The 134,271-nt window shown below is 44.1% G+C and overlaps 1 pseudogene; it reads right to left on the bottom strand.

The window, feature by feature from the left end:
• Positions 1–13,250: 13,250 nt before the first annotated feature.
• On the bottom strand, positions 13,251–97,227 carry LOC121284668 (annotated as a pseudogene).
• Positions 97,228–134,271: the final 37,044 nt, after the last annotated feature.

Below are 134,271 nucleotides of genomic sequence, written 5' to 3'. Positions count from 1 at the left end.
AACTGGACTTGTATACCTGAAAATGGGACTCCAGTATTGCTGATTTTTAATGGGATTTGAAAATTTTGAACTGATTTGTTCTTCTCATTTGCCTTAATGGAGCATTGCAGCCAAGCACGATCCGTGGTGCTGGCTGACTGCACGCTTATGGGTGGGACTAACCGTCTGTGAGGTTAGCATGTGTTCCTGCTAGCCTTCAGCTCTAAGAAGGGTGTTGCACTGACAGACTGCAAGTGGCTACCATTAAAAACAAAGAAAATGGAGCACCAGGACAGATAAAGGGGTGCCCAGGTCACGGACATGGTGCTGGAGCCTCATTGAGGCTGACATGAGGGAAATGGTTCTGTTTCTGTAGAAACATAGAAAAAATAATGCTACAGGAGGGGGCCTTTCAATTCATTGTGTCTGTGCCAGCTGAAAAAGAGCTGTCCAGCCTAACACCACTTTCCAGAACTTGATCCATAGCTTTGTAGGTTACAGCACTTCAAGTATATACCCAAGTATCGCAGTAAAATAGACATATATATTTAAGATTTTTGTCTTGCACTCATCAGGACATTTGCAAGAATGCTAAATGTAAAGGGAATAACATTTGTATTTCATGAGAGGAGAGTGTTGATTGATTGGTAATTGGACTCTTGATTGGTAGAGGCGCTGCCATGGAGAATGCACCCATTAACTGATGATTGGCAGTTAACTGCCAACCTCTGTTTAAATTCTAACCAGGCAGGCCTACCCTGATTGGTTAAGGCATTGCGCTGTGGAACAAACCAGATAATGGCCGCTGCTTATTTTGTTCAGTTGAAACAAGATTGCTTTGCCCTGTACCAGATAACAGGAGACCTTTGGGTTGCCTGTTAGCAAAAAGATAATGTTTGGAAATTTACTCACCCGAATGTGGAACCTCGAGCATTGGGGCAGAGGGCAGTGAGGAGGGAACGGTTCCATTTTCTGTTTCACCTCATATTTCCCAACGGTATCAATATTTAGACATTTTTTTTCTCCCATGTCATGCAAAGAATTACCAACATATGATAAAAGCACAACATCATCAGGCATTCAGCTAAATTATATTTCATGGCCATTTAAACATTTAGTGCTATTAAACATGTGAAGCAAGAATAAAAGAAGAGGAAATTAATATAAGTTTTGAAGCAACTGCATTTCATTTCTTTCTTTTCATTTAATGAATACATTTGCACATGCAGACTGCAGCAAATTATCACTATTTTAGTTGCTTGAACAGAAATCACCAAAACCTTTCCACTAAATAACCCTTTTTCCTATTTGTTATATAAAGGTTGGCAGAAACTCATTGCAATAAATTACTTCTATTTTTAATTAATGAATCAATTTGTAGTGCATATCTTATTACTTCCAAAATCTCAGTAGCAGCAATGTGGATGCCAGTGACATCAACCCCAGACCTCTCTGCGTATCTTGTGTCAAGTGCAGGTTACCATATTTCCATAGCTGTTGCAGCTCCAAGAATACCAAAGGAGTCAAGAGGGGAAAAATGCCACCGGAAAGTCATTCACTGACCTGCACAATCAGCCAGGGAGATTTTTTTCAGTGAAGCCCAATCAGCTTTGTAAGGCAAGCAATTTTACAGAACATTGAGCAGTTTGATTGGAGGTTCAAGTGAGCTCTGCAGTCAAACAAAACTGTACGGCCTGGATTTTCACTCCTGGGTCAGGGAGCGCAGAGCCAGGACATTTCCCAGTTCTGCAAACATGACCTGGGAAAAAATGGCCCAGAGGTTGGAATGTTCATTCTGAAATGGGAGTCAGGCCCACTGCCCCAGAACGAGTGTAGAGGCTGCCAGGTTCAGGAGGTGGGCTGGCAAGAAGGCCTGCTGCTGTGCAACAACACTGTGAAAGTTTGAAAAAAAACCAACAAAACATAAAAACATCCCTCCAGTCCTCACCCTTCACCCTCTCACACATTCCACACACTCCATCCATACTAACCCATGCCATTGCATGCCCCCCATCCGCCCCACATAACACTCATAGCCTCCATGCCGACCTATTCCCCTGTACTCACCCCATGGCCACCCCCATACCCTCCATGTCACCTCATGTCCTTAAACAATCCCATAAAGCATCCCCCCCATATACTTCATGGTACCTCAAGCCCTCCACTCATCCCCAACATTTTAAGGGTTCAGTAGGTTTCACGAAGAGGATCAGGGGCTTGTAGAGTTGAACAGTAACAGTTTATTGGTAACACATTATGATATATGTACTTAAATTATGTGTATCACATTATGATATACATACTTTCTAAAAGTAAAGCCCAGACTGAGCTCCCCTCATGCTGACTTCTGCTCAAATCTCTTGATCATGTCTGTCCCATATCCAAACATCCCTGTTCCAGATCAATTGTCATGTGACTCTTTACAGTGCACTATGGGTGTTACTGTTCTCCAACCCCATATTAACCCTTGCTATGCTGAAAACTCTTATGCTACACCTTCCCCCAAGTCCCCCTCCCACCTCCCCCCAAATATATTTACAATACAGCCTTTCCATGCTCTTTCCATTCTTCTCCCCATCTCAGCCCCCCATCCCCACCGCCACTCCTGCGCACGCCCCTCCCCCGCCCCCCCCCGCCCCCCACCCCACCCCCCCCACCACCCCCCCCCCCCCAGCCCAAGCTCCTAACTTTAGAAATTTAGACAGTCTGGAGGCTTGATGATTCTTCCAGATCTTTTTGTTTTCCTATTCAGCGGAGTGGTAGTCTCAGGTGCTTTGGGCTGACTCTGTTGTTTCGTAGGTGAAGCTGTAGTATTCTGTATTACTGGCACTTGGTTGTCTCTAACTAATTCACTTTTGTCGCTCCTTAGAGTTGAATTTCTCATTAACGACAACTCATCTGCTTTGTTTGGACACCATGGGCTTGTCCCGTATCTGGTCATTCATGGAGTGGACTGGGATTTTCATTATTCATGGGGGTCTGCCATCATCTTCTCGGAAGTTGAGGTTTCAGAAATGGAATCTTAATTTCTACTTATTTCACGCTTGCACCCACATATTTGTTGAGTCTCTTTCTTTCCAATTCTTTTTTCAAGCTCATGAACTGTTTCTTTCAGCTCAGTATTGTTTGCAGAATTCTCATACACGGTTAACAACTTCACATGGACATTCAGTTCCTTTCGGAATCTTTCTTCCATGATCCCTGAGTGGTCTCATTAAACACATTCATTAGATATTCAATTTGTTTCTTATGTCATGAAAGTATAATAATTTTATGGTTTATTGTGAAGTAGGTTTACGGGGGTAAGTATAGTTGGGTCTGTCTGCATGTGATTTAATTACGTTTGGAGTCAAGTAGACTGCAAGTTTAAATCATCAAAAGAAGCTAGGTGCTCGACATTCTAATGAGTAAACCTGCATGCTGGCTCAGCATGGAAGGTGTGAAGGGAATTTGCAATTTTAAATAAATAAAGGGATATTTGGATTTCAAAGGGATCCCAGAATGTTTGCAGCTAGCCAGATAACCAAGACTAAGGAATGTGTTTATTTTTCCCAAAGGTTTCTGGCAATATTGGTGCCATGAAAGTTTTTATATTGTGAGGAAGATGCAGTTTCAAAGACAGGTGAAACAATAGAATTTACATATTTAAAAAAGAGAGAAACATACATGAAGGAGAGTGAGAGACCAAGGGCAGAATTTTGCCCTTGATGGGCGGGCGGGCAGCCGATTGCTGCCGCTGAAACGGGCTAGGCCGCCATTTTGTGTGGGCGGGCCAATTAAGGCCCACCCAGTGGGTTAGCGGCTTCCGTGTAGAACGGGAAAATCGTTGCAGAGGCGGGCGTGCTCAGATCGTCAGTTCCAATGGGGAACCAGCAGTCTGTATAAAGAGCGGCCAGGCAGCCTCATTGAGGCAGTTCACCATAGCCACTTGAAGAGAGAGACAGGCTGCTCTCAGAGGACAAGAGCAGGAGCAGCAGGAGGGGGGCAGGCTGCAGGAGAAGCCAGCAGGGGGGCCAGTGTGCCCCTTGCTTCTCTGATGCATGCCGTGCTGTCCTCCTCCAAGAGGTGTCCAGCCATTGGGATATATTGTATCCGGATGATGGGAGGAGGAGGGCCTCCCATGTCACCAAGCAGGCTTGGGAGGAGGTTGGTGACGCTGTAAGCACCCATGATAATGTGCGGTGCACAAGCACGCAGTGCCGCAAGAGATTCAATGATTTGCTGCACTCTGGAAGGGTGAATACCATGTTGGCCATTTGACACAGAAGGTAGCCTTAGCCTTTGAGCCCCCACCACCCACCACCCACCCCCCCACCTCCCCAATGTCTTGCTGTTGTTACTGCATTGGGCATTTGGTGCACGCTGGGTAGGCAAATGGGTACTGACCATGCTTACATCAGCCTTAGTGGTTGAGGAGAAGATGGGTTCTCCCTGCAGCATATGTTGGTGTTTGTCGCATTTGAGTAGTCTGGGGGCAACCTGCAGGGGAGGCCGCTAGATACATACTCAGAACTCCAACACATGTCACATTGATGGTGATAAGATGGTGGAAGGGGAGCCTCAAGGTGTCGTGGCCAAGTACCATCCGCTGGCCTTGGTGCCGCACCTAGTTGCGCTTCCTTGCCATGGGCGCTAAGACCCGTGTGTTATTCAAAGTGATAGACGCTGAATGTATCCAAGGTGGCCATTGGGGGGGGGCGGTGTTAGGAGCAGCTGTACTATCTTCTGGCAACTGATCACCAGTAGTGTGGACAGGAGCCGCTGGAGGCCTCAGATGGGCCGCTGTGGTTGGGGTGCGGAGTACATGAGCGATCAGCTTCAATAATTCCTCTTCTGTGTTCTGCAGGCAAAAACTAGCACAATCTAAGGGAGTGGCAGAGGACTGGAGGTGGGCACGCCCTGCCCCAGCGCCTCACCACCTTCAAGGAGCAAGCCATGGAGCCGGGGAGGAGGCAGGCGGCCAGGGCAGCCGGGGGCGGTGAGGCTGGGGTGCAGCACGCAGGTATTTGAGGTCCACAGTCCCATCCACTCTGTCTCCCCACCATCCAAACCACTGATGGCTGCTGCAATCGTTAATGCTGCAACACTGCTCATTCACAGACTGAGACACTCTGCCGTGTGGGTCATACACAAAGGTCCCTTGTACCCTTGAGAATGCACGTCTCCAGCACCTTCCAAAGTCACCTTAACCCATTTGTGACCACTATCACCATGGCCTAACATGCCATGGCATCGCCGCTGCACAGCCAAAGACGTTTTGCATCTTAGGAAGGTTTGTACCTCCACCACGCTTTAGGCAGTGCGCCCCACATTACTCTGTCCAAAAGGTCCTCAGCACCTCATCTGTGAACCTCATTGCATTCAACTTAAATAAATATCACCACGTTACTCATCCCTGCGCCAAGGGGAAATGTTGCCTTCTGCCCACCCATTCTGTGCCCCTCACAATGATATGAAGGTCAATAATGTGACCTGTCAATCTCCTGTGCTCCACGGCAAATGTCGCAAGTGTTTGCGATGTTTCCTCAGCCCCGCAACTACCCAGGCCAGCATGCATCCAGGTCAGGTACCTCTGCACCCTGCCCACTCCAATGGCACATAACATGCCGTGTGGCATTCCTTAGGCCATCTGACCAGCCTGTTTGTATGCGTGTCTAATGTTTGGGCCTCCTTTTGACTCTTTTCCACCCCACCAATGTTGGTCTCCTTAGGGTCTAGAAGGATGAGTGACTTGTGAGGTTGGGGGTGGAAAGGGATGAAAGGTTTAACTGACTGTACGCTAACTGATGCACTGCCCTTGTTGTTAATTTCAGCATCACCACCGCATGGCTGCGCCCAACAACACAGGAACCCCCCCTCTCCACACCTGAGGGCCAAGATGTACAACTTGTGGCACATCATTTCAGCCAGCCAGGTACCAACGCAGCCGCAAACACTTTGGTCTGGAATTTAACAGTGGAGAGGGCACTTCACAATCGCTGGAGGAGATGGCACAGACAGAGAGTGCTGATGGTGCCAGCAGCTGGAGGGCTCCAGGGGACCAGGCACATACTGAGTCCAGTACTGATGATGTGCCTCTGGAGTTGTCACCAAAGCAGCAGCTGCAGGACAATGGCAGGATGCGCAGGAGTATCTGGCAGGGTTGCATGAGGGTGTGCTTCAGATGGTCTTTGTGATGGAGGAGTACAGGCAGAGGGTAAGTGAAGGCATGAACCTCAGGACAGAGCTTCATGCTTCCTCCACTGAGAGATTGGCGACACTCATGGAGAGGGGTTTCGATCGGATGGAGACTCTTCTGTTTGGGTTATGCTCTGATCTGCAAGCCCTCACAGCGGTACTGGCCACTGGTGGTCATTCCCAATGTGGGAGATGTTCTGGGCACCAGGTGTCAGCGCTCAGTGCCCATGCATCTGCTCCTCCACCCCTCTGCCAGTCAACATTGCATCCATTGAGGCTGCGACAACTGGGGAGGTGCCAGTTCTGGAACTGGCCACTCCCTCCCAGGTGGGGCCATCACAGACTCCACAGACCAGAGGACACCCGACAAGGTAATCAATGCCAACAGGACAGCAGAGTCAGCAGGCTGTCTTACAAGCCACTCCAAGTGATGGGTCAGCACCCAGATGTAGCACCCACAAACTAAAGCATAAGGCACGTTTGGCACTCCACGGGTATGTCACTGGTGATTTTGTGTTGGCTGCATTTATAGGTTTTACAGACATCTTGTGAGTGTTTGAGTGGACATTAATGTTTCTGTACTAAGCCCTTAGTTGCAGCTGATGAGGTGGAAGATGTAGCACCTAAGTGCCACGTGTGGAAGCGCCAGGCAATGCTGGTCCTGCTGATCCATGTGTGTGGAGCTAGCTGAAGGTTCATTGGATTAAATTGTCCCGGGTGTCCCTGCTTCCTTGGTGTAGTAGCGGGTCAGCGTGCTGCCCCTTATCATTGTCCTGTGCTTCCTCATCAACTGAGCCACTGCTGGATTCATCATGTGCAGACTCATCCACTGCATCAAGGTCTTCATCGTCAACTGCATCCCCCCTTTCCAGCGCAAGATTGTGCAGAGCGCAGCATGCTACCACTATCAGAGAGACACGATCTGGGGGGTACTGGAGTGCGCCCCCTGAGCGGTCCAGGCAACGGAAGCGAATCTTGAAAAGACCAATGGCTGTCTCCACCACAGCCTTTATGGTGCCGTGGCTATTGTGGCACTCCTCAGCTTCTGTTCTTGGATGGCGGAGAGGTGTCATAAGTCACCTTCGGAGGGGAGAGCCATTGTCACCCAGCAGCCATCCATCCAGTCGAGCTGGAACACTGAAGAGCCCTGGCACCTGGGAGTGTCTGAGGATGTAAGCATCATGAGAGCTGCCTGGTTACCTCGCACAGACTTGTAGAATCTGCATCCTGTGATCACACACTATCTGCACGTTCATGGAGTGGAAGCCCTTCTTGTTGATGAAGGCACCGGGCTCACCTGCTGGCGCCTTGATGGCCACATGTGTACAGTCTATTGCACCCTGGACACGAGGGAATCCAGCAATGGCTGCGAAGCCTCTGGCTCGTGTGCCTGACTTGCCTGATTACAGCGGAAGTGGATGAAGGTCAATGCAGGGCGTCTGTAACCTGCTAGACACAAGTGTGGACAGCTGTTTGGGAGACATTGCAAAGATCACCGACCGAACCCTGGAAAGAGCCAGAGGCATAGAAGTGGAGGGCAGCTGTGGCCTTTAGAGCCCCTGGCATGGGGTGTCCACCCACACTGTAAGGGGAGATTTCAAGTCCAAGCATCTGACAGATATAGTTGACTGTCTCCCTTGAGTGTCAGAGCCTCCTTTGGCACTGCACCTCAGTCATATTGAGGTAGCTGCTTCACTGCCTTTATACCCTGGCAGCAGGATGGTGCCGTCTTCTGCGGCCCCTTCCACCTTGGACAACCTCGGCCCTGCGCCTCTTCCAAAGGTGGCTCCCCTGGAGGATGATTGTTCAGTCCTGGCCTCCTCCTTATTCTATCCCTCCCTTCCTCCTCAGAGGAGCTGCCTCCAGTGGAGATGTCAGAACCTATACCCACAGGCTAAATGGAGACCTCCGGAAAAATGCAGGCCCAATAAAGATCATTGTCTGCAGACTGGTTTCAAAGTACACAAAAAGCTCTTGGAAATCGATGTGAACTGCTGACAATCACACAGGCAACTTTAAAACACTTCCTGCATTAAATACTTTATGAAAAACATGAGCAACCCCTCTGAGTCCACGTATCCCGCCAGTGCATAAGCTTTAATAAAAAATCTCTGACCCGCCTGCCCATTGGGCCCGTGTGCCAAGCCAAAGTTCGCACAGGCCTCTCAAAAGTGTCGACGATTGGCAAGTTCAGGGCCTTAAGGAGGCCTTCAATTAATGGTGGGCGCGCGTCCTGTTGCATAGCTTGCCCGCCGACCGAAATATTGTGATGCCGCACTCGCACGATGTCAGTGTGCAACATTTTAAGCACTGACACGGGGGGTCCGTCACCCGCACGTCAACCAGAAAATTCTGCCCTATGTGTCAGGAGAAGGCCATGTAAGATTTAACAGGAGTGTGTGAAAAGCCTTAATGAAGCCTCCAGCATTTGTGCATGAGTCTGCTATCTGACAAAACTGAAGGTGGAGACCAGCCATTTGGAATTCCACTGTCCAGGGTATTGGGTTAACTTGTTAGATCTGTTTAAAACCTAAAATCTATTTTTGGACCATTGCCTTAAAGGAAGAGCAGGTTAAATTAGAAATTTTAGGGGTTACTATAGTAGTAATTGTAATCTTAAGTGGGTTCTTGACATCTTTTATTTTGTTAAGAAATGTTTTAATTTTTGAAAATCTCTAAAGGTCTTGGTGGACTTATTACTTCTGAATTCAGTGCACGCATCTCATAATAAATACAAATTTCAAAACTGTTGTGATAACGCAATCAAGTTTCCCTTATGGATTTGGTTTTCTTGGCACATATCATCTGTCCCGTCATAATACTTAGAATTTTCCTTATGTGCTTTTAAAATCTAGATTTGCTCTTCCACACTGTACAACTCATCTTTCATGTTCTTCTAAGTTGGTTGAATCTAAGTTCAAGAATTCAATCAGTTTTGGGTGCATTCAACCAACTGTTCTAATTCATCAGAATTTCCTTTTCCTTTTCCAGACATTTTTCATGATAGTTAACCAATACTTGAAGTTCTTCAACTTTCAGTTGAATAACTTGAATGCATCGATGGTGGAGGGAGTGAATGTTTGTGGATGGGTGTACCTAGACCACATGGACTGCAGGGGTTCATCATGGTAGTTCACCACCACCTTTTCAAGGACAGTTACGGATGGGCAATAATGCTGCCCTAGCCAACAACACCCACATCCCATGATAGAACCAAAAAAAAAATCAAGTGAGCTGTTTTGTCCTGGATGGTGTCAAGCTTCTTGAGTGTTGTCAGAGTTGCACTCACCCTGGCAAGTGGAGAATATTCCATCACACTCCTGACTTGTGCATTGTAGACGGTGGACAGGCTTTGGGGAGTTAGGAGGTGAGTGACTTACTGTAGGATTCCGGTATATAGTTTTGCATAAAGATTTATTAAGAACTATTTACAAAGACCTCTTGGTAAATACATGGTTTCCTGGACACAGACTGCTCTTTATCTTACTCCCTTGGAACCTCTTGGTCATTTGACTCTTGATGTCATGCTCACATCACCATTGATGGGTGGGCACCTAGCTGGGATGCTGGGTGCCTCATCCATTATTGTTTCATTAACATAACCATTAACCCTTATTCGACAGGTGAAAACCAAACTGAACATTAGTAAGTAGGTTATTGCTGAGTAGTGCTGCTTGATAGCACCGTCGACAACACCTTCAATTACTTTGCTGATGCTCAAGAGTAGACTGATGAGGCGGTAATTGGCTGGGTTGGATTTGTCCTGCTTTTTGTGAAAATACATGGGCAATTTTCCACATTGCCAGGCAGATGCCAGTGTTGTAGCTATACTGCAGAAGCTTTGCTATGGGTGCGCCTGGTTCTGGAGCACAAGTCTACAATACAACTGACAGAATGTTGTTAGGGCCCACATTGTTTGCAGAATCCAATTCCTTCAGCCATTTCTTGATATCACATGGAGTGAATCGAATTGGCTGAAGACTGGCATCTGTGATGCTGGGCACCTCTGGAGGAGGCTGAGATGGATCATTCAATTGGCCCTTTTTCCTGAAGATGGTTGCAAATGCTTCAGCTTTGTCTTTTCCATTGATGTGCTGAGCTCCCTCATCATTGAGGTTGGGGATATTTGTGGAGCCTCCTCTTCCGGTTAGTTGTTTATTTGTCCACCACCATGCATGATCGGATGTGGCAGGAGTGCAAAGCTTAGATCTGACCCATTGGTTGTAGAATTGCTTATCTCTGTCTATTATATGCTGCTTCCACTGTTTGGAATGCAAGTTGTCCTGTGCTGTAGCTTCACCAGGTTCTCACCTCATTTTTAGGTATACCTGGTGCTGCTCCTGACATGCTCTCCTATACTCTTCATTGAACTAGTGTTGATCCTGAGGCTTGGTGGTAGTGGTAGGGCGGGGGATATGCCAGGTCATGAGGTTACAGGTTATAGTTAAACACAATTCTGCTGCTGCTAATTTTTGAGCTGTTCGAAGTTTATCCCATTTGATAATGCCACACAACATGATGGAGGGTATTCGCAATGTGAAGACAGAACTTTGTCTCCACAAGGACTGTGCGCTGGTCACTCCCACCAATACTGTCATGGACAGGTGCATCTGAAACCGGTAGATTGGTGAATTCGAGGTCAAGTAGATTTTCCCCTCATGTTGGTTCTCTCACCACCTGTCGCAGACCCAGTCTAGCAGCTATGTACTTTAGGACTCGGCCAGCTTGGTCAGTAGCGATGCTACCGAGCCGCTCTTGGTGATGGACATTGAAGTCTCCCACCCAGAGAACATTCTGTGCCCTTGCCCTCAGTGCTTCTTTCAACTGGTGTGTGCTACAAGAAGCTCTAACCAATTAGCTGAGAGGAGGGGGAGAGCGGTAGGTGGTAATCTGTAAGAGGTTTCCTTGCACATGGTTGGCCTGATGCCATGAGACTTCATGGGGTCTGGGGTCAATGTTGAGGACTCGCAGGGCAACTCCCTCCAGACTGTATACCACTGTGCCATCACCTCTGGTGAATCTGCCCTGCTAGTGAGACAGGACATACCCAGGGATGGTGATGGTGGTGTCTGGGGCATTGTCTGTAAAGTATGATTCCATGAGTATGACTATGTCAGGCCATTACTTGACCAGTCTGTGAGACACCTCTCCCAATTTTGGCACAAGACCCCAGATGTTAGGAAGGAGTACTTTGCAGGCCTACTTTTATGTTATAATTTTTTTTAATGTTTCTCTGGAAACATACCCATTTCTCTGATGTTGATCTGAATGACCAAGGCCTCTATCCCCTGCCTTTGAACCTGTTCACCCTCTCTCTGCTCTGGAACTCAATTTTCTCTGTTATCAATGGCAATCAATTGCAGCACTGGCAGTGAACAGCAACATCTTTTCGATCCCTCTCCTTTAAGAGGGACAGATTGCCTTTAACAGCTGGAAGCTAGTTGGAATACACACTAACCTTGCACACTGTTAGGCCCCCTGCTGAGTGGCAGTCGGCAAGAAGCTCAGGTTGCACTCAGCTGCAAGCCACTATAAGGTAAATGAGGAGGCAGCACAAAGTTAGCATTTGGCCTGCCTCAATGGGAGCATGAACCCCAGATGAATTTTTACATGTTAATATTTAAGAATGAAGAAACAAGAAATTTTGCATTCATATAGCATTTCATTATGTTCCATTTTGATATTGTTTTAAAAGAGCACAATAATTGACAATCTCCAGTGAATATTCATATTGCTATATTATTGTCCCATGCTATCATGATCAAGGCTGGAGCTTCAGTCTTAATGTTGAAGATCACACACAGATGTGACTGAAATGTGAGTGCAATCCTGCTGAATCTAATTATGATATACAGGGCCTGCGGGACATGCAGCAAAATATTTTGCACACAATCAATGTGCTTAAATGAAGTATTTGGGGATGTTTTATTGTACTGGTTGTAGGTGTAAACTTTGCAAAAGTTGTGATAGTCATGATATCTTACAAAGAAAATTGTTTTAATTCAATTCCGGTCAAAAAATCAGTTGCCAACAACTAAAATCACAAAACACAGTAAACTATTGGATGTTTGTGCACATAAAAACATAGTCTGGCAAGGAGGAGCATCCTTTTACTGTTATTGTTAAAAATGTTTCAAAACTATTGTAGGTATGGTGTCCTCTGCTTACTTTACATAGGTATGCTGGGACAACAAAACCAAACATAGTTATACATTTCCATGACTCTTCTGAAATGTTTATCATGTGGTCATTGCACAGCAATATATGTATAAAGACTTTTAGGGTTAAATAATAGACAATTGCAGCAAAAATATTCCCTATCTGGCTACTGAACCTAAAACAGATGCACAAAGATGGTCCGGAGTAATGTATGTTATGGCTCAAACTGATTGCTGAAAGTCTTTCAAAAGCTATCTAAAACTCGGTGAGTATCACACATTTCATTGCAACATTTAAAGCAGATGGATTTTGATACTTTACATGGACATGTTCAGACAATAAAACCAATATTTATCAAGTAAGATTAAATGATACAAAATAATTCTGCTAGTCAGCAAAAATATTCCCTACCTACAAACAGAAGCTTATGTAAAGTGCACGAAACAATCCAAAGTAATGTATATTTCAGTTATTGCTACTTGCATCAGAAATATCAGTGAATAAATGAGCCTATACCTTAAAATGCAACTGATAATAAGAACAAAGATATCAGAAGTAAAAGGAAAGCAAATAAATTGATTCTGCCATGACAAAAAACCCAGCTACTATTTCTTAGATGATTCAAATTAAGCTTTCAGCAAGGACACTGGCATAGTTGAGGGGAAAATGAATGATCATGTATAAGAATCATTAAACAGATTCACTTACAAGAAGATGTTTTAAAAACTCCAGCACTTTACCCATGAATTTTAACTTTTGATCCTATGAAGAATTATTTTATTAAGTTCAGAACCATCAATATATCAATATTGATTCAACCGGAACCTTAAAATGACTTGATCTTTAACACAAATGAAACTGGAGCAAGAATATATGATTATTAAGAAAATTCAACATGAAGTTAGTTGGATAATGACTGACTGATAGGGATCAAATTAATTGTCAATCACTATTGCATGCAAATCACTCTTGAAAATAATTTTCCCATTCTCCTCTCTTGAGCACTGAGGCTGGCGTAAATATTGAAGAACCTCAGCCTTCAGATCCACAGGGCAGCCTTCATGAAATGTGCCATTTCTATGAGGAAATCCAAAAGAAGCTCTCTGTTTTCATTTCCTTCAATGAAACACTCTGTGATGTCGAAGTCCAAGGCAAACTGATAAATCCAATACTTCATTCTCATTTCAACAAGCATTTTGTGGAAATCAGGAAAAAGGCTACTGCTAGGAAACCGGGATCCAAATCTTTTCCGAATTGAATGCCACCCATTGATTCCTGTTAATAGTAATATATAAAACATATATTTTGATTGAAATGCTGATAATGCCAAAATTGGTAGAATTCTTACGTAAATTATTTATTTAGTCAAGTGTATTTATAAATTTATTTATGCTTTCTTGGAAAGAAAATATCTTCTTGAAGCATACATATGCCATGTGACCCAAAGAGACTTAGTGCATATATACCTTTAATGGTTAACTTAGATTAGGAAGTGGTTAACAAATTGTGGTAAAGTGAGATACCCTGTACCTTTAAGAGAATGCAAGTGTATTGATCATGTGACAGCACTGACAAATCACTATAGAGTGTGGGCAACTGGGAATTGTAAGTCTAGTTCTGGAGGTTTCTGAGTGAGCACGTATGATCTGGTGCTCTGCCCTATGTCTCAACAAACCATCACTGTTCATTCTTACATCAGTCTCTCCCCATTATTGATTATAAATAGCAATTAATGACTACATAGGAAGGTGTGCACTTACAGTTCGATTGGCCAATGAACTCATTTACCCAAGACATAAAAGTGACGACGAGGATAAAAACATTGCAAGACACCTGAATGTAAGTCCACAAGATGGGTGAGCAAAGCACTGGAAAAAGCATCTGTGCTTGACTTGTAAAATAGGCAACAGCTGGCAATTGGAGCAGGAAACAGTGCTGCAGTTTAAAACTTAAAAAGAACCCTGTGGAATCGTGATCACGGAGATCCCGCCAAAACTCGAAAAGAGCGCGGAACCCAGCAAAAAAAAGCCGACAACTACAGAGACAGTTTTTTTAAAAGTGACTGCTCTTAAAGCGGCAATACATTTAAAAGGGTAAATTCATGAAAATGGCTACGAACACAAAATTATAAAAGACCCCAGAGAGAGCACGACTCTGTGGTAAGCCAAACATCTAAATTCATCATTAACTGGAAAGCCTATCGGAAGTGCAGTCCCTTTGCAGTCGTTCACGATGCCGCAGTTCAGGCATGTCGATCCATTCAATCCCTTTTCAGATGACTTATCTCAGTAAGTTGAACGCCTAGCGTTCTGTCTTACCGCTAATGACATCATAGGGGAGGAGAAGAAGAGGGCGATTGGTTTGTCCTTATGTGGGAGCAAAATGTACAGGCTGATCCACAGCCTTACATCACCCAGTGCCCCAGACTCGAAAACTTTCAATGAGTTAATAACTATTGTACAGAGCCACCTGAGTCCAAAGCCCTCAGTTACCATACAGCGCTTCTAGTTCAATTCAAGGAACAGGTTTCCAGAGGAGACTATAGCTGACTATGTGGCCATTTTAAAGGCATTAACTGCGCATTGTGAATTCGGAACGTCCATTAGTGATATGTCGAGAGACCAGGTGATATGCGGGATTGGAGATGATATTATCCAAAGGCATATGCTAGCCAAACCTAGTCTAATTTTAATAAGGCATTAGAATTAGCTACCATGATAGAGAGTGCTGTTAGAAATTCTGAAGTTATAAAAGAGACACAAAATGGCGCCATCCATCTGGTCAAGTGGGACAATCTGGCAAAAGGCGCAAAAACTTCAGACTCCACAGAAAGGCGGGAAATGGTCTCTAGCTCCAGGCCTTTTAAAAACAACAGTACAGCAGTGAAAGCTCACTAAATGAATGAGAGAAATAAATCCAGATCTCCAGTGAGCGAATGACAACTCAAACAAATCGAGTGCTTTTTCTGCCATTGCTATGGCCACATAATGCAGCACAGCAGAGAAAGGCTAAAACAACACTATAAAGGCAGAAGGAAAAATTGTGAAACATGCCTCATGGAAGAGCCAAATGAAATAGATTCAGACGTCCATTCATTATATAAGCTCAAGGTCGGTAGAACTGAGCCAATCCAAGTAGCCATAATGATCAATAGACAATCCATTAAGATGGAAGTTGATACGGGAGCATCAATGTCCATCATCGGAGAACACACATTTAGATATCTGAGTAAAGGAACCCACCCTTTGAAGTTCAAAGTTTCAAACACTAAGCTGAGGACATACAGGGGTGAAGAAATAAGACTGAAAGGGTTATGGCAGGTCTCGGTGAAGAATGGAGACCAATCTGAAATGTTACCCACACTAGTGGTAGCTGGAGAGGGACCCAGCTGAATAGGCTTCAACTGGCCCGAACAGATTAAATTGAAATGGGCCGAAACTTTTCAAATTGCTACAACAGGCTGACAAGACTTATTGCAAAGATAATCTTCCAATTTTAAAGATGAATTAGGAAGAATTCAAGGGCTACAGGCCTGAATCCTTGTAGACCCAAACGCAACCCCCATGTTTATAAGAGCCAGACCAATCCCTTACGGGACAAGGTAGAAGCCGAATTGAAGAGACGGGAGAAATTGGGCAACCTGTAGCCAGTGCAGTTTGCTAAGTAGGCAGCAGCCATTGTATCTGTGCTAAAGTCAGACCAAAGTGTACATTTGTGCAGTGACTACAAACTAACTGTAAATTAAGTGGCCAAAATGGACAGACACCCAACACCCAAGATTGAGGAGTTATATTCAAAGTTGGCAGGGGGCACCACATACTCAAAATTACATATGAGCCATGCCTACCAGCAGGTAGAATTGGAAAAGGACTGTAGATAACTTGTCACCATTAACACTCATCATGGATTTTATCAATATACAAGACTGCCTTCTGAGGTCTTGCGTGCATGTGCTATTTTTTAGAGGGCTATGGAAAACTTGCTTCAAGGTTTACCCAATGTTGTTCTTTACTTGGACAATGTTTTAGTCATTGGACTAACCGAAGAGGAGCACTTAGCAAATCTGGAGGAGGTGCTCAAACGACTCGCCCAAGTGGGGGTACGCTTAAAGCAGGAAAAAAGCTTGTTTCAAGCCAGAGAGGCGATTTACTTAGGCCACAAGGTTGATGCGCAGGGCCTGCACCCTATGGAAGAGAAAGTCCAAGTCATTCATGAGGCGCCGGCCCGGAGAAATACCACTGAGCTTAAGGGCTTCTTAGGCATGTGAAACTTTTATGGCCAATTCCTCCCGAATCTTTCGACTGTCCTGGCTCCATTGTTCGGCCTACTTAAGAAGAACCAAAAATGGAGTTGGCAAGCCCCGCATCAGGATGCCTTCCTGAAAGCAAAGCGACTGTTGAGATTGTCGACCCTGTTGGTCCACTTTGACCTCAAAAAGGAATTCATTTTAACATGTGACATGTCCCTTATGGCATAGGGGCTGTTCTTTCACATAGGATGGCGGATGCATCAGAGAGGCCCACCTCGCACATTCAGTGTTGCAGAGTAGCAGTATTCCCAAATCGAAAAAGAGGGGTCATCTATGTGTGCAGCCTCTGTAAATTTCACCAATATCCCCATGGTTGCCATTTCCATATCATCTCTGATCGTAAGTTCCTACTGGGATTATTTGGGGAAGAGAAGTTGATACCGCTCATTGCATTAGTTTGCATACAGTGATGGGCGCTCATATTAGCTGCTTATGAATACACTTTTGTTCATTGATCAGGTACTCAAATTGGAAATACCAATGCATTAAGCCACCTTCCCCCGCTAGCCAACAAAGGGGAACCCCAATTCCCCAGGAATTCATCTTAGCGCTAAATTTTCTGAACTCCTCCCCTGTTCAAACCATACAGAATTGGGAATGGACAAGCCGGGACCCGCTACTGTCAAATGTCCATGAGAAGTTCTTGTACGGTTGGTCTAGTGGATCTGACTCCAAGGAGATGAAGCCCTATTATGATCACAAGTATGAATTATCATGTCAGGACGGCATATTGCTATGGGGAGCAAGGGCTGTTGTGGTACTGAGGGGGTGAAGGCCGTTATTAGCCGAGCTACTTGGTGCCCACCTGGGCATTAGCAGAATGAAGATGATCGCTCGCAACTATGCGTGGTGGCCTGGCATGGACACAGACATTGAAACTCTGGTCGAGAGCTGTCCTCAATACCAGCAAGTGCAAAAGCTCCCCCTCTCAGCTCCATTGCATTAGTGGGAATGGCTAGTTCGGCCATGGGTGTGCCTCCACATTGATTATGCGGGACCCTTCTTGGGTACGATGTTCCTTTTGCTGATTGACTCCCACTCTAAGTGGATGGACATTTATGAAGTCCAGTCGCCCATGTCAGCTGCGACTTTAGATTGGCTGTGGCAGAGCTTTGCCATACAAGGGTTGCTGGAAGTCCTTGTTTCTGACAACAGGACTGCATTTACCAGTGCGGAGTTCAAAAAGTTCATAACCCTGAATGGCGTTACCCATATCAGAACCTCCCCCTACCACCCAGTGTCCAATGACATGACTTAGCAGGCTGTCCAAACATTTTAAGCCAGGATGAAAAAGGTGGAAGGGTATTCCATCAGTACGAGCTTGGCCCGGTTCTTATTCGCATATCGGGCCATGCCACACACAACGACTGGCATTGCCCTGGCAGAACTCATGAGAATTTCTGGCACCCGCCTGACTCTGATCTGGCCAAATTTAGAGGGGAGGGTGAAGAAAAACCAGGAGGCACAGTAGACCAGGCATAATGGACATGGGCACGAAAGAACTTTCTCATTAGGAGATACGGACCTCGCAAAGAACTTTGAGATGGGCCAAATTGATTGTTAGGCAAGGTCAGCGCTATAACTGGACCCCTCTCCTATAGTATGTTGGTAAGCGGCCAAGTAATTCAATGACACCTGGATCATCCCTGCCAAAGAACGCCAATCCTACAAGGTGAAATGCAGCCGTCAACTATCTGTGAGTCAGCTCCACAGGTAGAGGGAAGGTCACACGACTCAGAAGTATTGGTGGGGCCTGTGGGGCTGAGGGAGTTGGAGAGTCCAACCTGCCAGTGCCCACTGAGGGACCTAGCGGGCAGTTGGCTCCTGAAAAGGAGGTCTTGGAGACACCAGCCGAGGTTGTTGGACTACGACGCTCAGCCTGTCAAAGAAGGCCTCCTGAGAGACTTGACCTGTAAATAGTTATTGTGTAAATAGTTAATGTGATTTAAGCTTGTTAGCTGTACTTTTAAGTAAGGTTGGGGGCGGGGGAAGGCATATATAAAGTGAGGTACCCTGTAGCTTTAAGAGAATGCAAGTGTACTGATCATGTGACAGCACTGACAAATCACTATACAGCGTGGGCAACTGGGAACTGTAGGTCTAGTGCTGTAGGTTTCTGAGTAAGCACGTATGATCTGGTGCTCTGCCCTGTGTTTCAATAAAGCCCCACTGTTTATTCTTACATCAGTCTCTCTCCATTATTGATTGCAAGAAGCAATTGATGAGTACATAGGAATGCATGCAGTTAAAGTTCAATTGGCCAATGAACATATTTACCTAAGACATAAAACAAATGGTTCATTATTTGAAATTCATTCATTTTGATTTGCTGAGTTAAAATGGAATGCACTGTTGTCATAGTTTCTCCAGTCTCAAGTATTGGAGAATCATGGAACTTTGCACACGCAGAAAACAAGGCATTGTTCTTATTCATTCTTGCAAAATGAACATTTGTGGCCCATCCCTAAACACCCTTGAAAAGGTGGTGGTTTACTGCCTTCTCGAATTGCTGCTGTCCATGTCGTGTATGTACACTCACAATGCTGTTGCTTGGGAGTTCCACGATTTTGAATCAGCAATAGCAAAGGAAAGTTAATATGGCTCCAAATCAGGATGGTGTGTGAACTGGAGAGGGACTTTCAGTCGGTGATGTTCATGTCCAGTTTCTTTTGCCCTTCGAGGTGTTAGAATTGGAAGCTTGAAAGGTGCTGTTGAAAGAGCCTTGACTAGTTGCTGCGGTGCATCTCATATATGATACACACTGCAGCCACTGTGTACCGGTGATTGAGAGAGTGACTGTTTAAGGTGGTGATGGAGTGCCAGTCAAGCAGACGACTTGTTTTGGATGGTGAAAAGTTTGTTGAGTGCTGGAACTGCACTTATCCAGGCAAGTGGAGATTATTTCATCACACTCCTGAATTGTGCTTGTAGATGCTGGGCAGGTTTTGGGGAATCAGGAGGTGAGTTACTCACTGCCGAATTCCCAACTTTCCTGCTCTTGTAGCCACAGTATTTATATGACTGGCCCAGTTAAGTCTTTCGTTGATATTAACTCCCAGGATGTTGATATTGAGGTACTCAGCAATGGTAATGCTGTTGAATATCAAGGGCAGATGGTTAGATTTTTTCTTTTTGGAGATGGTCATGGTCTAGCACTTGCCTGGTGCTAAAGTTACTTGCCACATATCATCCCAAGCCTGAATGTTCTCCAGGTCTTGCCAGCCACCAAGTGTTTCTCTCCACATTTAAATTTATTCCTTCTCATTCATCATTATCTTTAGCAATTTCTTCTTTTCAAGCATTTAATTCCCTTGGTTTGTAAAGAGAATTCCAGATTCTACATAAAGCAATTTTTTCTAACCTTTAATTTTTTGTGATTTAATGTGTGGCATCTTGTAATCATCTCATGGATGGACACATCTTATCACTATTTATTCTATCAGAGCATTTCAGATTTCCATCAAATCATTGCTTCTCAGCTCTAATGAAAAAAGCACAAACTTCTGAAGTCTTTCTTCCGAATTGTAGCCCCTCATTACTATCACATCTGAGCAAGTCTATGCTGTACTTTTCTTCATTGTTATTATATCTTCCATATCACAGCTTGCTCCCAAATTGCACACGATATCTAAATGGCGATCTAATTGTGATTTTTGTTTAAGCTTTGCAATGCCTCTGTGAACTGATTTTAGTATGGCAACATTAGTGGAGTGGGTAGAGGGCTGGGCAATATTTGGTGCAGGAAATCATGAGCTGCTGAAGGCATAAGATTTTCTGACTCTGGCGTTGGAGATCCGATGGATAGGAAGGACACCTTCTTCCACTCACTAGTCAGAAGCTGATGTAGCAAACTGGGGTATGCGTATGGCAAAATCAGGTAAAAACAACTTTCGCATCACATTTGATGCTACTTCATATTCAATTACTCAAGTAACATTATGTTTTCATCACCATCTATAATTGGAGTATCTGTAGGTTCTTGAAGGCCACTTAGTGTTTTTAATATATAATGAATATATCAATGATTAGAGATTTCAGGATCAATCGTGAGGAGTCTTTAGAGACTAAAAGCTCTTCATTTACAATGTTCAGCATTGACAGCAATTCTTTCCTCTGTCATCTAGTCAATTCTTTATGTACAATGCAATGTTTTACTTTGTTCTAGGAGTTGCTCCTATGGTATAACCTTTTTTGCACATATACCAGATTGTATGGAACTAAACATCAGGAGGACGATGAAGAGCGATAAATAAACAAAATATGATTAGTATGTTCCTAGTAAAATTTCAGTTGTCCTTAATGTCAGCATATCAGAATCACTCTCACCTACCTGAAACATATATTATTAGGAGTTTGCCATTAGTTTCCAGAAGGCTGTGGAAGTACTTGATGGATTCCTGCACACTTTCTACATAATACTACATCTGGACAAGGAAAAAAAGCACTGTGACAAATACAAATATGTTCCCATATAATCTATATCCTTATTTCAAAAGTAATTGTGAGACATGTCATCAATGTCTGAAGACAATGGCATTGAAATTCTAGTTGTGACCAAGGTGGAATTCTGAAGGTTTCTGATTGGAGGGCAACTTGTGCCAGAATTGGATCTGTTTTTGCTGGTTTGCCACTTTCCATGGGGAGTGTGGGCAAATTTCCTGTTGCTTCAAACAACTAATTTTGGATTAATTTTTGTATATTGTAAGAATTACATGCAAAAATCCCTTGAGAGGTATCAGCAGGGAGCCACTGAGCTCTGTTGTAGTCTTTGGAATGCTCCAGGTCTCAAGCACAAAGTAGTGAATCCCAGGAGGAATTAACTACCCATGCACCAAAAGCTCCTGAAAGAGATGAAGATTTTGTAGCTTTCTTCTCCAGTGGTTCCTTTGAGGCCTTCTGTTTGTAACTGGAGCAGCTGCATTACTCTAATATTTCAGTCTTCTATCAGGGTGGATATTACTGGCACAATGAGCTGCTTTAGGGATTTATTATGTGAAATCGCACTTCATGCTACTACTTAATGCTTCGGCCCTAAATTTCCTAGAAGAGTAATAGATTAGATGCTAGCCACACCTGAGCACAAAAGCCTGGTCTGCATTCCCAACTCTACATCCAGGACTGTTTTAAAAACAGAGGGTGAAGTTAGGAAACTTCATCCTGTAATTAAGAAATTAGATTGCAAGAGAACCATTTCAAAGAAACAGTACCTATTGCTGGAAAGAGAGAAATGCTGTCTTTTCATCTTGCACTCTTTGGGACAACTGCAAGAAAGCCAAATTTCAAGCAATTGCAACAATTTATACGATCGTAGAAAAGGGTGCTGATTGGTTGGCAAGTTCACTCTGGTTGGCCGAGGCTTTGCAATGGAGAAAGAAATGTTGCATCTTCCACAAACAGGCAATTCCAGCAGGAATCATTGGATTGTTACCAGGAACAGAAATCCTGCCTGATTTCTTCCTTCATTCCATAACCCAAGGTTGTCAATTGTAATGACACTAGTCTTATCCTAGCTGATATCAGCTAACTCAGTACGCACAAAGGACTATGTTAGCTCCCTGTATTTTATGCTACAAAATATATCCAGTCTCAGAAACGACTCCCCAAATTTATTTCACAAACAGCATGAAACATAGGAGAGTTTCATCCCATTATCCTTGATCCAAGCCCCAGAGCTGTATCTAACAGATCAATTAATCATTCCAAAAAACAGAAGTAGCAAATTGTGAAGTAATTTTATTTCTTTTTTCTTATTCCCCATCTTTAAGCTGCCTTCCATTGATACCTAGAATCATAAGGCTGAACATATAAGGGTGCTGTAGTCCTCATCTACCCCGGCTAAAAATTCAGAGGGAGGTGGTGGGGGGGGGAGGGGGATAGTCTGCCATGATCCTATCAGCTGTCCAACAGCTATTTAATGCTGGGATCAGCATTAAGTGGTTGGTGGTGGGACTTCTTTGATCCTGTTTTACCCTCATCACCAGTTTGCTGTAGAGTGGCTGAGTTGTGCTATTAATGATAGAGTTGACCAGCAGACAATTCCTGGGTGGAAACCTTAAGATTGTTTACTATATACTCAGCAGCAACTACACATGTGCTTTCAACTCCAACTCTATCTCTACACTAACTCTGAGGTAGTCTGCACTACTCTCCCATTGGTTACTACAGATCATGTGATCTTGCCTAACAAGTAATATTATTAAAGGTACATTACATACTAAATAAACCCATAATTATTACAGGAATGTTGCCTCTAATGGGCCAGGGGCCCTGCACAGGAGGCCCCCCCACCCTCTTGACCAACACCAGTCCTCACAGTTAAAGTTGCCAAGCTTCCTGGTTGGTGTGGGCCTCCACCCATCCTGGGTATAGTGACCATGGGGGTGGGATAAGGCCACTAAGTGGCCACTTCAAACCTCAAAAGGCCCAAGGACAGGCAGGCTACTGGACAGCTTGCCTTTCCCCATTTAATTACAGTGGGGGTAGGGGGCAGGGGGCAGGCAGGTTTATGGCAGGTACTGCTCCACCACCACACCCCCTTCAAGCCTGCCAGAGGGAGAGCATATAATCCTGCCCATAGAATCATACACCACAGGAGGAGACTATTCAGGCCATCGTACATACAGCAGCTCTTTGAAAGAGCAAACAACTCCACACTCTTATTGATTTCAAATTTGTTTTTCCCTGAAACCCTGGTAGAGCTGAGTGAGATAGGATATTGTCAAATATTTTAGATTCAAGAGTCAAACTGATTGGCAAGTAAATTTTTAAAAGCTATCACTATTATCAGAGAGCACTGTATTAGGCAAACTTTAATTTGGGAAGGGAGGAGAGTCTGAAGACATGGGTCCCATTCTCAGTACAGTTGCATCACAAAACAGCACAAGATAAGTTTGGATGAAGGAAGCCCTAGAGCAGATTTCAGATCATACTTTCAGATTACCAACCCTATTGGATCTCCCTGTTAAAGTAAGTCCTTTATCTTGGTATTAATCACTTTTCTCTACACCACTCAATTGCTAATCCGAACAACAGTCAATTGGGACAGTGAGTTCCTTCAACGTGGAAGGTAAGTTAGAGGAGAGGGTCATGCCTGAATGGTCTCAGGCACAATGCGGCTGATTTACATTAGCATTGTCTACTAGCAGGCTACCCACATACCCATAGATAAAAGCAAAATACTGCGGATGCTGGAAATCTAGAACATACCCATTTTGGTGCCAGAGGTGTCAAGGGCAGGCAGACCTAAGATAAGGAATAACTTACCTGAAGAAAAAAGTCAAAAAGAATATTACTTCTAAAAAAGAACTATGGCGCATACAACTGTCAATATGTTGGGCATTAACTAGCACAGTTAGTTATTTGATAGCTAGGACTGGGTTCACAGATAGCCCAGGCTGATGGGCTGAGTGGGTTGCTTGTAAATTTATCTTCAGCTGCTGTTACCTCAATCATGTGAATGAAATCAAACTTTTTTGTTTTCATTTCTTTCCTTCCTTTACTTTTCTTATTCTCCTGAGGTCATCTGGTTCCAAGTGAAGGAGATGTTAATTCCTGATTTTTTTTTTCTTTTTCAAGCTCTGGAACACAGGTAGAATTAGAAGGAATTTACCCCTGAGCTGATTGTAAACACCATTTTTTTTTTTGCTATTTCATCATAACCAGTTTCTAGGAACACACATGTGGACACGCATCTCAGTACTTTCTGTTTTTAAGTGAAAACATTAATATGTTAAGTTTAGCCCAGGGAAAGTAGCACATATTTAAGCACTGAAGCAATTTGTTTACACTTCAAAGTACTATAACGTAATATTGAAAACTGTTAATTTTGTCAAATGGTACATTTCATCAATCGGTAAATCGAATAGAAAATGTTTGAGCCCCCTCATCATTTAGATAAATTGATTTTAAATAAACAAAAAAATTATATCAAGCAGCAGTTTAGTGTATAAGATCCCCCTGGAGTTCCCTCTGGCAGTTGATTATCTTTCCGGTGAGGACCAGGTGGCTTGTAGTTAAAAATCCCTCCCATTATCTGGGGTACCTACTGTCAGTATCTATTGTGTCTTTTGTGGTTCTTTTAGGATCAATCCACTGCTTTTTTTTCCATCACCCGCAATTTTTTTAACATTTATTTATCAAATTAACTCTTGACAGTTACTATTCAATTTGCTTCCAATACCATTTTAGGCAGTGCATTCCAGATCACCAGAACTCGCCGAATTAAGAAGACTCTAATCAAATTGATGTGTTAAGAGGGATTGCTGCTGAGTATATGCAAGGAAACATTGGACACTGCTCGGACAGGAATTTCATTTGCAATTCTCCTTCACATCTCCAGAAGCATATTACAGTGTTCGTTTCTGACCATGATTAAGTTCAGACAGGGATTGAACTGATTTTTATTCTTCATTTTCAATTCAGAGTGTTAATACCCCTCACTCAATAACATTGTGTTCTCTCCACCTGTTTCTACTTGTTTCTTTGCAAATGCTTATCCATTGTCCCACCCCGATAAAAGCAAAGACTTATCCAAAATAATGATATTTTAATAAAGACCATTAACCCATTTGAACATGGATAACATAATTATTGAATATAATAACTTATAAATGATTAACTTACTTTTTGCCATCTTTACACTGAACAGTACAAATTACTGGTTCTGTGATCAAAGGATAGTGATGCCTCACCCACACCAGAACCAGATCAAAGTTTAGCTTTCACCTCAAACAAAACTATCATTTTCAACTGGAAACACCTGGTCCTTATATATAAAAAAAAGTTTAAAAAATTACCTTTGTATTTGGAGATATGCTCAGGATTAGGCTCCACCACCTCATTATGAATTGAAAGCCCTGGATGTTTGGGCTGAATTTTGCCAAGTACTTCAAAATCTATTTGACCTGAATGAATAAGTAGAACATTTTTGAATTATTTTTCCACAAATTCATTGCAGCAAGCTCATCAATAAGAAGTAAGCAGCAGTAAAACTGCTGAGATTCACTTCTTATAAATTGTGTACCTTTCATTGTAATTTTCCTTTACACTTATAATCAAATTTCACTGAACTGTAAGCAATTATATTTTTCCAATGCAATAGCATTGAATTGTATTTTCATTGATTTTGTTCTATTACCTCAGAATCATATTATTTATTTCAATACAAGGAAATAAGATGAATGCATTGAAGACAACGTTCTGTTGATTTTGACAATTGATAGATAATGGACAGAACAGAATCCTTTTGCTTCTTTGAATAGGTTGCTCCTTCTCAAATTTACCACGAGGTTCTGGGAATGGGAATTGACGTGCAGATATGCAATATTCTTTTCCCGAAGTGAAACAAATTCCGTTATTATTTCTTTGAATTCTTTTGAATGAAACTACTTTATTCCAGGAAAGCTTATGCAACAATGTCTAAACCATTATGCACATTTAATTTATCCTCTGGAATCATTATAAATCGAATTGGAGTCAATTGTTGGTGCTGATGAGATACTGTTCATCTGCTGTCTGTATTAGAAAGCATTCAGCAGTGAGCCTAATCATTTAATTACCTGCATTTAATTACCATTTGGACAAAACACCCTTTTCTTAATTAGTTTACTAATGAATTGTTTTCTGCAGAGTTGTGCTAACACTCACTCTCATGCAGTGTTTCACTAGTTTTCAAGTGTTTAGGAGAAAACAGAAAACCTTATCATACAAACTTCTGTATAACAAAAAATTAGTTTTTTTTTGACATATCAACTGAAACATACATTTAGAAAAAAATCATTGATTAAATACAATTTTTAAGGAAATAAAAAGTTATTTGCCTTTTGTTTTAAATGTGAGATTTTTGTTCAGAAAATAACACAATTGCACCAGTTTTTTAGAACAAAACATATTCAACATGAATAACTGAAGGTGTTGTGACTACATCATTGAGGTGATATGATTTCAATCCATTCAATCCTGGCAGATCTTCTATGACTGACTTTATTTCAGGCTTTCCTTGCCAGGTATGTTGGTGCATATTCAACTCCAAAGAGATGTACTTATATCTTGCAAAAAGGATCGCCATTCCTTTCACAGGATTTTGAGAACTGACAAGTGTGAGTTTGAGCCTTCACTAGCTACCGAGCAGATACCAGGAAATCCTCAATAGCATTGTGGTAAATATCGGAACCCACATTAAAATGAGTGCTTTTCCATCGTCTTCCTGGCCACCGCATAGTGCAAACCAAGTCCAGTGAACAGAGATTCCAGCAGCTCGGGCTAGGGAGTTTCTGTAATAAATTCTTGCCTCTGCAAGGGACTCCTGGGAGGCACTGAACCAGAAAATGTAGTTAGAATTTCCTCATAGCTGGTTTTGAGCTGCTGCTGTAACATCGTGGAAAGCACAGCAGAAAGCCCCTTTACAGAGGGGCAGAAACAAATCATAGAGGCATAGAGTCATTTACAGGGCAGAAGGAGGTCATTTATCCCATGAATCCCATGTTGGCTTTTTGTGGACCAAACCAGTCAGACCCTTTCCCCTGCTTTACTCCATAGACCTGAAAGATTATTTCCCTCAAGTGCCCATAAAATTTCCATTTAAAGTTATTCATCATTTCTGCTTCCACCACCCTCATAGGCAGTAATTTCTGGGTCATTATCCCTTCCTGAATAAAAAAGTTCTACCTCACATCTCACATGCGTCTCTTTCCCAAAACCTTAAGTATGTGTCTTGTAGTCCTTGTATCTTCAGCAATATGAAAGCTTTCCCTTATCTGCATAATCTTGTAAATCGGTATCAAATCTACTCTCAACCTCCTTTGTTCTAAGGAGAACAACACCAGCTTCTCCAACTCATCCTTGTCGCTAAAATACCCCATCCCTGGAACATGTTGTGTTTTGTGTTATGACACAGCAGGTGGTAAATGTTGAGCTGTTCAAATCCCAGAGGAAACTTGAAATAACGGTTACAATTAATTTTCAATTTGTATGTTTCGAGATGCAGGCTTTGAATTCAGTAATAATAAGACAACCGAGTCTTAAGAGATTTCTATAAAACTAAAGTATTTATTAATGGAAGAAAAATTTGTAAGCACATATATGTGTCTACAAATTGCTGCTACAATAACTTTTAAATCCCATAGATAATCTGATTCCCGGTTACACCTTCGTTAAGGCAACAGTAAAACACATAGGTTTTAAAAGACGCAGGCAAAGTAAACCAAACTTTGACACCAAAGAGAAGGACTCAATGGTCGATTTGTCTAGGGAAGAGTATGTAGATAGCCTGGATCATGTTGAGATCAAAAAAGAGGACGTATTAAGTGTCTTGAAGAATATTAAGGTGGATAAGTCCCCAGGACCTGATGGGATCTACCCCAGAGTGCTGAGGGAGGCAAGGGAGGAGATTGCTGGGGCCTTGACAGAAATTTTTGTATCCACACTGGCTACGGGTGAGGTCCCAGAGGACTGGAGAATGGCCAATGTTGTACCATTGTTTAAGAAGGATAGCAGAGATAATCCAGGAAATTATAGTCCAGTGAGCCTTACTTCAGTGGTAGGGAAATTATTAGAGAAGATTCTTCGTGACAGGATTTACTGCCATTTGGAAGCAAATGGGCGTATTAGCGAGAGGCAACATGGTTTTGTGAAGGGGAGGTCGTGTCTCACTAACTTTATCTAGTTTTTCAAGGAAGTGGCAAAGATGATCGACGATGGAAGGGCAGTGGATGTTATATACATGGATTTCAGTAAGGCCTTTGACAAGCTCCCTCATGGCAGACTGATACAGATGGTAAAGTCGCACAGGATCAGAGGTGAGCTGGCAAGATGGATACAGATTTGGCTTGGTGATAGAAGACAGAGGGTAGCAGTGGAAGGGTGCTTTTCTGAATGGAGAGCTGTGACTAGTGGAGTTCCACAGGGATCAGTGCTGGGACCCTTGCTGTTTGTGGTATGCATAAATAATTTGTAGGAAAATGTAACTGGGCTAATTAGTAAGTTTGCAGACGACACTAAGGTTGGAGGAGTTGCAGATAGTGAAGAGGATTGTCAAAGGATACAACGGGATATAGATCGGTTGGAGACTTGGGCAGAGAAATGGCAGATGGAGTTTAATCCGGACAAATGCGAGGTAATGTATTTTGGAAGATCTAATGCAGGCAGGAATTATACAGTAAATGGCAGAACCCTTAAGTGCATCGACGGGCAGAGGGATCTGAGTGTACAGGTCCACAGGTCACTGAAAGTGGCAACGCAGGTAGATAAGGTAGTCAGGAAGGCATATGGCATGCTTGCCTTCATTGGCAGGGGTATTGAGTATAAAACTGGGAAGTCATGCTGCAGCTGTATAGAACCTTGGTTATGCCACACTTGGAATATTGCGTGCAATTCTGGTCACCACTTTACCAGAAGGATATGGAGGCATTGGAGAGGGCGCAGAGGAGGTTTACCAGGATGCTGCCTGGTCTGAAGGTTATTAGCTATGGGGGGAGGTTGGAGAAACTCAGATTGTTCTCACTAGAGTGACGAAGATTGAGGGGAGACTTGATAGAAGTTTACAAAATTATGAGTGGCATGTACAGAGTAGATAGTCAGAAGCTTTTTCCCAAGGTGGAAGAGTCAATTACTAGGGGACATAAATTTAAGGTGAGAGGAGAAAACTATAGAGGAGATGTGCGGGGCAAGTTTTTTACGCAGAGGGTAGTGTGTGTCTGGAATTAGCTGCCAGAGGAGGTGTTGGAAGCAGGTACGATAGTGGTGTTTAAGAGGCAGCTTGACAAATACATGAATAGGATGGGAATAGAGGGATATACACCCCGGAAGTGCAAAATGTTTTAGTTGATGGGCAATATGATCGGCGCAGGCTTGGAGGGCCGAAGAGCCTGTTCCTGTGCTGTACTTTTCTTTGATACCCTGAATAGGCAAATTTAACGTGAGTTCTCTTAACTTCAGTCCCTGGAGGCAACAGTTAAGGACATACAGGCTGAAGGCATTTCATTCTTGTTCAATCTTAGACTGCCTACCCTTACACAGAGCCTTTGCTCCTTTTTACATATTTTCCCCTTTGAATGCAAATACCCATTGTTTCACTGCATCTTTGGACTTTACCTCTCTGAAAATATAAATCTGTCATAGCACTAGGTTTAACTAGTAACTTGTAGGAAAAATAAACACACTGGGCAGAACTTTTCCTCGTCGGGCGGGTGTACGCCCAATAAAATGGGAGAAAAAGAGTGCGCAATGACATCAGGCGAGTATCCAATGTCACCGCACGCTCACGTAATATTTCAGTCGGGCGTGAGTCAGCAGCGTGCCCACCGACAATTAAGAAGCCTATTAATGCCTTGATCAATTAACTGAATTGAATTTTTTTCTCCCCATCCAACTTTACAGTTGGCAGGTAGGCGAAAAAGACCTTCACATATTTTGCGAAACTTCAGCAAGGGGGGGATGGGGGGGTGTGGGTGGGGGGGGGGGGGTGAATGGGGTTTTGACCATTGATTTAAAAAAAAATAAAACATTTTAAAACTTCTTTTCAACATGTTCCTGCTCACGTGACAGGGTCACATGAGGGGACATATTTTCTTTAATTTTAAAGTCTTTATTTGTGAAGTTAAAAATCTTCAGCTCCCCAAGGTAGCTCTGTGCCTTGAGGGAGTTTTCCACGAGCGCACCCATGCGCATGTGTGGACTTCCGTGCTCGCCCTCGTCACCTCCCCACCCAGGCAGCGCTGAGCGTTTCAGTGCACGATTCATGCTGGCTGGCCGTTAATTGGTCATCCAGCATGAAACCGCTGTCGGGCCCGATTGCAGACAGTGGTCGGTTTTGCAGCCAATCCCAGGCCCTCCCACCATCCCCGCCCACCGAGAGGAAAATCCTCCCCACTGTCTCTAAACTTCACCTGGCGAGGTGACACACTTCACCCCTCCTTTGAAAACGATCTAGTCTGGTTTATTTAAAAATGCATATGTCCTTTTACATCTTACATTCTAAACTTCCCCCATGTTTGCTATGTTTACATCAAATCCATCAGACCAGCTGCCTTTGATCCTATTAAGTCTCACAGACACATACAGACACATACACACATCCCACTATTACTGTATTTTACAATAAATTCCAATAACATCATGAAAATTATTATATCTTCCTGACATCCCACTCCTTATTGAAAAATGAAGCATCATAATTTATAAAGACAGCTTCATTATATTAACGCATCTTATACTATTTCCTACTTATTTATATACTTACACTATTATATTACCAGATGCATGCATTAACATAACAATATTTATACAAACCCTTCACGTGAACCAAAATGATTTCAGTTCAGAGTCCAGGTTTTAAATGTCCAATTTTCCCATCAAGCTTCAAACTCTTGATAAAGCCTCTGCAATCCGATTTTCTCGTCCCGCTACATGTATGATCTGTAGATTAAATGGTTGCAGTAATATACTCCATCTGAACAGCCTTGCACTTCTGCCTCGAAATTTGTCTAGCAACTTTAAATGATTGTGGTGTGTATAAACAATTGTTTCTGATGAATTGTTTGCAACATAAATCTCAAAATGCTGCTAGGCTAATGCCAAACCCAAAGTCTCCTTTGCGATCATCGAATATCCTCTCTGTTGTGCATTTGACCTCTGTGAAAAATACCCTGTCGGTTTTTCAATTCCAATGTCACCTTCTTGTAACAGTACAGCCCCAATGCCTATATCGCTTGCGTCAATGGCCAACTTAAATTTCTTGGCATAATTGGGTACTGCCAAAACTGGTGCCATAATTAATACAGTTTTCAAGTTGTCAAATGCCTTCTGACATTCCTGTGTCCATTGAAACTTCTTGTTCTTTTTTAATAGCTCTTTCAGTGGAACAATCACACTGCTAAAGTTTGATACAAATTTCCGATAAAACCCGCTCTTTGTTTTGTTGTAGGCACAGGGAAATCCATGATAGCCTTGACTTTCACACCTCTCGGAGCCACCTTACCATATCCAATGGCATGGCCTAGATATGTAACTTGCACTTTTGCAAATTCACTTTTAGCCAAGTTCATCACCAAATTAGCTTCTTGTAATAGAGAAAATAATTCTTCCAGATGTTCCTCCCACGTAGGACTGCAAACCATCAAGTCTCAATATAAACAGCACAATTGCTTAGACCAGCAATTACTTTGTCAATCCTTGAAATGTTGCAGTTGCATTTTTCATACCAAATGGCATGACTTTAAACTGATAAAGTTCATCTGGCATCACAAAAGCCGATATCTCCTTTGCTCTCTCCAATAACGGTACTTGTCAATATCCTTTTAGCAAGTCAATCTTTTGATAAATTTTGAATGTCCCACTTTCTCAATGCAATTTTCCAACCTTGGTATAGAATATGAATCTTCTTTTGTCAGCACACTCACCTTTCAATAGTCCACACACAGTCTTCGTGTTCCATTAGTTTTCAGCAAACTCCAGTTATTGCAACTAAACTCAATGATATCATTTTGAAGCATGAAGTCAATTTCTTTCTGTAATTGTGATAACTTTACCAGATTTAATCTATAAGAATGTTGCCTTACCAAAGATGAAACTTCTACAGGCACATCACGTATCGCTAAATCTGTCGTTCCCAACTTATTTTCACAAATAGCTTTGTGTGACTGTGATTGTTTTTCCAAATCACTTTGACAATTATTTGGAAGGTAATTCAATATATTTACATTTAAATTTTCAAGTACCCCTTCATTATCCAATTTGATTAGAGGAAATCAATTTCAGAATCCTGCATTTATATTTCTTTCTCATTATCTCCTACCACTAACACGCCCTTTTGGTCCTCTTCCATGTCAAAGTACTTTTTAAGCATATTTACATGACACACCCTTTGATTCTTTCTTCTATCCAGACTATGTATTAAATAATTTACTTCACTCAGTTTCTTTTCAATCCACTGAACCTTGCCTTTAATGAGTCACCCAGTACTGGTTAAAAAACTAACACTTTCTCTCCAGTAACAAAGTTCCGAGCTGCGGCTTTCCTATCTGTGTTTACTTTCATTGCTCGCTGTGATATCTTTAAGTGTTCACTGGCCAACTTGTTGAACCTTAGACTGCCTACCCTTACACACAGCCTTTGTTCCTTTATAGATATTTTCCCATTTGAATGCAAGTACCCATTGCTTCACTATGTCTTTGGGCTTTACCTTCCCGATAATAAAAATCTCTCATAGCATTAAGTTTAACCTGTAATCTTTAGGAAAAATAAACACACTGTTTCTAAACTTCACCTAGCTAGGTGACAAGTTTCATCCCTCCTTTGAAAACAATCTAGCCTGGTTTAATTAAAAATGCAAATATCCTGTTTACCTTACATTCTAAACTTCCCCAATCTTTGCATCAAAGCCTTCAGATCAGCTGCCTTTAATCCAATTAAATCTCTCACACACAGGCACATACACACATCCCACTATTACTCTATTTTATTTGGGACAGTCCAAATAATTACAGGTGGTGGGAAAACTATTGGCAAAAGTTCTGAGTGACATTATAAATCATTATTTGACGAAATGTGGAGTAATCAAGGATTGTCAGCATGGGCTTATTATGGAAAGTTTTTTAATGAATAATGTGATTTAATTTTTTGAGAAAGTTACAAGGAGAGTCAATGAGGATAGTGCAATTGATGTAGTCTTCATGGGTTTTAGTGAAGTTTTTAATAAGGTCTGACAAATCAGTAAATTAAAAATTCATGAGATCCCAGGGTAAGTGGTAACTTGGGTCCAAAATTGCTTCAGTGTCAGGAGGCAAAGGGTTATGGTTGAGGGTCTTTAGTGACTGAAAGGTTATTTCCAGTGAGGTTCCATGGGGCTCAGTACTAGGTCCCTTGCGGTGTGTGATATATATCAATGATTTAGACTTAAATGTAGGGAACACGATCAAGAAGTTTGCAGATGATAAGGAAATTGGCCTTGTGATTGATAGTGAGGGAAAAAAAAACATGTAGACTGCAGGAAGATATCGATGGACTGGTTGAGTGGCCAGAAAAGTGGCAAATGGAATTCAATCTGGAGAAATGTGAGGTAAAGCATTTCTGGAGAACAAACGTGGCCAGGGAATGCACAATGAATGTTTAGATTCTGTGAAGTATAGAGGAACACAGGGACCTATGGTGTATGTCTACAGATCCCTGAAGAAAACAGGATGATAGATAACATGGTGAAGGTGGTATATGGGATTACTTTCCTTTATTGGCAGAGACCAAAACACTAAGTAGACCACAGCTAGAGTACAGCACAAAGTTCAAGTCACCACATTAAAGGAAGGATAGCGAGGGTAAGGAAGAAATTATCAGGATGTTTCCAAGAATCAGGAATTATAGCGACGAGGAAAGATTGGATAGGCTGGTGTTGTTTTCTTTGGAGCAGAGGAGGTCGAGGGGGTATTTAACAGAGGTGTATAAAATTTTGTGGGGCTGTGATAGACTGGATAGAAAGGACCTATGTCTGTTAACAGAAGGGTCAATAACCAAGGGGCATATACTTAAATTGGGGAAAGGGTTAGAGGACAGCTGTGAAGCATTTTTTAAGTAGCAGGGTCAATGCTTGTGCAGGTTGGGTTCAGGAAGTCCTTCTTCTAAATTAGTATACTTAAAATTTGTCCTGGGAGTCTGGAACTGTCTAAAAGGGTGGCAGAGACAGGAACCCTCATCATATTTAAAAGGTGATTGGATATGTACTTGAGCTGCTGTGGCCTGCAAAGTTAGGACCCAGAGGTAGAAGGTGCAATTAGACCAGATAGGTCTTTTTTGGCCAGCATGGACATGATGGACTGATTAGCTCCCTTCTGTACTGAAAATCTTTCTATGTTTCTGCATTAAACCAAGGTCCTGTCTGCCTTCCCAGGAGTACAAATTCCAGTGCACAATTTAAGAAAGAACAAAGGAGTCCACTCAGTGTCCAGGCCAATATTCATTCCGCAATCAATTAGCAAAACCTAAAACATATTGGGGCAGAAATTGGTATGCATTGTTGTTGTTGTTGTCCTACAGCAGTAAAACAAGCACAAGTTTTTAGTATACTAATTTAGCAGTGGGACTGCCTGTTCCCAACCTGCACAAGCGTTTATCTCACCTCTAAATGCATAAGCCTCACTCTTTAGGCATCCTGCTTCCCTCCTTACTACCCTTGAGGGACCATGACGTTGAGATGGGGACAGGTCAGAAGATTGAACAGAATATAAAAAACAGCAAAGAATGACAAAAGGATTAATAAGGGGGTGGGGGGGGTGGTGGTGGAATTAGTGTACGAGAGAAAGCTAACTGGAAATAAAAAGATAGATAGTGAGAGTTTTTAGTAGATACCTTAAGTAAGAAAAGAGTTAACAAAGTGAGCATTGGTCCTATAGAAAGTCAGTCTGGGGAACCAATAATGGAAAGTAAAGAGATGGCAGGTGAATAGAACAGGTATTTTGCATTGGTTTTTACTATAAAGGATACAAGTAACATCCAAAAAATACCTGTAAATCAGAAAATGGAAGGGAGGGAGGAATTCAAGAAAATTACAATCACCAGCAAGTGGTACTGTTGGAGCTGCAGATCCTGATGGACTTCATCCTAGGTTCTTGAAATAAGTGGTTGGTGGAATAGTTGATGCATTGGTTTAAATTTTCCAACATTCCCTTAATTCAGGGAATATTCCATTAGATTGGAAAATAGCAAATGTAACTCCTTTATTCAAAATAAAGGAGAGGGAGACAGAAAGCAGGAAACTACAGGCCAGTTAGTTTAACATGTCGTAGGGAAATGTTAGAAGTTATAATGAAGAAAGCTTTAGCAGGGCACTTAGAAACGTTTAAGGCAATCAGGAAGAGTCAATGTTTTGTAAAAGCGAAAGCATGTTTAACTAATTTATTGGAGTTCTTTGAAGGAGTCAGATGTGCTGTGGATAAAGGGGAACCAGTGGATTTGCAGTACTTAGATTTCCAGAAGGCATTTGCTAAGGCGCTACATCAAAGGCTACTGCAGAAAATAAAAGTTCATAGTGTTGGGGGTAACATATTGGCATGGATAGAAGATTGGCTAGCTAATAGGAAACAGAGGGTAGTCTTAAGTGGGGCTTTTTCTGGTTGGTGGGATGTAACGAGTGGTCTACCACAGGGATCAGTGCTGGGACCTCAATTTTCACAATTTATATAAATGGCTTGGATGAAGGAACAGATTTAAGGTTGTTACATTTGATGACAAAAACATAGGTAGGAAAGTAAGTTGTGAAGAGGACATAAGGAGGCTATAAAGTAACATAGGTTAAATGAGTGGGCAAAGGTTCGGCAAATGGAGTATAACATGGGCAAACATGAAATTGTCCATTTTGGCAGGGAAAATAAAAATACATTATTAAATGGTGAAAGATTGAGGAGCTCTAAGATTCAGGGGGATCTGGGTGTCCTAGTGCATAATCACAAAAGACTAGTGGGCAGGTACAGCAAGTAATTAGGAAAGCCAATAAAATGTTAGCATTTATTGTGAGGGCAAGTGAATATAAAATAGGGAGGTTATGCTTCAATTGCACAGGCACTGGTGGGACCACATCTGGAGTATTGTGTATAGTACTGATATCCTTATTTAAGGAAAGATGTAAATGCGTTAGCAGTTTGGAGAAGACTTACTAGGCTAATACCAGGAATGGACAGGCTGTCTTATGAGGAAAGGTTGGACAGGTTAGGCTTGTATCCACTAGAGTTTAGAAGAGTAAGAGGTGACTTGATCAAAACTTTTAAGATCCTGAGGGGCCTTGACAGAGTGGATGTGGAGAGGATGTTTCCCCTTGTGAGGGAATCTAGAATTAGCGATCACAGTTTAAAAATAAGGGGTTGTTCATTTAAGACGGAGATGGGAAGGAATTTTTTCTCTCAGAGGGTTGTGAGTCTGTGGAATTCTCTTTCTCAAAAGGGGTGGAAGCAGAGTCTTTGAATATTTTTAAGGCAGAACTGGATAGATATTTGATTAATAAGGGGGTGAAATATTATCAGGGGTAGGCGGGAGGTTACAATTAGGACAACCATGATCTTATTGAATGGTGGTGGAGGCTTGAAGGGCCGAGTAGCCTACTCCTACTCCCAGTTCGTATGTTTGTATGTTCTACATTCAGGTGAGTAAAATTCTAAACAATATCTTTTTACTAGCAGGCGATTCTAAGGTCCACTGTCAACTGACACAGGGCACAACAATCTTGTTGTGGGGAACCTCAAATAGGCTTTCAGCCCAGTACAACAATTTCTGTTTCTTTCCCAAGGTGTGGGCTCTGTATTTTTGGTCAGAAGTGTGTGTGCTTGTCCTGACTGCTGTATGAGGGGTCAGTTGGACAAACAGGTGCTGCATACATGAATTTATGGACCACAATCTTCTAAATCAGAACAAGACTATTATCAAATATTGGAAGTTCATGTATAAATAGCAGAAAAACATTTCTAAGTAATTGCACATAGGTTTACACTGATTAGGTAAGAAAGTAGAGTCTTTAGTTTTGAAAATGATCCCAAACATGCCTTCTGGCAACTATATCTGGCATATTCTCCTCATTGAATTTTTTCATGCATTGATGTTCAGAGGAGCGTTCTAAGTAGAGTTGAAAAGCTCTGAAATACAAGCCAAAGTCTGAGGAGAGGGATTTCATAGATGACTGCATCTCTGGTTTCCTGAATTTACAAAAAAAGTAACAGTTCAGTTCACTCAGAATTTTGTAGAAGACATGATGTGGACTTTATCTTGAACAATTATTGCTCTAAAATTTGAAACACTCCAGTACCGCCTGCAGCTAGAATACTTTAATTCCCACACATATGTTCCGCCTAATTATTTTCCTTATGTTTAGCCGCCTGTCTTTGCCTCCGCTTCAACTCATCATGATCTCTCTCCTCCGAGTTCACTGCCCTCTTGTCCCCCCTGTTTCCTCCATGTAAACTTCCCAACCCATCTTCATCGCTACCCCAACTGACCTTGCTATCTCACATGGTCTTGCTACTCCCGTTGCATCAATCAAAACATCACATCCTGCACCAACATCCAAATTCTACCTACTTCTGTGTCTGACCCTAGGAAAAAATCTCCCCAATTCAGTCATGGCAAGACTTTCAAAATTCCAACTGTCGAGCCTTGGTCCCTCCATTTGCCACAATACTTTCGCAGCAATTGATTAGCTGAATTCAATGAAACTGTAATTATCTTACTCTGTCCATTTAGAACAGGCCTCATCTTTGCCCTTTAAATCCAAGGACACAGAGTTGAAAGGATATGGCAATTCATCCAGATCTATCTGTATCACACTCTCCTCCCCATTTCCCTTCCCACCCTCGCCCCATCTCTTTAATCTCCTCCAACTTTCAGCTGCCTGAGCCCTAAGCACTGGAATTCCTCCCCAAATGCCTCCACCTCTCTACCACTTTTCCTTCCATTAAGACACTCTTTAAAGCTTACCTCTTTGACCAAGCATTTGGCATTGGCTCTAATATTGCCTTAAGTGGCTGAGTGTCTAATTTTGCTTTCTAATGCTCCAATGAAGTGCCTTGGGATGTTTTAGTATATTGATATAATGCTTTCAATGCAAATTGTTGTTGTTATCAACCAACAGCATTAACCTTCTTCATATATGTACCTTCCAACACTGTACAAGCTTTTGAAAACTCAGTTCAGAATCACAGAATGGTTAAAACACAGAAGGAAGCAATTCGGCCCTCAGTGGCGGCCCTCTGAAGGATCAATCCACCGTGTGCCACTCCTATGCCTTTTACCTTTGGCCATCGCATTCTTCCTTTTCAGATATTAATCCAATTCCCTCACGATTGCCTCAATTGAGTCTGCCTCCACAATACAATCAGGCTGAAGGATATGTATGAAGGATAAGCATGGCAAGTTTCAGGATATTGAGAGATTAGTCAAAAAGAAAGGGGAAGCATTTGTAAGAGCAAGAAGACTGGGAACAGATGAAGCCCGTGGAGAATACAAAGAAAGTAGGAAGAAACTTAAGCAAGGAGTCAAGAAGGCTAAAAGTGGTCATGAAAAGCCACTGGCAACCAGGATTAAGGAAAATCCCAAGGCCTTTTATACATTTTAAAAAAGCAAGAGGGTAGCCAGGGAAAGGGTAGGCCCACTCAGGGACAGAGGTGGGACTCTGTGTGTGGAGCCAGAAGAAATGTGAGAGATACTAAATAAATACTTCTCATTAGTATTCACCAAAGAGAAGGACTTAGCGGTCGATTTGTCTAGGGAAGAGTGTGTAGATAGCCTGGATCATGTTGTGATCAAATAAGAGGAGGTGTTAGGTGTCTTGAAGAACATTAAGGTGGATAAGTCCCCAGGGCCTGATGGGATCTACCCCAGAGTACTGAGGGAGGCAAGGGAGGAGATTGCTGGGGCCTTGACAGAAATCTTTGTATCCTCACTGGCTACGGGTGAGGTCACAGAGGACTGGAGAATGGCCAGTGTTGTTCCATTGTTTAAGAAGGGTAGCAGGGATAATCCAGGAAATTATAGGCTGGTGAGCCTTAAGTCAGTGGTAGGGAAATTATTGGAGAAGATTCTTCGTGACAGGATTTACTACCATTTGGAAGCAAATGGGCATATTAGTGAGAGGCAGCATGGTTTTGTGAAGGGGAGGTCGTGTCTCACTAACTTGATCTAGTTTTTCGAGGAAGTGACAAAGATGATCGACGATGGAAGGGCAGTGGATGTTATATACATGGATTTCAGTAAGGCCTTTGACAAGCTCCCTCATGGCAGACTGGTACAGAAGATAAAGTCGCACAGGATCAGAGATGAGTTGGCAGGATGGATACAGAATTGGCTTGGTCATAGAAGACAGAGGGTAGCAGTGAAAGGGTGCTTTTCTGAATGGAGAGCTGTGACCAGTGGAGTTCCGCAGGGATCAGTGCTGGGACCCTTGCTGTTTGTGGTATGCATAAATGATTTGTAGGAAAATGTAACTGGGCTAATTAGTAAGTTTGCAGACGACACTAAGGTTGGAGGAGTTGCAGATAGTGAAGAGGATTGTCAAAGGATACAACGGGATATAGATTAGTTGGAGACTTGGGCGGAGAAATGGCAGATGGAGTTTAATCCGGACAAATGCGAGGTAATGTATTTTGGAAGATCTAATACAGGCAGGAATTATACAGTAAATGGCAGAACCCTTAAGTGCATCGACGGACAGAGGGATCTGGGTGTACAGGTCCACAGGTCACTGAAAGTGGCAATGCAAGTGGATAAGGTAGTCAGGAAGGCATATGGCATGCTTGCCTTCATTGGCAGGGGTATTGAGTATAAAAGCTGGGAAGTCATGCTGCAGCTGTATAGAACCTTGGTTAGGCCACACTTGGAATATTGCATGCAATTCTGGTCACCACATTACCAGAAGCATATGGAGGCATTGGAGAAGGTGCAGAGGAGGTTTACCAGGATGCTGCCTGGTCTGGAGATTATTAGCTATGAGGAGAGGTTGGAGGTACTCGGATTGTTCTCACTAGAGCGACAGAGATTGGGGGCGACTTGATAGAAGTTTACAAAATTATGAGTGGCATGGACAGAGTAGATAGTCAGAAGCTTTTTCCCAAGGTGGAAGAGTCAATTACTAGGGGACATAGATTTAAGGTGAGAGGAGAAAACTATAGAGGAGATGTGCGGGGCAAGTTTTTTACGCAGAGGGTAGTGAGTGCCTGGAATTTGCTGCCAGAGGATGTGGTGGAAGCAGGTACGTTAGTGGTGTTTAAGAGGCAGCTTGACAAATACATGAATAGGATGGGAATAGAGGGATACGGACCCTGGAAGTTCAAAATGTTTTAGTTGACAGGCAATGTGATCGGCGCAGGCTTGGAGGGCCGAAGGGCCTGTTCCTGTGCTGTACTTTTCTTTGTTTGTTCAGGCAGTGTTTTCCGGAATCTTCTCTCCCACCAGCAGTGGCGTTTGTGGCATGTAGGGGGGAGAATATGTTGAGAGGAAGAAAAAATTTGATTTCCTGACTCCAAAAACTGACAGCACACACAGGGTTAAGGGGGGTGCGTGGTGGTGGGTGGTTGGCACACACATGGCAGAATATTCCGCAATTTGCATCAAGTGCGGTAGCGAGCAGGTAAAACAACGTTTTAGCCATCAGCTGCAATGGCAGGTTTTCACGCCATATGGTCCCAAACCCGCCTCATTATTTATGCACTCCCGGGAAACACGCCATTTCCAAGGTGGGCAGGCTCTCATTCACCCGCCACGCTAACACCCCACCACTGTATCACGCCGGGCAGAGTGATTAAAGTCCAGCCACACAAGCACATATCACAGTGCTTCCAGCTCACCACTGCTGCATGGAAGACATGACCCTGAAACTGAAGACGACTGCAGCCCCCAAGTTCAGCAGCGCACCTCGAGTGACTTTTGGATGCCGTGGATGCTTGCTGTGCCTGTGCTGTTGATGCTAGAATCTTGCAGGACAAACCAAGGGTACTGGTGGTGGGAGGGCACTTTGATTGTAGGCGGGGGGCAGTAGCATGGGAGGCTGTCGTGGGAGTAGGTTTCATCTGGGTCGTCGGAGGGGTCAAGAAGTTTTACAAGGGTCTTTACAAGGGGCAAAGTCAGGGTGTGCATGGGGACTGTGAAAGGTGTGGGCTCATCAGCGAGGGAAGGCGTATGAAGGGTGACGGTGATGGGCTCTAAGATGATGGGGGAAAGTTCAAGGGTGACAGATGGGATGGTTAAGATAACATCAGAGGTTGTGGGGTCAATGGTGATGTTGGGAATAGGGTGGGTTTCAGGAGGAGGGTGGTTGGTGCTGTGTTGTAGATGGTTTGGAATATGACATGCCTCATCCTCAGGTGAAGGCAAAGCAGGGTGTGGACACTTGATGTCCAACTGAAAATCTGTTAAGTGGTAGGAGGATCATTGATTGGGTGGAGCTGAAGGGCAGCTCAACTGAACAACTGAAGGGGAATCCTGAAATTCTATCCTGACAAGGGAAAGGTCTCCATATAGGATCCAAAGGGTAGTGGAGGGGAGGGGAATAGAGACTTCTTTTACATTTGCTTGCAAGAGCCTTGGCAAAGAGCAATGCCTCTATATGCAGACATGATTCATGGGACACAGATCCAGCCTTGGACGGGTTGGGGGGGTGGGGGGGGGGGGAGGTGGCGGGAATGCACACAGGCAATAGCACAAGCAGCAGCAGGAAGAGACTTTGTGATGTGCAATGATTAATTTATTTACAGAGATCAAACAACTACTTACAATGATTGTACACCTTGTGCCACCAGTGTGAACTTAATGCTTCTTAACTTTTCTTACCAAACCATTACATCTAGGTGCTTCCCGATGTCCACAGCAGAGGTGGAATTGGCTTGCTGACTACTATACCCTTTTGTCTTTGGAGGTTGTCCTCTGGAGGTCCAAGACCTGGATGGCCCCCACCTTCTTTGGTCTCCTACTCTGGGGCAGTTGCACCCTCAGTGGTCTCAGAGACTGTAACTAATGGAGTCACAGGACTTGGAATGCATGGTCACATTGGAGAGTCATGAGTTGAAGCCCAAAGGATGTTGGCCTGATGCTCCTTCACCCTTCCAATTGCCTGAGGGTCTTTCTCTGACTCCTTGAGAAGGGGCACCTGGACAAAGGTCAAGGTGTCCCATCCCCCTCTCATGTAGCCACTGAAAAAACTCATCCATGGCTACAGCAATGGAGTACAGGTCTGAGCGCATCTCAGGCAGAAACTGGGCATTCTGCTGGACCAGGTTATCCATGGTTTCTGCCAACCTCCCCATGGAGACTTCGATGTACACATATGTCAGTGCCACTACATCAGAGAGCAGCTGGATGGACTCCTCCGCCTCATGTGCCACTCTGTTGAGGGCCTCTCATCTGCCTAATGTTCCCCTGTGTCTGGCTATATCTCCAGCAACTTCTCTGTGACTGCTCCCAGAGGCTCATCATCTCACTCAGGCTTATCAGAGACCTCTTCTCCCGCAGTGTCCGAGTGCCAGAGACCTTGGTTGTCACTGCTCCTCCTTCATGTCAGTGAGGTGACCATCAGAGTGTGAACCCAAGCCTAAACTAGATTTATGAGCCACCGAGATGTGTGTCTCTGGGCTGTTGGAAGGCGAAGGTGACTGCTGTATGGATGAGAACTCGTCTTCATCATCTTCCGAGGTCTCATGTGGTCTAGGGCTGACTTCTTCTTCCTTCTGGCACCTAGAATGGAAAAGGAGAGAATGAGTGACTGCATACAATGGCTGCCTTCTACATTTCACAGAACCTCGCCCTCAGGTTCTGATTTGCAGAGACTACTCATGCTTCCTCATTGGATGCCTGGGGGATGCCCACTTCACCATCAGCACAGCCATGGTCACGGTCCTCCCATGCCAGCTCAGCAGCTTACTGCTTATATTGTGTGAGGAGCTAGGTGTCGGGCATGCCCACTCCAGTCTTCTGCCTCTCATGCCTGTTGTGCACCATCTTTTCCTGCGTAAAGATAGCTAGATGGATTGTGAGCACTTCTGATGCAGGAGCATGTTGCATGTTGATAATTCTGTGGCTGATAAATGACCTGCAACTCCCCAAAGCTTGCCCACCATGTATAAGGCACAAGTGAGGAGTTTATGAGAATACTGTCCACTTGGCTGGGTAAGCATAGCTCCAGCAACACTCAGGGAGCTGGACACTATCCAGGACTATGCAGGACACTTGATTGACACCCCCATCCAGCACCCTCAAAATTCAGTCTGCCATGACCAACTATCAGCAGCTGTGTGTGCTATGTGAACAATGCATTGCTGCTAGTCCCTGTTGCATGATGTGCCTGATTGCCACTGGAATGTAAAGGTGCTCGGCAGAGCAATGGTTAATATAGGACTGGAGAAAAGCACCACCCACCATCGCAGCAACCCACAGTTGTCTCTCAACCAGCATACCACATGGACAGCAGTGGGGCAATGAAGCAGCACCCCAGCATCTTATGAAGGGTTTCTAAGGATGGGCAGCACAGATGCTGGCCTTGCCATTGAGACCCATGTTCCATGACAAATTCAGAAAATGGTGAGGTGAGTATAGAGAGTAGAAGGTTCACTTACTATGGATGCGCAGATTAAATCATTTATGCATTTCTAAACTGCAAGACTGTCCTCCTCTGCACCCATGTAGCACTGACCACCCTGGCAGCCTCCTCTCAGGCAACTGTGGTGAGTTGGGTGGACCTCCTTCTCCCATCTCTGGGAAACAGGACATCCTTCCTGTCATCCATAGCCTGGACATGAGCTTCAAGGGAGGCATCGCTGAATTGCGGGGCCAGTGCTTGTTGCTTTCTTGAGGCCATCTCAGTGCCATGGATTCCTGGTGAGCTGAATCATTTACTGTCCGGGTGTCTTTTAAATATGTCATCTGGACATGACGGTGGGGCACGCAGCTTCCTGCACACCGTGCCACACGATGCGATGTAATCATCCGGGCTGCATAATTAATCAGGTGAGCAGCGTGCAATTCGATGTGATCACCTGTCCCGCTCTCCAGCGGGAATCACTCCGATTACCTGCTCCCTAGGCCTGGGGCAGTAAATGCTGGCCCAGATCCTAGCCACTCACTGCATGGTTTCCCCAACTTCTTCAATCTAACTATGTAAATTAAGTTCCTCATACCAGGAAACATTCTCGTGAAACATATCTGCACTCACTTTAATTCCTTCACATCCTTCCGAAAATGTGGTGTCTAGAAATGGACAGAATACTCGAGTTGAGGCCAAACCAGTGTTTTACAAGTTCAGCATAACTTTCTTGCCTTTGTTCTCTATGCCCATATTAATAAATCATAGGATGCTGAATGCTTTGTTAACAGTGCTCTCAACCTATTCTGCCATCTTCAATGATTTATGCACATATAATGAAATCATTTTTTTGTGTATGTGCTTTGTAAGGGAGCACCTGTGGAGATTGTAACACTCAGAGCATAATATCTACCAGTACTTGTTACATTTGATCCTGCCTAGTAACAAGGGTGGGATTCTCTTGGAGTGTTTTGATAGGTCATCCACATCAGTGCTAGAGTCAGTGAAGAGTGCTTCAAGGGTTAGGTCAGTTTTTATCAATCAGAGAAGTGGGAGCAGGGGATGAAGCTCCATGCAGCTAAAGTGCCACCGCTAGCTCTGGGGCACTGTGGTTGGCAGGCTCCGGATAGTGAAGGCTCAGAAGGCCACCTGGAAAGCAGAAGAAGCAGCATAAGATCAGTGATTCCATGCTGTGAGCTGTTGGGGCAAAGGTATCCCTTTGGAGCAGTGGAGTTCTGCCCGGTGTAGGCGAAGAACTGGAGTTGTGTCTGTGAGTCAGTGCTGGAGGCAGACTCAGGAATCTAGGGGAACGTAATCTCCGGAGATAGATGGAAACCTTGGAGTCTGAATTGGAGTGACTTTTGGAGGGATTTTAGAAGCTACATTTTCAAAAGTAAAGACTAGAAAACCCTCATAATGGAGACAAAGTTTGTGTAACTCACAGTGAACAGTGATGTTTAGGGGTGTTGCTGGGAAATCCATGTGATCTGTCTTGGTCACATCTGCCATTTATTGTGTAGTGTAATATGATTGACCATAGTTTGTCTGTTATCTCATATTTACCTCATATTAATCCTGAATGTTACAGTATAAGATAGATTGTAAATTGTTTTACTTTTCTGACTTTGCATCATAAAGCTTTCATCGTTTGTTCCAAAACCGTGGAATCTTGTGGCTTTATTTTCTTATTAAGTGCCGGGGATCACAAACTTTGTCTGCTTTAAACAAAAAGTTACTGATCCCCAGCTAGATCAGAACAAAAATGTGTGGTTTGGACCGGGATCATAACACCACTCAAGTCCCTTTGCTCCTGCACCCCGTTTAGAATTATGCCCTTTAATTTATATTGTCTACCCACATTCTTCTGACCAAAATGAATCACTTCACACTTTGCTGCATTAAATTTCATTTGCCACCTGTCTCCTATTCCATCAACCTGTCTGTTCTTTGGAAGTTCTTCACTATTCTCCTCACAATACTTCAAGTTATCTACCATTCACAAAGTTTGAAATTGTTCTTTGTATATCAAGTTCTATGTCATTAATGTATATCAGGAAGAGTAGGGGTCCGGTGGAACTCCACTATAAACCTTCCTCCAGTCCAAGAAACATCCATTATAACTATAACTCTCTGTTTCCTTTCACTCAGCCATTCTATTTTTCATGTTGCTACTGCCCCTTTTATTCCATAATCTCTAACTTTGCTCTGGAGCCTGTTATGTGGTACTTTATTATTTGCATTTTGGAAATCCACATATGCCACATTTACAGCATTACCATCAGCAACTCCTTCTGTTACCTCATCAAAAATTCCCAGCAAGTTTCCCCTTAAGAAATCCATGCTGGCTTCACTTAACTCACCCGCATTTGCCCAAGTGACTATTAATTTTGTTCTGAATTATTATTTCTAAAAGCTTCCCCACCACGGAGCTTAAATTTCCAGTAGTTGCTGTGCTTACCTTTGCCCATCTATTTTGAGCAAGGGTGTAACACTTGCAACTCTCCAGTCCTCTGGCACCGCCCATGAGTCAAAGAAAGGTTGAACAGTTATGGCCTGTGCCTCCACAATTTCCACTCATTTCCCTTAGTACCCTTGGATGCATCTCCTCCAGTTAAACCCAATTAAAAACAAAACAAAAACAGAATTACCTGGAAAAACTCAGCAGGTCTGGCAGCATCGGCGGAGAAGAAAAGAGTTGACGTTTCGAGTCCTCATGACCCTTCGACAGAACTTGAGTTCGAGTCCAGGAAAGAGCTGAAATATAAGCTGGTTTAAGGTGTGTGTGTGGGGGGCGGAGAGATAGAGAGACAGAGAGGTGGAGGGGGTTGGTGTGGTTGTAGCGACAAACAAGCAGTGATAGAAGCAGATCATCAAAAGATGTCAACAACAATAGTCAAACACTAGGAGAGAAATGGAAAGCAATGAAGGTGAACAAGGCAACAGAGAAATCCGGAAATCTTGTCGCAGAGAGGAACAGAACTTCTTCAAGGAGGTAGGCATTTCTTGAAGAGCAGTGGCAGTCAATTAAACACAGAGATAAAAACAAAAAAACTGCGGATGCTGGAAATCCAAAACAAAAACAGAATTACCTGGAAAAACTCAGCAGGTCTGGCAGCATCGGCGGAGAAGAAAAGAGTTGACGTTTCGAGTCCTCATGACCCTTCGACAGAACTTGAGTTCGAGTCCAGGAAAGAGCTGAAATATAAGCTGGTTTAAGGTGTGTGTGTGGGGGGCGGAGAGATAGAGAGACAGAGAGGTGGAGGGGGTTGGTGTGGTTATAGCGACAAACAAGCAGTGATAGAAGCAGATCATCAAAAGATGTCAACAACAATAGTCAAACACTAGGAGAGAAATGGAAAGCAATGAAGGTGAACAAGGCAACAGAGAAATCCGGAAATCTTGTCGCAGAGAGGAACAGAACTTCTTCAAGGACAAACTTTTTAATCTACCAACATTTGTGCACATTGCACAGATCACTCCACCCATACAAGTCAAGTAAGCTCAAATGCAGTTGATATTACACAATCTTGAATAAAACAAGAATGATTACGAAAAATTTAATTTTCAGAAAGCTCCAATTAAAACTTTTACTTAATAAATCTTCTTTTCAATATAACCACACAGAAATCGATCTCAATTTGTGTAATAACTGTAGGGCGAATATGATACTTATTGTGTGAAAATATACAGAATGGAAAGCTTCTTGGGAAAGAGAAACTCAGGCTGGGATTTTGTCCACAGCATATCATTCTCCACGCCCTCAGCAGAACTGTGCACAACTACCACTTCCTCTCTTTTTGCCCTCGTGATTATAATTAAATTCCGAGGGGCTCTTCCTCCCCTCCTGTACAGACAGACTGTTTGTGGTACCAGAAGCTTGGCTCTCTCTTCACTCCCTGGAGGAACCAGCGCCCTCATCAGCCTCCAAAATGGAATACCAATTTGCGAGTGGAACCCCAAGGGACTCCTGAACTACCTGTCTGTTTCTCTTGGACTGCCTGATGGTCACCCATTCCCTTCCTCCCTCAAGTCCCTTCAGCTGCGGTGTGACCGCCTCTCTAAACATGCTATCCACGATGCTCTCAGACTCGCAGATGCTGCACAGTGTCCCCAGCCGCCGTTCCAGCTCTAAAACCCAAGCTTCCAGGAGCAGCAACTGGACACACTTCCTGTACACATGCTGGTTCTGGGCACTGGAAATATTCCTGGCTTCCCACATGGAGCACGAGGAGCACAGCATGGCTTTGAGCTCTCCTGCCATGACTTATCACTTTAAATTAAACCTTTTAAATCAATTACTCTAGGGTCCTTCTTTCCTGATCCTCATTACTACAGAATATACAAACTACAAAGCACAAAAGGACCTTAAACAACAAGCAATAAAAGTAGTAAATACTTACCTGACCACCCCCCCTACTTACCAGTCATTTCTCTACCTTGTAACCTCTACTGCTGCAGCAGTCTCTCCATGTAGAGAGTGGCAACTCTCATGGAGAGACTCCTCCAGGAAACAATCAGGGCTTCCAGGGGATGCGCTCGGACCAGCAAGCCCTCACATTGCCATTGACCTCAATTGGCCAGTGCCACTGTGGGAGATGGTCTGGGCACCAATTTTCCCAGCACGGTACCCATCCATCCATGGTGAGCATGGAGATCCGAACCAACCTCAAGTCAGCGCAGCTGCTGCCTGTCGCTTCTGCGGGCTCCTCTCAAGGCAGTTTGGATGTGGGCGGTAGCTCCTCCGCTCCTCTCCCAGTGACCGTATCATCCAGTGAGGCTGCGACAACTGGGGAGATGCCAGTTGTGGAACTGGCTACTCCCTCCCAGGCGGGGCCTGCACAGGCTTCACGGGCCAGAGGATGACCGCCAAGGTCATCAAGGCCAAGAGGACAGCAGAGTCAGCAGGCTGTCTCAGATACCAGTCCCAGCGAGGGGGCAGCACCAAGACGTAGCACCTGAAAGCATAAATGTGAGGCACCTTAGGCACACCACAGGTTTATCACTGGTACTTATGTGTTGGCCCGCAATGAGGTCTTTAGGAGTTGGTGTGATTTTTAACACCATTGTCATTTTGTTTTCTTAAGTTCCTCTTGTTATACCATTAAATTCAGACATGTCACCATGGCTGAGGGTGCCTCTTTTCTTCTGCAGGTGGATGGTTACCAATAATGTCATGAGTGATTTGTGTGACATTCAGCTTTATTGACAAGGCCCTTAGTTAATGTTCCTATCCAGGCAGATTTAGCACTCAGGAATTGAGTATGGAGCCTGCAGCCCAGGCTTGTGCTGGGGGTCCATCTGTGGTGTGCTAGCTAAGGATTCATTAGATTAAAGCCTCCTGGGTGTCCCTGCCTCCCTGGAGTATGCCCGGGTCAGCATCTACCCCCTCAACATTTTCCTGTGCACGGTCTCCTCAGACTCACTGTTGGACTCATCATGTGCAGCTTCAACCACTGCGTCGACATCTTCTTCACCCACAACATCCCCCCTTTCCAGTACAAGATTGTGGAGAGTGCAGCATGCAACCACTATCAGCGGCACGCGATCTGGGGGGTACTGGAGTGCAGCCCCTGAATGGTCCATGCATTGGAAGTACATTTTGAGAAGGCCGATGGTTCTCTCCACCACAGCCCTTGAGGAGGTGTGGTTCCTATTGCACCGCTGCTCAGCTTCTGTTCTTGGATGGTGGAGAAGCGTCATAAACCACCTTCTGAGGGGGTAGCCCTTGTCACTCAGCAGCCATCCATCCAGCCGGGTTGGAGCACTGAAGAGCCCCGGCACCTGGGAGTGTCTGAGGATGTAGGTATTATGGGAGCTGCCTGGGTACCTCGCACAGACTTGTAGAATCTGCATCCTGTGATCACACTCTATCTGCACATTCATGGAGTGGAAACCTTTCCTGTTGAAGAAGGCACCAGGGTCACCTGCTGGCACCTTGATGGCCACATGTGTACAGTCTATTGCACCCAGGATGCAGGCGAAGCCTCTGGCTCACTGTGTCTGGCTTGTCTGGTTCCAAAGGTAGTGGATGAAGGTCAATGCATGCCTGAACAGAATGTCTGTGACCTGCTTGGCACAAGTGTGGACAGCTTATTGGGAGTCACCGTAAAGATACCCCACCGACCTCTGGAAGGAGCCAGAGGCATAGAATTTGAGGGCAGCTGTGACCTTCAGAGCCACTGGCATGGGGTGCCCGCCCACACAGTTCGCGGAGATCTCAGGCCCAATCATTTGACAGATGTAGTTGACTGTCTCCCTTGAGAGAAGGAGCCTCCTTCGGCACTGCACCTCAGACATATTGAGGTAGCTGCTTCGCTGCATGTATACGCTGGCAGCAAGATAGTGGCATCTTCTGCGGCCCCTTCCACCTTGGACTACCTATTGCCCCTGCACCCCTTGTGCCTGCACCTCTCCTCTCAAAGGTGGCTCCCCTGGAGGCTGAATGTGTACTCCTGGCCTCCTCCCCCTTCTAGCCCTCTCTTCCTCCTCAGAGGAGGTGCCTCCAGTGGGGAGTTCAACTCCCATTCCCAGGCTTAGGGAAGACTTCCTGAAATGTGCAGACTCCAAAATGATTCTTCACTGCAGAGTGCTCACCTGAAGTTTGTGAGTCCTGTCCAAGCAGCTGGTATTTGTTTTGAAATAATTCCGCTCACACAGGCAAGTATCAGCTACTTTCCAAATTAAATATTTGACAGAGCACACTTGCGACCCCACGGGGCCCTCTTATCCCATCTGTGGATGAGGTTTATACAAGTGTCTCCTACCCGCCTGCCTGTTGCGCCCATGTGACGACCCAAAGATCACACAGGCCCCGAAAAATCGCCGTCAATTGATGCCTCAAGGGCATTAAGTGGCCCATTGATTAATGGCAGATGCGCATCAGAGATCATTGAGCACCTGCCCACCGAAATATCGCGATGGCACGTGGTGACACCGGGACACTTGCTCGACGTTACCACGCATCATTTTACGCATTGACATGTGGGTCTCGCCTCCGCATGCCAACAGGAAAATTTGAAGTCAGACAATTGAGTAATTAGGGATTAAGATACATTAAAATAATCTATAGAACAAACCCGACAAGATTTACAGAAACAACAAAGAGGAAGAGCTGTAGCCAGTCCTTCAAGAGGAACACATTCAACTTAAAAGCAGCCAACATTTAGAAGTAAAACGGTACTGCAAAAAGAAGGCTGCTTGTAATGGACAATTTTCATGGCAATGTCCGCAACTCAGGCTCCAGCTCAGCAATTTGGAGCTGAAGTTGCCTAAATTGCAGACGCTTTCTGCAGACACGGTTGTCCGGGATTGCAGTGCATTCCACAGATTCCCATACGCTGCAGTCATGGCACATCACTAGCCCTGCCAATTCTGTCCAACCTTAATTATTTAGTTAGGAGAGCACCTCTTTCCCCTGTGCACCGAATTCCCACCTGAACCAAATTTGTAACTCTTCAATCTACGTCTCACTAGCTAGCTCAGCTTTCTGCTACAGTAATTAGCACCTATTGAGGGCAACTACTTTTAGCCGATTGACTGCAACTTCAGGCAGCTCTCTATTTAACTAGGCTATTCAGCTAACTATGTTTGAAAGTCAGAACCGAGCTCTTAATCTAAAGTTAAGAAAAGTTTACCAGAAATTTCCACCTAAACAAAATTCTCAACTTTTCACTAAATCTACATGTCACTCAGGTATAGTCTGGTGTCTGCACGTCCCTTTCTGCACACCAAACATACCAAACACACACATACACACATACATACGCACAAGAAATTTTAACTCATTGAGCGGGCATGCGTCTGACCCAAACCAGCGTAAAATGACGCACGATATTTTGGTCAATGGGTGCGTGCCAACAATTAACAGGCCTATTAAGGCCATTAAAGTCCCAATTAAATGTAACTTTTCACTGCCCGTCGAAACTTACGATTGGCGAGTAGGCGAAAAGGCCAAGCGGCCTTTGCAATTTTAAGGGAATCTCATCCACGGGAGGGATGAGGTTTCCAACAGCAATTAAAAATAAAATAATAATTTTAACTTTTCGTTGATAACATGTCCCTGCTCCTGTGACAGAGTCACATGAGGGGGCATGTTTTATAACATTTTTAAAATCTTTATTTTTATTTCTTAAAACCTTCATCTCCCTGAGGCAGCTCTGTACCTCAGGGAGTTTTTCCTGCATGCACTAGTGCGCATGTGTGAAGTTCCCAGCTGGGTCTCCCCCCCACACACACACAGGCAGCGCTGTGTGCTGCAGCTCGTGTTTCACGCTGGGCGAGCCTTTATTGGCCCGCCAACATGAAACCGTGGACCAGCCCTGATCACGGGTGGTGGCCAAGCCCACCTGACGAGGGCAAAATCTTGGCCACTGTCTCTCTCTCTTTCTAGGTTGTTTCTATGGAACAGGAAAATTAAAGAATACCTGTTACCCTACACCATTGTTATTTGAATTTGAGATATTGTGAAAAGTAGAGTCCAGCGTCATTTAGCAGGTTACTTCTGAGAAATTAAGATGTGTCAAAATAAAGAACAAGCAAGCAAAAAATGGTAATGTCTGGAATCAAATAGAAATATTTGATTTCTATTTTAAAGATATGAGAATATTTTATTGGACTGTAAAGTTTCTCCAGGGCTCATGAATGAGATGTAATGGTAATCGATAGGATGCCCCATTTAGAAGAGAAGATAGAGACAGGAAAAACACAGCACCAAATGCCTACCTTGAATGTAATTCAAATGAAAATATAAATCTGGTGTTGAAGTATATTTTAGTGAAAGGAAAGTGTAGCTGAGACTTAAAACATTTTGATAGCTTTCTGTTAGAGGTGTTTCTGTCCTTGCCTATGAATTTTTTAAGAAAACTATTTGATTCTCTGGCCACTACCCATGGAATCAGGGCATACAAAAAGAGATAAGAAGGAATTCAAGATCTTTTGATACGATCACATGAGAATTAAGAATGTGTGGTATTACACTAGGACATTGTGTAAGTGTGCAGGTGTGCAGAAATATACTGGAAACCAGTACAAAATATGTTGGTTCAAAGCTTGTAAAATGCACTGAAGAACAGGTCTCAGACATGTGCAACTATTTGACAAACAACGTGGCATGAAATGGTTAATATGGCTGTAGATTGAGACAACATCTTTAAATCATCAAGGCACTGGCACATACTCTGTAGGGAAGCTGTCTTTAAAACAATCAGGACAGAATTAAACACTCTTGACACTTGTCAAATTGAGTAAAATTTGGATTGGAACAATTAAGGGTTTGGGAGTAATAATACTGAGTAGGAACTATCCACAAGTTGGATACAATTAAAGAAAAGAGAGATGGAAAGTCTGTTAAGCTCATGTTATATTATAGTTGAAATACTTATATGCCAATATTGTAGAATTGGCAGCTCTTTTGTAAAAGAATGTTACCAAGTGAGGTCATCTGTAAATAGAGATTATCATTGCTAAGGATATGTGAGTTTTGATCACTGTCTACTCACATTTTACAGCAGAAAGTTTTACTCAAATGTAAAAACTATTGGGAATTAACATAAATTACATTTTACATCATCTACAGTTTTCTAGAATAGTGGAAAGAGAGAACAGAGCATTAAAAACAATGTTGAGCAGTTATGTGCAGATTACTCCAATCAATAGGCTAACAAGTTACCATTGTGAAATGTAAAGTGAAGATGGAAATGTTGGACCACATTAATCAGTCAGAAACTGTGAAAGAGTAAATACTGCACTTTCCTTTCATTAAAGAGGAAACTCATTATGTTCCGCTTTGTGATTTTCATGGCCTACTTGAATCCCAATTGACAGTCAATGTCGAACATATTAGAATGAACACACTGAGCTGACATCACCTGAAGAGAGACAGAACAACCCGATTAAAACAAATGTTTAAATCATCAGTGTAGCCTTAATATTACTATACTTTGTAAAAGCTGTGATTGTTTCATGATTAACACCAATGGCAAAACCAAAGAATTGAAAATAGTGAGGTATCAATTCACTTTTAAGTAATACCTATCACAAAATGTGGAGTTGTATGTCATTTTGGATGATATTTTTTCTTCAAATGAACCACTTTTATATTAGTTTACCTAGCAAAACAAAAAGCAGCCAGTTTAGAAGCTAGCACATGACTCAGCATACATTTTATAAAAAAGAGCCTTGCATTAAGGACATATTCCCATAGTAAATAATTTTCCCTGATGATAGTAAATAATTTTCCCTGATGATAGTATTCCCTACTACCTCTACATTCTTATTTATTCCCCTCGCTTGATTGCTTTCCTGTACCAAGGTGCCTGGTCAGTTGGCTCATCCACCCTGCAGTGCCCCGCTCTCATCCAAACAAGCTGAGAGAACCTCAAACCTATTGGACGACTGCAAGGGCTGAGGATCCTGCACTCCTGCCTTCTGAGTCCCCTTCTGTGCCTCACTTGCAGCCATACCCTCCTGTCCCTGACCGCTGACCAAATTAGAAAAACCTATCATAATAGGTGTAACCACGTCCTGGTACAAAGTATCAGGTAACTTTCCCCCTTCCTGATGTTGAATCATAGAATCACAGAATTTTACGGTGTAGAAGGAGGTCATTCGGCCCATCGTGTCTGCACTGAGCATTTTAATTTGGTCCCAATCTCCTGCCTTTTCCCCGTAACCCTGCACATTGTTTCTGTTTAAATAATCATCCAATGTCCTGTTGAATGCCTCAATTGAACCTGCATACACCGCACTTCTGGGTAGTGCCTTCCAAACTCCAATTACACAATACTCCAGCTGAAGTCTAACCAGTGTCTTATATAAGTTCATCATAACCTCCCTGTTCTTGTACTCAATGCCCCTATTAATGAAGCCTTAAATACTGTATGTTTTAGAAACAGCTCTCTCTACCTGTCCTGCCACTTTTAATGACTTGTGTACACCCAGGTCTCTCCCTGCACACCTTTTAGAATAGTATTCTTTATTTTATACTGTCTCTCTATGTTCTTTGTACCAAAGTGTATCACCTTTGCATGTATCACAGTGTCTGTAGCTCAATTATTGTTCAATTATTCTGAGCCGAAGCCACTCGTGCCACAGATACTCAATGCAGATGTGTTTGTCCTGTATCACACTGATGTCCAATAACTCACACATTCAGCAGTCACAACACATCACCTGCCCTGCCATTCTTAATGCATTTTAATTAATTAATTATTTAATTTTACCTAATTATTTTGTGAACATTTTATTTATTGCAGCTTCTTACAACTACTTACTGTACTAATTTAATACTCAGTAACACAATAAACCTTTACCACTTAAGATAAAATATTTCAATTGTTCTAATTTCCAGATATTCATGCTGTCTCCCTGGACCAGTTACTCATCAGCTAATCAACTTGCGGGTTTCCTGTGATATCATAGTTTAATTTTTGTCTTCCAACTAGAATATCCAGCTCTCCTTCACTGTTTTAATTGGTGTCTCACTGTTTTAACCTCTCTCTCCTGAAGCCTCGCTGTTTTAACCCTTTGTCCCGAAGTCTTGCTGTTTTAGCCTCTCTCTCCCCAAGTCTCGCTATTTTAACTTTTCTCTCCCGGAGCCTCATTGTTTTAACCTCTCTCTCCCAAAGTTCTGCTATTTTAACCTCGCTCTCCTGAAGTCTTGCTCGTTTAACCTCTCTCTTCTGAAGTCTCTAATTTTAACTTCTCGGTCCCAAAGTCTCTCTTTTAATCTCAGTCTCTCTTTTAATCTCTGTCTCCCGAAGTCTCACCTTTTCCGTTCTTGAAGGTCCTCCTTAAATGTACTTCACCACATCTTCCTTGGCTGGCCGTCTTCTTTTTCCATCTGGTAGTGTTAGTCCACTGCCACTTTGGCGGTACATCTAGGAAGTGAAATACGTGTCCTGCCAGTCTCAGTCATCTCTCCCGTAATAATGTCCTGCCGGTGTTGCTGAGGTGTTCTATGTAGAACTTCTTCATTGGTGATGTTGTCTCTCTACGTGATGTCCAGAATCTTACGTAGGCAATACTGGTGAAAGATATCCAACTTACGTACCTCTGATGTTTTACCCAATGCCTCACTGGCATAGACTGCAGTTGGTATTACTATGGAGATGTAGAGGCACAGCTTCATGGCTATGTTGATGGAAGACAAAAGCTGCTTTGCCGATTCATGTGTGGACATCAATCTCTATGTCCCTGGCCCTGGAGATGTTACTTCTTAGGTAAGGCAAGTGGCCCTCAATGTTCCGTTGCCCAATGGTGATGGGAGGACCTTCTTGTCATCCAGTTGTCATTGTCTTGGCCTTCTTACAGATGATGAAGAGACTAAACTTGGCGCCACTGCCCTCAAGACTAGTGGCCATGTCTTGGAGTGCACATGATTCTTTGACCAGCAAGGTGATGTTGTCTCAAAATCCAGGTCTGTCAAACAGAGGTGTTGCCGTGGGATGCTGGGGTCTGTACCCACCAATGCCATCCTCATATAAAATCAATAACCAAGAGGAAAATGAATGAGGAGAGTATGCAGGCTTGCCGTACTCCTGTGATGATGTTGAAGGTGTCCATGGTACTCATGCTGGCCTTAAAGCAACAGCTGGAGTCATGGTATAAGGCTTTGAAGATGTTAATATACCTATCTGGGATTCTATACTGTCTTGCAATGTACCAGAGTGACAATTATGTTGATAACAAGTGGTTTCTGATATGCTAGACTCTGTTCTATGATGTTCCTAAGTGTAATGATTTGCTAGCAGCATGATCTGCCACCCTGGAAACCTGCTTGTTCTTCTCAAAGGGTACTCTCTACTTCTGCTTTCAATCTGTTGAGGAGCACCATGCTGAAGACCTTGTCAGGTTGTTATGCTCCAGGACCAGACCCCCAAGTTGTTTCTATGTCTCGGTTAGGGACCAATGACTTTGTACTTGAAGTAGACAAACTTTGAGAATTAAGACACTTGCTAAGAGAATAAAGCCACAAGATTCCTCAGGTTTTGAACAAACAAAAATAAACTTTACGATACAAGGTTAGAAAGATAAAACAAATTACAAATCTATCCTCATACTCTAACATTCAGGGTTAATATGAGGTACTTGTGATTTAATAGGCAAACTGTGGTCGAGCACACCAGACTATACAATAAATATTAATGCAACCAAGGCAGATTCCATGGATTTCTCAACAATCCACCCAGACATAGTAAACACTGTGAGCCAACCAACCCTGTTGAAACTGTTTCTCTCACAAGGGATTCCAGTTTTCACCTTCCAAGATTTTGTCTTGGAATTCTCTCCAAAATTCACTCCAACTCGGACGGCCTCAGTGACAGCCCATCTTGAAAGGATTCAAGCTCATCTCCTGAGACTCCGTTCCCCTGGATTCCCGAGTCTGCACTCTATCATCAAGCCACAAGTACAAACTTCAGCTTTTTGGCCACACCAAGCAGAACACTACTGTTTCAAGACCCCAATGGTCTGCAGCACAGAATCACCAGCCTTCTGTTAGCTTGTAAGACATCCAACACTTTTCCTGACCTCCATTAATTAAAGTCCACCAACCACAGACTTTTTCTGCTTGGATCCTCTTTCTCTGCTCCTCTCACCTTTTTAACTAGGACCTCTCCCTGTCCACTGTCTGGGAATCTTCATGTGATTATAGTGCTCTGCTCCTGGGTCATACAACCAGGGCTTTCATGCCTTTTCCTTTTTCCTCTTCATCAGAGGTACTGGGCCTGTACTTCAAAATGCCAGACTGGGCATGTGCTGACCGCTCTTAATCTGCACAGCTGCAAAATTCTCAAGGCTTGTCAGGACTTGCTGAGAAGGTAAGTTGGATATCGTAACAAAGTACTGACAGCAGTGTTATGCCCCTCCAGTTGTTGTAGCTGCTGAGGTTCCCTTTGGCAGCTTGACAATTACTCTTCACCTCCAGTCATCCGTGACATCCTCCGCAGTCCCGGTCTTGTTGAACAGGTCCATGAGTTCTGTTGTGATGGTATTCCAGCCATGTTTCGCTAGCCCTGCTGATATCTCATTGATCCCAGGTGCTATGCTGTCCTTAAGGCTCTTGACGGCTCTTTGAACCTCTGATCCGGCAATTTCTCCCAGGTTGACATTCAGCTATTGAGATGTGATCCGTTGTTGAGCTCGAACCTGGAGCTGGGCTTGTTGAGGATCTCCCAAAAGTAAAATTAGTTTAGTGTAGAAAGAAATCAGGGAATGACTTTAATTACAAGCACATGTTCTGTGTATTAAAACTGAGAGAGTTTATTTGTATTGATGTATGATTCTTATACGTTTGGATTTAACTAATTCTGTATTATTAGTCCATATTTCTATACTACAAACCTGCACTAATTTATATTTCTCTTTAAATAACATTTATTTGGGTTTGCTGTCGGAATAGTTTTGTCTTATCCTGTGGGTTTAAGTCTTGTTTGAACCTGAGAATTAAATCGAATCACTGGTGAATTGTGCTGATTGCAGTTGGGCACCCATCCAAAAACTCCCACGATAACTGTTCACTTACAATGCTCAGCATTGGCTCTGTTCTGTGCAATCTAGTCAATTCATTTTGTACTGTACTTTGTTCCAAGAGTCCAATCGTCTTAACTTGTTTTGCACACATTCCCAAAAGTATAGAACTAAATATCAGGAGGAAGATGAATATCAAAGATAAGAAATGTGATTATCTTTTTTCCTGTAGAATTTCAATTTGTGCAGACATCCTAAGTGCCAATAAATCAGAAACACAGCCAAACACCTTCCTGCAATCTGTGTTATTAAAAGTTTGCCATTATTTTCCAGAAGGCTATGGAAGCACTTGATGGTATCACGCAAACCTTTGACACGATACATCTAGACAAGAAAATTACTGGGTGAGAAGCACAAATATATTCCCATATAAGCTTTATCTTCATCTCAAAATTAATTATGATAAATGCTTCTTTGTGCATGTGTAAGGACACTCACCTTGAAGTTCTGGTTGGCACCAAGGGCAAATCCTGGTAGGTTTCTGAATGCAGGTGCAAAAAATAGGGCAGAATCTGCTTCTGCCAGGGCTGTACTTTGTTTTCTCTGATTTGCCCCTTTCCCGTCAAGGGGAGTATGGACAAATTTGTTGTTGCCCCAACTACATCTGGGTGAGTTTTGCCTACCCTGGAAAGTTCACTCAGTACACCTGGTAAGATTTCAAGAGAAAGGTGCTGGGTTCTGTTGTAGCCTTTAGAAATGCCCCAAATCTTACGCGCAAGGTAATGAATCTCAGGACGAATCAACGACCCTAGCCCAAATCTCCTAAAACAGTGAAATATGTTGTAATTTTCTTGTCCAGTGGTTGCTTTCATGCTTTCTCTCTTTCACGGGTGCAGCAGAGCAATACTTCAATAATCCAGTCTTCTTCCTGGCTAGGAATTGCTGGGACAATGAGGGGCAACTGCTTAGTATATTCTTCTTAGTGAAATAACTACTAGAATTAAAAATACTAAATATTCTGGCCCCAAATTTCCTGTAGAGATGTTACATTGATGGAAGAGTAACGGAGCAGATCCTAAACCTGAGTGTCAAGGCGATCCCAAATTATAATAATGCAAATATATATTTGCAGGGCAGGATCACCACTCCAGTAATGATGCTTCAGCAGCACTCATCCTAATGGAGACAGGGAATGTCGTGAGGGAATAATTTGAATTTATGTAGACTTTGCACTTTTTGGGGAAATTTGACCTCTCAGTTGAGACCCAGTAAATAATTTATAAATGTGCATATTGGGCAGAATTGTCAAGAACAATCTGAGACAGTTGTGCTGAGTGAGTTTCAAACTCACTTGACCAATACTGTTTTTATTCATGATCAAGCTGAAAGTCTTCCCCATTGATCTTAGGAGGTATTCAGGGAGTGAAAGAGGACATTCCAGCAATCTCTGCCCTTCCACTATCTTTTGTATGTGGTGGCTTGAAACAGCAGCATGCATGGCAGAATAGCCACAGAAGGGGTTGAAGAAAATAAATGTGTCTATTTTTAGGACCAGAGACTTGGTGGAAGGTCCACAAATTCCATTATTTTCCATTCTCCACCCAGCATTGTTTGAAAGCTCAGAGTAAAAGTAAGAAAACTGCACCTCATAATTAGGAAAGTAAATCACCAACAATCCCCAACCCCCACAACCACCCCCCAACTACTCCACAGACCCCTATGGGAATCCCCCCACTACCCCCTGACTAACCCCAAATCCCCCTAGGAATCCACCCACTACCCGCCCAATTAGCCTCCCTCCCCTCTCCTAAAAACCTCCCCCAGGCCGCACTCCCTCCCCTGCAGGCCCATCCCGACTCTACCTGATTCCCCCACCCCCGTCCAGGCCCAGCCTGATCCTCCCCATCACCAGGTCTGTCCCAACCTGATCCCCGCCACCCCAGGCCCAACCTGACCTAACCCCCTTCAACCCCCTAAACCCTGCCAACTTACCTCATACATTTACCTTTTCCCTGGCTTGTCAAAGTGGCTGGACCTTTAAACTTACCTGGTTTACGGCAGGTAGTGCTGTAAAAAAGAGGGCCTGGCTTCCTTATCTTCCACTTAGCTGCCTTCAACTGTAGGCCTCAGGAACCCACTGGGCTGGAGTGATCTCATCCAGCTTGAGTTGGAAGGTCTGGTGAGATAGGAGGGACTTCATTTTAAGGTAAGAAACTAGGAGTGGAGTGGCAATTTGATTCAATTGCTACACAACCAGAAGTTATGAGCCAATATATTTGATTACAATGAGACCATCTCATTTTATGATCAGGAGATATTTGGTCAGATGACCGAAAACTAGGTCAAAGAGTTTTTAAGGAGTCAGTTAAAGGAGGGAAGTGGTGTAGAGAGGCAAGGAAGAGAATTCCAGAACTTAGTGCTGCCGTATTTTCTTCCAAACTCTACCCCTTCTTCTAAGGCACTGATGTATGCCGAGGTAGAGTTTCAAAGGGTTGACATCTGAGTTAATTGCAATAAACTTTTTCACTACAGATGAGTGCCATCATAATAAACATGCTTCTCTCCTCACCTAACTTCCACAAACAGGCAGTTTCCACTGTAAGTCACTTTTTTATTGTTTGTTCTTGGAACATGTGTATCACTGGTAAAGCCAGCATTTATTGAACAGATTAGCTCGCTAGGCTATGTCAGATGGCAGTTAAGAGTCAATCACATTACTGTGGGTTTGGAGTCATATGTAGGCCAGGCCAAGTAAAGGCAGCTGATTACCTTCCCTGAAGGGCATTAGTGAACCAGATGGGCTTTTACAACAATTCAGTGCTTCCATAATTATTATTAATGAGATGAGCATTTTATTCCACACTTATTAGTTAAATTTGAATTCTCCCCACTCCCATGGTGGGACTTCAACACAGAATTAGTCTGAGCCACTGGATGATTAGCCAAATAACATTATTACTGTGTTACCCCCCCCACCACCCCCAACACACACCCCCTCCCCACTGTTAACAGGAACATAAATTCTGACTATTTTTTCCTTTCCCTCCATATCCCAAGGCTGCAAAAGTCAAATTTAATGGCTCTAATCTTATGCTAGCTCATGTCAGCAAACTCAGCATACACAAAGGTCCTTCTTGCTCCAAATATTTTGCCCTGCAAGGTATCTCCAACCTCAGAAGAAACTCCTCAAATACATTTCACTGCAACCAATACAGCTGTTAGCTTATTGCCCATTTTAATCTGCTTTCCCATGATAGCTAGAATCAGAGAATCATACAGCAAAGAGGTAATCCAGGCAATTGTGCCATTGCCAGTTCTTTCAAAAAGCTAACAATTCCACACATAAGGAGCTTATTTTTATTAATTACAGCTTCCTTTTCCTCTTTAACTCAGGTACAGCTGACTGAAATCTGATGTTTCAAAGCTGAATGTGGGAGGGTGACATTTTAAAAGGGCATCACTTTTATTAGAGGGCATTTATCAACATTTCATGTGGGAAGGGAGGTGAGTCAGAAGGCGTGGGCATTGTTTTCACCACAGTTACATCACAAAACAGCCCAAGATAGCCTTGGACGAAAGGGGCCGTTTAGCACATTTCAGATGATCCTCTCAGTTTACCAATCCTATTGAACCTTCCCATTACAAAGTAAGGACATACATATGAACATACGAATTAGGAGCAGGAATAGGCCACTTGGCCCCTCCAGCCTGCTCCGCCATTCAATAAGATCATAGCTGATCTGAAATGAACCTCAACCCCATATTGCTGCCTACCCCCGATAACCTTTCACCCCCTTGTTAATCAAGAACCTGTCTACTTCTGCCTTAAATATTTTCAGACTCTGCTTCCACTGCCTTTTGAGAAAGAGAGTTCCAAAGTCTCATTACCCTTTGAGAGAAAAAAAATCTCCTCATCTCTGTCTTAAATGAGCGACCCCTTATTTTTAAGCGGTGGCCCCCAGATCTAGATTCTCCCACAAGAGGGAACATCCTCTCCGTATCTACCCTGTCAAGACCCCTCAGGATATTATAGATTTCAATTAAATTGCCTCTTACTCTTCTAAATTCCAGTGGATACAACCTTTCCTCATAAGGCAATCAGCCCATTCCTGGTATTAGTCTAGTAAACCTTCTCTGAATTGCTTCTAACGCATTCATATTTTTCTTTAAATAACTAGACCAGTACTATACACCCATACTCCATATGTGGTCTCACCAATACCCTGTACAACTGAAGCATAACCTCCCTACTTTTGTAATCAATTCCCCTCACAATATATGATAACATTCTATTAGCTTTCCTAATTACCTGCATTTGGTAATCTGAAGTGTACTATGCCTTTAAGAAGAATGTTATAATGGAAGGTCACATGATCTTGGTATCCAAAAGCAGAGTAGCGCGGGCCACCTTAGTAGTCAGTAGTTAGTAGTCTAGAGTTAGAGTCTGTAATGTGGAAACTGGGTTTGAGTTGTAGGCACAAACTGTAGTTGCTGAGTTCCTTTGTAAACCAAAATTTCACCAAAGATCATTAACCCTTTTGAACATGGCTGACAACATGATCATGGAAGATAACAATTCATAAATGATCAACTTATTTTTCCAGGAAAATAGCTACCAGCCATCATTACATTGGTTAGTAATAGCTACTGGTTCTATAATCAGTCAAAAGGGTAGTGATGTCTCACACATGGACAGTACAAAAAAAAGATCAAAAATGAGTTAACACCTCAAACAAAACTGCCATCTAAATTGCAAAATTACCTGTTTATTTGGAGATTTGCTCAGGATTAAGCTCCACCGCCTCGTTATGGATGAAAAGATGTTTGCACGGAATTTTGCCAAGTACTTAAAAATCTACAGGCATAAGTTTTCCCTTGGCCGACCTGAGCAAGAGTCAAAAAGTGCGCAATGATGTCGGGCGAGCACATTTGCTTGGCAGGTGCACGCGAGTGCCGGAGCGGCACCTGCCGTTAATTAACAGGCCATTTAAGGCCATTAATAATGCAATTGTCTCAGATTTTATGTCGCTGATGTGATTTTCTGCTCGTCAAATGGGCAAAAGGGGCAGGCAGCCAACCGACATTTCCTCAAATCTCATCCAAGGGCGGAATAAAAAGGGTCAGCAGCATTACCAGTGTGAGTAGTGAGCAGTTTTGGATACAGTTTGCAGCTGGTTGCTTATTCATATTTGGCACCTTCATCCCTGTTCGGCGTTTCATTCTTTGCATTTCCAGGCTTCATTTCAGGACTGCCAGGCCCCTGGAGGATTCAGACCATATGCGCCCTATCAGGTATCAGACAGCCTTCCATTACCCTGGTTATGGGGATTGTGGTCTCTGCTGGGGGCATCTCCTTTGAGGAGGAAGAGGGGGCAGAAGGGAAATGAGGTCACTTGTCCCTATGCAGCTTTTAGTGGAAGGAGAGGCACAGGCACAAGGGGCGCAGGGCCAGCAGGTAGTCCAAGGCAGAAAAGCCACAGAAGACACCATTGTCCTGCTGCCAGGGTTTGCAGGCAGTGTTGTGGCTACCTCAATGTGTCTGAGGTGCAATGCTGAAGGAGGCTCCGCCTCTCAAGGGAGACCGTCACCTCCATCTGCCAGGTGATTGGTCCTGAGATTAGCTCTGGCTGTGTGAGAGGACACCCCATGCCAGTGGCTCTGAAGGTCACAGTGGCCCTCAACTTCTATGCTTCCGGCTCTTTCCATGGCTCAGTGTAGGATCTTTGTGGAGACTCCCAATCAGCTGTCCACAGTTGCATCAAACTGGTGACAGAAGCTCCATTGAGGGTAGTGACATTTATTCTTTACCTTACATATGAGGTCAGCCAAGCTGAGCGAGCCAGTGGCTTTGCTGCGATTGCTGGGTTCCTCCACATCCAGGGTGCCATCGACTGCACATGTGTGGCCATGAAGGCGCCAGCCAGGTGCCTTCATCAACAGGAAGGGCTTTCAGTCCATGAATGTACTCTGGCATAATTGACAGTTGGCACTCAGTCTTTAACGCCCCATGGGGGGATGCCCTTTAAAACTTCTGCACACTGACCCATGCCAACACTGTACTCACCCTTCCTGGGTGCAGCAGGTCATTGAAGCGCTTCTGCTACTTCACCCATGTGCACCGGACCATGGCCGCTCACCTGGGCTGCCACCTCCTCCCATGCCTTCTTGGTGAGGTTCAGTGGCCTCCTCCTCCCATCTCTGGGGACAAGGGTGCCCCTCCTGGCAGCCACTTCCTGCAGCAGGAGTGCCCACCCGACCTGCCCTCCCGTCTGGCGTTTGCTGCCACACTTGAATGCATCGTCCGACTGGCAGCCAGACATCCTTCTCTGGCAGCCTTTCTTGGCCTGCCTGGGCCTTCTTTATATGACCTGGCAGCTAACAGGCCCCCTTCCCCGCTCGGTTCTTCCCGGCCAGTGACAAGCCCGCGTTTCACACTGGGTGGGCCTTAATTGGCCTGCCAATATGAAATCGTAGTCGTGGCCTGATCACGGGCGGTGGTCACTTTTGCGGCCGCTCCAGGGCCCGCCCGCCTGACGAGGGCGAAATTCAGCCCTATTTTACCTGATTAGAATAGTTTCAGAACATTTCTGAATGTTTCTTTTCATGAATACATTACCACACATTTTCAGTAGGACTACATAAGCTGCATTAAAATTGAGAGGATTTCATTTGCTCTTTTAAATTCCTTACTTTTTGATGTAATTTCCCTTTACCCTTCAAATCAATTTTCACTAAACTGCAAGCCATGTTATTTTTGCACCTAATTTCCTATTTTAACCTAATTGTATTTTCACTGAATTTTCCCATTAGTTCACAAGCCTATTATTTGCTTTAACGTATGGGAAAATATGAATACATTGAAATACAACAACACACTGAAGATTTTGCTATATTTGGGGAAATGGACACCGGAATAAAATTCTTTTGCTTGTTTGAACAGCTGACTCCTTCTCAAATTTGCAGTTCTTGGGCATGGGAACCGATGGGCAGACATGCAACGTTCCCTTCCTGAAGTCAAACATAATTCTGTCATTATTCTTTGAATTTGCCATTGTTTATTTGCAGCCTACTCTCTTCGAGTTACAGCAATCCCTGAAACTTTATCCACACTTAATCTGTCCTGTGAAATCATTCTAAATTTACCCAGAGCCAATGAACAAGTCAGTGCTGATGAGATACATTTCATTTGCTGTTCATTGTAGAAAGCATTCAGCAGTGAGTTTGATCATTTACACCCAGCATTTAATTATCCATTTTCATGTTCTTAATTAGTTGGCTAATTAATTGTGTTCTGCAGAGCAGTATCGCCTCTATGCCTTCTGATTTACATTCAGTATCATGGAGTCCTCTAAATCCTTTCAAATGTTTAGGAGAAAACAGACTAAAAGTTTGATTACACAAGCTTCTGTGTTACACAGAAAAAAAAAGTTTTAATTTGAAATGTCAACTGAAATATAGAGTTAGAATCAACCATTTGTTAAATATCATTTTCATGGAAATAATTTTTATCTGCATTTTGTTTTCAATGGCCAGAATTTTATGTTGTGTGTGCGAATACCAGGCTGACCCGAATGAGCGCGAAATCACATGGGAGCTTGTCGGGGGAGCGTCACATTGTGGTCAGTGGATGCACGCAGGAGTTGGAAGAATGCCCACTGACAATTAAACGGGCAATTAAGCCCATTAAAAAGCCAAGTGCCTTGAATTTTCCATTGCCCATGCGATTTTGCGGTGGTTGCATGGGTGACTTGGGCAGGCTGCCATTCTGATTTGATGGATTCCTCATTCCAGGGCAGGTTAAAAGGGAACTGGAGCCCTGGCAGTATGAGTAGTTAGCAGTTTAGGTGAGAGTTTTCTGCTGGTTTGTTTCTGTGCTTTCTGCTGGACTTTTTGCATTGTCAACTTTTTTTTTGAGAACTCTTTTCTCTTCAAATTTCTTGGAAGCTTTCTGCCAAGTGCATCCTTCAGTGCAGAAGACAGTGGCATTGGCATTGCATCAAATGGGTATAGTATAGTCTGCTGGTGGGACCTCCTTTGAAGATGACGAGAGGGACAAGAGGGAGAGGAAGCCAGGTATCCACAGGCAGCATCCCAGGGAGCAACCTGTTGGAGGATATTGCAGTGCTCACAGGAGTGAAGGGCCAGCAGGAAAGGCAAAGCAGGAAGGTCCACAGAAGATGCCACTATCCAGCATCCGGAGTCTACAGGCAGTGCTCTGGCTATGCCTGTGGCTCTAAAGGTCATGGTAGCCCACAACCTTTTCGCCATTGGTTCTTCCCAGAGGTCACTGGGGGATCTATGTGGAGTGTCCCAATCAGCTGCCCAGTTACGTCAAGCTGGTCACTGATGCTTTCTTCAGATTGGTCATGACATTCATTCATTTCTGGACCAATGAGGCCAGCGAAGCTGAGCAATCCAGAGGCTTTACAGCAATTGTTCCCCCACATCCAGGGTGTCATCAGCTGTACTCATGTGGCCATCAAGGTGCCAGCAGGCAAGCCGGGTGCCTTCACGGACAGAAAGGGGTTCCATTCCATGAATGTGCAAATAGTTTGCGCCCACAAGACTCAGATACTGCAAGTCTTTGTGAGGCACCCTGGCAGTTCCCATGATGCATACAACCTGTGACACTCCCAGGTGCCAAGGCTGTTCATGGCTCCAGCTCAGCTGGATGGTTGGCTGCTGGGCGACAAAGACTATCCCTTGAAAAGATGGTTCATGATGTCACTCCTGCACCCAAGAACAGAAGTGGAGGAGAGGGATAATGAGAGTCATGCCTCCACAAGGGCAGTGATTGAGAGAACCATTGGTCTGCTAAAGGTGAGGTTCAGATGCCTGGACCGATCAGAGGGAGCATTGCAATATCCTCTGGAGCGTGTCTCGCCTATTGTCATTGTGTGTTGCGCTGTACACAATTTGGCTCTGTCAAAGGGGGACCTTTCGGATGATGAAGACAGTGAGGCAGCTTCCCAGGCCTCAGAAGATGATTCCACTGATGGGTCTGATAAGGAGCTGGAGGAGGCCCAGGGTGAGGACATGGCTGTAGATGTGATGAACCTTGTGGGAGACGGTGGGGGGGTGGGGGAGCTTGATTCTCCGTTCATTCAGCTAGGCATCCAAGGAAAGGCTTGAAAATGAGGGTAAGGGTGATGCCTCATCACTGAACATTCCTGATAAGACCATCCTGGGACCCCTATGCCAACTAACTCTGAAATAAAGTTAGCAGCCCTTCCCATGTCACAAGCCACTCCCATGCCCAGCACCTATGAGAAATATAAAGTACATCCAGACCATGAAACAGAATAACATCATTAAATGGTGGTCATGTTTACACAGTTTGAACATAGGACACATTTCAACTGAAGGAGTGTAACCTGTAACAGCCCCTCTTGTGTTTATAGTGCCTTAAAAAAGGCAGCTCACCACCACCTTCTCAGGGACAACTAGGGATAGACAATAGATGCTGGCCCAGCCAGCGAGGTCCATATCCCATGAATGAATAAAAAAAAACCTTCCACTTGTGAGTGTTGTGACTTGGTGTCCCTATCATTGGCAATGACATTAGAGGCAGCCTGCTGACTGAGATGTCCTGTCGGCCATGAAGACCTTGGCGACCATCCTCTGGCCAGTGGAACCTGTGTAGGCACCGGCCAGGAAGGAAGGTCCAGCACCATGGCTGGGCATTCCTCAGTGATCACGGACCTCATCTGACGCTACGGGGGCTGGCAGAGAGGTGGAGGAGCTGCTGCTTTTGTCTGGAGTGCCCTGAGAGCAGACCACGAATGCAACATGCAGCTGGTCCATCAGCATGAAGTTGGTTTGAATCTACCTGCTCACCATTAATGGATGGGAACCTAGCAGAGAGACTAGGTGCCTCTTCCATCTCTCACACTGACCTACCTGCTGAGGTCATTGCCAGTGTGTGGGCTTGCAGGTCTGAGCACAGCCTCAGAAACTCCTGATTATGTTCCTGGAGCTGCCTCTCAATGGAGGAAGCTGTGCGTTCTCAGCTCCATGTCAACGCAGTGCTCACGCACGCTCCACATGGACTCCTCCATGACAGAGACCAGGGCATGCAGACCCTCAAGGATCTCTGCCAGGTCCTCCCACGCATCCCACTGGACATCCAGCATCTGCTGCCTGATGGATGACTCCAGAGACTCATCATCTGCCTCGGACTCAGCAAGTTCCTGGTCTCCTCTGACTGCTAGTACCCTGGGCACTGTCTGTCTCCGCCAGTTCCTCAAGACAGTGTGATGTGCCCTCACCACTGTGTACCACCAACTGATCCAACATGCTATTGCCTACCCATGTGCCTGCATCTGCACTGGTGCTTGGTTCAAAGAGATGATGTAACATGGGTGCATCAGTCCCCGGCTCCTCCTTGGGTGTCAAGGGAGGGTCCTCAGGGCCTATCAGGCATTGTGAGGATGGGGCTCCTGAGGGAAGAACAGAATATGTCAGTTGATTACATTGTAACAAAGTGACTGTGCATAAACCACAGTTTTTTAGAACAGACAGCTGCCTTATTGAGGCACTGTGATTGGACGAGCAATGGGGACTATTGATTAGAGCTTCTCATTGGAGATACCATGATCCTACAGCTCTTACACACTTCCCCAGTCTCCCTGTCCACTGGATTCTTACCTCTCCATGACCTGTGGATCTTGTTCTATGCTCGCATTCTATGTTCAGGGTGCTCATCTCGAACTTGGAAAGTATCAGTAATTTGGGGATCCCAACACCCAATTGTGCATTATGACTTCTCTTCTGTACAGGCAAAAGTGAATTCATCAGTGCACCCTCCACCTGACACACCATCCCAAACTCACCACACAACCTCTCCACCCCAAGGAGATGTAGGTTGAGGCCTCCATCAGATTATCACACCTCACCCTCCTATGCACACAAGGCAAATGGGCATATCTCCCAGCCTTGGCTGGCACAGTGTTATGTGCTTTTTGGCACTCTGCATCTGACTCCACTTAGCATCACAATGAATGGTCACCCTCCAAGACATCGATACACAGTTCCATGCAAAGTCAGTACTCATCGTTGTGGATCGCAGAAGACCATTGAACCTTTTCCAGCACTGGATCCATGTGCCGTGTACAACATCATGCCCGCTCACCTGGGCAGCCACCTCCATCCAGGTCGTCTTCTTCAGGAGGGGTGGCCTCCTTTTGCCACCCTGCGACATGAAAATATCACGCCAGGAACTCACTGCTTCCAGGAGAGTGCGCAGACACTCATCAGAGAATTGTCAGGCAGGGTGCCCACCGGCATTGCCCTCCCGCCTGGTGTTTCCAGCGGTTCTGAGACCATAACTTGTGCCAGATATTAGACTCTCTCCTGGACAGCTTTCTGTTGTTCCTCGCCAACCCCTGGCGCCCTTCAGGGAGCTGCCTGTGCAGTTTTTGATTTCAGCCCATCAACTGTACTAGTAAATCTACAGGTGTCTGACTTTGTTCCAGTCTTTCCTTGCCAGGCATGTTCCAAAGAGGCAGACTCATATCCACACAAGTGGATACACAAGTAAGCCATGGTTGTGAGAAATGAAAGGGAAGGCTTGAGCCTTCACTAGCTGCAGAGTAGATGCCAGGAAATCCTCAACAGCATCATGGTAATTAGTGGAACTCACATTTCCATCATCTTGCTGATCACCATAAGGATGCAAACCAAGCCCAGTTAACAGTAATTCCAATAGCTGGATGTCGAGAGTTTCTGCAGTAATCACTTACCTCTTTTCTCCTGTTGCTGTATTGCTATGACTTCATAGGAAGCACAGAGGAAAGCCTACTTACATATCCAATCTGCCATATTTCCCACAGTGTTACGATGGGAGACATCCGGCGCGCAAGTTTTCCTAGCTGCGGGAAACTCGCCAGGATTGACAGCAGGGAGCAATTGCTCAATGAAACTAACCGGCTTAAAAGCCATTAAACAGTTAAATTGCATAGACGTTGGCCAGCGCATATGAAAGGCATTTTCATGGCACTTGTTCAGAAAGCCTGATTTCACTGCTTCACAGGTGAGTTCCAATAGGCACTTCCCTATTTTCAGTCTTCACTGCAGCATGAGAGTAATGTCTGCAGCTATAACATGGACCTCTTATGAGAAACAACAGGAAAAAAAGCACACCAACATCAGCAGCACCGTGTGCCACACGAACAGTACCAACAGCACCAAAAGCCACAACAACAACAGCATAGAATGTAAGAGCAGGGAGATTATGTTGGAGATGTGTAAAATGCTAGTTAGGCACAATTGGAGTACTGTGTGCAGTTCTGATCACCACACTATGGGAAGGATGTGCTTGCACTGGAGAGGGTGCAAAGGAGGTTCATCAGGATGTTGCCTGGGCTGGAGCGCTTCAGCTATGAAGAGAGACTGGATAGGCTAGGGTTATTTTCCTTAAAGCAAAGAAGGCTGAGGGGGGACCTGATAGAGGTATACAAAATTATGAGGGGCATAGACAGGGAAGGTTGGCAGAAACTTTTCCCCTTACTGGAAGTGTCAATAAGCATAGATTTAAGGTAAGGGGCAGGAAGTTTAGAGAAGATTTGAGGAAAAATAAAAAAGAATTTAAAAAAGTAGATCTCCTCTCATGACTATGTCAGTCTCGTCAAGTTTCCTGACTTCCCTGTCTCTTTTCCACCTTCCCCTTTAAATTCAGCATTATTGAGCTCAATCTCATCATGAGATAGCATTTCAACAATAATTCTGCAGGTGTGACACCTGTTGATGTATGAGGAGTAGTCCTGTAATGAAAAAGAAAGCATGCTAGCTTGGTTGCCAAGGAATCACCAGTTAGCTTTCTCATGCCTGCCTTGAACGTTTGAACAGCCCTTTCTTTGAGGAAAGGTGATACAGTGCAGTTTTCACATGAGTGATACCGTTGAGGCTGATAAACAATCGAAACTCAGCACTCGTAAATGCCGTGCCGTTATCGGAAATGACTACTTTTGGTAGTATGTGAATGGCAAAACTCAATTGTAGCGGCCGATCTTGGTGACTTCACCTCATATATGTCCAAACATTTTGAATAGGCATCGACAATGAGCAGAAACATTGTTCCCAGGAAAGGTCTGGCTAGTCAATGTGTAACCGCACCCAGGGTCTACCTGGCCACTCCCATTGGCGTAATGGGAGCTGTCACTGGCAACTTTTGCAGTTGCTGACATTGCACACAGTGCTTTACTGAACTTTCTATTTTACCATCCATCCCAGGCCACCATAGATAGCTACATGCTATGGTCTTCATTCAGGGAATTCTTGGATAGGCACAATGTAGTTCAATTAAAAGTGGCTCCTTTCCCTTTGGAGGAACTATCGCTCGTGCTCCCCACAATAAGAAGCAAATTTGATTGAATTTTTTGAGGAGATGATGACTTGTGTAGATGAGGGTAGTGCAGTTGATGTAGTCTGTACCGACTTCATTAAGGCTTTTGACAAGGTCCCGCTAGGGAGAATGGTCAAAAATTTAAGAGCCCATGGGATCCAGGACAATTTAGCAAATTGGATCCAAAATTGGCTGAGGGGCAGGAAGCAGAGGGTGACAGTTGAAGGTTGTTCTTGCGATTGTGTGCTGCAGGGATCGGTGTTGGGACTCCTGTTGTGAAGATAGGAGGTACGATCAGCTAGTTTGCAGATGACAGAAAAATTGGTGGTGTCGTAAATAGTGAGAAGGAAAGCCTTAGTTTACAGGACAATATGGATGAGCTGGCAAAATGGGCAGAGCTGTGGCAAATGGAATTTAATCCTGAGAAGTGTGAGGTGATGCATTTTGGGAGGACTAACACGGCAAGGGAATACACAATGAATGGAAGAACCCTAGGATGTACAGAAGATCAGAGGGTCCTTGGTGTACAGGTCCATAGATCCCTGAAGGCAGCAGTACAGGTAGATAAGGTGGTTAAGAAGGCCTATGGGACACTTGCCTTTATTAGCCGAGGCATAGAATATAAGAGCAGGGAGATTAGGTTGGAGATATGTAAAACGCTAGTTAGGCCACAATTGGAGGACTGTGTGCAGTTCTGATCGCCACACTATGGGAAGGATGTGCTTGCACTGGAGAGGGTGCAAAGGAGGTTCATCAGGATGTTGCCTGGGCTGCAGCGCTTCAGCTATGAAGAGAGACTGGATAGGCTAGGGTTGTTTTCTTTAAAGCAGAGATGGCTGAGGGGGGACCCGATAGAGGTATACAAAATTATGAGGGGCATAGATAGGGTAGATTGGAAGAAACTTTTCCCCTTAGTCAATAAGCATAGATTTAAGGTAAGGGGCAGGAAGTTTAGAGGAGAATTGAGGAAAAACTTTTTTCACCTAGAGGATGGTTGGAATCTGGAACATACTGCCTGAGGGGGTGGTAGAGGCAGGAACCCTCACAACATTTAAGAAGTGTTTAGAAGAGCACTTGAAATACCATAACATACAGGGCTACAGGCCAAGTGCTAGAAAATGGAATTAGACTAGATAGGTGCTTGATGGCCGGCATGGACACGATGGGCTGAAGGGCCTGTTTCTGTGCTATGCTATGACTCTATGACTCTAAGGTGCCAACCTAAATGGTTATTTCATGTCTCCTGCTGAAGTACCATTTCATTTCGTCAGATATGGGCTTCTGTGACTAACCATGTAGCACTTGTTCTCATACTTGAGATAGAACTGGGTCCCGACTTGCCCAGTCCCTGATCTATCGAGCACATACTGAAGAGGTATCTAAGAAATTTAACAATAAAACAAGTTTCTGTGGAACTAGAACATACTCATCATTTTCTTGCAAAGGCAAACGACTAAGGGCATCACCGTTTGCGATTTGATTGCCAGGCCTATGTAAGAAAGTGTATTCATATGCTCCCAGAATTAAAGCCCATCATTATATTCTTGCTGAGGCTATGTGTAGTATAATTGTCTTCACTAAACAATCCTAGCAATGGTTTGTGGTATGAAACGATTGTCAAATGGCGGCCGTGTATGTACTGGCGAAATTTCTTGCCTTCTTTTTCTGTCTATGAGTATTCCTTTTCTGCTGTGGTGAGCATTCTTGATACATAACCTATTGTTCTGTACCGTCGTCCAACTGATGAGAGAGCACTGCTGCCACATGTGTCATATGTCAGCACCAATTCTGTCGTCTGGTCATAATGCACTAATGGGTTGGACGAATGCAACAATTGTTTCACCTTTATGAAAGCTTCCTTCTGGGATGCCTCTCAAGACCAATGTTGGTTCTTTTTGAGCAGAGAATGCAGGGGGGCCAGCACTGTAGATAAATTGGGTAAGAACTGCCCACAATAGTTGATCATTTCTAGGAATGATTTGAGCTCTGAGATGTTCTTTGGCACAGGTGCCTCTCTTAAGGCTCTCACTTTCTCCTCAACCAGGTGGAGGACCTGTAAATCTACCTGGTGACCCAAATAGATTACCTTCTTCACTTGGAACATCTATTCTTCTTTTTTTAAATGCACTCTAGCTTGCAAGAAACATTTTAAGACTGATTCTAAGTTTGCCAAATGCTCTTTTTCAATGAATCCTGTCACTAATACATCATCTAAATAGACCACAACCTGGGGCAGTTCCTGCAGTAAGCTTTCCACTGTTCTCTGAAAGATGGCATAGGCGGAGGAGACATTAAAAGGCAATTGTGTATATTGGTGAAACCCTTTATGGGTATTAATTGTGACAAATTCCCGGGAGGCATTATCCAACCCTAGTTGTTGATAAATATGACTCATGCCAAGATTTGCATATGGTGTTTCTTCACCAGCTTGGCATACAGGTCTTCGATTTTTGGAATGGGGTGCCTGTCTAGCTAGCTTAACTACTTTTTTGACCATCAGTTTGTATTCTCCACAAATTTGGTTGCTTTGGTCGGGCTTAAGGATGGGGACTGTGGGTGCTACCCATTCTGAGAACTGAAAGGTTGTATAGCGCCAAGTTTTTCTAAACTGTCCAGTGCAATGTCGACTTTTCCTTGCAGGGCACATGACACTGGTCTCACCTTCATGAAGCAAGGGGTTGCTTCCAGATCCATATGAATCTTGGCCTGCTGGCCCTGGATTTTCTCCAGTTTGACCTTGAAGATGGTGGCGTACTTTCTAAGTAGCTCTGGTAGCCCACTTGCTGTTAAGTGGAAAACTTCAGACCATTCTAACTTAATCTCCTTTAACCAATTTCGCCCCAGGAGGCTTGGCTCTTCACCTGCTATCACCATCAAGGGTAGCATTGCCGATTGGCTTCCATAATAGACAGTTACTCTGCTTATGCCTTTTATTTGAACGACTGCACCCATATATGTTTTTAGGTTGGTGGCTATTCCTTCTAAATTTAGTTGTTGCTCACCATTATTCAAATATCTGAAGATATGTCCCCCAGTTACTGTAGTGGAAGCTCCTGTGTCGACTTTCATTCTAACAAGTTTGCTATTTACTTTCTCTGTGACAAACTTTGGTTCTGCCTTTCCAACTTTCAGATTAAACAATGAGTAAATGTCTGAATTTGTTGCTTCAGGCTCTTCTACATGGTAGAATTCACTGGGCTTCTTCTTTTGCTTACAAGCCTGCTTGAATCTTTCCTTGCATTGCCTCCTCGTTTCTGTGACAACAATAGCATTCGATTTTTTTAACTGCCAATCACTGAAAGACTGATTGTTCCCACCTCTATTAAAATTATTCTTCGATTTCATTGCTAAGTTACTTTTCTTTATCCTTCAGCTAGCGGGAGCTGGTGCACACTTCTTGTCTCACCTTTTTGCACCTCTTTCACCCAAGGGTTCCTGCCCGGTGTGGTGGACGGTACTATTTTGAGCACCATCTATTGCTTTTTAATCTCTTACTGCACTTTCCATGGCCGGTGCTACTTCTAGCACCTTCTTGAAATCCAGATTCACTTCAGACAATAATTTTTTTCTGAATAGTCCTTTTTCACACCACACACTAATCAATCTCTGAGCATGTTGGTCAGAGTTGTACTAAACTCACAGTGTTCCATTAGCTGCTTCAGATTTGCCACATAGCATGCAATTGTCTTGCTCAGGGCTTTATTTTGTGAATTAAACCTGAACCTCTGCATTAGGATTGAGGGCTTGTGTTGAAAATGACCCTTAATGAGGTCTACAAATTCATTGAAATTCTTTGAATCTGGGGCACTGGGTGCCATCAAACTTTAAATCAAACTGTAGGCTTTGCTCCCACAAGTACTCAAGAGGATCGCTCGCCTCTTCTCTTCCCCTGTAATCTCATTTTCTTGAAAGAAGAATGTGAGGCATTCTTGCATTGATACAATCAACTGTGGCTCGTTCAAAAGGATCAATTCTTCCAAACTGTGGCATTTTAAGAGGGGATAACTTCAATTCTAATGGAGCTTGCTACTTACATTGACTGGGCAAGTACGGTGCCTATTTCTTTTTTAACTTTATTTCTTCTGTTCAATCCTGTTTTATCCTCATCACCAGTTTATTGTAGGGTGTCTGAGTTGTACTATTAATGATAAAGTTGATCTGCAGACACTTCTTCGGTGGAAAAATTAAGTTTATTTACAATATACTCAGCAGCAACTACACTTGTGCTTTGAATTCCAACTCTATATCTACAATGACTGCTGAGGTAGCCCACGCTACTCTCCTATTGGTTACTACAGGTCATGTGAACTTCCTTAACAAGTATTATTCTTAAATGTACATTACACACTAATTAAACCATAATTACTACAGTGACTAACAGGCTGAGCTATTCAATTACCTAAAGATTGCACCTTCTTAACAATTTTTGAAGTTGTGTTATTTCCAACTATTTTAGTCATCCATTAATTTATTAACTATCATTAATCTGCTTTCCATTGATGCACATAACCATAGAAACATGCAGGACAGAAGGAGACCAATTCAGACCATTGTGTCTGTGCCAGCTCTTTGAAAGCGCCAACAGTTCCATCCCAAAGAGCTTATTATTTTAATATCAAGTTCCTTTTCCCCTCACATTCAGGTATATTTGACTGAAAGGTGATAAAGTGCAAGCTTTGGATGCAGCTTTGAATGGACAGGAAATTGTTTCAAAGGGCATCACTTTTATCAGAGGGAATCAGGCAAACATTAATGTGGGAAGAGAGGAGAGTCAGGTTGTTCTCATCACAGTTACATCACAAAACAGCATAAGGTAACTTTGGAAGGAAGGAGCCCTTTGGCCCATCTCAGAACATCTTTTCAGATTACTAACCCTATCACCCTTCCAATTATAAAATAACTTCTTCATCCTGGCATTAATCACATGTTCCTTCTCCACTCAATTTCTAATCTGAACTATGGTCAAATGGGAAGACTGTAGTGATTTCCTCCAACATGGAAGAAAAGTTACAAGAGTGATTCATGCTGGAATGTTCTCCAACACAAAATGGCAGATGTTCATGGACATTGTCATTAAACAAGTTACCCACAAATCTATTTGGTACCAGTGATGTCAAGGGAAGGCAGCTCAAATGTGGGGAATAACTTACCTAAAAAAAAAGTCAAAGTGAATATTAATTCTAAAAATAACTAAGATAAACACAGTCATCAGGGTATTGGACACTAAGTGACACTGTTGGGTATTTGGCTAGAATTGGGTTCAGTTCAATCCTGATTGACAGATTGAAGGTCCCCCCTATCTACTGATCGTAAAGTTCACCTTAACTGCAGTTACCTGGATCATGTGAATGAAATCAAACTTTTTGCTTTCCTTTTTCCCCTTGTTTTGCTTTTCGTATTCTTCTGAGTGCATCTGGTTCCAGGTGAAGGAGATGTTAAGTCCTGAACCCGTTTCTTTCACAAACTCTGGAACACAAGTAGATTTAGAAAAGAATCCTCTTGTTAAAAAAGTGATTGGAAGCACGACCGTTTTTTGGCATTTCATCATATCCAGTTTCCTGAAACCCACATTTCAACACACATTTCATTGCTGTCTGCTTGGAAGTGAGACTATTGGTAAATTAGGGCAGGATTTTTACCTTGTCGGGTGGGCGTGGCAGTTGAGCCCCGGGAGCAGTTGAGAAACCGACTGCCACCCGCGATCAGGCCCCGTCTGCGATTTCACGCTGGCTGGCCATTATTTGGACAGCATGAATTGCGTGCTGCAATGCTGAGTGCTGCCAGGGTTGGGGCAGGAGGAGGGTGAGCACAGAAGTTTGCGCATCCGTGGGTGTGCGCACTGAGAGCTCCCTGAAGGCACAGAGGTGCCTTGAGGAGCTGAAGAATTTTAAAAACAAAGATAAAGAAGTTAAAAATGTTAAAGACGTGACCCCTCTTGTGACTTTGTCACATGAGCAGGGACATGTTATGGATGAGACTTTTTAATTCCTGTTGGAAATCTTATCCCGGTGTCATGATGTTCCCACCAATATACTGCCCTTGCTCTTCTAAGTGGCAGCGGTCACAGGTTTGGAATGTGTTGTCAAAGAAGACTTGGCAAGTTTCTGCAGTGCATCTTGTGGATGGTACGCAATGCTGCCACTGTGCATTGATGGTGGAGGGACTGAATGTTTAAGATGGTAGATTGGGTGTCAATCTTTGTTATAGATGGGTGAATGAGGTTTCATAAAAAATCCAAAGGCCGCCTGGCTGATTCGCCTGCCGCCAGCTGTAAGGTTGGGTGGGCAGCAAAAAATTGCATTTAATTATTGCTTTAATGGCCTTAACAGACCTGTTAATTTTTGAGGGGCGCACTGCCAACTCCCACGTGTGCTGCCGACTGAAATATCGCGCAAGTGCGTGATGACATCGGCACACAAAAAATTCTGGCCTTAGTTTTAATTGAGGGAAAATAGCAATGCATTATCCTACTTTTTTCACAACTGTTGAAAATTAAATGATTTGTACAAATCATCAGTCAGTAAATATAGTAAAAAAGTGCTGGAATCCCTCTTTTTTTTTTACTCCTTCACGGGATATGGGTATTGCTGGCAAGGCCAACATTTGTTGCCTACCCCTAATTTCCCTTGAGATGGTGGTGCTGAGCCACCTTCTTGAACTGCTATGGTGTAGGAACACCCAGAATGCTGTTAGGAAGGGAGCTCCAGGATTTTTACCCAGCAACAGTGAAAGAACAGCCATATAGTTCCAAGTCAAGATGGTGTGTGGCTTGGAGGGAACTTACACATCATGATGTTCCCACCAATATATCTTCTAAGTGGCAGCGGTCACAGGTTTGGAATGTGTTGTCAAAGAAGACTTGGCAAGTTTCTGCAGTGCATCTTGTAGATGGTATGCAATGCTGCCACTGTGCATTGATGGTGGAGGGACTGAATGTTTAAGATGGTAGATTGGGTGCCAATCTTTGTTATAGATGGTATTAAGCTTCTTGAGTATTGCTGGGGCTGCATTCATCCAGGCAAGTGGAGAATATTTCATTACACTCCTGACTTGGGCCTTGTAGATGTTAGACAGTCTTTGGAGAGAAAGGAGGTGAGCTACCCACCACTGAGTTCCCAGCAATTGACCTGTTCTTGTGGCCATAGTATTTATACTGCATATTTAATAACATGATGGATTTTAAATAAACCAAAATATTGAATCAGGCTGACATTGAGTATACAAGTTCCCCGCCAGAGATTTCTCCATGAGTTGACCATTTCTCAAGTAAGATTCAGGTGTCTGGTATGAAGATCTTAGGACAGACACACATTTATTCGGCTGGAGATATTTAGAATTAGGTCTGCATGATTTGATATAGATCCTGTATTATTTTTTTCCTATCAGACCCCCTTTGCTGGTACTTGTATCTATGATAGCCTCAAGTGAACAAAATGCACAATTCAATTTTCAATATGCTAAGCTGGTAGTTCAATATGCCTATCAATCTTGGGTATCGACTATCGGTATCTACTTATGTGCCTATGCGGGCTCTTTGAAAGAGCCACATGTTGTCTTATACCCCTGAGTTGGACTGCTTTCCTGTTCTGATTTTTTTTTTTACTTTAAGTATTTGAGAACCCAGGCATCAGTTGTCATAACTGTAGGATCATATCTTTGTTTTAAATGAGTGCATGTCACAAAATGAAACATACATACTCAGTCAAATCAAACATCAAAATTCAATATGATTATAGGATTCTTATTACTGAGTTCTCAATTCACTATAAGAGCAGCTCAGTTGACAATCTTCACAATTTGAGCATGGCAAACAATGATTTACTCAGAACACTTACACCAATTTTCTATTTTGATCTCCACATTCCATGCATGCTAATACAAAATTATACTATATCAATAGAAACATATAAACTTCAGATAACATGGAGCCAAGATGTGACTTCTAATGACTTTGTTACCGTGGTTATATTGTTTACTCAAGCTCTTTAGCCCTCATTAATGTAAACAGTGACCATATAACATGTGCCAAACCTTTAAGCAATGCCTTTAAGCGACCTTTCCATTCTTTCAGCCCTTACCTTAGGCCTGCTTCACAACACATCCCTCTTCAGTAAAGCTGAATGCTGCTTTAAGGCATTGGGCAGAATTTTACGTCCCGTGGGTGGGCGTGTGCCCGACCCGATTGGGCCATAAAATTGCACAAGATGATGTCGGACGAGCGTCCCGATGTCATCGCAAAGTTGCACGATATTTTGCTTGGCATGTGCATGTGGTGTCAGAGCCATGCCCGCCATCAATTAAAAGGCCATTTACAGCCATTAAAAACCAAATTGATCCCAATTTCATGTTGCCTGTGCAATTTTGCGCTCATCACATGGGCAAAACAGGCAGCCCGGCAGCCCGCTTTTTGCAAAACCTCATCCAAGGGCACGATAAAAAGGTTCAGCAGCTTTGCCATTGTAAGTAGTGAGCAGTTTAGGATATAGTTTGCTGCTTGTTGCTTATTGGAACTTGACAGCTTCAAATCAGTCCTGAGCTTCATTCTTAGCATTTCCAGGCTTCATTCCAGGACTCATTGGTGTGTCTAAGGCCCCTAGAGGATTTTGACTGTATCCTCGTTGGCATCAGCATTGGAGACAGCCTGCTGACTCTGCTGTCTTGTTGGCCTTGATGACCTTGGCAGTCATCATCTGGCCAGTGGAGCCTGTGCTGGCCCTGCCTGGGAGAGAGTGGCCAGTGCCACGGCTGGCATCTCCCCAGTCATCGCTACTTCATCAACTGCTACAGTCCTTGGCGGAGGCGCAGAGGAGCTGCTGCCATCATCCAGAGCGCCCTGAGAGGAACCCACAGAGATGACAAGCAGCTCATGCGCCAACATGAGGTTGTTCTGGACCTCCCTGCTCGCCATTGATGGATGGGCACCTAGCTGGGATACTGGGTGCCTTATCCATCTTCCACACTGACTCTGAGCACCTGAGGTCATTGCGTGTGTGAGGGCTTGCAGGTCTGATCGCAACCCCAGGAACCTCTGATTCTGTCCCTGGAGCTGCCTCTCCATGAGAGTCACCACTCTCTATATGGAGGAGGCAGTGTGCTTGGCCATGAGGGTCAATGCAGTGCTCACCTTCCGCATCGACTCCTCCATCATGGAGATCATGGCATGCACACCCTCATGGATCTGCAGCAGATGCTCCCGCACATCCAGCTTGACATCCAGCAGCTGCTGCCTAATGGATGATGCCAGATGCTCATCATCTGCCTTCCTCTCCTCCTGGTCTCCAGCAGTCCTCCTACTGCCGGCGCCCTGGGTTCTCTCTGCATCCACCTGCACCTCAAGCGAGTGTGAAGTGCCCTCACTGCCGTGCACCAACATTCTAGCCGAAGATCTAATGCCCACTGAGGTGCTGATATCAGTGCTGGTGCAGAGAGCAGGTGTGACTCAGGTGCAGCTGAAGCCCAGCGGTCCTCTGGCGTCAAGGATGGCCCTTTGGGGTCCTGCGAATGAGTACCTGCTGGCGAATCTAAAGGAGAACAACCACATGCCATTAGTTTAAGTCAGTACACTGTCACTGTGCATGCCAGGCACCCTGGTGACACAATGGAGATCTGCATCATGGTGCCATCGTCTTTCAATGATCAATAGGAACTCTAGTTTTGAGCCTCCCATCAATTAAGGGACTACACTAGAATGTTTGCACAACCTGAAACTCTCACCTCCATGCACTGCACTCTTATCTTCATCGAATACCCCAACCTCTCCACAACTGGTTGAATGAGGTGTGTGGCAGCTCTCCAACTTCAAGGCGTCCTGCTCAAATCTGGTCAATATTATGAGGTTTGGGGGGCCTCCACCTATCTGTGAATGTGGCTATGGCTCATCTTCTCCTGAAAGGACAGAGGAGCATTGGTTAGTCCACTCTATACCTGCACCGCCATTACAGCCTGACCAACCGCACCTGAAGAACACCTTGCAGGGCGCATCCAAGCCGTGGTCCTTGAGCTGCAAGGCACTCAAACCAAGCAGCCAGGTCTCTCCCCCATGGCCAGCTCTGGCGACATTGCCAGTTGTAACCCGGACTCTAACACCCCTGAGCTCCACGGGGGTGGGTGGCAGCCAGCCCTTAACACTTCTTCACACCGATCCATGCCAACATGATACTCACCCTTCCCGAGCACAGCAGGTCATTGAATCTTTTGCAACACTGCACCCATGTTGGCTGCACAATGTAAAAAATAAAAACAAAAAAACTGCAGATGCTGGAAATCCAAAACAAAAACAGAATTACCTGGAAAAACTCAGCAGGTCTGGCAGCATCGGCGGAGAAGAAAAGAGTTGACGTTTCGAGTCCTCATGACCCTTCGACAGAACTTGAGTTCGAGTCCAAGAAAGAGTTGAAATATAAGCTGGTTTAAGGTGTGTGTGTGGGGGGCGGAGAGATAGAGAGACAGAGAGGTGGAGGGGGGGTTGTGGTTGTAGGGACAAACAAGCAGTGATAGAAGCAGATCATCAAAAGATGTCAACGACAATAGTACAATAGAACACATAGGTGTTAAAGTTAAAGTTGGTGATATTATCTAAACGAATGTTGTGGCTGCTGACCTTGGCTGCTACCTCTTCCCATACTTTGTTTGGCTGTTGCAGAGGCCTCCTCTTTCCACCTCAGGGAATGAGGGTGTCCCTCTTGGCAGCCACCTCCTACTAGATCACTGCAAGGCACTTGTCCGAAAACTGGGGAGCCAAGTGCCCACCTGTCCTGCCCTCCTGCCTGGCGTCTCCAGCCGCGTTAAGGCCACAGCTTCTGTCTCCAGAACGTAAAACATATGACTCTCCCCTGGCAGCCTTCATGGAGCTTACTCTGCAATTTTTAAACTGCGTGCCGGGTCGCCATTGGACCCAGCCAGTCCTTCCTGACCATTGGGAAGACACGTTTCATGCTGGGTGGCCCTCAATTGGCAATCAGGGGCCTGTTTCCTCACCTGTCCCAGGCCCGCCCATCATGTGTGCCCGCCAAGGATAAAATTCAGACCGATGTGTGTTGACCCCACAATGAGCCACATTTGCAACGTGAACGCACATTCCCACATCCTACAATTTTTCCCCTTTTTCAAGCATTTATCCAATTCCAATTTGGCAGTTTATATTTCATTTGCTTCAAATGCCCTTCCAGGCAGTACATTCCAGATCATCATAGCCGTTACGTAAAAAAAAATTATGAAGTGGATGTGTCACAAGCATGTTCCCAGGACTGCCCAAGTATCCTCCAGGAAACGTTAGGAATTAATTGTACATGACTTTTCATTGCAAAATTCCTTCTCTTCTTCAGGAGGACATTGCAGTCTCTACTTCTGACTATGATTCAGCTCGAAAACAGGGATTGAACTAAATTTGACCCTTCATTTTCAGTTCAGAGTTTTAATGCTCATTACATAACAACATCGTGCTCTCCTCATTTGCTTCTTTTTATGTCTTGTTGCAATTGATTATACACAGTCTCAGCCCAGTGAGTGCAAAACTTCATCCAAAACAATATTATTTACCTAAAGATCATGAGCATAATTTAGAAGATAATAATTAATAAACGATTAACTTATTTTTGCCAAAGTGGTTAGTAGCCATTTCACAGTGGTTAATAAAGACTACTAGTTCTATGATCAATCAAAGGATAACTTATGTCTCACCCACACATGGTCATAACGAGAAACAGATCAAAGATGAGTTAACACCCCAAACAAAACTACTGTTTTCACCAGAAAACACATATCCAAGTCTAAAATGATACCTTTGTATTTGGAGATTTGTTGAGGATTAGGCTCCACCACCTCATTATGAATTGAAAGGCCTGGATGTTTGGATTGAATTTTGCCAAGTATTTCAAAGTCTATTTTACCTAAATGCAAAAAAAGTAGACAACTTTTGAATGCTTCCATAAATGCATTACATCACATTTTCAATAAAAATAGGTCAGCTGCATTAAAACTGCTAGGATTTCACTTGTTTTAAATTTCAAAATTTAAAATCAATTTCAAATCAATTTTCCACTCATCTGAAAGCAATGCTAGTTTTGCACAAGTATTACTAGCCAAATGTATTTTCATTGAATTATGCAATTCATTCAAAGTTTATTATTTGCTTTCATACAAGATTAAACATATTAGATGAATAATAATCATTGGAGTTCAAAACTACTCTGATATTAATTGGACAGTAGAGATAGCTGAAGAAATAAGGGAATGGAGTTCATACAATGTGCACAGAGCTCCTTTCTAATCTAATATGTAAAAATTCCAACAAAGGAAGATACAGGATTGAGTAATGGGGAAATGGACCAAAGTAGATAAATGAAGTAAAAGTAGGAAATCATCTAGGTAATAGAGACCACAGTATAAGATGCTTTAAGAAAAGAGGGAAGTATGTATGTATGATGAAAACCAGGTAAATAAATAGATGGCAAAGGAGTGCATGATAAGGGAGAATGCAAAGAGGTCAGGAGAAAAGTCAAAAAACAATTAGGGAGGCAAAGAGAGATTATGAAATTAAATCATCAAGCAGCATAAAACAAACAGTAAAATATTTTTCAGGTGCATCCATAGGAAAGGAAAGGCTGGGATGGGAATAGCAAGACTAAGGGATAGACAGAATAATACCACATGTAATTATAGAGAGATAGCAGAGATATTAAATAATTACTTCCCTTCAGTGTTTACTGAGAAGGTAGAACAGATAGACATGAGTAATGAGATGTGAATTTAAAATAAAAGAGTGGATGTGTTGAATAGACTAATTAAGCTCAAAAAACGTAAAGCCCCTAGCCCAAATGGATTTTATCCATTCATTTGAAAATAATGTTGGGGAGAGGTAGCAGAGGCATTACTGCATATGGTTAATAATTTATTAGAAAAAGGTGTTGTGCCAGAGGGCAGATGGATAGCGAATGTATTTTCTATATTTAAGGAGAGGGACAGAACATGTCCTACGAGATATAGACCAGTCATTTTAATGTCATTGATAGGAAAAATAATGGAATCCCCACAAAAGGAGGGAATGGAAGAAAATCTAGAAGAAAAATATGACAATGAACGGTGAGCATATATTTTAAAGGTAAAATCATGCTTGAGCATTGGGTTGAATTTTTGGAGGAGGTGACAGAGAGATCTGGATTTATCTGGAAATTATCTGGATTTATCTGGATTTTCAAAAATTCTTCAATAAGGTAGACCATTATACACTAGTGAATAAGGGCAGAGAATGCGAAGTCGGGGACTAGTGGCAGATGGATTGCCAGCTGCCTTCAAGACAGAAAGCAGAAAGCGGGACTAAATGGTCTAAATGGTAGTTATTGAAAGTGGTAGAGGTAGGAAGATGTTACACAAGGATCAGTGGCGAGACCACATCAATTTAAAATTTACATTAACAAGTTGGACTTTGGAAACAAAAGCACAATTTGTAAATTAGAGACAGAGATGAAATTGGTGGGGGGGAGGTGTCAGGTGGTGGGGAGAGACATTTAATATTGAGGACTGCAACATATTACAGGAGGACAATGGTAAAATTGAAAAATAGGCAAATAATTGACAAATGAAGTTCAACACATAAATGTTAGGTAGTACATTTTGGTAGGAAGAATGGGATGGCGAATTATTATTTGGCAGGTGCAAGTCTAAGTGGGGAGAGGAACAAAGAGATCTCAAAACACAAATACACAAAATGCTAAAAGTTGTGCTATAGGTTACCAAGGTCATTTAAAAAAAAGCAAATCAAGCACCAGGCTTTATATCCAGAGGAATAGAATTGAAAAGTAGAGAAATTATGCTCAACCTGTATTTAACCTTAGATTATACTTTGAGCAAATGTGCAGTTCTAGTAGCCAGAAATGCATGGGTATACATTCCAGGGAAGGATGAATAGGTTGGGTCTATTTTCTCTTGAAAAAAAAAAGATTGCATATTGACCTAACAGAGATCTCCAAAATAATGATATGTCTGTGGGAATGGGGGTTTAGTGGTTATGTCACGAGGCTAGTAATCCAGAATTCCAGGCTTATGTTCTGGGAACATGGATTCCAATCCCTCCATGGCAGCGAGTGTAATTTAAATTCGGTTGAGCAATCTGGAATTTGTGAGAGAATAGGTATTGTTGGATTTGTGGGTTTTCCTGATGGAGGCCAAGCACTACAATTCTCGGCATGCCTGGGAGTTCCAGCACAAGCACAGAGAGCAGTAAAGGGGGAAGGGGGCAAAGGCCTTGCATATATAAGGATAACTTACCCAGAGAAGGCATGAAAACAGCTACTGCAGGACTGGGGTATGGTGTGAAAACAAGCCCTCGTGACAAGCGAGTCAGGAGAAGACAGGGAGGAGAGTCAGCTCCATGCAACTGAAGTGCTGCAATTGGGTCCGAGCTGCTGAGGTCTGGGGCTCAGAGCAGCCTCAGGAGCCATCGGTAGCTCATGCTGCTAAGAGCTGGGTCTCAGGGAAGCCCTGGAGCACTATTAGCTCAATGCACCTGGGTCTCAGGGAAATCCTGGAGCAGTATTAGCTCAGTGCAGCTGGGTATCAGGGAAGCCCTGGAGCAGTATTAGCTTAGTGCAGCTGGGTCTCGGGGAAACCCTGGAACCTGGATTGCTCCATGCTGTTGAGGAGCCCTGGAACAGTTGTTGTTAGCAGCTGGGGTGCTCAGACACAGAAAAAGCCTGAAGACAGTGTCAGCTCAGTGAAACTGAGATGCAGTTGGCTGTTCCGTGAGAAGCAGTCATCGGCAGCGGTGTGGCTGAGGATCTGGGAACATGCTTGTGTTTAGATGCTGGAATATAGCCTGATCAACAAATGGGGACACAGTCTCAGTAGTAGGTCAGCTCAGCTGGAGAAGAAGACAAAGAAGGCTGGACCTAGGAATAAATTTGAGAGAGATTTGGAATAATGTGCCTTTTTGCAGAATCACAGAATCTTTACAGTGCAGAAGGAGGCCGTTCAGCCCTTCATATCTGTGCTGGCTCTCTGAAAGAGCATTCTACCTGGTCTCACTCCCCTGCCTTATCCCAGTAACCTTGCACGCTCTATCTTTCCAGATAACAATCCCTTCTGAACATCTCAATCGGTGAGAAAAATTTTCCTCACATCACTTTTACTCATTTTGCCAATTATTTTGAATCTGTGCCTTTTAGTTCTTGATGCTATCTTGAGTTTGAACAGTTTCTCACTATTTAACCTGTCCATGCCCCTCAGGATCTTGAATACCTCTATCAAGTCTCATCTCAGCCTTCTTTTCTCCAAGGAAAACAGTTCCAACCTCTCCAATCTATCATCATAGCTACAGTTCTTTATCGCTGAAATCATTCTTGTGAATTTCCTCTGCACTCTATCCAATGCCTTCAAACCTTCCTCAAGTATGGTGCCCAGAATGGACCCAATACTCCAGATGAGGTGAGGGTTGTACCCTGGAAATTGGATGGAGTAGAACTGCTGTCAGCTGGGGATCAAACTAGCTCGTGGAAAGAGAGGAACTGGCGTTGCTCAAAGAACCTCTGTGTCTCACAGAGATGACCGGTGTTTGGGTGGGTTTCTGAGAAATTCGGGGGGCCTTTCTTGGTTGTGTTTGTCATTTAATGTGAAGTTTGTGTGTCTTTGACAACAGTTTGCCAGTTTATTCATGTTTGTCTCATGTTAATTCTGGATGTTAGAGTATGAAATAGATAATATTGAGTGCTTGCTTGGTTGACTCTAGTGAAGATTCTTCTTCTGCTTGATTAAAACCATGGCATATGTGGCTTTTTTACTCTTAGTAACTGGGATTTCCAATAATGTCCACTTTAAAATAACAAGTTACTGGCCCCTAACCGGATGGTAACAAATTTGGGAGTTTCATCTGGGACTGTAACACAAAATTGGGGGTCTAATCTTGGATTGTAACAAATTAAAAGCTAGTCTCAATAATGGTGACCATGAACTGATTGATGTAAAAACCCATCTGGTTCACAGATGCCCTTAAGGGAAAGAAATCTGCCGCCCTTACCTGGTCTGGCTTACATGTGACTCCAGACCCACAGCAATGTGGTTGACTCTTAAATACCCTCTGAAATGGCCTAGGAAGCAACTCAGTTGTATCAAACGACTACAAAGTCAAAAAAGAATGAAACTGGATAGACCACCTGGCATCAACCTAGACGCCGGAAACAACAATGGCACAACCAGCTATGTCGACTCTGCCAACTCCTCCTTGCTAACATGTGGGGTCTTGAGCCAAAATTGGGGGAGCTGTCCTACATACTAGTCCAGCAATAGCCTGACGTAGTCATATTCACCGAATCATACCCCACAATATTCCAGAAACCACCATCACCATCCCTGGGTATGTCCTGTCCCACCAACAGGGCAGACACACCAAAGGTGATGGCACAGTGGTATACAGTTGGGAAGGAGTTGCCCTTGAAGTCCTAACATTGACTGTGGACCCCATGAAATCTCATGGCATCAGGTCAAACTTAGGCAAGATAACCTCCTGCTGATTACCATCTATTGTGCACCTCCCCCTCCCCCTCCCCCTCCTCAAACCCTGCTCCAGTCAGCTGATGAATCAATACTCCTCACATTAATATTGGAAGAAGCATTGAGGGTGGCAAGGGTGCAGAATGGACTCTGGGGTGGGGGAATTCAATCTCTATCATCAAGTGGTGGCATCACCCCTGACTGAGCTGACTGGGCCCTAAAGGTCATAGCTGTTAGACTGGGTTTGCGGCAGGTGGTAACGGAACAAAGAAGAGGGAAAGGCCTACTTGGCCTCATCCTCACCAATCTTCCTGTCACAGATGCATCTGTCTGTGACAGTATTGCAAGGAATTACCATCACACAGTCCTTGTGGAGACAAAGTCCTGTCTTCACATTGAGGATACTCAACATCATGTTTGTCACAACTATCATATTAAATGGAAAGGTTTCAAGCAGGTCTAGCAACTCAAAACTGGCCATCCATGAGGTGCTGTGGGTCATCAGCAGCAGCAGTATTGCATTCAACAACAACCACAATCTCATGGCCTGGCATAACCCCAACACTACCATTAATATTAAACTAGGGGATCAAACCTGGTGCAATGAAGAGTGCAGGAGGACATGCCAGGAACAGCACCAGGCATACCTAAAAATGTGATATTGACCTGGTGAAGCTACAGCACAGGACTACTGGCATGCCAAACACCATAAGCAGAATAGCCCAGCATATCAGTGCTAAAGACAAAGATGAAGTATTTGCAGCTATCCTCAGCCAGATGGATGATCCATCTCGGCACCCTCCGGAGGTCCCCAGCATCACAGATGCCAGTATTCAGCCAATTTAATTCACTCCACATGGTATCAAGAAACGGCTGAAGGCACTGGTTATTGCAAAGGCGATGGGCCCTGACAGCATTCTGGCAATAGTACTGTAGACTTGTACTTGTGCAGAACTAGCCGTGCCCCTAGCCAAGCTGTTCCAGTACAACTACAACACCTGCATCTACTCAGCAATATGGAAAATTGCCAGGTATGCCCAGTTCACAAAAAAAAGCAGGATAAATCCAACCCATTCAATTCCCACCTCTTCATCTACTCAGCAAATTGATGGAAGGGTTTATCGACAATGCTATCAGCTGACACTTACTCAGTAAAGATGTGCTCTCTGATGCTCAGTTTGGGTTCCGCCAGGGCCACTCAGCTTCTGACCTCCTTACAGCCTTGGTCCAAGCACGAATACAGGAGCTGGAATCAAGAGGTGAGATGAGAGTGACTGTCCTTATCAATCAAAGCAGCATTTGACCAAGCATGGCGTCAAAAAGCCCTAGCAAAACTTAAGTTACTAGGAAGCGGGGGCAAGCTCCCCTCTGGCTGCAGTCATACCTAACACGAAGGAAGGAGGTCAGTTAGCCCAGTCGCAGGACATCACTGCAGAAGTTCTTCAGGGTTGGGTCTTAGGCCCAACCATCTTCAGCTTCTTCACCTTCACCTTCCCTCCATCATAAAGTCAGAAGTGCGGATGTTAGCTGATGACTGCACATGTTTTAGCACAATTCCCGACTCCTCAGGTACTGACACAGTCAATGTTCAAATGCAGCAAGAGCTGGATGGCAGTCAGATTTGGGCTGATAAGTGGCAAGTAACATTCACACCACACAAGGGCCAGGCATTGATCATCCCCAACAGGAGAGAATCCAACCATCTCCCCTTAACATTATTGGCATTACCATCACTGAATCTCCCCACTATCAACATCTTGGGGGTTACCATTGACCAGCAACTGAACTGGACTAGCCATATAAATACTGTGGCTACAAGAGCAGGTCAGAGGCTGGGAATTCTGCAGCAAGTAACCCACTTCCTGACTCCATAAATCCTGTCCACCATCTACAAGACACAAGTCAAGAGTGTGATGAAATACTCTCCACTTGGCTGGATGAGTGCAGTTGCAACAACATTCAAGAAGCTTGACAACATCCAGGACATAGCAGCCGGCTTGATTGGCATCCCATCCACAACTTAAACATTTACTCCCTCCACCACTGACACACAGTGGCAGCAGCATGTACCATCTACAAGATGTACTACAGCAACTCACCAAGGCTCCTTCGACAGCACCTTCCAAATCCACCATCTCTACTACCTAGAAGAACAAGGGCAGGAGATGCATGCGACCAATACCACTTGTATGTTCCCCTCCAAGCCACAGACCGTCCTGACTTAGAACTATGTCACCACTCCTTCACTATTGCTGGGTCAAAATCCTGGGACTCTGTTCCTAACAGCACTGCGGGTGTACCTACAGCACATGGACTGCCTGTCAGGTTTTCCAGTGGCCTATTTGTGGGTACTTTTATCATGCACACACTGTGCCCAATCAAGGGGCCTGACATTGGAAAGGTGTGCCTAGAGGAATCCACCCCCTGCCCTTGCTTAAGAACCCCCTCCCCCCAATGACTGGTGACTCCCCTTCCCAGGACCCTCATTCCACTTATACTCACCTTTGAATGGGGAATCCATCAGCGATCCTCATGCTAGGCCCCACTATAGTAATGGCAGTGGCTACTATCTCTAAAAGTGCTGCCATTACTGGAGAACTGCTGGCTTACGATTAGTTGGCACTCCTCTACCTGGGGCTTAATCCAATGGGAGGCCCGACACAACCCAGCCAAGTGCCTGATTACCTTGGAATAGCATCAGGCCTCCTGGAGAAAAGGGACACAGGATTCCCAATGGTTCTCCAATCGGTGGGCGAGACTTCCATTGCCCACATGAAATCCTGGCCTACCTTTCTGTTCTGCTTCCTATTACTCCTATTTGGTGCAAACCCTGTAGCTTCAACAGAGCCGGCGGCAGGCTGCTCGATTCCCTGCTCTGACAGGTGAGATGCTGGTGACAAATGTCCTCTGAGTGTTGGATCCCCCCAAATATTGCACTGCTTTGCACCATGGCAGGAGGCAGCATGAGGAATACTGTCATGGGGAGCGGGAAGTTGAAGGGATGAGCAATGAGAGCACGCTGGGAAGAGTTCCCATTTCCACATGTCTTTCTTCCACCTTCCCTCTCATGACCCACCCTCACTTCCCTGCTAGCCAAGAGCTGCACAGCACTTGACTGAATTTCATGAGGCCTTGAGCCACTAAGGAGAGGTTTGCCTCAATCCTGTGTCAACTGCTGACAGAGTGAGCAGGCTTGCTAGATCAATTCAGCACGAGTAAATGTTATACGCCAAATGCAGTGTGATATTAATGCTGGCACCAGATATATGTGTTAGTCCCTTCTCTCCAGTGCATATGCCAATGGACCATGCATACAAACAGACAGACATATGTAATAGGAGCAGGAGTAGGCCACTTGGCCACTCCAGCCTGCTCAGCCTTTCATTTAGATCATGGCTGACCTGACTGCAACCTCAACTCTACATTCCCACCCACCCCTGACAATCTTTCACCCTCTTGCTTATCAAGAATTGATCTAGCTCTGCCTTAAAAATGCGCCACCCTGATTTCCAGAGCCTGTTCCTGTGCAGCAGTCAATGTGGCAACAACCTGAGCACCAACCTGGGTTCCCCGCCTCTCAGAATTGTAGTAAAATCCCCAGAAAAAGTTACACCTCATTTAATGAAGTTTTACTGGATTTTTAATGGTGTACACTTTTAATTAACTGCTAATAGCATCACTGACCGTGAAAGTTTAATTTTAAATTTGTTGAATGTCAAATTTCTCCAACATGAGAAGAAATTGCACAACTGCTTTTTTTTTTTAAAAGTTATGATATTTTAGCTTCCAAATAAATCCCATGTGTAAGTCCCAATCATTTGGTTCGCTATCCTTAAAATTGAATAGTTGAGTGGTTTTTACTTCCTGGATTTTTTTCTGCCAGAATAAGGCAATGTGATGAGCTGCTTTCCCTGCTTAATGGCACTATTGTTATTTGACCACTGCAATCCCATTGACTTAGTGCCAGATTCAAACTGACATCAGCAAAGGGAAAATTCATGTCACAGATATTGCTATGTTGTGTGATTTCAAAACAGTAAATAAAGCATGTGGCTTTTAAGGGAGTCAAGGGTTAATGGGGGCACAGAATAAAGTGGAGCTGAGGCCACAATCAGATTAGCCATGATCTTATTGAATAGCAGAGTAAGCTCAAGGGACCGAATGACCTACTCTTGCTCATAGTTCTTGTGTTAACTTTAACAGAAGCTGTATCATCTATCTACCCACTAATTATTTGGAACATTTCTTCTCACCAATATTTGATCAATCATATCAGTAATTATGATGATTGCGACTTTGTAGGATTGTTACATGTGATATGTACATAATATTATCATTTTTCTTTTTCAGCCTCATCATACTGCTATATTGCTGATACACTGAGTGAAAATTTATCAGAGTTTTAGCTGTATTACAGGCCATGAGCCCAAGTCCAACTTCCCTGTTATTGTGACTGATGAGTTGATAGTATTCTGCGATACAATAATATAATCAAGCTAAAAAAAACTACAAAAAGTATATTTTATATGTATTTATTTTTTTCATATATAGAAAATTTATATCAAAAAGTTCTATTCACTAAAGTTCAATTTGTGTATCTGTGGCAAATGATGCCTGCAGAGATTTAACAACTTACCCTTCAGCCAGCACCTGCTGGAAGATTTCTGTGTGGTACTGAGCTATAAAGGCTAGAAAGATCCCAGTTTCAATCCTTGAACTATACTGCATTATCGAATGTTAGTCAGATGGTTATAAAGACATTAGAATTAGCCTCGACAGACTTGGTTGGGGTTTCCATTCCCAATTGCTATTTGCCTGCTGGTGGAATGTGTTCTGTAAGGACAACATTCATCTTATTTTTGATTTCCACTCCTCTGTGGTTAAATAGCCTGCTAATCATCTTTATCTTGGCTTACATGTGAGGATTGACCAGTTTACTGGAGTGCTGCCAGAGCCCACCAAACAATCAGGATAGGAACGGAGAAAAATAGGGAAAAGAGAAATGAATATTAAGATGCTAGGAGTAATGAGTCAGCATTGGCTCAATGATAACAGTCTTACCTCTAAGGTGGAAGGTCATGGATTTGAGCCGCTCTCTAAAATTTGAGCACCTGGGCTGATACTTCATAAGCTTATTTACATGGTTCCAAGACAAGCAATTTCCTAACCACTGTGCATGTCTATTCTTATTCATCCAGTGCCACCACTTACTCCTTTCCCCCTAATCTCCTCCTTTCCATTGTGTGGTAATTATAATTTTATCTAATGTGTAACATACCTTTAAGAAAAATTTTGTTAAGGAAGATCACATGATCTTGAGTAACCAATAGAAGAGTAGCATGGGCTACCTCTGTAGTTAGTAGTCGGTAGTGTAGAGATGGGGTTTGAAGTGAAAGCACACATGTAGTTGCTGTTGAGTACTTTTGTAAATAAACGTACTATTTTCCACCTAAGAAGTGTCTGCTGATCAACTCTATTTATAGTGTCAACTTGACCACTGTTTACAACAAGTTTGCGACGAAGATCCACAAGATCCAACACATTGCTTCCCTGGCTCTAATACTGGATAACTTTAGCCCAAAACAGAAGTCAACTGTTAGTTTAAGCTGCCAGCTGCCCTTCCTCTGACCCATGCCAGCTCTTTGGTTTTCTCAGGCAACAATGGATCTTTGTAAACACACATACAAACATATGTGATTTAGGAGCAGGTGTAGACCATTCTGCCCCTTGAACCTGTCCTGCCACTTTATAAGATCATGACGGATCTGACCTTGGCCTCAATTCTACTTTCCTGTCTACCCCCTTTGATTCTCTTGGCAATCAAGATTCCAACTAACTCGGCCTTGAAAATATTCAATGACCTTCCCTCCACTGCTCTCTGAAGGAGAGAATTCTACAGACCAAAGACCTTCTGAGAGAAAAAATTCTCCTCATCCCCATCTCCTCATCTCCACGCCTCCAGTTGAATTAATTTGGTAGCAATCTCACCACTGAGTCAAAAGCTTCCGGGTTTAAGCACCAATCCAAAATTTGATATCAAAAATCTGGGCTGTCACTTCAGTGCAGTATTGTGTGAGTGCTGCATTCTTGGAGGCACTGTTTGAGCTCAGATGAGACATTAAACTGAGGCCAAATCTGTTCCCTCAGCTGGATGCAAAACATACCATTGCACTACTTCAAAGTAGAGAAGGGGAGTTATCCCTGGTGTCCTAGCAAATATCTATCCTTCAATCATCATCAGCTCTGCTCTTATGCTCGTTTTCAAATCCCTCCATCCCGTCTCTTCCATCCCTGATTCTGTAACCTCTTCAAGCCCTACAATCTCTCAAGATATCTGCCCTCCCCTATTTCTGGCCTCTTGCACACCCTTGATGTTAATCCTTTGACTGACAAGGCTTTAAGCTCTGGAGATCCCTCTCTAAACCTCTTTCTGTTTTGTTGGGTGTTCAGAGTCTAGATGGGGTTTTTTGGGCTTGTCTAATGTCATGACGTGGCAGGTGTTGTGTGCCATGCAGACCAAATCCACTAGGAAACTTGGCTACATGATCACAATAGTTTTGCAATTTGTATTTAATTTGAGAAGATTTGGGCACTGAATTCAGAAGTAATGAATCCACCAACACCTTTAGATATTAAAAACTAAATTAAAACATTTATTAACAAAAGAAAAGATTTCAAGCACATACATAAGATTACAGTTACTTAATAATTTCAAAAATCCCAAAATTACTACCTGACCCCCAACTACACAACCCCTTTAAGGCAACTGTCCAAAATAGATTTTTAATTTAAATAGCAAGCCATCACGTTTACCACAACACCCGCTCAACAGTAGCATTCCAAAGGCTTTTCTCCAACTTTAGTTACTGGATACAGCAGACTTTTGCAAACATGGCTATAGGCTTCCCCAAGGCTGTTTCACGCACTCCTTTTAGTTCTTATATGGCCCCACAACATCACCTTCCTTCCTTCTTTATATATGCTTCTCTCTTTAATCTGTAAATTACATTGTTCTATATGTCTTTGGAAATGTACTTTTCCCATAATATCACAATTTTTCAAGTTGCCAATATGGTCAGTACCTTTTGGGAAAAAATAAACATCATAACTTTGCCCTATTTATCTTGTTAGTTGTAAACATCTTACCATCCTTTTGAACCCCAAACAACTTCTTCACTTATCTAAAAATGCAAATTTCCTTCACACCCTACATGCTAAGACCTCATCCACATTTACTCATTAGCATTTCAAGAGTGAAATGTCGATGCTAAAGGCAGAAGATGGTACATCTCTAAGGGGAATTGAGAGCATTGTTAGAGATTTTGCATTTAAGTTCAATTATTCTGGTTAATTTTATGCACTTTTATGCTTCCAATTGATTGATTTTTTTTAACCATAAAGAAAAGGGGATGCAAAATGATAAATGGATTTGCAACTGTCTGGTTCCCCAAAAGTTGCCTCAACAATCGTTCTCCCACATTGAACTTTGTGCTCCTGTTCACTACAGAATTTCACTCGAAAAGCACTGCAACATGATTGAAAAATGACTTGGAATTTACAGGCATAGACTGTACTAGTTCTAGGAGGCATGAATAACCAAACAAAATGAGGGAACATTGTAAATGGGGGAGAGGAACCATATTGTGCTTAGATAAAGTGAAGTTAAACTCATTAGTTTTATTAGGCCACTTTTATTAGGCCACAGTTAAACTATCATATCAGTTTCGATCTGTCATATCTGTGAAGAGCTTTCAAACATATCTGTGTAGTTTTCAGAATTCCCCAGCATGCATTCTGTGCATCACTAGGAGTCAAAATGTTATTAAAATATTACTGCTGCCTGCCCTAAACATGATCTGCGTCATCAGAGGGAGAAAGACTGGGGATGCCAATCTGTTGCTAGGTATTTCCTCAGTTGCGTCCTTTCAGAAACTATATAAAGCGACTCACAATTCTGTCGGTAGCAGCAAGGTGCCGATCAAACTGCCCCCTTGTTCTGTAAAATGGCCTGTCTTACATAGGCTGATTGAGTTCCACTGAAAACATCTCCTTGGCTGGTGATGCAGATCAGTGAGAGGCTTTCCGGTGTTACTTTTCCCTCTTCCCTCCTCTGGTATTCATGGTACCTGCAACATCTATGGAGATGTGGTAACCTCCAATTGACACCAGATACACAGAGAGGTCAATGGCATCCATTTCTCTGCCAGCTAGATGTTTGCCCTGCAAATTAATTCATTAATTTCAAATTGCAGCCATTCACTGCAATGGGTTTCTACCCAATCTTTATAAATTAAATACAAAACATAGTTATTTAATGAAATTAGTTGGAAGTTTACTTTTGTTCAACTAAAGTAATGGTAATTTAGTGCAGTGCACATGTGCAAATATGGTAATTAAATAAAGGATTGAAATATGGCTGCATCAAAATTTATATTAATTTACGTCTCCTTTATTCTTGCTTCACAAATTTAATGCTGCACCTTTAAAATATTTCATGCTCATGAAATATTAACAAACTGCCTGATTGTGTGATGATCCTTTCTCCATTAGACATCTAATATGGAACAACAAGGGGACAATGTCCAAATATTGATGTAGCTAGAAAGTGTGAGCTGAAACTTAAAATTTGCTTCCTCCCCCACCCCCCTACCCTCATCCCGAACACCTGAGATTCCATATTCAGGTGAGTAAATTTTCAAACCTTTTTCATCTTTTTGGTGGCTGGTGATCTTAAGGTCTGGTTTCACTGCCGGTTGCCTCAGGACAAACCAATCTGTTACTGGGAGTCCCCAAACAGGTTTTCGGCCTATACAATGATTTGTTTTTCTTTCCCAATTTTCCAGGAGGTGCTCTTTTGGCTGGTAATGTTTACACTCTTCCTGCTTGCTATATCAAGGAGTTAGTAGGCCAGTTAGCTCCCGACAAACAGGCGCTGCATACCTGAATTTATAAATCATCATCTGATATCTGAGAGCAAGCGCATTACCAACTGCTGCAAGTCAATGTATAAATTAAAGAAAAACATTTATAAGTAACTAAAGGTAGATTTAAAAATAGGTTTCTATTGAATAAGTAAGAGACTATCTAGCTCAACATCTTTTCTGATTTCTCAGTTTTGAACAGGACCCTGAACATGCCTTACCTGGCTACTATATCTGGCAGATTCTCGTCAATCAAATTTTTCATGCACTGATGTTCTGTGGAGCGCTCTATGAAGAGTTCAAATTATTTAAAATACAGACCAAAATCTAAGGAGAGCGATTTCATAGATGACTCCATTTCTAGTTCCCTGTTGTTAGTTCTGTTCACTCTGAATGTTGTTACCAGGATTTGGACATTGCCTTGACCTGACTAGATTTTTATTGCAAAATTTTGAAACACTGCAGCACTGTTTGCTGTTAGCAAACATTAACTCCCACAGTGTATGCTCTGCTCAATTACCTACCTCAACCTTAGCCTCCTGTCTTTGCCTCCATGTCAATTCATCATGCACTTTCACTGTCCTCTTATACACCCTTAATCTCTCCTTCCATGTAAACTTCCGAATCCGTAGTCTCAGCCACCTCCTTGATTTTGTCATCTCACATGGTCTTGCTACTCCCATTGTATCAATCACAGATAAGGCCAACCCTGAGCACTTCCTTGTATCACTGTCACCACATCCATGCTCTATGCCCCAAATCTACCTCCTTCTGGATTGATCCTTGGAAAAAAAAAGCTATCCTTAATTTATTTACAACTGCACTTTCAAAATTCCAGTTGTCTAGTCTTAGCCCTACTTTCGTTACAACATTTCTGAAGCTACTGATTTGCTCAACTGCACCCTCATCTCCACCTTTGATACCAGTGTCCCCAATAAACCCATTACTCTCTCACACCCTGGCCATTCCCCTTTTTATGATCTTCTGTGTCATAACCATTTTATGATTCTATGATTCATCTCCACTCCCTTATGTCCAAGGGATGTAGACTTGAAAGGATATAGTAGACAAGTGGTCTAGCTGCTCACTCCATCTTATCTAACTAATCATAGCCAGATGATCACTTGAAATAGCCCACGCGATATCAATGAGGCGAGGCACAGGAACCACAAGGGCTATCATTCCATCAATGTGCAGCTGATGTGCTATCATGGACAGATCATAATGTCAGTGAATGCCCGTTATTCTGGTCGCAGCCACAATGTCTTCATACTGGAACAACCTGTCATTTGCACCATCTTCAGACCTCCAGAAAAACCAGAGGTTTGCTGCTGGAAAACAAGGAATATTCCCTCTACAGCTGGATGATGATCCTCATTCACCACAAAATGTGGAACAATGGGTGTATAATGAAAGCTACATAGCCACCAAAAGCATCATGGAGTAGAACATTAGCTTAAGCAATGCTTCCACTGCTGCGGCTGCTAAGGGGGGACCCATTCAGTATACAATGGACTGTGTCTCAAATTCATGGTCACCTGATGTTTCCTTCACAATATTGTCATCATGAGATGTAGCCATTGCCATTGGGCATCTAGATGGTACCAGAGGAGTAAAAGGCAGGATGATACAGCTGTTACCCTTTCATTTGAGGTACCTGCTGAGGCTCCACTTTCCTTAAGGGAGCATTCCTTCCCCACCATGAATCCACCATTCCCCACCTTACCAGCTATATTGGATGCCCCATCACTGTGACCTCTTGGCCAAGATCCATCAACAAGCCAACAGCAACAACCATTTAACAGTATCTTTAGCAGATAACACATCACTTGCACAAACAAATATTAATTATTTACCCTAGTGTATTCCCTTAGAATCTGAATTGCAGATGCCTTTGCCTGATCCTCAGCTTCTCTGCTACAGCGTTCACATTGTCTTTTGACAACTGTTCCAAGGCACTAAAGGACAAGTCCTTTCTCTCCAAAAAGGATTGAGAATTAAAAGTGCTCAAGCTGACTCCTGAATGAATTAAGCAAAAGCAAAGGTGACATCTTGTTTGTTTAAATTCTGGAAAATTCCAGTGAACCCGTTTTATATAGCTAAATTCGATTTGGATCCCGGATGAGACTTAGATTTTGTCATGATCCCAGTGGACACCAACAAACTAAGGGCAGAGTCATCCCAGATTTGCACTAAGTGTGGTAATGGGCGGGTAAAATGATGCATTACTTATGCATTCCACGGCAACAAGCTGTTTCCATGGCGGGTGGGCTCTCATTCACCCATGCCATGGCCTCACCGCTTCATCATGCGAGGCACCACATTTAAAGTACAGCCGTGCTCTGTGCTTTCAGGCCAGGACTGCAGCCAAAAAGACATGGCCCCAGAACGCAAGAAGACCGCAGCCCTCAAGCACCTTTTGGATGCCGTGGGGGCCTGCTGTGATGTCCTGTACCCGTGCTCTGGCCGCAGGAGTGGCAGCTACATTACCACACCAGTTTGGTAGGCAATGGTAGCAGTGGTCAGTGCCAATGCTGCACAGAAGAGGTTAGCCATCCAATGGAGATAGAGGAAGAATGATCTCATCTGTGCAGCCAGGGTATGGCAACCACCTCATCACTTTAAACTCACACACTCAGGCCCATCGCCCATTCACTGGCATCTCACTCACTGCCAGCTCCAGAGACATCGCCACCCATTCTCAAACACACACCCTCACATGATCATCTGGCCTCATCTCCTCTGGAGACTGGCTCCTCAGACCTCACCATTTTGAGGCCACTTGCAAGGATCAACATGTGCCTCCCCCCTCACACACCCTGGGACACCCCCCTTCCCCAGTACAGCTCTCATCCTGCAGCCTCTTCTCTTGCCTGAGGCCACTTCTCCCCCATCCCCAAGCAAGACCTTGCCCTCCAGTCATTGAAAAGTCACCCACATATGGCTGATCTGGTAGGTAGAGACCTACCTGTGAGCCCCTTTAAAGGTGATATGGTGCTGCCTGTGAAGCCTGGTGCTGATGACTACGAGTGCTGACTGAAGCAAGGTAGGGAAGCAAACTTTGAAGTCCCGAGCAAAGTGCAGACCATCAGGTGCATGTCGCTTATGTGCTGTTATGAAACACATCGGCGTGTTTTCCCACTGAAGTGGGTGGATGATCCAGTGGGGGGGGTGGGATGAGTCCGGCGGACTGGCCTTCTAACGGTATGCTGATGTATCACAATGAGGTTCCCGATGTATGATGGCAGGAAACGCAGTCCGCCATTGGCAGGCTGAATAGACGATCACAAGCTGGTTTCACACTGTTGTGAAATTGCCATATTGTCTGCTCATGCCACCGAACATGGCCGACGCCACTGGGCATGTCAAACCCTGGCCTAAAAGAATTAAACTGACCAAAAAAAAATGTAAGAAATCAATGGACAATGTTTTATTTTTCTTAACTGATACTTTAACAATCAAATTAAAAGCAACATAAATTAACAAGCAAATTGTATTCAATAGATGCCATGAATCACATTTGAAGTAGCCAATACAACAAAGATTTACCGGAAATTCCCTAAATATACATGGCACCACTTTCAGCCACCAAGTCCTTCACAATTCTGACTTCCTCAGGTAAAGTTCAACTCCTTTTCCTCATGCAGCATTTGGTCATTGAATCCCCTCTGACAACAGCTTTATTCCATTTGAGTTTCACGGATATGGTCATCACCAAAAGGGAGCACTTCTGCAGAATCTCTTTGAATTGGCTCACTCCAAGCTTGATGGTGTGGATTCCCCAAAGTCACCTTCATCCGATACTCAGTGACATGTGCACTGTAGGAATGGCTCTGGCAAAATAACTGAAGCCACAGCAGTAACTTTACCCCACTATCCCTGGTGCTATTTCCACCTTTCAGGTTTCCACAATTTAGCTGTCTCACACACACAAAACTCTCCACAGCATCCCTGCACTGCTCCTGTTGTAACCTGATCTCTGAAAGAGGTGGGTTTGCTTTCAGTTTCAATCAACCTCCATTTCCCCAGCAAACTGAGGTCACAGTTTAATGTCCAAGAAATCTCACATTACAGCTAGGAACCCCAAGTCACAGCCCCCTTGCCCAGAAGCCTGAACTTTTAGTTCCTCTTTCAGTTAGGCACTGTCTCAAAAAATACAGGCTTTGAAACCAAAGTCAGTGTGAATAACAGCCTGCACTTGCTTCCCCCATTGGTCACACATGCTAAAGATCTGCTCCACAATTTTTCCGGTGGTTGCTTTCATTATATGCCCATTATCCTTGTCTGATCAGGTGGTGGAAGTTGGACATCAGCCAGGTTGACAGAGAATATTTCCAAAGAAGAGTTCTATTGGGCTCAAAACATTAGCTATGTTTCTCTCTCCACAGATGCTGCCAGACCTGCTGAGTTTTTCCAGCATTTTCTGTTTTTATGACAGAGAGCATCCCTTTTTTGTTCTATGTTTCTTCTACAAGGCACAAAGATGGAGGAATGGCAGGCTGTCCCAGGATAAAGAGAAGGCGCAGTGGCCGCTGCCAGAGTTGCAATCATTTACCAATAGTTTGTAGGCTGAGTGCAGAGATGAGGGCCATGCAAGGCAGATGGACAGGGTGATGAGGGTAATGGGTAACAAGGGCATCAAGGATGGAGGTGAGAGTGAGCTTGAACAAATCAGTTGCTGCAAAAATGTAGTGGCGAATGGAGAGCCAAAGGCTAGACCATTAGGAGTTTGAAAGTAGAATTGTAAGTGAATTGGGGAATAGATTTTTCCAGGGCTGAAGTCAGAAGGAGGTAGAATTAGGATGTGAAAAGGAGTTACTGGTGTGGGGTCTTAGAGGACGTGATCAGAGATGGCCTTATCTGATTGATACAATGGGAGTAGCAAGACCACATGAAATGGTAAAATCAAGGGGGGGGGATGGCTGTGGATATGGAAAGTGATTAAGGGAGGATCTGAGGAAAAGAGGATCTAAGGATCTCAAAAGAGGGAGCATGACCAGCTTGAGATGGAGGCAAGGAGAGGAGGTTAAGATTGAGGACAATAATCAAGCAGAACCTGCAGCTGCAGGGTTTACGGGAATATTTCAGAGCTTTATGATTAAAGCCCAGTCGGAATTATAATTGCTCCAGGCAAGGTCCACATCTCACTTTCTTCAGATAACTATAACAAAATTCAGAGCGAACTGAACTATTACCTCTGCTTAGACTTTGGACTGTCTTTCAGATCTTTTGAACTTAGAGCGTTCCACTGCACATCAATGCATGAAAAAATTCATTGATGAGCCTCTGCCAGACATAGTAGCCAGGGATGACAGGTTCTGATGAAGAGTCATACGGACTTGAAATGCTAACTGTGTTCCTCTCCGTAGATGCTGTCAGACCTGCTGAGTCTTTCCAGCTATTTTTGTTTTTGTTTCAGATTTCCAGCATCTGCAGTATTTTGCTTTTATCATAGTAGCCAGGAATGTTTAGGGCCTTGTTCAAAACAGAGGCTGGAATTTTCTGGCCCGGCCATGGCAGGACACATCACAGATGTGCGGCCAACAGTCCATTGATTTTCGGCAGGACTGGACGATCAAGGCAGTGGGCATGGCTGGAAAATCCCACCCTGGGGAATCCGAAAGGACCTCAAGCTGTAATCTCTTACTTAATCACTGCAGACTTATGTTTAAAACTATTTTAGTTGTTTATAAATATTTTTCTGTTATTTTCACATATTTGGTAACATTCCTATTCGGAGTTAAAAGATTATAGTCTTCTAAAGGATTTACTAGGAAGCTCACTCAGCATATATGACACTAATTTCAGCCACAATTGAAACTCCGATCTATCTCAGGTAAAATTCTAGCTCTTTTCCATTCAAAGATTTAGCCATTGCTTCTCATCTGACACCAGCTCCTCCCCAATGAACCTTGACAGGTTTAATCTTCAACAAAAGACCGCGCTTCTCCAGAACCTCCTCAGCTCTGCTTACATTGGCCTTGATGGTGTAGATCCACCTTTAACTGAACCATCAGTGATAACCATGTGCTCTGTATGGCCACTTCTGGTCAATCAATTACTTTAAAGTAACTGAAATCAGTGGTAGCAACCTTATTGCTTTTTTCCCCGCTCCCAGATCCAGCCTTCACTTTTTCCCACAACCCTGGCGATGTGGGCCAGTTTTCATGCCACACCAGGATCATGTGAGCCTGATTCATGCCCTTTTGGTGGCTGGGTTAACACCTTGTCTGCTGTGAAACCCAGCAACAACCAGTTCATCTTCTTTCCTCGGGAGATTGCTGATTGTTGTCATGTACTGACTGAGCACTGCTGATCTCAGAACAGAAAACAGCATGTCTTCAATCTCTTCCTTTGTGGGGCCCTGCTAAAATGAAGAGACTGAATCCCACTGATTTGGTGGTTTTAATTCATTAGCTGCGTGTGTGCATGTGCATGTGTGTGTGTGTGTGTGTGTGTGTGTGTATGGGAGGCATGGCTCTGCTTTGCTGTCAGGCTTGCCCTTAGTCTATTTCATGTTTTGGCCACAATTACTCTGCTTGGATACCGCGAAGCATGAATTCCATCACAGTCTATAAATGCAGGTATACCCATTACAAGGATAGGTAGGTAGGAAAACAAGTTGTGAGGAGGGCACATAGGCCAGGATAGTGGGACCCACCACAGGGAATGCGGCTTCCCAGCCAAAGATCCATCGACTTTTGGCGGGACCAGACGATCCCACCCAAACGTTCTGCAAAGGCATGTCGCTTGGTTAAATGAATACGAAATAATTTGGTAGATAGGGTATAATGTGGGAAAATGTAAGGTTGTCCGCCTATTTTACAGTTACATTTACAATTCTTCTCAAAATATCAAATTTTTTACACAGATAAGTAATTTACAAATTCAGTCTTTATGGGGGTTTCCTTATGCATGTAGAACGTCTCAGCTCTACAGCTTCAGATGTTTTGACAGGAACCTCTTTTTCTGGTGTTGTCTGAAAATCAGGTTCTTTGGTGGGCACCTGCGAACCTGTTTCCTCAATTCTTGCAGGTACAGCCGATCCTTCAAACACATCTGTACTCAGTTGAGTTCTTTCAACAGGAGATGTTGACATAGTCGTGAAGACCGGAGGGATCATTTCCTGATACTTTGTTTTTCTCCTCCTTATATGATCTGTCTGTCTCCATATGACTCGGTCTTCTACTTTCACATGGTAAGAAAGAGGTCCAGTGACTTCACCAAAATTTTTCGCATACACCGCCTGTCCTACTGTAAACTTTCTGTCACAACTATGCCAGTCATGTTCAATTTTCTGACTTCCCTGACTCCTTTCCACCTTCCCCCCTAAATCTGGCGTTACTGAGCTCAATCTCGTTCTGAGATGGCGATTTATCAGCAATTCCGCAGGTGTGACACCTGTTGTCATGTAAGGGCTGGTTCTATAATGGAAAAGAAAACATGCTAACTTGGTTGCTACAGAGCCTCCAGTTAATTTCTTCATACCATTTTCGAACACTTGAACTGCTCGCTCCACTAATCCATTCGAAGAAAGGTGGTACAGTGAAGTTTTTACATGAGTAATACTGTTGAGGCTGATAAACCATTGAAACTCAGCACTCATGAATGCCGTGCCATTGTCTGATACAACCACTTCTGGTAGTCCATTGATGGTGAAACTTTGTTGTAGCTTGTCAATTGTAGCAGAAGATGTTGGTGATTTTACTTCATATATGTCTATCCATTTTGAGTGAGCACCAACAAAAAGGAGAAACATTGTTCCCATAAAAGGTCACACATAGTCAATATGCAATCGCACCCATGGCTTTCCTGGCCATTTCTACAGGTGTAACTGAGCTGCTGGAGGTAATTTTTGTACTTGCTGACACTACATACAACTTCTCACTAAGCTCTCTATTTCTCCATCCATTCCAGGCCACTATAGATAACTGCACGCTATGGTCTTCATTCGGGAAATTACTGGATGTGCATTATGTAATTCAGTTAACAATGGCTTTCGTCCTTTTGGAGGAACAATCTTCTCTAGCTCCCCACAATAAGATACCACCATGGCTGGTTATCTCATATTTTCTGTGAAAGTACGGTTTCATTTTATCAGATTCCTGTTCTTGTGACCAACCGTGAGGAACTTGTTCTCATCCTATGGATAAGACTGGGTCTCAACTTGTCCAATCTCTGATCTGCCGAGCACATACCGGTGATGAATCTAAGAAGTTCAATAATAAAATGAGTTCTTGAGGAACTGGAGCATCCTCACTGTTTTCTTTCAAAGGCAAATGGCTAAGTGCATCAGCATTTACAATCTGATTTCCAGGCTGGTGGTTGAAAGTATACTCATACGCTGCCAGAATCAACACTCCTCTCTATATTCTTGCTGAGGCTATGGGTGTTATAGCCTTGTCCTCACTGAACAATCCTAGCAAAGGCTTGAGGTATGGTCATGTACATACTGGTGAAATTTCATGACATCAAAAATGATTAACAAGCCATCTTTTTCTATCTGTGAGACCTTTTCTGCAGTGTTAAGCATTCTTGATACATATCCAATAGGTCATTTTGAGCCATTGTCCATTCGATGGGAGTGCATTGCTCCCACTCCATAAGGAGATGTGTCACCTGTCAGAACCAACTCTTTCATGTGGTCAAAATGTACTAATGAGGTGGATGAATGCAACAGCTGTTTCACTTTTGTGAAAGCTTCTTTCTATGGTGTTTGCCGAGGGCAGCATTGGTTTCTCTTGAGTAGGTAATATAAGGTGCCAGCTCTATCGACAAATTAGGCAAAAAGCATCCTTAGTAATTGATCATCCCCAAGAATGATTTTAGCTCGGAGGTGTTCCTTGGTTCATGTGCCTCTTTAATGGCTCTCTCTTGTTCTTCAACCAGTTGGAGGACATGTGAATCTACCCTGAGACCTAAATAGAGTACCTCTTTCCCTTGGAATGTGCACTTTTCATTTATTAAACACACTCCAACCTGTGAAAAATGCTTCAAAGCTTCTTCCAAATTTGCCAAATGCTCCTTTTCAGTGAGTCCTGTCACTAGAATGTCATCTAAATGAACCACAAGATGAGGCAATCCCTGCAGTAAATTTTCCATTGTCCTCTGGAATATGGTACGTGCAGCTGATATACCAAAAGGCAAACGAGTTTATTGGTACAATGCTTTGAATAGTATTAATTTGTGACAAACTTCTGGGAGGCTTTCTCTAACTCTAATTGTTGATAAGCATGGCTCATATCAAGCTTCATGTAGGTAGTTCCACCTGCCAACTAAGCATACAAATCTTCAATTTTTGGTATAGGGTTCTGTCCAGCTTAGCCACTTTATTGACAGTCGATTTGTAGTCTCCACAAATTTGAACACTTCGGTCAGGCTTAAGTACAGGGTTATTGGTGCTGCCCATTCCGAGAACTGCACAGGTCGTATCGCTTCTAGTTTCTTTAATCTATCTAATTTGACATCTGCCTTTTCCCACATTGCATAAGATACTGGTCTTGCCTTCATAAATTGGATTAACATCAATTTTTGCTTGTAGTCCTTGGATCTTCCCGAGTTCAGCTTGGAAAACTGAGGTATATTTTTGTCGAAGCGCAGGTAACTCAGTAGCTCTCAATTGGAAAATCTCAGTCCAATCCAATTTATTTTTTTTCAGCCAAGGAGGCTTGGCTACCACCATCAAGGGTAATTTCACCGATTGACTTCTGTACTGTACAGTAACCCCGCTTATGCCTTTGATTTTGATGTCTTCCTCAGTGTTAGTTTTCAATTTGTCATCTGTTTCTTCCAAATTTAATTTACATTCTCCATGATTCAGGTATTTAAAAGTATGCTCACCTATCACCATAGAGGGAACTCCTGTGTCCACCTCCATTCTGACAGGCCCATTATTCACCCTCACTGTTACACAGGTTGGTTCTGTTCTTCCTACCTTTAAATTATACAATGAATAAATATCTGAATCTGTTACTTCAGGCTCTGCTTTGTTATGAATCTCACTAGATATTTTCTTTTGATTGAAAGTTTGCCTGATTATATCCTTGCAATGTCTCATTAGGTGTCCGTTTGATGACAGCAAAAATATTTCACCTTTTTAAACTTTGATTCATTACAAGGTTGTCTGCTTCCACCCCGGTTACCATAATCCCATATTTTTGCCACAAAGTCATTTCTTTTTATTTGTCTGTAAGCTGTGGCTGCTTCCCACTTCTCATCAGAGTTATAAATTTTGCGCCTTTTTGGCTGGGGCTCCCCAACCAACATGGTGGATGGCACCATTTTGCGCTCCCTATATAGCTTTTGAGTCCCTCACTGGACTTTCCATCGCCAGTGCTAGTTCCTGCGCCTTCTGAAAATCCAAATTTGTTTCAGACAGTAATCTCTTTTGAATCGCATCATCATTTATACCGCACACCAAACAATCTCTAAGCATTTTATTTATAGATGTACGAAACTCATAATATTCTGTTAACTGTTTTAGACTTCCACATAACAAGCGGGGCTCTATTTCTGAAGTTAAGTTAGAACCATTGTATCATTACAGTGGGCTTAGGCTGGTAATGATTCATCACAAGGTTCACTAAATCATCAAAACTTTCCAAATCTGGGCCACTGGGTGCCATTAAACTTTGGATCAATACATAAGTCTTACTCCCACACATGGATAAGAGGATCGTATGCCTCTTCTCCTCCCCCGCAAAAAATATGAGCAGGGACATGTTAGAAATTAGTATGAATTTTATTTATTTATTTTTTAATGACTGATCGAAACCTCATCCCACCCATGGATAAGGTTTCGCAAAAAATACAAAGGCCGCTTGGCCTTTTAACCTGCCCATAAGGTTGGATGGGCAGCAAAAAATTTAGTTTAATTAGAATGCTAAGGCCCTTAATAGGCTTTTTAATTGTTGTCGGGTGCACTCTCAACTCCCACTCATGCCCGCCGACTGAAATATCGTGCGAGTGCGTAATGACGTTGGGGCACTTACCCGATGTCATTGCACATCATTTTACATTCATTTGGATTGGGCGTGCACCCTCCCGACGAGCAGAAAATTCTGCTCCACAGTTACCATTGTATGATAGAAGCATAGCATCATCAGGCAGTTATCTAGTAAATATTTTATGAGCATTTAATGTTTTCCTACTGTTAAGCCTGTGAAGCAAGCATAAAAGAGGATAAAAATAATATAAATTTTTCAGAAGCATATTTCTTTTCTTCCTTTAATGTAATAATACGTTTGCACATGCACTTAATTAAATTACTATTATTTTTATTTAATTGAACAAAAGAAACCATCAAACTAATTCTATTAAATAAACATGCTTTATTTATTTTATACAGGTAGATCAGAAGCCATTGCCATACATAGCAGCTATTTTAATTAATGAATCAATTTGCAGAGCATACCTCATTACTTCCAGTGGTAGCAGAGTGATGCCAGCAACATACTCTCAAATTACTCCGCGGTAAAGCTAATCATCATAAAACACTGTTTCCTTCCAATTTAGAGTTTTCAGAATAAGAACATCCTGAATGACATTGAAGGCAAAATTGGATTCAGGCAGAGTGCAAATCAGCTTAGTTTTAAAAAATTATATCCACTTCTCTGCGTGTCTGGTGTCAAGTAGAGGTTACCACATTTCCTAGCTGTGGCAGACACCAAGAAAGCAAGAGGAGAGAAGCTGGAAAAATAGCATCGGAAAGCCACAGAGTTGTTTTCATTGGAACCCAATCAGCTTTATAAGGCAGGCAATGTTACAGAACAAGTGGCCAGTTTGATTGCGGGTCCAATAATAGGGAAGTAATAGTGGGGGATTTCAACTTCCCCAACATTAACTGAGTTAGTCATAGTGTGATAGGTTTAGAGGGAGCGGAATTCTTAAAATGCATCCAGAGAGCTTTATAAGCCAGTGCGTAGAAAGTCCTACAAGAGAGGCGGCAGTCCTGGACTTAATTTTAGAAAATGAAGCTGGGGATGTGGTAGAGGTATCAGTGGGGGAGCATTTTGCAGATAGTAATCATAGCTCTATTAGATTCAAGGTTGTTATGGAAAAGGACAAGGATGGGCCAGGAATCAGAGTTCTAAATTAGGGAAGGCTGATTTTAATAAGATCAGATATGATTTGGCCAGAGTGGACTGGGAGCAGCTACTTTTAGGTAAATCTGCATCAGAGCAGTGGGACTCATTCAAGAAGGAAATACGGAGAGTACAGGGCCAACATATTCTGGTAAAGACAAAGGGTGGGACCAACAAATCCAGGGAACCCTGCGTGTTGAGGGATATACAGGATTGGATAAAGAGAAAAAGGGAGGCTTATGGCAGATAGCGAGGGCTCAAAACATTGGAAGCCCTAGAGGGCTATAGAATGTGTAGGGGGGAACTTAAAAAGGAAATTCGGAGAGCAAAAGAGGGACATGAAGAAACATTGGCAGGTAAAATAAAGGAAAATCCAAAGTTATTTTACAAGTACATTAAGAGTAAGAGGATAACTAAGGAAAGAGTAAGGCCTATTAAGGACCATAGTGGTAATTTGTTTGTGGAGCCGGAAGATGTAGGTAGGGTTCTAAATAAATACTTTGCGTCAGTGTTTACAAGTGAGAGGGACGACGTGGGTATGGAAATCAGGTAGATTTTTTAAATTAGCATAGAAAGGGAGGAGGTTCTAAGATGTCTGGCAGGCTTAAAAGTGGATAAATTTCCAGGCCCAGATGAAATGTATCTCAGGCTGTTGAGGAAGACAAGGGAGGAGATAGCAGGGGCACTGGGAATAATTTTCAATACCTCTCTGGCCACAAGAGAGGTACCAGAGGACTGGAGGACAGTCAGTGTGGTACTGTTGTTCAAGAAGGGAAGAAGGGATAAACTAGGGAACTACAGGCCAGTCAGTCTAACCTCAATAGTGGGGAAACAATTGGAAGCAATTCTGAGGGACAGAATTAATCTACACTTGGAGGGGCAGGGATTAATCAAGGACAGTCAGCATGGTTTTGTTAAGGGGAGGTCATGTCTGACCAATTTGATTGAATTTTTCAAAGAGATGACCAGGTGTGCATTTGACATAGTCTACTTGAACTTCAGCAAGGCTTTTGATAAGGTCCCGCATGGGAGACTGATGATGAAGGTAAGAGACCATGGGATCCAAGGCAATTTGGAAAATTAGATCCAGAATTGGCTGAGTGGCAGGAAGCAAAGGGTGATGGTTGAGGGGTGTTTTTGTGACTGGATGTCTGTGTCCAGTGGGGTTCCACAGGGATTGGTGTTGGGTCCCTTGCTGTTTGTGGTATATATAAATGATTTAGACTTGAATGTAGGAGGGTTGATCAGTAAGTTCGCAGATGACACAAAAATTGGTGGCGTGGTAAACAGTGAGGATGATAGCCTTAGTTTACAGGAGAATATAGACGGGCTGGTCAGATGGGCTGATCAGTGGCAAATGGGATTTAATCCAGATAAATGTGAGGTGATGCACTTGGGCAGGACAAACAAGGCACAGAAATACATGATGAATAGTAGGACCCTGGGAAGCACCGAGGATCAGAGGGACCTTGGTGTGCATGTCCAGTGGTCCCTTAAGCTGGCAGGACACCTAGATAAGGTGGTTAAGAAGGCATATGGATACTTGCCTTTGTTAGCCGAGGCATAGAATATAAGAGCAGGGAGGTTATGCTGGAACTGTATAAAACATTGGTTAGGCCACAGCTAGAGCATTGCATGCAGTTCTGGAATCCACATTATGGGAAGGATGTGATTGCACTAGAGAGAGTGCTGAAGAAATTTACCAGGATGTTTCCTGGGCTGTAGAGTTTTAGTTATGAGGAGAGATTGGATAGACTGAAGTTATTTTCCTTGGAGCAGAGGAGATTGAGGGGGCACATGATTGAGATATATGAAATTATGAGGAGCATAGATAGGGTAGACAGGAAGGAACTTTTCCCCTCGGTGGAGGGATCAATAACCAGGGGGTATAGATTTAAGGTAAGAGGCAGGAGGTTTAGACGGGATGTGAGGAAGAGATTTTTCACCCAGAGGGTGGTGGGAACCTGGCACTCACTGCCTGAAAGGCTGGTAGAGGCAGAAACCCTCATAACATTTAAGAAGTATTTGGATGTGCATTTGCGATGCCATGGTATACAAGGCTATGGGCCTAGTGCTGGAAAATGGGATTAAAATAGTTAGGTACTTGTTTGACCGGTGCAGACTCGATGGGCCAAAGGGACTTTTCTGTGCTGTAGGCCTCTGAGACTCTAAGACTCTATAAGAACCTGCTACTGTTGCTGAGCAGAACGGCGCATCAACTTTTTCAATGTCAGGGAGGCCAGGAAATAGCCAGTGTGGGATTTCCCTCCTCCAGCCATTCTGCCTTTGATGACATAGTTCACATTTGAGGCAGGCAGAGGTTATATCTTAATAACTTCTCAACTCCTAATTGATGCTCATGCTAGGAAATCCTGAAAACTGTATATTTCCAGGTTACACAGGTATGTTTTGCTAAACTCATTGGCCCAGATCTTCCAGTCTCCGGGTGGTCGGAGACTGCACATAGGATCCAAGATGCACGTCAGGAGCCCATGGAAATCCCAATGCACTCATCTCTGTGGGGATTGTCTGGGAAGTTTGAACTTATGTTTGGAAATTCCGCTGCTCCCCGGTACCCTCCATAAAAAACTTTGACTCTGAGCTACAGTCGGAGACTTCGGACAGTTCCATGGGACTTAGCTGAATAGTTACCCAGGAAACGTTAGGCAGAGAAATTATTGTCTAACTCCAGGTAACTACAAAAATGACCCTCTTAATCATTCACACTGACACCCCTGACTCCCCCCTTCGACTCCCCCAACTACCCCCTCGATCCGCTGACTACCCCGACCCACTGACTACTCCCCGAAACCCCAACTACTCCCTTGGTTCCCCGACAACTGTTGACCTGACCTGACCTCACTACCCCCCAACCGCCTGACCACACCCCCGACACCCCCCAGCTACCCCTCAACCAGACCCATCTATCCTCCCAACTACTCTCTGACCTGACTAACCCACCTGATCCAAATTGACTTCCCTCAACCCATCTACCACATCATCTACCTACCACATCACCCACCTACCACATCACCCGCCTACCACCTTACCCACCCACTACTTCACCACCTGCCACCCTACCCACCAACACACTACCTACCTGACACGTCACCCACCTGCCACCCTACCACTTACCCACTTACCTCACCCACCTTTCCCACTTACTTCACCTACCTACCAACTCTACCACCCTACACATTCAATTATTCGTTCGTTCAACCATTTATTCATTGACCCATTCACTAAAATTCACAGTGGACACTTAAACTTATCATACGGCAGCTGGTGCCAAATAAAGGGGGTATGCCTTGTCTTCCCCACCGATGTTGCAGCACTGCGATGGAATTCCCTGAAGGATGCTGCACTCTGCATTTCAGAAGACCTGGCAGGAAAAGCGGAGCAGCATCAAAGCGTGGAAAATTTCAAGCAGAGTGGCAATCCAACAATGAATGCCACAACACGGAAGATCTGGGCCAATGCTAAATAACTTTACACCTGGCATCTTAATATTCATTTCTCTGTTGTTCTTCTTTGTCTCTCGTCCATTCCTAATAGTCTTTTTGGACACTGACCACTTTCCAGCACCAAGTAAACTGGTCATTCTTCATGTGTGAACCGATAATAATGGTTAGTCGCTATTTAGCCACAGAGGATTGGAAATCAAAAGCAAGCCTTCTAATACCCACCAGCAGTTAAATATAAATTGGGAATTAGAGCCCCGACCAAACATTCTGAGGCCAATTTTAATGTCTTTATCACCACCTGATTGATAAGAGCTGTTATGATCCAGTTAGGGACCATGAACATATAAAGAAAAATCCAAACACTTTGTTTTACCCAATTGAACTAAACAACAAAATTTTACATTTTTACACAAAAACAAACTTTATTGTATATAAATGCATTAACCAAAATTAGCAGCCTTAACACTATAAGTTATAACTATGAATATTATGCATTCAGTTTTTCTCCTTACTTCCCCAAGTCTTTCCCTTATAAGACACATCAATCTCTAAGTTATTTACTTTTGTATGGACCACCATAAATATGCAACAGTCCTCTGGAGACTTCTTTAATTCTCCTCAGCTCCCGAGATAAGACTTTCATTTACTGCTTGTTGACTGTGGATGCCTCAGTCCCTGGTTGCCTTCTCAATACTTCCCAGCTAATTCAGCTGATTGTTTTATTTTGCTACAAGACTCTATGAGGGCGACTGTAGATTATTTCCCTTGCTTCAAACTATGCAATCTTGAAGCCTTGTTCCCTCACAAAATTAAACTGACATTAAGCCTCACCCGCGCTCCACAAGGTGAACGATGAAATTTGTTTTACCTCATCTAATAGCTCAGGCCTAGCTAACTATCAGTTACTTCGGCTATCTCTTACTGAGCCTGCAACCACAGCAGGCCCAAACTGCAACAACTGAGCTTGGATGGCTCTGTGTCCCTTTACATCGCCTCACCCAGTTTCACTCTGCCCAGAAGTTTTGGTTTCCAAATCTCAGGTTCAGTTTTTGTTTCCTTAGAAATGGTGAGGGTCAGCTTCCTTTCTATATCTCTCTTTTCTGTTTCAGTTTTCCATTTCTTTTTTCAGTAAGTTAATGCATTAAGCTTCTCCAGCTACTGCTTTATAGCTCTATCTCTTCCATTCTGACCTTTTCAGCAGAATACGTTGCATTCACCTCAGATGTTTACCAATTTTAAGTTAGGTTCGCTCCCACGCCCCCATATTTCTGCAGTTAAAAATTAATTTCCTAATACTAGAAGTCATATTCCAAAACACATGAACCACAAAGTAGGTACTTGCAACACAGAAAACGGATAATAGATTAAGGATTGAGCCGGGGATAATCCTACTCTGTATAGCTCAGTAACATGCTGGGTGCTACATTTGCCAACTGATTATGAATCTTAAGTAATTCTAAGTATATTTCCATGGTACATAAGTATTTCATAAAATATTCATAGTTTCTGGATCATGAATATAAATTTGAAACATGTCCAGCGTTCAATGTATTTTCATGACTTGGTATTGAGAAAACTGCACCATGGCAACCACAACAGCATTTACCAGAAATTCAAACTGGGCTAACATTGTGTGTTATGAAAGATTAGAGGAAAGTGTTACATTATATATGATTTAATGCAAAAATCTTCTAACTGCTTTAATGCGAAGTCTATTTTTTTATTCTTTCACAGGATGTGGACATCGCTGGCTGGGCCAGCATTTTTATTGCCCATTCTTAATTGCCCTTGAGAAGATGAGTTATTAAGCCTTTTTAGGTGTCAACTGTCAGATACAAATTTTGAACTATAACATATACAATCCTTGAAATAAATTGTTCTATATGTGAACAAAATAAATACAAGCTTTTATATATAACACCCATTTTTATAGTTTTCTTATAATGACCTTATTGCTGCATCACATAACACTACTGACTGTGCTGTCATAACAATAAAATACAAGGGAAAGTGGAATCGAGGCACATGGCCAGTGATGTAGTTTAAATGCTAATAAATTCCATTCAGTGTACCAGCAGTATAACAGCTAACAGCGTGATGCAGTTAAAAAGGTAAATGTTAGCTTATAACGTATATACCATTTCTGTGCATGGTTTTTGAATCATTGGCCTTAAACACAAAAGGGATTATTTTCATTGGAGCTTATTATCATAATGGAGAAATTTGATATTCAACAAATATATAGTTAATCTTTCAGGGTGAATTATAATTATAAAATTACTGTACCATTTAAATTTCAGTCACATGTCATTCAGCAAGGTGTACCTTTTTCAAGGGTTTTTACTGCAATGCTCAGAGCTCATGAGCAGAAGTTTTCATCAATTCAGTGATTTCTAATTAATTGCATTCTGGAGGGCCCTCAACAGCGCATCCTTTGGAAAAGCATAGATTCACTGACAGCAACTTCATGCTTAACTCTACAGATGTGGTTTCTGGAAGTTGCTGTCAGTTTAGAGGCATAATGGCAGTCAATAGACAGCTTTATTACTACCACAAAATTCATAGCATTTACTTCTTCATTATTAATATAAATAGTTCAAATGATTTGGTAACATTTGCTTTGCGAGATGTACAAATTAACTGCTAGGCTTTTACATATTAAAATTAAAATCTACATAGCTATGTATTAGTGAATCCATTTGTTGCAAATGTCATTTTAGATTCGTTCATGTCAATTCAAAATAAAACTTTATTTACTATGCAGCATTGAGGGGAAAAAAGAGTTCCCAGTCTTAATATCCTGGGGGTAGCAGAGTCCATTGTTCTGTATTTATTGATTAACCATTGTATTTGTGACATATATATTTTACCACCCAGAGTATTTAATAAAAACACTTTTATTGCACACTCAGGAAAGGGACCAAGTATTGAATGTTGGAGGATCTCCTATAGATTATCTTGTAGCAAACACAGGGATTTCCAATGTGTTGTCTTATTACAAGGGAAGAAGCAGAAAACTACATTTAGAGCATAGGATAACGATTATACTAGAAAAACTAGCACTGCCTACCCATTGACTCCAGACTCATAACTAATTTTTGGCTTCAGCCCCTCTAATTACAGGCTTGCATCTCATTTGATAAAGTATCCTGCAAATAAAACCAAGACTTGATATAACATGCTAAAAGTTACCCATTGGTTTATAAAGTCCTTAATAAATGTTACATATTCATGGTAGGAAGAAAGAACTCAATTTTGTGTTCTAAGCAGAAATTGTTGAAAATGCACAGCAGATGAAGTTTTCCCATGAACATTTCCACTTCTGCGCTTTTGCAAAAATTCACTCAATGTGTCTGGGAGCAAAACTGACTAAACAAAAAATTTTAATGGAACAGACTGGCTCATACAAGCTTGGGGGAGGGGGCAGGTGGAATTGGCAGGTCGTGACCCCATCTGCTTCGTTAGCAGGCTCTGCCATGGGCCTTTAACTCAGCGACCACTGTAGCATTCCACTTCCAGATTTTCCCAGCAATGACAGATTGTGTCCATGCTGATGACAGACATTCTGTCAAAGCTACAGTCTCAATTTAAAGAGACCCTGGCAGGGGTCAGAATTGCTTCAGCTGACCTTGGTGCTGAAGACAGAAGAAAGAAGAAGGATAGTCGGAAGGCATGGGAACATTTCTGCCCCAGTTCTCTAACTCTTGCCACATGGTTAGGTACACATGATATATCAGCAGGAGAAGGTACTGAAGACTGCGACAGCAGTGGAGAGGCCCTGTAAGAGCTTCTGGGCATTCCAAGCACTGTATAGCTGAATGTGGATGCAAATTCTCAGGGGTTATGTATGACAGGGGAAATTGTGGAACAGCTATAGGAAATGTGATTCCTTCTGTCACCATTTCCAGAGGCAGAGCACAGTCTGAGAGAGAGATTGGAAGAGTCCATCTCTAGCATAATTGCCATGATGTGTCAGGCATTTGTGATGATTTGTCCCCAGTGAAAGAGTGGCCACCTGCATGGAGAAACAGACACAGTAAGCAACCAATTGTATGTTGTCCCAGACCAAAGGCCTGCGCACTCTGCCACATTACGCAGGATGGATCCAGATTAAGAGGTGTTTGGGGGCTTTTGTCAAGGCTAGGCTGACAGACCCTGGCTAAGGGGATGTGCGGCTGTGTTTGGGAGACCTGTGGGGAGTAAATGCTGAGGAGGGTGAATACCAGTGGGGGGAGTAGGCAGGGGGAGGGTATGGTGCCTCTGTAGGTCACAGGATGCCCAAACAGGAGGCACAGCCCCCCCACCAGCCCAGACAAGATCACCAGGTCTCACTTGGCAACCTCGCCATGTGACCTGGGTCACCCCCACTGCTGATAAAATACCAGTGGCAGTGTGGAGGAGGTCCTTAAGTGACCATTAATTGGCCACTCAGGACTTCAGTTGGCCTAAGGCTCGGTAGGCCATCCATCCCTCCCCTGCTGCTGTTAAAATAGCAGCAGTGGTTGCTGTGTTATTGTTTTTCAACATAAATGTAACAACATTGTAAAGTGTTTGGTAGGCTGAATGAAAGGCTCTTTACTGAAGGATAACAGGGTTCCAGGAAAGCTCTTCAATACATGTTCTATCTGCTAAATAATGCTGGTCCAAATACATTATCACATGGTGATATACATCACTTCCTATGATGATGTATACTAAACTATTTAAATATTCACAGGTATGTTAATCAATATTAAAGCAATTAAAACAATATCACAACAGCCACCTTTTCTGAGGAGACATGTTGCTGAACCTTTTGTCTTGCACTCATCAGGACAGGAATAGCATAGATGTCCTTCAGGGAAGGAAATCTGCCATAAAAATAAAAACAAAAAACTGCGGATGCTGGAAATCCAAAACAAAAACAGAATTACCTGGAAAAACTCAGCAAGTCTGGCAGCATTTGCGGAGAAGAAAAGAGTTGACGTTTCAAGTCCTCATGACCCTTCGACAGAACTAGGTGAATCCCAGGAAGGGTTGAAATATAAGCTGGTTTAAGGTGGTGGTGGTGGGGTGGTGGGGGGGCGGGGTGGGGTGCGGGGGTGGAGGGGGGGCGGGGGGGGGAGAAGCCGGGGGGGCGGTGGTGTGGTTGTAGGCAAAAGCAGTGATAGAAGCAGATCATCAAAAGATGTCACAGACGGCAGAACAAAAGAACACATAGGTGTCGAAGTTGGTGATATTATCTAAACGAATGTGCTAATTAAGAATGGATGGTAGGGCACTCAAGGTATAGCTCTAGTGGGGGTGGGGGGAGCATAAAAGTTTTAAAAATATTTAAAAATAATGGAAATAGGAGGGAAAAAGAAAAATCTATATAATTTATTGGAAAAAAACAAAAGGAAGGGGGAAGAAACAGAAGGGGGGTGGGGATGGAGGAGGAAGGTCAAGACCTAAAGTTGTTGAATTCAATATTCAGTCCAGAAGGCTGTAAAGTGCCTAGTCGGAAGATGAGGTGTTGTTCCTCCAGTTTGCGTTGGGCTTCACTGGAACAATGCAGCAAGCCAAGGACAGACATGTGGGCAAGAGAGCAGGGTGGAGTGTTGAAATGGCAAGCGACAGGGAGGTTTGGGTCATTCTTGCAGACAGACCGCAGGTGTTCTGCAAAGCGGTCGCCCAGTTTACATTTGGTCTCTCCAGTGTAGAGGAGACCGCATTGGGAGCAACGAATGCAGTAGACTAAGTTGGGGGAAATGCAAGTGAAATGTTGCTTCACTTGAAAGGAATGTTTGGGCCCTTGGACGGTGAGGAGAGAGGAAGTGAAGGGGCAGGTGTTACATCTTTTGCGTGGGCATGGGGTGGTGCCATAGGTGGGGGTTGGGGAGTAAGGGGTGATGGAGGAGTGGACCAGGGTCTCCCGGAGGAATCGATCCCTATGGAATGCCGACAGTGGGGGTGAAGGGAAGATGTGTTTGGTAGTGGCATCATGCTGGAGTTGGCGGAAATGGTGGAGGATGATCCTTTGAATGCGGAGGCTGGTGGGGTTCTATGTGTTCTTTTGTTCTGCCTTCTGTGACATCTTTTGATGATCTGCTTCTATCACTGCTTTTGCCTACAACCACACCACCCCCCTCCACTTCTCTCCCGCCACCCAAACCCTAACCCCAACACCTTAAACCAGCTTATATTTCAACCCTTCCTGTGATTCACCTGGTTCTGTCGAAGGGTCATGAGGACTCGAAACATCAACTCTTTTCTTCTCCGCCGATGCTGCCAGACCTGCTGAGTTTTTCCAGGTAATTCTGTTTTTGTTAAGGAAATCTGCCATCCTAACCTGGTCTGGCCTATATGTGACTCCAGACCACAACAATGTGGTTGACTCTTAAATGCCCTCTGACCAAGGGCAATTAGGGATAGGCAATAAATGCTGGCCTAGCCAGCGATGCCCACATCCCATGAATGAATTTTTAAAAAATTTCAAATGATCACAATTTATATCTTTTCTATCTTTTCAGCAATGTTCAAGTTCTGTGCTACCAAGAAACTGTTAATCCATACTTTCCTTAAATAGAAAGAGTGCATAAGGTATAAGCTATGTGCCTAATGGAATAGGATAATTGTGAACAGTATTTAGGCATGTATGAACTATCGCGTTGACTATTCAAGTGTCTCTGAAACATACAGTCTGCTGACTCTGATCTAGTAATAATGAAGCTTTGTTGAGATCTGGAATTGTCAATTCTTTTCTCTTGACTCGCAGGTATAGACTGATGAATATCTTGCAAATGAGTGTTGCGCATGTTATCTCTTCTAGCTCCATTCTCAAAACTTGAATGTGAACGTGTTCTTGACACTAGGAATGTTAGGTTTGATGCAGTTGGATAACTCTCTCAGCTGATCTCTATTTCTCCTCAGCATCGCTCTTTTTGTGCTTGTAACCCTGTATGACCCTGGCTCATTACAGATCTTTGACACATCATCACAAAGAATCACTCCATCCTCAGGATGTTCCATCATGTTCATGCGCAAGGATAGTCGCTGATTTGTTTACTGTCAGAAGTGATGACTTCTTACCTGTTACCAACTACTTTTCCAAATTTCCTGTCTTTCAACAATAGAGGGATGTATCAATTGCATCAGTAGCAAATATGATGAGTGCAATATTCAGTCCTTTTCGTTCCCCAGTGGAGATAGTGTTGGATAATGTTCAATCATAAGGGAATGATGAATTGCCATAAAGTTTTAAGAACAGGATCTCTGGAAGTCTCTGTTTGGAGTTCTTAGCATTTGTTCTGTCCAAATCACATTGCTGTACACATCTTCTAATTCTACACATATTCTGTTCACTTGAACATCTAATGGAATGGATTCTGTCTTCTCAGGGTTAGTTGGTCTGCTCAATGTGTCAGACATAACCTTAGGGTTTTCAGGTTTTTATTGGACATTGCAATCATACCCCTGCACTTTTACAAGCAACTGTTGTAATTGAGGTGTGCAATGGCGAGTGGCTCCTGCCAAATCATTTCTAGTGGCTTATGATCCATTTCAAGAAAAAAAATGTTTGCCAAATAGCTACATATAAGGGAGAATTTTCCCCATGTCGGGCGGGCCAGTCAGGAGAGGGCATGGATCCGATCGCTGCCAGTGATCGGGTCCACGCTGACATTTTACACGGACGGGCCAATTAAGGCCCGCCGAGCGTACTTCATGACTCCCATGCATAGCGGGAGTGGACAAGCGGCAGGGGCCCCACTCAGCCTATTGGGTCCAATGGTGACCCTGTAACCTGTATTAAGGAAGACTGGCAGCCTTGGAAAGGCTGCTCACAATGGCTGGGAGAAGGGCTCTGCAGAGGGGCAATTTTGGTGACGCACATCCGGAGGGTAGGCCAGCGGGGCAGGCCAGGCCGGAGGGTAGGCCAGCGGGACAGTGTGCCCCTCATTTTTCAGATGAGTGCCCAGCTGCCCTCCTGCAGGAGGTTGTAGCGTGGTGGGAGGTCCCTCTTCCGAGAGACGGGAGGCAGAAGCCTCCCCACCTGATCAAGCGTGCGTGGGAGGAGGTGGCCGAGAGTATTAGCTCCCATGATGTGGTGCGGCGCACGTGGCTCCTATGCCATAAAAAGTTCAATGATCTCCTGCACTTGGGAAGGGTGAGTACCATGTTGCCTCAAGTCACGTAATGCAGCCATCACCCTTTCCCTCAAGCCCATCCCCCCAACACCCCACCAATTCTGAGTACAGTAATGCCATTGAATTCCTCACTGCATGTATCCCTTGCTGGGTGTGACAGCGGAGATTGCCCTTGCCCAGTTTCACCCTGAGAGGGTTGAGCTAGAATGGGTGGTGGGGGGGGGGGGGGGTGGGTGGGTGGGGGCCGCGGGTCAGTCCTGGCTTGTTTGGATGAGTGTGCGGCAGCTGCGGGGTAACAAAGTACTGGGGTCCTGCAATGTCCCACTCTGGCTGGGTTGGCAGGGATATGATGGGAATTCAGGTGCAGGCTGGACTAATCAACACTCCTCCTACGTGCTTGGTGAATAGGACAACTTCATTTCACTTCAGAGCTGCTTTGACAGAAATAATGGGCTTCAGTTCAGGACTCCGGAGGAGTCATAACACTTGGGGCCTTCCAGGTATCAGACAGGCTTCCCTTACCCTGGGAATGGGGATTGTGGTCTCCGCAGAAGGCACCTCCTCTGAGGACTAGACGGAGAGGAGGCCAGGAGCCTATATTCAGCATCCAGAGAAGCCACCTTGTGAGAGGACAGGCGAAGGCACAAGGTGTGCAGGGCCAACAGGAAGTCCAAGGTGGAAGGGGCCGCAGAAGACACCACTATCCTGCTGCCAGGGTTTACAGGAGGTGAGGCAGTTACCTCAATATCTCTGAGGTGTAATGCTGAAGGAGGCTCCGCCTCACCAAGCAGCCTGTCGCCTCCATCTGTCAGATGATTGGCCCTGAGCTCAGCTCCATCTGTGTGGTTGGATACCTCATGCCAGCAACGCTGAAGGTTATGGTAGCCCTCAACCTCTATCCCTCAGGCTTTTTCCAGGGGCTGGTGGGTGACCTTTGTGGAGTCTCCCAATCCGCTGTCCACAGTTGTGTCAAGCTGGTGACAGATGCACTATTCAGGTGTGCATTGACTTTCAATTCACTACCACACGGACGACGCCAGCCAGGCAGAGTGAGCCAGAGGCTTCGCAGCGATTGCTGGCTTCCCCCACATCCAGGGTGTAATCGACTGCACACATGTGGCCATCAAGGCACCAGTGGGTGAGCTGGGAGCCTTCCACAATAGGAAGGGCTTCCATTCCATGAACATGCAGAGAGTGTGTGATCACAGGATGCAGATTCTACAAGTCTGTACAAGGTACCCAGGCAGCTCTCATGACGCTTACATCCTGAGACACTCCCAGGTGCCAGGGCTCCTCAGTGCTCCAGCCCGGCTGGATGGATGGCTGCTGGGTGACAAGGGCTATCGCCTCAAAAGGTAGCTCATGACGCCTCTCTGCCATCCAAGAACAGAGGCTGCGCAGTGGTACAACAGGAGCCACGCCTCCACAAGAGCTGTGATGGAGTGAACCATCGGAGTTCTCAAGATGTGCTTATGATGCCTGGACCGTTCAAGGGCCGTACTGCAATACCCCCCAGGTTGTGTGTTGCTGATAGTGTTTGCATGCTGCACTCTCCACAATCTGGCACTTGAAAGGGGGATGCAGTGGAGGAAGAAGATATTGGCGCAGTTGCTCTGGCAGCAGATGATAAGTCCAGTAGTGAGTCCGAGGACGAGCACGCTCAAGAGAACACTGAGGGAATACGCTGATCTGGGCAACCTCCAAGGAGGCAAGGACATCCGGGAGGCTTTGATCCAATGCTCCTTCTGCTAGCCTACCAAAGATGAACCATCACCACATGTCAGGGTTGCAAGATCCATATTCGGTGCCTGAAAGCAACATTTGCTTGGTAAACAACATGAACTACGCGCCATTTCAATAAAGCTCAATGACAAACAAGAGGCATTGGTGCCTCTTCAGCTGCTTGTCATCTCTGTGGGCTCCTCTCAGGGTGCTCTGGATGAGGGCAGCAGCTCCTCTGCCCTTCTGCCAGTGACCGTGGCATCCGATGTGGCTGCAGCGACTGGGATGCCAGCCGTGCCACTGCCCGTTCCCTAGCAGGCGGGGCCATCACAGGCTCCACGGGCCAGAGGGAACCCGCCAAACACATCAAGGCCAACAGGACGGCAGAGTGAGGAGGCTGTCTCCAATGCTAGTGCCAGCGAGGGGGTAGCATCTTGACATAGCACTTACAAGCGTAAATGTAAAGCACCTTAGGCACAGCACAGGCTTATCACTAGTGGTTTTCTTTTGCCCCACTTTTAATTATTTGTTAAGTTGTTGTGATTTGAACATCTTTTTATTTAGTTTGATTTCTGTATGGTAAGCTGCAAAGCATTAAATGCGTTTGATCTCAACAAACCCCTGGGTCCTTCATTAGTTTTGCAGGTGACAGGTATCCCATGATGTTAGGAGTGACTCTAGGTGTGATCCAGGCCAACATCAGCTCGCTTTGGACCTCCCTGCTCAGCATTGATGTGTGGGCACCTAGCTGGGATACTGGGTGCCAAATCCATCTCCCACTTTGACAGTGACCACCTGAGGCCATTGCTAGTGTGAGGGCTTGCAGGTCCGAGCACATCCCCAGGAATCCATGATTCAACTCCTGGAGCAGCCTTTCCATGAGAGTCGCCACTCTATCTATGGAGGAGGCAGTGTGCTCGGCCATAAGGGTCATTGCATTGTTCATGCTCTGCATTGACTCCTCCATCATGGAGACCATGGCATGCATTCCCTCATGTATCTCTGCTGGATCCTCCTGCACACTCTGCTGGACTTCGAGCATTTGCTGCCTCAGGGACAACTCCAGAGGCACATCATCAGCCACCAGCTGAGCATGTTCCTGGTTCCCAGCAGTCCTCCAACTGCTAGTGCCCCGGGCACTCTCTGCCTCTGCCTGTACCTCAAATGAGTGTGAAATGCCCTCACCGCTGTGCACCGAGATACAAGCCAACAATCTTATTCCCACCGAGGTACTGGTATCTGCACTGGTGCCTGCCTGGCTGAGAGGGTATAATGCTGGTGCGGTCAGATCACCTGTGCCCTCAGGTGTGAGCGGCAATCCCTCAGGCTCCTGAGACCAGGCGTGCTCTGGTGAGCCTGAAAGGAAGAACAAGGGGCATTTGATTAGTTGAAGTAGTTACACTGTTATGTGCATGCCTGGCTCCCGAATCAGGGTGCCTTCATCTTTCCATTATCAATGGGGATCCCATGTTGGAGACTGAAATCAATATACAGTCAACAGTGGAATGGCTGCAGGGACAGACATTGTGACCTCAGTGCACGGCACTCTTACCTCCAAGTGCACCCCAACCTCACTGGCCAGTTGATCTAGGCGCATGGCGCCTTTCCAGCTCCATTGCCCCCTGCTCGTATCTGGTGAGCATCAGAATGTGGGGCTGCCCTCTGCCAGCCCACAGCCTCTCAGCATTATTGTGTGCTGTCTTCTCATGAAAGGAGAGAGGAGCATTGATTAGTCCACCCTGTACCTGCATTGCCATTGCAGTCTGGCCAACCCCACCTGAGAAAAAGCTTGCAGGGCTCATCCGATTCGTGACCCTGGAGCCACCATACATTCATTCCAAGCAGCCAGGGCTCACCCACTTGCCCAGATACTGCCTCCATCACATTTACCACTCACACTCCAAGAACTTCCAAACCCATGACCACTACCACTTAGAAGGACAAGGGCAGCAGATAGATTGGAACACAGACATCTGGAAGTTCGCCTCCAAGTCACGCAGCATCCTGACTTGGAAATTTATCACTCTTCCTTCACTGGCGCTGGGTCAAAATCCCGGAACTCGCCCCCTAACAGCATTGTGGGGGCACCTACACCACATGGACTGCAGCAGTTAAAGAAGGTAGCTCACCACCACCTTTTCACAGGCAACTAGGGATGGGCAATAAATGCTGGCCCAGCCAGTGAAGCACACATCCTGTGAATGAATGAATAAGAAAACAAAATTCTGAGGTGTGGGGCGCTGGGGGGCAATCTAACTGCTAAGTGACCCATGCCAACATGGTGCTCATCCTTCCCAATCGCAGGAGGTCATTAAACTTCTTGCAGCACTGCACCCAGTTGCATCTCACCCTGGGAGCTCACCGTGGATGCCACCTCCTCCCAGGAATGTTTGGTGAGGTGGGGGGCCTCCTCCTCCCGTCCCCTGGGATAAGGATATTCCAGCGTGCTGCCACCTCCTCGAAGAGGGCAACGAGGTGCTCATCGGAAAACTTTGGGGCCGTCTGCCCTGCTGACCTGCCCTCCTGCCTGGCCTGCTCCCCGATGACGTTTTCCATTGCAGATGACTGAACTCTGTGGCAGCCTTAGGACGGCTGCCTGCACCATTTTTGAATAGGCCACCGGGTCACCATTGGGCCTTCCTGCAGATCTCGGGAGCCGCGAATTATGCTGGGCGAGCTTTCATTGGCCTGTCCGTGTAAAATCGTGTTGCGCACCCAATCGCGGGCGTTGGTCAGGTTCCTGACTGCCCCTGCCTGCTCCCGCCGAGCCTGCCCGCCAACTGAAAAATTCTGGCCAGAGGGTATTAAAGCCATGTCAACTTCTCAAGGACAACCTTCGAAGCTATCTAAGTTTCTTTAATTTTTTGTTTCCTAACATTCCCAATTTTGCTCAAAAATCTTCATCACTAAGCGAATTGTTGAGAAAGAATGTGCCTTTCCTGTGGCACGAAGACAACCAATACCTCTCCGAAGCACTGAAATTGTCATTATCAGAATCTTTAATATCGCAATTTTGTGACCCTAGGGAGACAACTACCCTGGAGATAGTTGTCTCACAAAAAAGGCTTGGGAGCATGCATACTCCAAAACGGCTAGCTGATTGTATTTGCTTCAAAATCTTTGTCTGTAGCACAATCCAGCTACTCCAACATTAAGCAGGAAACATTAGCTTTAGTGTTTGGAATCGTGCATGTTCAAACCTACTTATTTGGCAAAAGATTTGTGGTAGAGCCTGACCACAAGCTACTGGACATGATTTGGCGAAAACCGTTGACCAGTGCATCGCCAAGATTGAAATGTCTCTTGATAAAAATTCAAGGTTATGAGATTAAGTGCAAGCCAAGGAAACTTGACGGTCACATTGGTTACAGTTAGCAGATTGCTTAACCCAGAAAAAAACAGTAGATACATCCTTAGATCTACAAGGTGACTTCATTAACATCCAAATTGATCTGGTACATTTTACACAAAGCAAACGCCAGCAGTTACAAGAAGGAACAGCAAAAGATTCTACACAGCAGAAATTGTGGAAAACTATCACTGAATGATGCCTGATTCAGTTCAGCATGCCCACAAGCACCTAAGGCCACTTTGGCTTTATTGGGACAAGGTAGACATCTCTTAGGGAGTCATTTCTAAAGGTAGGCAGGAACTGGGACCTTTGTGACCAGATGCCCTTCAACAACTTCATCACTCACACATGGGCATAGGTTGGGTGAGAAGACTTGCAAGAGAGTCAAGTCTATTGGCCAGATATGAACAATGACATTGAAGTCGCCATCAAGAAATGTGGTGCATGTCAAGAGCATATGCCAAGTCAGCACAAAGCACCACTGATTCGACATGAACTTCCTACACATCCTTGGTCCAAAATTAAATCTGACCTCCTCATGTCCATGGCACTGACTTCATCGTCATTGTCGACTACCTAATCAAGTGCTCCATTATTCAACGATTGCACAATACAGCAAGCGCAACTGTCACACACACTATTTTCAGTTTATTTGGTGTGCCTAGACAGATCATTATGGATAACGGGGTATGCAATTTATTGGTAAGTCATTTCAGGATATATGTCAGAAGCAGAATATTGATCATACTGCTTCTTATCCTCATTACCCTAGATCTAACAGCCTTGCTGAATGGATGATTCACACAGTGAAATCCCTAATTTTCAAATGTAGACAGACCAAGCAAGATTTACACATTGTAATGTTACATCTGAGAGTGGCACCTTTAAGTGTAGCTATTCCATCACCAGCAGAGATAATGTTTAGCAATCCAGTGTGTACCAATTTATCTACTCTTACCCATTCTACTGACTCAGAAACTAGAGAACAACTACAAGAGAAAATGACTGACTTGGGACAATAGGTTCACATCTAGCATCACACAGAAGGTTCATGGCAACCAGCTGAGCTGACAAAGATTGGTTCAGTGCCAAGGTGTGATGAAAGTATTACTCACAAAGGTGCAACAGTGAGATATAACCAAGGACAAATCAAACCCATTCCAGCTCCTCAACCACTATACAGTCCTATTATATCTAGGAAAAGATCCCAAATGCAACCAGGAACAACACCCAAGAATGACAATCCCACAAGTCACTGTAAGCAGTTAATGAAACCTCTAAACAAGATTACTATTACAAGATTTAGGTGTACCAGCAGATTGCCTCTACACCTTAGAGACTCACAGATACATCAGTTCTATGCACTTATGTAATGGTAACTAAACATAAACATGTATTATAAATAGTTATACTCCTTTGGAAGGGGGAAAAATGTTTAAAAAGAAAGGGGTATGTTGTATTATGCTTTTAAGAGATATCAGCATGACATCAGTAGAAGGGAAATGTTTCATGTGATTTAGTCTTAGTTCCTCTTTTGTTTTAAGATCACACACACAACCCTGATGTCTTCAAACTCTCTAGTCTTCATTAATGAACCCACAACATGTTTACAAAATCCCTTATGCATGATTGGTGCCTTGTTCCTTGTATAGTAAATAAGCCCAAGGTACTTATATCTTTACAATAACTCAGCACATAGATTTTCAGAAGCATAATGAAATTTGCTGAAATGAATTCATGCAAAGAAGAACTCAGAAATGTTCTGCTTTTTCATTTAGGTAAGATACTTTGATATACATTGCAAAATTCAGTCCAAATGTCCAGGCCTTTCAATTCATAATGATATGGAGGAGCCTAATCCTGTGCAGGTTTCCAGCTATAAAGGTACTTTCTTCAGTTTAAATATATAGAAGCATCACATGCTTCCAGGTGAAGACAGGAGTTTTGTTTGAGGTGTCAACTCATCTTTGATCTGTTCCTGCTAGTGACGTGAGGCATTATTCTCCTTCTGATTAACCAATAGTTGCTACTAAGCTTTGTTAAGATGACTGATAACCATTTTCCTGCAAAACTACATTCAGTTATGCATTAGTATCTTTTCTGATTATATAGTCATCCATGCTCAAAAAAGTTCATTATCTATAGTAAAATATTATCATTTTGGATGAGTTTTTGTACTCAACCTGGTGAGACTGTGTGTAACCTATTGCAAAGAAACAGATAAGGGAACAATGTTGTCAGAAGTGAACACTATATACCTTTCTGGAGATGAAAAGGAGAATTGCAAGGGAAAGTCATGTCCAAGCAGGTTCCAATGTTTTCTGCCAGATACTCAGAACTGGCCCTATAAACAGGCTCCTCACAGATCCATTTGATATGCTTCCTTTTTACACACGGCAAGTTATGATGATCTGGAATGCACTGACTGAAATGGCATTGGAAGCAAATTGAATACAAACTGTCAAAATTATCGAAATACTTGAAAAGGAAAATAAACTGCAGTGATATGGAGAAAGTTGAAGATTGATACTAATTGAATAGCTCTTTTAAACAACTGGAACTGGCATGTTAGGTAGATACAGACAGTGGAGATTTAAAATATTGGGATTTTCAACGACCTGTTTCTGATATGAAAATTGGTTAACAGACAGAGGAAACACTGGCAGAGATATTGTACACTAAGGGCTGAATTTTCTGGCTGATGCGCGGGTGGCAGAGCCCACACATCAGTGCTTAAAATGTTGCACGGCATCGCAATATTTAGGTGGGCGGGCACGAGCCAGCGCAACGCGCGCCTGCCATTAATTAAAGACCTTGTTAAGGCCCTTAACTCGGCAATTGATGCCAATTTTGAGGAGCCCGTGCAAACTTTGGCTCAGCGCACGGGCCCAACGGGCAGGTGGGTAAGTGATTTTTTAACAAACCTCATCCACTGGTGGGATATGTGGGCTCAGAGGGATTGTTCATATTTTTTCTGAAGTATTTAATGCATAAAGTGTTTTAAACTTGCCTGTGTGATTGTTACCAGTTCAGATCGATTTCCAATAGCTTTCTCTGTACTTTGAAGCTTCAGCTCAGCAGTCTGCAGACAGTAATCTTTACCGGACCTGCAGCTTTCCAGAGGCCTCCATTTAAGCTGGGTATGGGTCCTGACATCTCCACTGCAGGCAGCTCCTCTGAGGAGGAAGGGCGGGATAGAATAAGGAGGAGGCCAGGACTGGACACTCAGCCTCCAGGGGAGCCACCTTTGGAACGCCAGGCGCAGGCACAAGGGGCACAGGGCCAAGAGGTTGTCCAAGGTGGCAGGAGCCACAGAAGATGCCACTATCTTGCTGCCAGGGTATACAGGCAGTGAAGCAGCTACCACCATATGACTGGGGTGCAGTACCGAAGGAGGCTCTGTCTGTCAAGGGAAACGGTCAACAATATCTGTCAAATGATTGGCCCTGAGATCTCCCCTATCTGTGTGGGTGGACACCCCATACCAGCAGCTCTCAAGGTCACAGTTCCCTCCGCTTCTATGCCTCTGGCTCCTTCCAGGGGTCGGTGGGTGACCTTTGCGGTGTCTCCCAATCAGCTGTCCACACTTGTGTCAAGCAGGTCACAGATGCTCTGCTCAGACGGGCATTGACTTTCATCCATTTCCGTTGCGACCAGGCAAGTCAGACACAGTGAGCCAGAGACTGCACGGCTATTGCTGGCTTCCCCCACGTCCAGGGTGCAATAGACTGCACACAAGTGGCCATCAAGGCACCAGCAGGTGAGCCCGGTGCCTTCATCAACAGGAAGGGCTTCCACTCCATGAACGTGCAGATAGTGTGTGATCACAGGATGCTGATTCTACAAGTTTGTGCAAGATACCCAGGCAGCTCCCACAGTACCTACCTCCTCAGACACTGCCAGGTGCTGGGGCTCTTCAGTGCTCCGGCTCGGCTGGATGGTTGGCTACTGGGTGACAAGGGCTATCCCCTTAAAAGGTGGCTCATGACGCCACTCCGCCTTCCAAGAACAGAAGCTGAGCAGCGGTACAATAGGAGCCACGGCACCACAAGGGCTGTGGTGGAGAGAGCCATTGGTCTTCTCAAGATGCGCTTCCATTGCCTGGACTGCTCAGGGGTGCACTCCAGTACCGCCCAGATCGCGTCTCTCTGATAGTGGTAGTCTGCTGCGCTTTGCACAATCTTGCGCTTGGAAGGGGGGGATGCAGTTGACGATGAAGACCTGAGGCACTGGATGAGGCTGCACATGATGAATCCAGCAGTGGCTCAGAGGATGAGGAAGCACAGGGCAATGATGAGGGGCAGCCTGCCGACCCGCTACTACACCAAGGAGGCAGGGACACTTGGGACAATTTAATCCAAAGAACCTTCTGCTAGCTCCGCACACATGGATCAGCAGGACCAGCATTGCCTGGCGCTTCCACACGTGGCACTTAGATGCTACATCTTCCACCTCATCAGATGCAACTAAGGGCTTAGTACAGAAACATCAACTTCCACTCAAATACGCATGATATATCTATGAAACATACAAATGCAGCACAAAGGAAACACCCTCAGCCATGGTCAGAAAAGTGGACTTTACTCAGTCCAAAATAAAGCACAAACATCGCTCAGACGGACATAACTATTTTTTCCCTAATCTAGGGCCGACACAAATTCACCGTGACATACCCATTGAGTGCCTAACGTGCCTTATGCTTACGTTTGCGGGTGCTACGTTTAGGTGCCACCCCATCGCTCGGAGTGGCTTGTGAGGCAGCCTGCTGACTCTGCTGTTCTGTTGGCCTCGATGACCTTGGCGGGCGTCCTCTGGCCCGTGGAGCCTGTGATAGCCCCGCCTGGGAGGGTGTGGCGACTTCCAGAACTGGCACCTCCCCAGTTGTTGCAGCCTCAACAGATGCAACAGTCACTGGCAGAGGGGCGGAGGAGCTGCTGCTCTCATCCGGAGCGCCCTGAGAGGAGCTCGCAGTGACGACAGGCAGCTGCTGCGCCGACATAAGATCAAATTGGACCTCCCTGCTCACCGCATGCAGATGCATGGGTACCGAGTGGTGACACTTGGTGCCCAGAACATCTCCCACATTGGGAATGACCACCAGTGGCCAGTACCGGTGTGAGGGCTTGCAGGTCAGAGCGTGACCCAATCAGAAGAGTCTCAATCCGATCAAAGCCCCTCACCATTAGAGTCGCCAATCTCTCGGTGGAGGAAGCCTCAGGAAGCTCTGTCCTCAGGTTCATGCCTTCACTGACACTCTGCCTGGACTCCTCCACCACAGAAACCAACTGAAGCACACTCTCATGCAACCCTGCCAGATGCTCCCATGCATCCTGCCGCTTGTCCTGCAGCTACTGCATTGGTGACATCACCAGAGGCCCATCATCACTGCCGGACTCAGCATGTGCCTGGTCCACTGCAGTCCTACGGCTGCTGGCACCATCGGCACCCTCTGTACATACCATCTCCTCCAGTGATTGTGAAGTGCCATCTCCATGTGCCCGGGATCACTAACCAATGTTATATTCCCCACCAAAGTGTTTGTCGCTGCGCTGGTGCCTGGTTCGCTGAAAGGATGTGATGCAAGCTGCAAGTCTTGCCCTCAGGTGTGGAGGGGGGGCTCCAGACGTATTGGGGTGGTGATGCTGAAATTAACAACAAGGACAGTGGATCAGTTGGTGTTCAGTCAGTAACACCTTTCATCCCTTTTCCCCCCAGCCTCATAAGTCACTCACCCTTCAAGAACCTAAGGAGACGAACATTGGTGGCGTAGTAAATAGTCAAGAGGAGGCCCAAACATTACATGTGCATACAGACAGGCTGGTCAGATGGCCTAAGGACTGCCACATGGAATGTTATGTGGATAAGTGTGTGGTTAAGCACTTGGGCAAGACAAGCAAGGAACGGGAATACATGAGTAATGGTAGGACCGAGGGAAGTCACGACAATCACAGGGACCTTGCTGGGCAGACCCGTTAAGGTGGCAGAACAGGAACATAAGGCGTGTAAAAAGGTCAAAGCCAGACGTGCCTTCATTAGATGAGGAATAGAATATAGGAAAAGCAAGGTCATGTTGCAAGTGCAGAAAACACTGTCGAGGCCACATCTGCACTTCTGCGTTCAGTTGTGACCTGCACTTCATGGGAGAGATGGCATTGGAGTGGGGAGAGTGCAGAGGTTCCTGACCTGAATGCATGCTGGCCTGGAGAGTTGTCGTGATGGGGAAACATTGCAAACATTTGCGACCTTTGCCGTGGATCACAGGAGATCGACAGGTCACAATATTGACCTTCATACCGTTATGAGGGGCATAGACCAGGTGGACACAAGGCAACATTTCTCCTTGGCGCAGGGATGACTAATGTGGTGGCATTTATTTAAGTTGAGTGCCATGAGGTTGGAAGGAGAGGTGCTGAGCCCTTTTGGATAGAGTAACTGGGCGCACTGGCTGAAAGGGTGGTGGAGGTACAAAGATGAAAAATGTCTTTGGATGTGCAGCAGCGATGCCATGGCATGTTAGGCCATGGGGATAGTGGTCACAAATGGTATAAGATGACTTTGGAAGGTGCTAGAGACACGCATCCTCAAGGGGCCGAGGGACCTTTGTGTATGACCCACACGTCTGACTGTATCAGTCTGTGAATGAGCAGTGTTGCAGCATTAACAGTTGCAGCAACCACCAGTACTTTGGATGGTGGGGAGACAGAGTGGATGGGACTGTGGACCTCAATACGTCTGGCCGCTGCACCCCAGCCTCATCGACACCTGTCGAGCTGGCCGCCTGCCTCATCCCCAGCTCCATGGCCTGCTCCTCATATGTGGTGAGGCTCTGCAGCACGGAGTGCCCATGACCCTCATGTTGTGTTCAGTTTTTGCCTGCAGAACAGAGAAGAGCATTTATTGGGTTTGATTGCTCATGTACTCTGCACGCGCATGCCGCACCCCAACCACAGTGGCCCATCTGAGGCCTCCAGCGGCTCCTGTCCACACTACTGGTGATCAGTCCCCAGAAGATAGTATGGCTGGTCCCAACCCCCTCTCCCATTGGACACCTTGGACACATTCGGCGTCCATCACTTTGAATAACACATGAGTCTTAGCACCCATGGTAAGGAGGCGCAACTAGGTGCGGCGCCGAGGTCAGCAGAAGGCTCTTGGCCACAACACCTTGAGGCTCCCCTTCCACCATCTCATCACCATCAATATGACATGTGTTGGAGTTCTGAGTATGTGTCTAACTGTCTCCCCTGCAGGTTGCCCCCAGACTACTCAAATGCGACAAACACCAACATATGCTGCGGGGAGAACCCATCTTTTCCTCAACCACTAAGGCTCTTGTAAGCATGGTCAATATCTGTTTGCCCACCCAGTGTGCGCCAAATGCCCAATGCAGTAACGACACTAAGACGTGGGGGTGGTGGTGGCTCAAAGGCTAAGGCTACCTGCTGGGTCAAATGGCCAAGGCTGACATGGCACTCACCCTTCCAGAGCTCAACAAGTCATTGAAGCGCTTGCGGTACTGTGTTCTGGTGTGCCGCACTTCATCATGGGCGCCCTACAGCCACCGCCACCTCCTGCCACGCCTGCCTGGTGATGTGGGAGGCCCTCCTCCTCCCATCCTTTGGATACAAAACATCCTAACGGTTGGACACCTCTTGGAGGAAGACAGTAAGACATGCATCTGAGAACCGAGGGGCACAGTGGCCCCCAGCTGGCCTATCCTGCAGCCTGCCCCCCTCCTCCTCTTCTGCCCTCAAACCAGCATGTCCTTCTCTATGAGTGGCCATGTGAACTGCCTCAAGGAGGCCGCCTGGCCACTCTTTATACAGACTGCCAGTTCCCCATTGGAACCAGTGGTCTGAACACGTCCGCCGCCGATTCAATTTTCCCGTTGTACACGGGAGTTGCAAACTCACTGGGTGGGCCTGAATTGGTCCGCCTGCACAAAATGGCGGCATGGCCTATTTCAGCAGCGGCAATCGGCTGCCCTCCCACCACCAAGCCGGGGCAAAATTCAGCCCTAAATGTTTGTCAGATTCAATTTTCTGTTCACTTAAAATCTATTTACCTAATGAACGTGGGACTCTAACACTTTTTACCAGATTCTCCAATTGATAAAACATGCGTTTGTCAAAACAATGAATTATTTTCAATATTAAATATGATATATTGAAATATAAACTAATTGCTTCTTTTTTTAATTATGTGATTTTTTTTTCAGCTAAGCCTGAAACCTCTCAACCTAATTGCAGTTAGCCAACCTGAAAATGACCTATTTATTCCAACTCTCTAAGAACATAGGAAATAGGAGCAGACGTAGGATATTCGGACCTTGGGCCCCTCTATTAGAGGATTGGCTAACTAACAGGAAACAGAGTTATGTCTTTATGTTCTTCTAAGGTGTCTCCCATTTAAGATGGAGGTGAGGAGGAATTTCTTCCCTCAGAGAATTGTTAGTGTTTGGAATTCTCTTCCACAGAGAACAGTGGAAACTGGATCATTGAATATATTCAAGCCTAGTTAGGCAGATTTTTGATTGACAAGGGAGTTAAGGGCTATGTTATGGGGTAGGTAGGAAAGTAGGGATAAGGCCACAATTAACATTTGCCTCTTGATTATCTACTATTCTTGGGCTGCTTTTTGCATCTTCTAATGTAAAGAAATATACAAGATGCCTGT

This window comes from Carcharodon carcharias, chromosome 12 (genome assembly GCF_017639515.1).
Source record: "Carcharodon carcharias isolate sCarCar2 chromosome 12, sCarCar2.pri, whole genome shotgun sequence".
Classification (NCBI taxonomy): Eukaryota; Metazoa; Chordata; class Chondrichthyes; order Lamniformes; family Lamnidae; genus Carcharodon; species Carcharodon carcharias.
Note: the sequence above shows the minus strand (reverse complement) of the source record. Positions and strands in the feature narration are given on the sequence as shown.